We start from the raw sequence: 144,179 nt of genomic DNA, 5'->3' as shown, positions 1-144,179 counted from the left end.
TCAAAATGCAGATTCCTGGACTCACGCAACTTTATTTAGAATCAGAATCTCTGTGGCTGGGGCCGGATCATTTACATCTAAGCAAGCATTCAAATGTATTCTTGTGTACACCATAGTGTGAGAACCACTGGAATGGGGGAGAGACAAGAGTTTCTAGATTTTCTCTGGAAAGAGTCAGTCTTACAACGGAATACAGAGATTTGGCAGCCTTGCAGGGAATATAGGGTTCGCTGGTGGCTCAGATGGTAAAGGATCTGCCTGCAATGGAAGAGACTCAGCAGACATGGGTTTGATTCTTGGGTAGGGAAGATCCCCTGGAGAAGGGAATAGCTATCCACTCCAGTATTCTTGCTTGGGAAATCACATGGACAGAGAAGATGGCAGACTACAGTCCATGGGTTGCAAAAGAGTCGGGCAAGACTGAGCACACACATAGCAGCAGCAGTGAATTTATGGTAGACTGAGTGGCTGCCACATTAGTAAAATTTTGCCGGTGGTCAGGTGGTCAGGGCTGTGCCAGGACATCTCTAAAGTACTGCATCTTGCCTTTCCTTTCACAAAGCAGGACTCACAATGCCTCTCTGGCCTCTGTGGGTTGTAGAAGCAGCAGATTCTAAGGTTGGAAATATTGCTCCAGCCCCAATGCTAAGTGGACCAAAAGGCTACCTACCAGCTCTGAATGTGACTGGGTGTCATCAGGGTCCCTGCAGCAGGTATTGGAGGTACTGGCAGGGGGAGCGGAAGCTATGTGTAATGTGTGTCAAGCCCGAGGGCGAAAATCACAAAGCAGGCCCCCAGCCTTCTGTCGTCAAGCCATCTCAGAGGAGCATGGAATGACATGATTTTTGAAAAGCATCTTCTGGGGTGTTACTGGGCCTTGGGAGACCCAATGACCATTCAGCTGGATCTGTCCCTCATGAGCAGGGCAGACCTACTAAATCATCACATCAGGCTGGCCTGGCAACAGTCCAGCATGAGATGAAACAGGTAGTCCAGCACTGAGCCCAAGCAGCACTACTGGGCAAAGCGGAAGACATGTACTGCAGTCCAGACATGTACTACAGTCAGACATGTACTGTGGTCAGACATGTACTGCGGTCAGACATGTACTGTGGTCAGACATGTACTGCAGTCAGACATGTACTGCAGTCAGACATGTACATCAATTCAGACATGTACTGCGGTCAGACATGTACATCAATCCAGACATGTACTGTGGTCAGACATGTACATCAATCCAGACATGTACTGCGGTCAGACATGTACATCAATCCAGACTTGTACTGCGGTCAGACATGTACATCAATCCAGACATGTACTATGGTCAGACATGTACATCAATCCAGACATGTACTGTGGTCAGACATGTACATCAATCCAGACATGTACTGTGGTCAGACATGTACATCAATCCAGACTTGTACTGCAGTCAGACATGTACATCAATCCAGACATGTACTGTGGTCAGACATGTACTGCGGTCCAGACATGTACTGTGGTCAGACATGTACATCAATCCAGACATGTACTGTGGTCAGACATGTACATCAATCCAGACATGTACTGCAGTCAGACATGTACATCAATCCAGACATGTACTGCGGTCAGACATGTACATCAATCCAGACAAGCACTGCAGTCCAGCTCCCCGTGCACTATATCTGCTGTTCTGTTGCCATGTGGCTTACACCCATAGCCAGACAGGGGATCCCATGGGAGGGAGAAAAAGCTCACGCTTGCTTACAGAGCATGCGCTTGCTAGGTGGGTGCAAACAGCACGTGCATGGCCACCATGCTGCCAGCTCCCTGCGAGTTGGCCTTGCTAGGGTATGGTGAGAGAAAACCCTTCCTGTGGGCAGTGCGCCTAGTCTCCCACTTTATAATGAAAGAGAAGGGGCCCAGAGTTAGAGAATCATGGGAATCCTGGGACATAGTGAATGGCGTGGTAGAAGGAAAAAGACTGGAAGACCATGGATGTATGTGGACAGACACGTGGTGGGGCCTGACGACCACCATGTCACATGTTAATGTGAGAGTGAGTATCCTCTCACTCAGAAGAGGCACTGAACACGGAGCAGACAGAATGCCCCAGACTCATTATTGTCAACTACAACTACAAGTTGCCATGGTTGCTTGCCATCTACCTCTGCAAGGATTAAATTATGAGTTGTTGCAGCTGCTGACCTTCAACACCCTCTGAAAGGAGTTCAGGGTGGAGAGCAGGAACGAGGTGTTCTGGAGAAAACTGGCAGGACGAGTTTTCAGGTAGTTAGATATTCTCAGGATCTGATTTTATGAGCCCAGTTCTTATATCTCCTCATACCTAGAAAAGCACTAAAATCCTTCATGGTGACCACTGTTTCTCATGAGTAGCAGAAAGCTTCATAAGACTAGTAGAAACCTTCTGAAAAAATATGTGCCTGATCGTATGTATTCCTCCTTTACCAAAATCACATATACAATGACCACCCTCCTGCCTCTTTGAAATGGTTTCTCAGAGCTATCTGAGCTATATCTCCAGGGCTGCAGTCCTCATTTTGCCCCAAATTAAAACTTAACTTGCAACTTTCATTTGTGCATTTTTTCAAAAGTTGATATTATTAACCACCCTAGTGTTGATGGGAACAGCACCTGGATGCAAGGGCCATGGTGACTGTGCCTGGGCCAACAGCACAAACTCAGTCCCACCAAGACCTGTCTGGCTGTGGTTGTCATAGGACATCTAAACTATCAGCTCCAAGAAGTCTGAAGGCTTCTGTCTTCTCTACAGCCCAGCCCTGGATCACTTCTGGTCTATTCCAAAGGGGTCTCAGATTCATTCTTAGACTAGCTTCTTGAAAAATCTGAGACATGGTTCACTTTGGAAATCTTACCATCATACTTATAATTCTTTTATTTTATTTTTAAAAATTTATTTATTTTAATTGCAGGCTAATTACAATATTGTGGGAGAGGGAAGAAGGAGGGGGGTTCGGGACAGGGAACACATGTACACCAGTGGCTGGTTCATGGCATACTTGGAATTCTTAAGACTTTTCACTTGCTGAAGTGTCTAAACTGGACAGATCCAATTTTATTATTATTATTATTTTCCTTTTCCATTGTGGTTTATGATAGGATATTGCAAAGAGTTCCCAGTGCTATACAATAGGACCTTGTTTATCCATTCTGTATACAATAGTTTTGAGCTTCCCAGGTGGCATAGTGGTAAAGAATCTGCCTGTCAATGCAGGAGATGCAAGAGATGTGGGTTTGATCCCTGGGTTGAGAAGATCCCCTGGAGAAAGTCATGGCAACCCAATCCAGTATTCTTGCATGGAAAATTCCATGGACAGAAGAGCCTGGTGGACTACAATCCATGGGGTCGAAAAGAATCATACATGACTGATCGACTGAACACATACATACACACAGTAATTTGCATTTGCTACCCCCAAGGTCCCAATCCACCTGTCCCCCACCTGCCCCCTCCCCCTTGCAACCACAGGTCTGTTTTCTATGTCTGTGAGTCTGCTTCTGTAAGATCCAGTTTTATTCCTAGTAGAAAAAAGACTACTTAAAATTATTCAGGTTATCTTTACACAGTTAATAAATTGACATTTATTGAAGATATCAGTTTTAATAGCACTAAAACAGCATCATAAAAATTTCATGTTGGAAGAGGTGGAGGCCTCATGTCAAGGTCATGGATAAGAAGTTGATTTTCTTTAAAACTCCACTTCCCCCATCTTTTAAGTAAAATGTATCTCAATTACCATAGGAAAACTCAAAAGCATCAATATTATCTTCCATTAATTCACAGTATCTAATCATAAAGGGTTAAAATTTCATAGAATGTACTTTAAAAGACCAATTGTGTTTGAGGGGGAAAAAAACCAAAGTAATCCTTCATGGAAGCCATTGGTCACATAAAAGACCAATCCCATAGTTGGGAAAACAAAATACATTTGTAATGTTTGCAATCTGCCAAGATGTGAATATATACAAGTCTAGCTTTTGAGAAATCTATTCTTGACAGTAGAGCAATTTCAACTGGCAAAAGTAATCCCTGAACTAGTTAAGCGATTATCTGGGATTTCAGCATCTAGATAAAGCCTGCTTATTTGGGATAAACCTGCTCTGGGGTTTAAAGATTTGTCAAACTTTGCCCTGCCTTGTCTTTTGAACTTTATCAAAGTGACTAGCAAAAAAAAAACAAAAACAGAAAACTTTATGATATTACTTTAGAGGGACAGCATTTTACAACAAACTCTAGGGGTGTGGTGTCACTAGAGCACAGGACAGAAGTTCTCCGATTTTCAGTGATAGAAAACAATCTAATGTTTGATATATTTAATGTTTAATGTTAATCTAATTTTGATAGAAAACGATCAAAATGTAAAACTGTAAACCTAAGCTGACAACACAAGAGACATCTACATACCTTCACTCCAGGCAACCAGACTGAAGAGCCAAACTCTCTGAATGCCTGATAAATAATCCAATGGCAAATGGAATTTGAAAGAGAACAGGAATTGCCTCGGGCATTTCTCCAAAGACTGTGTCTGTGGGAGACCTCTGCTTTTAGAGATTTTGGAAGCAAAATAATCAATGTTTCTAGTATTGAATTAATAGTTTAACATGGAGCAAAGTCGCATTAGGAACCTATACCTTTGCTTTAGGGAAGACTTAGCTTTGCATGTCCTGGGGTTCTTGACACCCTTCTGAAAATCTTGTACACCTGCCTCCCCAGTTCCACTTCTTAGTTAAGTTCTCTGCTCTCTCACTCCACTGCCTGCTGTCCCCTGAATTCTCCCAGTGTCTTACTGCCTCCAAATTTTTGCTTGGTTGGAAATCCTCCCATCACCCCTGCCTCCTGGTATCCTATTCATTCTTGAAGTTCTAGTTCAAATATCCCTTGAAGAAATCTTCTGATGCCTACAACTGGGACCAGCCTCAGTCCCCTCCCCTCTCCCGCTCTGCATACAGCCTGTTCAGACCTCTACTTTCTTGATGTTGACACAACACAGACCCCAGCCACTGAGGCCTTAAATGGCTGTCCCCACCCCGTCCTTAAGCAGGACTGTAAACTTCAGGAGGATGGTGGTTCCAGAAGTCTCTTGAGAGTCATTGTTTCTAGTGTTCAATCACGTGAAGAGTCTACGACCCAGAGAAGGCATTTAACATACATTTGTCATTGCTTTATCCCTCTGCACTTCCTTTCACAGTGAGATAAAATCAATAAATATTTTTTCATTGGGGTCAAACTGTATTAATTAACAAGCCTTTCCAACCTGTCAAGTGCTTTTGGAAATGAAATAATATTGATGTTGTCTAAGCCCAGCTCGGTTCCTCTAAAGCATAGGCCAGGTTCTGTTATTAATGACTTAAGAAATGCTTTGGAAGATTAGCAGACTGTTTATACAACTTCTGCAGGCACTTGGCCTCTCTTAAATCAGCAAAAGCCACAATGTTGGATTCAATGGAAAGTACACAAATGAATACGGCTTACATTTCCAATGTTGTAACTTTTCCTTGAACAAAAGGATCTTTGGAAATAACATGTAATCCAATGTGTATTCTTATAATATCTCAACACTTAAAAATAAGGACTTGTAGGCAACTGGAAAATATCATGTGCTAAGTGAAATATATTAGAAATAGGTACTATTTATACCTGTGGTTTTCTAATTTTGTAAATTGTAATAAAACTGTCCAGGGATTTGGTACAAGACTTGGCAAAATGTTTTAGTCTAAACACTGCTATATCAACTGACTAGCTGTTCTGTAGAGGAAAAGAGAACTTGGGAAAACTTCAGCTGAATGGCATGAATGTGGGAAGTTCCACCTTCTTGGCTACAGAGAAACCCTATTACCCAAGTTTAGAAACTGTTTACATAAAATAACACTAAATCTTAGAACTTCTCAGATGTGCAAATCCAAGATTAAAAACAACATGAATGACACAAACTGGGGACAAGGCTGTTATCATTCTCTAAAATAGGCCTTTTCATGAGAGTAACATAGGGGGTTTTCTGTTTTCTGAGTTAAAACTTGGTTCATTTTCCTTTAGGGTTGCTTTTTGTTCCCCATTCTCCCAGCTGCATAATATCTTTGGAATGTTCTTAGAAACCAAAGATCCAGACTTCTTCACACTAGTAACAAAAAGATACAGATGCAGAATGGAGATTTTTGAGGCCCAAACCTATATTTTGAATTCTGCAGGGGGTGCCTCACAGACTCCCCTTTCCAAGTCCTTGTTATTTATTTTGTTAATTAATTAATTTATTTGGCTGCCCCAGGTCTTAGCTGCATCACATGGGATCTTTAATCTTAGTTGTGGCATAGATCTTTAGTTGCTGCATGTGAGATCTAGTTGCCCAGCCAGGGATTGAACCCTCAGCCCTCTGCATTGGGAGTGTGGAGTCTTAGCCACTGGACCAGTTCTTTCTTAATCACTTCTGACATTTTCCCAAGAGAAGAACAAGCAGGATGAAAAGGAATGAAAGCCACTCGTGTGAATTTATTTACTGTTCCTTATTTGCAATTAGGGCCATTTGGGGAAAATTCACTCTGTGTTATTGCTGAGAAGGAGAAAATACAGACAGAGTATTGCACTTACTTCTTTCTCTTCTAAACAGTTAACAACATCTGCCTCCCTGGCTTGTCCAGGCTTTCCTACTTCCATATCTATGTCTTGGCCCATTTTTGCAAACCTTCCCCTTTCAACGTTGTTGTTGCTGTTCAGTCACTCAGTCCTGTCCGACACTTTGTGACCCCATGGACTGCAGCACACCAGGCTTCCCTGTCCATCACCAACTCCTGGAGCTTGCTCACACTCATGTCCATGGAGTCGGTGATGCCATCCAACCATCTCGTCCTCTGTCACCTCCTTCTCTTCTTGCCTTCAATCTTTCCCAGCATCAGGGTCTTCTCCAATGAATCTGCTCATTGCATCAGGTGGTCAAAGTATTGAAGCTTCAGCTTCAGCATCAGTCCTTACAATAAATATACAGGCTTGATTTCCCTTAGGATTGACTGGTTGGATCTCCTTGTAGTCCAAGGGACTCTCAAGAGTCTTCTCCAACACCACAGTTCAAAAGTATCAGTTCTTCAGTGCTCAGCCTTCTTTATAGTCCAACTCTCACATCCATACATGACTACTGGAAAAACCATAGCTTTGACTATGCAGACCTTTGTTCACAAATAATGGAGCCATCAAGCAGCTTAACATTGGAGCCATCCTAACTCTTTTGACTTTGATTTTTTTCCTAAGTTTTTAGCTGCTCCCTGTGGCATGGGAGATCCTAGTTCCCTAACCAGGGATAGAACCCATGCCCCCTGCATTGGAAGCAGAGTCCCAACCATCAGACTACCAGGGAAGTCCCTTGATTCTGATCTTTAAATAATTTTTGCATATTAAAAATGCTTGATTAACTTGATAAATGTCTTCCTTATCATAATTACAGAAGAGCAGTGAAGTATGGATTCTGGAGGCAAACTCCGTGGGTTCAAAACCTGATACTACTGTTTCCTGGCTGTGTGGCCTGTGGTTGGTTAGTGAACCTTTCTGAGCTTCTGGGCACCATCTCTAAAATGGAGATAACAACTGAACCTCTTTAAGGGTCATGATGAGAATAAATGAGATAATGCTTGTCATCAGGTTAGCAGTGTCTGCTATAGAGTGAGAGCTCAGAGAATGGTAGCTGCTGTTTATATGTGGGTTACATTGCTGTGCAATCTTCTAATTCTTCAAATTCTAGTGGGAATATCATCCTATTCAGCCCTTCATTATAATCATAACTGGGTCATCCTAAGTTATCTCTGCCGGAGAGGTGCTTCAGGCCTCACCTTACTGAGCGCTGATATTAATTCATTTCTTTTTAATTTATCAAGGGACTTCCATCAGCTACTAATTTAGCAGAGCCCAGTGTCTCCCTGTGTGTCCTTGGCTGAGATACAGAAGATCAAGTACATAGGGAGGAAAAAATTCCAATTGCTTAACCTGCTAGCTGTTCATCTTCTGGGTTTTCACAATGGCTTTTAGTGGCAAGCAGAGAACAGGAAAGAGGTTGTGCTAAGTGGGAACTTGATTTAGTGTGTTCTGGACACAAAACTTTCACTTTCAGCCCCATCAAGCCTGAAATACATGAAATACAACCCATAACTTAGTCAGTGCAGGGTGAGTAGCCAAGAGTTCAAAGGTGATCCAGCACCAGGGAAGATCTGATCTGTTTAGAAGTGGTTCCTGCAGGCCGGCTTCAGAAGGATGTGCCTGGCTGTCGCCTGGGCGCTGGGAGGTTAGTAGTGGCCCCTCTGGAGCAGAGAGAGACAAGTCTTTGCTGACTCCTTTCTTTTAATGTCTGACTTTAGGCAGGCTGAAGTGGTTGTAGCTGAGGCTGCAGGTCCTTTGGCTCCACACACAAAAAGGACAATTGCACTGTGGTTTTCAGGCTGGGGACAAGACACTCAGTGCTCAGACCGGCAGGATCCAGATCCTGTTTGCTGAGAGTGGAAAGAAAAAGGTGACTTTCATCTTGTTTATGGTGGAAATAGTTCCCCTGCCTTACTTTTCTTTATTACAACTTGCTGACTTTTATTATAATTAAAGCTCATTGAGGGCTAAAAATCTATAGACTCTGAAAGGATATTTATTACAGAGAGTATTACAAACCTAGACAGCATATTAAAAAGTAGAGCTATCACTTTGCCAACAAAGGTCTGTGTAGTCAAAGCTATGGTTTTTCCAGTAGTCATGTATGGATGTGAGAGTTGGACCATAAAGAAGGCTGAGTGCCGAAGAATTGGTGCTTTTGAATTGTGGTGCTGGAGAAGACTCTTGAGAGTCCTTTGGACTGCAAGGAGATCAAAAGAGTCAGTCTTAAAGGAAATCAAGCCTGAATATTCATTGGAAGGACTGATTTGAAGCTGAAGCTCCAATACTTTGGCCACCTGATGTGAAGAGTTGACTCATTGGAGAAGACCCTGATGTTGGGAAAGATTGAGGGCAGAAGGAGAAGGGGACAACAGAGAATGAGATTGTTCGATGACATCATTGACTCAATAGACATGAGTTTGAGCAAACTCTGGGAAACAGTGGAGGACAGGGAAGCCTGGCATGTAGCAGTCTATGCAGTCACAAAGAGTTAGACACAACTTAGTAACTGAACAACAACAACAATCTAAGGACAAATTATGCTTTTCTCCACTCTATTCAGGAAATAATTGCATGCAGTATGCTTACATTGAAACAGAATTTTACAGTTGAAATCATAATACTTTTACTAAATAGTTCTTTTACTTTGGTCCCTTAATATTTCTGGGTATCTGCTTCCTCAGATTAAAAAAATGAGAGGCTGGAAATAGATGAGCCATAAAGCCTCTGTCAGATTTTAAAATGTTATGGTTTCCTAGAGGGTTAATTTATAAAGAAATATACACCCCCCTTACCCCAGATAATGTGCTATTTTTCACAAACATTACTGATATAGCATCTATTTTCAGTTTCCAATGAAATGGAGAACAATGTGACCCATTTAAAAGCCAGCTCACGAGAGAATATTACCTACCAGTTATCAATCCTTCTAGCTAATTCTCTTGATAAGGACCGTATGATAGAAATATTTCTTTGCTGCAAAACTAATAGCAGTCTAGACTATATTTGATAATACTGTACATGCACACTGCAGTAGCTCTGAAAAATGGTTTCCTATTTGTTGCCAATTTAGTTTGCTTGAGGTGAGAAAAAGAAGAAAACTCACTTTTATGTTCATCTGTCTTGAGTGACTGAGCAGTTAAAAAGACATATGGCTTCTCCAGATCATTAGAAACTATAGCTGTTAATTTCGGTGTGAATTGCTCTTGTGTTTATGATCCAGAAATCATTGCTATTAAAATGGTAAGAAATTTCTTTTTCAGTTTTAAGAAAATATTCTTCCATTCACACGCATGCTTTCTTAGGATGAATTAAAGGATGTCTACTAAGAAAGACAGGAGAGTAACTGAATAATGGAAAGCAGCATCATTGTAATGAATAACTCAGTTCATGGATGTAGTTTCCTAAATTTCACCTCTCTAACAACAATTGGGCTAATGCTTGTCCATGGGAGATAGCTAAAAGAGGCTGTAAAAATCTGTTTCCTTAGAAAAGGACCAGGCTTGGAGATACTTGGTTAGTGAGGTCAATGATTCCTCATCGTTATATTCAATTTTAGTAACAAAGTTCCTATTTCTGAGTTGGGGCAAACACCAGAGTACATATTTTTAATGATGTGTTAACTTGTAAATGCACAATTAAACAAATATCACAAAGTGATGGTACATCAGCTTAAGTGATGCTTTTTAAGAACAAACCTTGGGACTTCCCTGGTGGTCCAGTGGCTCAGACTTGGCACTTCCAGTGCAGAGGACCCTGATTTGATCCCTGGTCAGGGGACTAGATCCCACATGCCACAACTAGGAGTTTGCATGCTGTAACTAAAGAGATCCTGTATGCTGCAATACGGGTGGAAGATCCTGTGTGCTGCAAATAAGACCCAGCACAGCCAAATAAATAAATAAGTAAATAAATATTTTTTGAAAAAGAACAAAAACCAATCCACCCATACTCATGTACTTCTATTAATTCTTCCCAATATCCTGCCTAGGAAAATGCCATACACACACACACACACACATGACACGCATATGCCTCTTGAGTTGTGGATGATGGGGACAGAGGACACACCCTTCAGTGGCTGCAGTAGCACCGTTGGGTGGGGTTGGGAACCAGTGTCATGGCAGGGAGCACATGTGTGTGCTCCTTCATCTCTGAAGGCAGATGCAGAACAAGGTACCCAGGAGATGGGGAGGACACCTCGGGGTGTGAACCACGGAACATTGTTAGCAGGCTACTCCAGGATGACCCCTCTGTCTCCAGCTCACTTAAAAAAACTTGTATTTGTTTTTGGCTGTGCTTATCCTTCATTGCTTTGCACATGCTTTCTCTAGTTGTGGTGAGTGGGGGCCACTCTTCTTGTGGTACGTGGGCTTCTCATCGCGGAGCACAGGCTCTGGGGCGTGTGGGCTTCAGCAGTTGCAGCTCCCAGGCTTTAGAGCACAGGCACAATAGTTGTGACCCATAGGCTCAGCTGCCCCGCAGGATGTAGGATCCTTCTGGACCAGGGATGGAACTGGTGTCCCCTGCAGTGCAAGGGCCCTGGGCCATAAGAATTCTTATTCCCTGGACCATGGAAGTCCTCCAGCTCACTTTTAACAGCAGTGATACAGACAGAGTGTGGACAGTGACTGGACAAAAGGACAGAAGTGAGGGGGAGGGGGAGAGAGAGAATGAGGGAGGGGAGAAGGGCTCTCAGAAGAGCACGGATGAGGTTTCAGAGGTAAATGCTCAGACTTCCTGGTTTGCCTGTTGTCCTTGTATAATCAGAAATAGTGTCCCTTCACTCTAAAAGTGTCAGCCATGGATGACAAATTGTTACCCTAGATACATGCCCCAAATGCTGGCTTCATCACTGATGACAGTCCTGGGACTTGAAAGGGTCAAGTGGTGCAGCTAGGAAAAGAAAACTGCTAAGAATTTGGAGATAACTCCAAAAAGAAAACATCACTGCATTTTTCTTGTTTATTTCTATGATTTGACTGATAGGCTTCTTGCAGCTTAGCTGTGTGGAGAAGTGTGTTTGTATCAAACATTATAATCTTAAGATTCGATAAGACTTATCATCATCAAACCTCTCCCACTATCTCTGTCTTCCTCTTGCTGCTGAGGCAGCCCTGAGGGCACTCACACCTTGTGTTATTTCCTCCCCCTGAGTGTAGGCTGGGTTTGGGGACTTGCTTCTATCAGATAGAATGGGGCATGGGCGGGCGATGCAAGGCTTCTTCAAGGTGAAGTTATTAAAAAAAAAACTCTGGATTCACCTGGTTGTCTCCCTCTCTCAAACCAGCAGTCATGTCCTGAGTTGCCATCTAGACAGGCTCACGTGGAAAGGAACTGACGTCTCCAGCCACCAGTCACCAGGGACAGAGAGTGTCCATGGCCGCGTGAGTGAGTGTGGAAGCAGACCCTGCCCCAGTCGAGCCTCAAGATGACAGCAGCCCCAGCCCATATCTTGACCATAGCCTTGTGAGGGACAGAGGTTGGCATCCAAGCCAAGCCTAGAGTCTTGACCCACAGAAACCACGAGATGATGTTTTTAACCTCACATTTTGGAATAATTTATTATGCAGCAATTGATAAAACTTAGACGAGCACCATTTTTGTCCCCTTTCAGGGTCCATGGATTAACTTCCTATCAACCACATCTCATTAATGCAAATCCCACAACTGGCTATCATTGAACAATCTTTTTTTTTTAATGATTTTTTTTTTGATGTGGACTTTATTTTAAAATCTTTATTGAATTTTTTACAATATTGCTTCCTTTTACGTTTTGGTGTTTCATTGGCCCCAAGGCATGTGGGATCTTACTCCCTGATCAGAGATCGAACCTGCACCCCCTGTACTGGAAGGCGAAGTCTTAACCACTGGACCACCAGGGAAGTCCCTGTCACTGAACAATATTAATCGAGTGTCTGCTGCTTAGTAGGAGGTCAGGGAGTCAAGAGTTCCTGAGGGAAATGTCCACAGCGAGAGGGTATGTATGCAGGGGAGATGTCATTCTGGTGAATGTGCCCACAGCAGATCTCACCGTACTCCTATCCAATGCCTCTTACCATTTATCTCGTCTATATGAGGACTCCTTTTCAATCCCTCACACCGAGCCACCTTCCCCTTCTTAGGAGCTGCCCTTCAGCTGTGGGACCTGAAGCCAGGCTTTCCACCCAAGACCCTGACCCTTCCCGTCCCTTTCATCTGGGGTGGAGGCCGAGGCCCAGCACATGTGTGATGCTGTGTGACACTGGGCAAACTGCTTCACCTCTCTGCACACCTGTGAACGCAAACAAACATTGGGCAGGGGCTTCTCTGGTGGTCCAGTGGTTAAAGCTTTGCCTTCCAATGCAGGGTGTGCAGGTTCGATACCTAGTCAGGGAACTAAGATGCCACATGCCTCTTGGCCAATAAACCAAAACATAAAACAGAAGCAGTATTGTAACAAATTCAGTAAAGACTTAAAAAATGGTCCACACACACACATAAAAAAAATCTAAAAGGAAAAAACCAACCAAAAACCATTGGGTGATAGTAATACTGGGCACAGATGACCATGTACCTCTTGTGTATAAGGACTAGAAATGGTTAGCTGTTTTAGAATGCACAGCCATCAGAGCTACATGAGAACAGTCCTGCAGGGTGCTCGGGCATAATGACGTTAGCTTGTGCTTACAGGAGCACCTGGCTTCCAGAGAACACTCTGTGTACCTCAGCCACTGTGGTCACAGTATCATCTGGCACAAATACAAAGAAATCATGTTGCAATCAAAACACTTTCTTGAGCTTGGACTACCTCCTCCAATTTCCAGTCTAAATCTTTGGAATTTGCTGTGAATTGTGAAATAACGCACTGACATAGGCTGGATTTTTAGAGAGCAGTTCATGACGCAGGGGCCTCAAAAGAAATAAGTCCTCCCTCTGCGTCTGGAAGATCCCCTGGAGGATGAAATGGCAACCCACTCCAGTGTTCTTGCCTGGGGAATCCCATGGACAGAGGAGCCTGGCAGGCTACAGTCCACGGGGTGGCAAGGAGTCAGACGCGACTGAACACACTCTTAATAAAAAAGCAAAGCAAAACTGCAAGGCCTTTGGAAGTTATCTGCATTCAAAAGAGTTGGGGGGCAAGTCCTGAATTCCTTTAAGAAAAAGGAAATCTCCTATTTAATGGGTGAAAAGACACCACTACAGAGTTCATGAAACTTTTGAGGAACCGTAGTTTGTAAAATAAATGAGGCATTCTGGAAAAGTCAGTCAAAGGAGAAGGTGGTTTAAGTTTCATTAATTTTGATCGACGGGATGAATCTAGATCCAGTGATGATGCAGATATTTGCAATAACCTCATCTCACACATGCTCCTCACAGTGGGAGTCTTCAGTGGACTAAGGACATATATGTATAGAATGCATGATTTATAAGGCCTGTAAATGCATTATCTGTTTTGAAATTAAAATCCAGAGGGGGATTATACACATACATACAACACACACATGAACATACATGCATCATAACTTTCACAAGAAGCTTGGGTGTAGCTGCGCCCTGACTTTCTTCCTGCTTCCCTGGTTGCTGCCTCTCTCCTGACTTCTGACCACCTCTTCGCTCCACTTGGGATGTGCCAGGGCTGGACAGTTTTGATTGGAGCCACAAGTATTCAAGGTGGTGATGATAGAGTAATTCTCCTACATACAAACCTTCAAGTTGTGAATTTTCAAAGATGCTAACATGCATCTAGTTCCAGCAAGGAGGCTGCACCTGTGCCATCAACATCAGGTTTGAGTCAAGCTCAGCTTGCCCGCTGTCTCCTATTGCTGACGATCCTTCAGCTCTGCCATCTCCCACCTCATCTCCCTCCTCCGGTCAGTAACTCTTCTTGTCTGTTCGCTTGATGCCAGGCCCTGTGTGTCAGCTGTTGTGCTGTACTACTGTACTTTACATTGTACTGTAAGATTAAAAATGTTTTCTTTATTTTTTTATGTATTACATAAATGTTTTTATGTATTATTTGTGCGAAAAGTATTATAAGCCTATTACAGTACAGGACTGTATAGCCGATTGTGTTAGTTGAGTACCTGAACTCATTTGTATGCAGGGGACTTGCCGTACGTAAAGTTTGCAGAGAATTTCCCCACAAGCACAGGAGTAGACATGGAAAAAAAGATCTATGAATGAGTATATTATATTAAAAAAAATCTACAGCAGATCATAGACCCTTGAACTCACAAAGTGTGGTCCTTGGACCATCAACATTGGCACCACCGGGGAGCTTGTCAGAAATGCAGAATATCAGACTTCAAACCAGACCAACTAAACCTGAATCTGCTTTTCAACAAGATCCTCAGAGATGTGTATGCCCATTAAAGTTTCAGAAGCATTTCCTGACAAACATATCAGGTTAAACTCAGGTTCTTATGGCGGCCTGGCACAGCAGTAAAAGTGTGGAAACTGAAGCTAGCATGCCTAGGTTCAAATCCCGTCTCCACCACTTACAGCCTGAATCATACAGCCCTTTTAACTTCTCAGATACTCAGTTTTCTCATCTGGAAAATGGGAATAAGCACTACCCTACTGGATTGTTAATTGAATTAACAATTGCAGAATGCTTACAGTGGCATATAGTGATTCAGTGCCATATAAGTATTGTTTAAGTATATTGTTCTAAAGCTATGTAGGGCTTCCCAGGTGGTGCTAGTTGTAAAGAGTCTGTCTGCAATGCAGGAGACTCAAGAGGCTCAGGTTCAACCCTGGGTTGGAAAGATTCCCTGGAGGAGGGCGTGGCAACCCACTCCAGTGTTCTTGCCTGCAAAATCGAATGGACAGAGGAGCCTGGTGAGCTACAGTCCATGGGTCACAAAGAATTGGACACGACTTAGCAACTGAACAATAACAACGTCAGGCACTTGAAAATAGCTGTGGATGAGATATCTAAAAGAGAAAACAGAATAAGCTCAGGATAACTTTGAAATAAATCTAAAAACCAGATGCACAGTCTTATACATACCTTTCTTAAGAGGTAGGGAGTCACAGAAACAAATGCCATAAAAACTGTGACTGTATATAAGTCAGCCCCACCAGGTAGTGAGGACCTGCTCTGTGCCAGCCAGTTGGCAGATGCAGAGCAGATTCACGGGGAAGCCAAAGAAGCTTGGCTCAGTGCCCCTCACTTCCATGGGGTCCCTGGCAAGGCCTCTGAAGGGGCTCTAGTAATTTTATAGTCTTAATTTTATACACTTTTGAGGAGGGTCATTTTATTGAAGTATAATATTACATAAGGGCATTAATAGCAGACAGTTCTGCATTGTCCTTCCTAAAGAGCAGACTGTAAGTTTCAGTCCTACATGCAGCAGCCTCTGCTTGACCTCATTTATAGCAAGGCATCCTTTCCCTCCTCCTGCCTCTCAACCCAAGTGTGGAAGCAGACTTTGCTCACCAAATGCCTCCCTGAGTTCTGACTGAGTTATGAGTGACTTCTAATATCCCATTTACACCTTGATAGGCTTCCCAGGTAGCTCTAGTGGTAAAGAACCTGCCTGCCAATGCAGGAGACATAAGAGGTGTGGGTTTGATCCCTGGGTCAGGAAGATCCACTGGAGGAGGCATGGCAGGCCACTCCAGTATTCTTGCCTGGAGAATCCCATGGACAGAGGAGCCTGGTGGGCTATGGTCTATAGAGTCGCAAGGAGTTAGACAGGACTGAAGTGATCAAGCACGTAGTTGTACTTTGATAAAGACTTAAATGATATGACAGTCATTTCTTCAGGCTGGAATAATGTACTCAAATTCTCAACATTAAAATTGAAGGGCATAGATGTAAAAAAACAAATCTAGCATTTGAGCTATAAAATTAGAGGTACTGGGTAGTGGAAACTCAGCTGGAGTATCATCTGTGAAGAAAAGAATGAAGTGCTTTGATTCAGCAGTGCTAATGAGGTCACTAGAACATCCTGGAGTTAGGAGAGATGGAGTAACCAGGCAAGCAGAAGAGGTCATGGTGCTCGGACAGCATCCAGCGTGTCTTCCTGTGTGCTAGGAGTCCCATTTCTGGAGTGTTATGGCATAATTTTCAGAACGGTAAAACCACAAAAATAAAATGAGCATGTGTCAAATATTTTATTTAACTCATTAATTAAAATTCACTTAAAATAATACTTTTGAGTCATAGAGATTTACATTCTCCAGCTTTAGCCTCGTTGTTGTTGTTTAGTTGCTAAATTGGGTCTGACTCTTTGTTCAGTGAAATTAAGACTTTCAGGGTGGGACTCCAAAGGGTTCTGCCTTTCTCAAACTCTGTTCAAGTTTCCTCTGTTATATCATTATCTTGTTCTTGAGCACCTAGTGTTTTATTTGCATTTGACTTTCAATAGCCGGTTACAGATTTCAATGAGACTAAGTAAACATTAACATAAGACTAAGTCAAAAGTGCAGTTTTATATTGTTACATTCTTATAAAGGGCATTCAGTGATGGGACACAACTTTCCAACGTTTGAGGCCCCAGAAGCATAAATAACCCTACTTCTTTTGGCTGTTGAACCCCTGAATGTATCTAAATCTTTCTTGAAGCTATAGATTTTAAAAATTATATCATAATTTTTCAAAACTTTTAAACTGTATAAAATAGGCCTTTTAATGTTTCCTAAAAATCTTTTAATCTCTCAGAGGAGCTTTCTTAATTTTATTATTCCAGAAATTGGCAAATAACAAACTGCATCTCATGCACTGACCCCAAATCATTTCCCAGCTGGAATGTATCTAGATTTCTCCTTGGGAACCTCAGTTAGGGTTTTGCCCACCGGTGCTTATCCAATGACTTTATCCAACCGTATCCTCTTTCAGCTTATGCTATCAAAACCTGTATTTCTTGCACAAGTTTTTTGGTTTGCCCCCTCAAAAATCATCAGTTGATATCAAAGCAGTTATGAAAAGGGAGAAAAGGGAAAGGGGAGTTGCATTTCAGTCTCTTGGAAAAGGAGACAGGTCTGGGTAGTCTTGGTAGCCAAGAAGACCAAAGTTTCTTCTTAGAAGATACAAAGAAACACAGACCGTTACAGAGAAACAAATAGTTTCTCCTCCTTTGGAAGTTCTGACAGGCAGCAGGGTCATTTTCTCATAGTCATCACAAATGCACAAGGTTTCCACCAACTCGAAACATAAATGGGCTTGGTTGTGCTGGCTGGTTGGAACAGCAGGTTCCCATCAGGCTTCTGTTACAGAGAAAAGCTTATCCAAGCTGGGGCAATTCCCAAGGAGGACAAAACTTCAGTGGTTTTAAAAGATAAAAATGTAAAGACTTTCAAAATGTAATAAAATTTTATGAAGTGTTCTATAAAAAAGAACTGATTCAGTTGTATTGTGGCTCAGAGACTCCATGTAAGAATAGGACTTTGACCTTCAACGTCTGTAGTACATGAAACAATACGATTCAGTTATGTTTGCTTGGAAGTGTTCCGAACCATTCTTAGCAGAGCCAGAATTTTCATTTTAGAGTCAAATTATGGACTTTCCAAAACATTTGTTCTGGTTTATTTTTAAAACGATGAAAATCTGGTCATGTGAGTTAGTTAACAAGCATTTAGTTTGAGTACCTGACTCTTACTAAGTCTGGGAGATTCCAAGATGAATAAAATGTAGACATTGTCTTTTGGGAGCTTATACTTAAGTGCTGGAGAAAGACATGGAAGCAATGATGCTGGTACAAATGCTTCAAGAATAGCACCTTCTTTGGAAATCTGTGGGAGGTGGGGGAAGACTTCCTAGAGAGAAAGAATTTGTTTTCTTCTTTTTTTGGCCATGTCACATGGCATGGGCATGTGGGATCTTTGGTCCTTGACCAAGGATTGAACCTGCACCCCCTACACTGGAATCACAGAGTCTTAACCACCGGACCACGAGCAAGAAATAATTTGAGTGGAGTTTTGTAGATGGTGAGAAGGGGGAACAGGAAGATGAGTCAGACAGGTTCTCCATTTGGTGGGGGAAACGCCACAGGCAGTGTGAAAAACATGGACTGTTGTAGGAGTTATAGAAGAGCAACACTGACCCAGCCTAGCCGAGATAGATTCTGTGTGGGGTGCACACACGGGAGTTTCGAGAGCACAGGACAAGCAAGATACGAGGCTGGCCAAAAAGTCCATTCTGTTTTTTCTGTACTCTTTTATGGAAAAACCTGAGCCGACTTTTTGGCCAACCCATAGACTTTAGAGTGGTGGTGGGGAATAGGGTGGGGAGGAGTGAGCAGCTAGTAGGAACTGCAGTAGTCAGAGGGAGAAAAAGTGAGGTCTAATTAGCTAACCTCATGCGAAGAGTTGACTCATTGGAAAACACCCTGATGCTGGGAGGGATTGGACGCAGGAGGAGAAGGGGACGACAGAGGATGAGATGGCTGGATGGCATCACCGACTTGATGGACATGAGTCTGAGTAAACTCCGGTAGTTGGTGATGGACAGGGAGGCCTGGCATGCTGTGATTCATGGGGTCGCAAAGAGTCAGACACGACTGAGCGACTGAACTGAACTGAACTGAACTGAACTGAATTAGCTAACATCTTGACACTATATAATGTATATTGGTAGGGATCTAATACATCTTGAATGTCAAATGACTTTCTGAAAGACAGACTTTAGCTTCTCAGTGGTCAGTCAGTAGGTATTTACCAGTTGTCCAACCTGTTTCTTGAGTCACAACCTTCTGTTATGGGAATAATGGGAGCTTTATGATCTCTGAAGCTCACAGACTGTGCTTGTATCCTAATTTCACAATGATTGTTTCTGCTATTTTGGGAGAAGTTAAATAAACTCTTTGAGCCTCAGTTTCCTTATCTGTCAAATAGTGGTAATGACATCACAGAGTCATCATGAGGATTAAATGAGTAAATAAGTTCAATAGTATTTAACTCATACTTGTCCACATTGCCCATTTCCCGCCCTGCTTTGGTGTGAAGTGTGGTTTTTCCTTGTCTGCTTATAGGATTAACATTGATTACATTTATTTAAGTAATAGTTAACTATAAAAATGAATGAAATTGAGTCATTTGTAGTGGATGAGCCTAGAGTCTGTCATACAGAGCAAAGTGGATCAGAAAGAGAAAAACAAATACATATTAATGAATATACATAGAGTCTAGAAAAATGAAACTAATGGGCCTTTTGCAGGGCAGAAATAGCAACGTGGACATAGAGCATGGGCGTGTGGGCACCGTGGTGGGGGAAGAAGAGAGTAGCATTGACATGGATAAACTTTGCTGCTGTTTCTGCTATTCAGTTGCTCAATTGTGTCCAACTTTTTGAGATGCCATCGATTGTAGCCCGCCAGGCTCCATGGAGTTTTCTCAGGCAAGAATACTAGAGTGGGTTGCCATTTCCTTCTCCAGGTGATCTTCCTGGACCAGAGATCAAACTCATACCTTCTGCATTGTCAGGTGGATTCTTTACTGCTGAGCCACCAGGGAAGCACCCATATGTATATACACTACCATGTGTAAAATAGATAGCTAGTGGGAGGTTGTTATATAGCACAGGGGGCTCAACTCGGTGCTCTGTGGGGGATAGGAGGGGAATGGAAAGGAGGTTCAGGAGGGAGGGATATATGAATACATATAGCTGATTTACGTTGTACGATATTTGTATTGTATGTATTGGATTGTATGACAGAAACGAACACAACATTACAAAGCAATTATTTTCCAATGAAAAAATAAACAGAGAACATTTAGAATTTTGGGGAATCTCACAAATATGTAAATCATAAAGACATTCCTAAATATGAGTACAACAATAATAGTAGCAAGATAGACAATAATCAAACTAATCATGACAATAATCAACTCAAAGATAACATGATCTGCAAATACTGACACCAAATGTCAGTTTCTTATAATTACAGCCATAATAATTACACTATTTGAGTGCTTATCAGTGGCAGATACAGTCCATTTTGCTATAATGTGATACATGTGTTCCTAAAAAACACTGTGCTCTGCAAAATTGGCAAAAATAACCACAAGGCTTCTGGGGAACATGGGATTGGGGTACAACATTCAAACCCTTCAACAGGGACATACTGAAAAAAAAAGCAAAGGAACTGAATAAAATGGAAGGAGTTTTTTTTTTTGGAAGGAGATTTTTAACACTTGTTTAAGGTTAAAAAATGCATAAATGCTAAAAATAAGTGTGACATTTTAACTTGGAAAAGACCTGATGCTTTTTTTGTGGAAGTGTTTGCAGCATATGACTTACTTCAAAGGGGTTAAAAGAAGGTCACCTTAAGTCTGATGGAGAACTGTCAGGTCAGATGTAGCTGGCCAATGTCTGAGTATGTGCGTGTATGGTCCCTACAAGACTCAGGTCAACTGGGTGCAGTTTTTTCTGCTTCTGTCTCGTGTTTCTCACAGAAAAGAAAGTGGCCTGAGCAAACAGGGAAGTCTTGGTGCGCTCAAATTGTTCCCTATTAATATATCAATTCCATCGGAACAAATCTGCATTTTCATAACAGGCAACCTATTAATAGTAGGACTGACTGTTTTAGTTTAAGTCCATTACGTATTTGAACTTAGGTGATCCTCTCAACACCTGCTTTGGTTTGATACTATTATTGTCTTCTTTTTATTGATGAGGAAACTGAGGCAAAGAGAGCTTAAATGACTTGATCAAGATCAGAGCTTGTTACACAACACAGTCATTATACTATCCCACCTTCCAACATAGTATATTCTACTCAGGATAATCATCTATTTAATAAGATATGTGTCTCCATCAGTTTTCAAGAGTGTGTGCATGTTCATGCTCAGTCGTGTCCAACTCTTTGCAACCCTGTGGACTGTAGCCTGCCAGGTCCCTCTGTCCATAGGATTTCCCAGGCAAGAATACTGGAGTGGGTTGCCATTTCCTTCTCCAGGGGATCTTCCCAACCCAGGGATCAAACCTGAGTTTTGTGATTCTCCTGCTTTGGCAGGCAGATTCTTTACCACTTGCCACTCGGGAAGCCCCTGTTAGATCAACTAAGGAAGCACTTAATTTATGTCCCATTGACAGACAGTTGCAAATGTAAATGGATGAATAACTAATGACATTCTGAATGGGATTTTGGTAAAACAGTGGCTAAAAATTGACTCTAAGGTAACAGGCAGGAAATGGGTATGGAATAAGTGTTGGCTATAGAGCTGGTTATACGTGGTTAACTCCTGCACTTGTTAGCTGTGTGAACAGGGCAAAGCACTTAATTCTCTGAGTTGCAGTTTCCTCATCAATAAAAAATACCTTTTGTCATATCATTATGAATGAATGAGCAAATCACATTACACATATAATATGTAAAAGGTGATTAGCAAATCACCAGCTAATGAGAGATGACCCTGAAGTCCATCAGGAGAAATCAAATCAGTCAGCAGGGCAAGCCTGAAGTTGGAGCAGAGGCTGAGACAAATACAAGAACAGACAGGGGAGAGGTCAGAGGAGCAGCAGAGATGGACTCATGCATGGTCGCAGAATAACGTACACCTAATCAGAGTCTTAAAGTTACATACAGAATGTACAGCACAAAGAGCGAATCCTAATGTAAGCAATGGACTTTAGTTAATAATAACGTATGTTATTATTGGCTCATCAATTGAAACAAATGTACCTCTGAATGCAAGATGCTAATAATAGGGGAAACCAGGCTGACGTGAGGGGGTAGGTGGCAACTGTCTGTACTTTCTGCTTAATTGTTTTGGAACAAAAACTGCTCAGAAAATAATGTCTATTAATTAAAAAAAGTTTTAGTTTTGCAAGGCTCTTTTCCCAAGCTTCCTTCCTTAGCTTGCTTGATCCTTCTATTTTTGATACTCTTGACTCTGGCTGCCAAGACTGGTCTAGCACTTAATTTTCTGAGTTTCAGTTTCTTCATCTATTAAAAAAACATCTTTTGTTATAATACTATGAGTTAATGATCAAAATCACATTACACACACATAATAAGTCTTAGTCATTCCATCACGCCCAACTCATTGTGACCCCATTGTCTGTAGCCCGCCAGGTTCCTCTGTCCATGGAATTCTCCAGGCAAGAGTACAGCAGTGGGTTGCCATTTCCTTCTCTAGGGGATCTTCTCGACCCAGGGCTTGAACCCGGGTCTCCCACATTGCAGGTAGACTCTTTACCAACTGAGCCAGCAGGGAAGCTCCATACATAATATATGATTAGCAAATCATCAGCCTGTGAGAGAGGATCCTGCAGTTTGCCCAGAGACAGGATGCAACAGAGCTGGCATGCAAATTTAAATTGTCTGGCTTCTGACTGTTCTACAGCCATGTTCTCCTGGTTGTAGAGACAGAGTGGCGGCTGGGTTCACCATCTCTCAGGCAGTCAGTTGGGCCGTTCTGACTGTAGGTTCTAGAGAGAGACAGACTTTAGGTCACCCACCTCCTCTGTTCGTGACCACAGACCATTTGAGCCTTTCTTTTCTCATCTGAATGTGGGATGATATTATTGAAACTCTCATGAGAATTAAAGGAAACAATCTATGAGAAATGCTTGGCATAGCATCTGGTACACTGTTACCGCTGTTTCAGTTCTTTATGATGCATAATAAACCACCCTGAAGCTTAGAGGCTTTAAACAATGATTTATGATTTCTCACAATGCTGTGGGTTAGGAATTCCAGCAGGACTCAGACGGGCAACTTTTCTGCTCCACATATTGTCAGCTGGGGCCACTCACCTGGCTGTGCTTGGCTGCGGCTACTAGGGGCTGGAAGGTCCTGCTCACGTGTGCCTCGTGGTGTTGTCACGTGGCTAGCTTGGGCTTCCTCACAGCATAGCTGGCTCAGGATGGTAGAGTTTCTCCCATGATGACTGGTTCCTAAGAGAAAAAGAGGAATTGGCCAGTCCTCTCAGAGGCTAAGCCCTGAACTTGCCCAGGGTCATGCCACCACATCGCTCCTGGACAAAGAAATCACACAGCCAGCCTTGAGTTGGGGGAAGGGTAACCGGAGTCCCCCATCACCTGCCTCAGGACAGGAGTGACCGCAGCCATTGCTGGAGATGACTGCGTGCTCAAATACTTTCCTGTGAATTGCCCTCTCATTTTACATGACAAGCATAGCTGCATCTCCTACTGCCAACAGCATGTTGTAAGGCAGAGTGAGGTGCCCTTGTTGTTGAGGGAACAGAAGTACAAGTGTGGCCAGCAGGCTACTCTAACTTAGCCGCTGCATCATCCCTTCATGTCAAGAGGGCTCAACACATTTTTATTTTATTCTATTTATGTTTAATTCTATTTATATAATTTTGGCTGTGCCTTGTGGCTTGCAGGATCTTAGTTCCCCAATCAGGGATTGAGCCTGGGTAACAGCAGTGAAAGCGCTGAGTCCTAACCACTGAACCACCAGTGAATTCCCCTCCATACATGCTTAGTATTGTTGTCCTGCCAACAGTGTGTACCCACCTATCATCTATTTTGTAATATATTTCATGTCATGAGACTACTGTGAGACTCTTTTAAAAAGTTACTAAAACAGAGACATGCCATTTAAAGGTATCAATTTACCTTTTCACTGACAGCACAGAAAACCTTCTATTAACACCTCAGAAAAAGAAAATAAACCTGATTGAAAAGTAAGCCCAGGCTGGCTTCTATATTCGAGTTTTTGCTGTTTGTTTTTCCTTTGCACTGGAATGCCCTTCTTACCTGGCTTCCTCCTCCCTTCTGTGGGCAAAAAGAACACTTATTTATCTTCTGAAACCCAGCTCGCATGTCATTTCCTTTATGAAGCCCCTGTTGACACACCTGCCACCAAGTAAACGTGGTCACTCCCTTCTTGAGGCTCCACTGCACCCTGAAAGCTTCCACTGTGGCAAGCATAACTTTTATTGCACTAACATATTGATAAAGGTTAATCAGAGGGAGCATGGAGGCTAATTCCTGAGTCCTACTATGAGAGGATACAGAGAGAAATGAGACGAACCTCTTGCCATTGGGGAGCTCATTGTCTATTGGGGCAACAATAACTTCGAACATGATCTTCATTTCAGGGCTAGAGATCCACACAGGGTTGTTATGGACACACTTTAACCACTTGAGTAGGGGATATCAGGTGGCACAGCGGTAAAGAACCTGCCTGCCAATGCAGGAGGCCCAAGAGACACGGGTTTAATCCCTGGGTCAGGAAGACCCCCTGGAGAAGGAAATGGTGACCTGCTCCAGTATTCTTGCCTGGAAAATCCCGTGGACAGAGAAGCTTAGGAGGCGACAGTGCCTGGGATCACTCAGACACAACAGAGCACACACACAACACAACACAGCAGGGGCTATCATTTGGCAGACTCCTAGGAAGGCTCTCTGCAGAGAGCCTTTTACCTGCTATAAAGAGAGATCAGGAGCCATCAATATAATGATCTCAGACATCCCGACTTCAGCCTCTGCCATTTTTGTGTTGGAGGAAGCTTCGAGTCCCAGGTGTAATTGGTGTGATCTCAGAGAAGCAAGGGCAGCAATGGCCCATGTTTACTGTAAGAGATGGGGGTTTTTCAATATATAAGGACTTTCTCATGGTGTGGTGAAGTTGTGAGGATCCCAGGTAGAGCCAGGGCTGCTAAAAGGTTTGCAAGGAAAAGATAAGGGCATTGTTTAAGGCTGTTTGGTTTCCTTACAGGTCAGAGAGGTACTTTTACTATGAAAAAAAAGAAAGGAGAGACAGATGTAAAAAAGCATTTGAGTCAATGAAGATTACCCTTGTCCTTACCTGAATGACTACGGTAATAGTCAGATTTGCTAGGTTATGCTGCTGTAACAAACAGCCCCACAATCTCAGTGGTTTATTTCTCATTGACATTACATGCTGACTTCAGAATGGCTGTAGTTCTGACCTCTATGTTTTTCATTCCAGGATCCAGACTGACTGAAGGAGCAGTGCTTTTCTTGGACTGGGTCATTTTGGGGCAGAGAGACAAACATGGTGGTGGACCCACTCAATAACTCCTAAAGCTTCTATTGGAAAGTGGTATGTGCACTTCACTCATATTTAATTGGTCAAAGCAATGAGGTTCAGTCTCACAGAAGGGACCAGAAAATGACAAGAATATTATTTACACAATTTACCACAGCTACACAGAACCCTAAGATTAAAAGCTGATGGTTCTGAAGACAAGAGACCAAGAATATGTCATACAAATTAGATTGACAAGTGCAACTTGAACCAGGAAAAATATGAGAGTAATCTGTTGAAGAAAGAAATATGAAAAAAATCAAGGATTTCCCAAGGTGGTCCAGTGGTTAAGAATCTGTCTTCCAATGCAAGGGACTTGGGTTCTATCCGTGGTTGGGGCACTAAGATCCCACAATCTGCTGGGCAACTAAGCCTGCTCAGCCCAACTACTGAGCCCACATGTTCTAGAGCCTGTGCTCTGCAACCAGAGAAAGCCCAAGTGCTGCAATGAAGACCGAAACATCTTTCACCCTCCCAAAAAAGAATCAGAACTTGCCTAATAAACAAAGCTTAAAAACTTCAGAAATAAAAAATGTATATAGTGAGGAAAATTTTGCTGTCTTTAACCAACAAACCAAAAATCAGACTAGCAAACAAAACAATCAGCAAAGTGTCTTACTTCAGACAAGAGCCCACTGAAGCCCACCTGTTTTGAGGATCATGGATGGGTTTTGGCAGGTCACACAAGGCATTTAGAGGAGAAAATGGATCTAAAGCAAGCACTTTCATGATTAGCATCATTAGTTGTGCTGGCAACACTACTCTGTCACTCAGCAGACAACCAAAGTTCTACTCACCTTTTTTGGTTTGCCTCCAATGCTGTCTTTTCCCAGAAACTTTCCTTGATCACTGTTTTGTGTATGAATTGCATCTTCCTTAGATGTGATGGTACTTGCACCTCTATTTAATATATTGCCTTTATTATAGTTAATTATTTACTTCTACCTCCTCACCCCCAAGACAACTGTGAATTCCTTGAGTGCAGAAACAGGAATTTGTACATTTTAGGGTCTCCCATAGTGCCTAGTACAGAAAAGTGCACACAAAGGAACATAATTCATTGTTGTTGAAGTTTAGAAATTTATGATCTGGTTCGAAGCATCTTGACAGGCAAATGTTAGCTCCATCTGTGAGGTGTTCCCAGAGCCTACATGCATAAAAGAAGAAAGAAATGATTGTTAATGACAATTCTAGGGCTCAAACTCACCAGTACAGTAAGAAAGCCTTGGTAAGATAGGCTAAGGGGGAGGGAAGGATTGGGAGTAGGGGGCTGTGTAAGTGTGAGGTTCTTTGAAACAATACCAGTATCTCTTTGTTCTTGTGCTACCTAGATTATTTTGTTCCTTTTAGGTGTTTCTATTTTTCTTTTCTTAGTATAAAATAGTAATTAATTACATAGGTCTTAGTTTCAATAAGTTGTTTTAGGATGTGGTTTGATCTCAGTTATGCAAACACTCAAAGAAAGCAATATACAGTTAATTTGAGGACTTAAATATGATATTAGACTGAAATGCATTAAAATTATACAGAGGGCTATGTAGAGTACTTACGTTCATAATATAGAGCATGAATATTTTTAGACTTTCTGATATTAGATTAGGTGTGCTTGTTCTATTTTGAACAAGAATTGGCCTATATCTTTGATCTATGTGTTTAGGTTTTTATGGTGACAGATATCTTATAATAACTAGAAATAGAAATTCCATCTTTAGTGATAATACAGTATGGGGATCTAAGAAGAGAAGGTCTTAAGGTGCAGTTAATTAGCAGAAATCTGAAGCACACAGTCTCAAAGCAATTAAGGCTGTTAATTGAATATGTGGATGCATGGTGGAATGGCTCATATGTTGTTGGGCAGGGTACCCTAGGCTGGCAGAGAGCAATTACATTATACATATGAAGTTGAAAAATTCACAGACAACAAATATGGGTAAAAGTACATTTGTCTAGTAGTTAACTGGATTTATGAATGGTGATACATTGTGGGCTATATGCAAATTTGTCTATGAGAAGCAAAATCCAGCATTAACTATTCAATCTTTCAGCCTATCTGTGGGGAGATATGGCATATGACATATGACATACCTTTTATTCATGGAAAACTGAGCTTTTCCAGGAGATTTTGCTGTCTTCTGATTTGGCAAACATCTCTAACTCACATGCTCCTTTAAATGAAATTGGTGGTCACACAATGGCTGCCACCTAGCATCCATGCAGTTTTGGGGGTAGAAGGGAATGGACATTGTTGTTGAGCTCAAGGCCTCTAGGCGATCTTGTTATCAAGAGCTTCCTGGGTTCTGTGAGTTGCAGCATTTGATGAATGTATGAACCTACTTCTAAAAAGAAACTTGACTGAAATGTTCAAGGCTGTGAAAAAGGTTTCAAAAACATAAAGAGAAATAAAATGTTCCTTTTAGAAGAACTTAAGTGGAAAGTGGTTAATATTTGGGACAGTGCTCATTATTTTTAAAGGCTATATCTATCCCCCATTCCCCTCTGTCCTGTCCCCCCACACCCCCAACCCCTGCCTCCCCGGTGCATGCTCAGTCGTGTCCCAGTCTTCCTGACCTAATGGACTGTAGCCTGCCAGGCTCTTCTGTCCGTGGGATTTCCCAGGCAAGAATACTGGAGTCGGTTGTATTATGCACACAGTCCTAAAAATGCGAGGTTAACCTGCCCTAGGTTATTGACTGGAACAGGAGGTTGAAGTCATTCACGCTGGATTGAGAAGCATATTCAAAAGATGACTTTTTGGAGCAGGAAAGTTCCTGTTTGTTATGTAATGTGTGCGTTTCATTATTTACACGATTTCCCCGGGCGATTGGGAGCTGTGTACACAGCCAGCTGCGTCCGAAGCAGCAACCCAGGCTTGAAATAAAACTAAACAGCCTTCTTTTATTGCCTTTGACTCCTTATGCCTATATTTTTTTTAATGGAAAAATTTCCCTAAATTACTTCTCTAGATTAAAACATTTTTTTCCCTTAAATATTTGTAGGAACTATAGGCTTCCTGGAAAATTTTCCGTACTCCTTTCCACTGGTCTCTAAGGATGAATTAAATTAAAAAGTGAATATTCAATGACAAAGATTCGGATCGGGAAAGTTTTTTGGTTTTGGTAAGGGGTTCTCAAGCCCTCTCTCATCGGGGTGATTCATCTCTCTTCTCCCGACCCACTTCGTTCTTTGTGGTATTTCCTGGAGTCAGATGACAATACACAAGGGTAGGGAGCCCTGGCCAAGGCTCTGCGCACCGGGTGCTCAGGGCAGACCCCGGGGTTCTAGAAGGAAGGCGCGGGAGCGGGGTGTGTGTGTGTTGGGGGGTCCGCTGTGTGTGTCGTTGGTGGGGGCGGCGGGGTCCGCCGTTTCCACGGCTTCGCCCCGGAGCCCCGGCGTTTCCCTGCGGTCCACCGCAGGCCCGGCCCGAGCGCAGGGGGCGGTCCCTCCCGTCCAGCCCCGCCCCGGTCGGGTTTATAACCTGCCTGCTCGCGCTCCTGGAGCCGCAGCTTCTCTTGCGCTCCTGCCGGGCTCGGGCTGCGAGTCCCCGGCCCGCCGCCCGAAAGACTCCCGCCTGGCACGCGCGCGTGCTCGCATCCACGTTGCCCTTCACGGCACGCGCTCACACTCATCCCCGCTCACACTCATCCCCCTCGCACACACGCGCGCTCACACTCACGGCAGCCCTCCCCCTGGAACGCGCGCTCACACTTTCCCACTCACACCCCACTCGCGCCCCGGAGCGCTCGCTCTGCAGGGGAGCGCAGGCACCGCCGGCGAGAGCGCCGAGGGGACCCACGGCCTCCCCATGGCTGACCTGAGCTTCATCGAAGATTCCGTGGCCTTCCCGGAGAAGGAGGAGGATGATGAGGAAGAGGAAGAAGGCGTGGAGTGGGGCTACGAGGAAGGTAACCCGCCGCGCGTCAGGAGGCTGGCGCTCCCCGCGCCTCGGCCGCCCCTCTTTCCCACGTGGGTCCCCGGCCCGTTTAGGGGCAGCAGGCGCTCGGGGCAGAGCGGGCGCTGCCCGCGTGCTTCTCCGGGAGCCCGGCCTTGGTCCCGACAGCGGTTGGCACCTGCCGCCGGTGGGCGAGCCCAAAGGCTGCGTTGGTGACAGTTCCGTCTGGCTAGTAGCGAGAAGAGCAGCTTTAACTGTTACTGAACACCTTGAGAATGCAGCGTTACTGAAACTCTTATTTTCTTTCTTTGAAAAAAAATTCTTTGGTTTACAGAGTTGTGTTAGTTTCAGATGTACAGCAAAGTGATTCAGTTATACAAACGCATATATTCACTCTTTTCCAGATTCTTGTCTCTTATCGCGTCCGTGAAACTATTTCTTGCTTGCCTGAAGGGAGAAAGTATCTATTTGAGCTACTGAGTTTTCTAGAAGGATGCTGACACCGTTCAACTTTTCCTGAACAAGTCCTAAGTTTTTGAGCTGAATCAGTGGGCCTGGCAAGATGGGGATTGACCTTGTATAAAAAGTTTAGTTTCCTAAAATGTATCCCTGAAGATGTAGGACTCCTAATGGAGCTGACAATTGGTGCTGATGTTGACTACATATCTGCAACAAATGCAGAGTTTATAACTTGCATGATGCAAATATGGAAAGAGTATTATCTATATATGCATGATATATAGGTATGTGTATATAGGAGTATGTGTGTGTGTGCTCAGTTGCTAAGTCATGTCTGACTCTGCAACTTTATGGCCTGTAGCCTGCCAGGCTTCTCTGTCCATGGGATTTCCCAGGCAAGAATAGGAGAGTGGGTTTCCATTTCCTTCTCAAGGGGATCCTCCCAACCTAGGAATAGAACCCATGTCTCCTGCTTGGAATGTGGATTCTTGACCACTGAGCCACCCAGGAAGCCCTGTATATATGAATATGCACACTTCAAACTATTGTTTGCATTTCTGATAAGAAATTTTTACTCACTAGCGTCAGATTTTTGGTTTTTGACTCTCACCAAGAACGTTGAGAGTTACAGGAATTTTCCAAGTACTTAACGTAATTGAACTAATGAGCAGAGGAAATTTTTGTGGTATTGTTTCTTTTTCTAATCACTTAAAGATCTGAGTTTCCTAGAGCCATAAATTAGTACCTCTATGTACACAAATAGAACATTTTGTTAGTTTGGGACTCCGAATGTGATATTTGATAGCATTAGATCATTCAACCTCTGAGTGCAAAAATGCATGCACTTTATTAATACTATGTCTTATCTGTAAAGAGACAGTAGTCATAATCTTCTTAATAGTGGCAAGGATCATAAACAATGTTTAAACTAGTTTTCCCATGTTAAATTTTGCTGTAACTTATTTTTTCAATCCGTTCTAAGTTTGCTTCATTTTGTCCTCAGGTGTTGAGTGGGGCTTGGTGTTTCCGGATGCTAATGGGGAGTACCAGTCCCCCATTAACTTGAACTCAAGAGAGGCTCGATATGACCCCTCACTGCTGGATATCCGCCTCTCCCCGAATTATGTGGTCTGCCGGGACTGTGAGGTCGCCAATGACGGGCATACCATTCAGGTTATCCTGAAGTCGAAATCAGGTATTTTAGATGTTTCTGTGTGCTTCTTATTAAACTAGCAGTCATTGCCAAGCTAATTTAGCTTGTATGACCTTAATGGTAGGACTAACCTAGCTCTGTTGTCAGGATACCTTTATATACCATAGCATGCATTTTGGGGGAATTATTTTCTGAAACATTTTGGAAAGGATGAAATTATGAAGGTGTCAGTTGGTTGTCCCATGTTATATGATGTTATTGGAACAACCTTAGTTGGTCAAATTCCAGCTCTGTAAAATTTGAGGAAAAGTATATACAAATGTATGATGCTGGAGCTCCAGTATTTTGGTCATCTGATGTGAACAGACGACTCATTGGTAAAGTCCCTGATGCTGGGAAAGATTGAGGGCAGAAGGAGAAGAGGGTGTCAGAGGATGAGATGGCTGGACGGCATCACTGATGCAATGAACATGAGCTTGGTCAAACTCCGGGAGATGGTCAGAGACAGAGAGGCCTGGTGTGTTGCAGTCCATGGGGTCTCAAAGAATTGGACATGACTGGGCGACTGAGCAACAACATACGCAAGTATACAAATCTTCGTTTTGTCCAAAGTGTTGATTAGCTCAAATCATTTAGATAATTATAATTCTGTCTTACTGCTTTGTAAAACTGAAGATCAGCATTTATTGATATAATTTGGCATCCAAGATAGACTTTTCAAATTAATTTTCTTTACTATATTAATATATAATTATATATAATATAATTAACAGTAATATTAATATAATTAATATGGCAAGAAGAATTTTAATTAATAGCAGTAAAAATCAGTCTCTTTAAATGGCAAACAAAACTCTTATTTATTTTTTTAACTCTCCTCCTCCCTTCTGAACCTATTTGAGTTGGATCTGAAATGTTTTTTAGAAAAACTATTGGATAATTACCAAGGAAATTGCATTTTTGCTTATATATGGGGGAGAGGAGAGCAGAATATTTTAAAATTAGCATTAATTTCTTGCTTTTCATAGTGAATACTAACTACACTTCTTGGCAAGAATGTAAAATCAGGAATATGTTGAAATATTGGGGAGTATTTAATAAACAGAGACCAACTGTACTCAGATTAATTCTGAATCAATAAATTTGATATTTCAAGCCATAAAATCTTTGGGTTTAATGTTAGATAGGACAGGTATTGATTTCCAACTATGAATATTTTATTCATTGTGAATATTCAGTTCAGTTCAGTTCAGTTGCTCAGTCGTGTCCGACTCTTTGCGACCCCAGGAACTGCAGTACGCCAGGCCTCTCTGTCCATCACCAATTCCCGGAGTTTACTCAAACTCATGTCCATCAAGTTGGTGATGCCATCCATCCAGCTCATCCTCTGTCATCCCCTTCTCCTCCTGCCCCCAATCCCTCCCAGCATCAGGGCCTTTTCCAATGAGTCAACTCTTCGCATGAGGTGGCCAAAGTATTGGAGTTTCAGCTTCAACATCAGTACTTCCAATGAACACCCAGGACTGATCTCCTTTAGGATGGACTGGTTGGATCTCCTTGCAGTCCAAGGGACTCTCAAGTGTCTTCTCCAACACCACAGTTCAAAAGCATCAATTCTTTGGCACTCAGCTTTCTTTATAGTCCAACTCTCACATCCATACATGATCACTGGAAAAATCATAGCCTTGACTAGATAGACCTTTGCTGGCAAAGGAATGTCTCTGCTTTTTAATATGCTATCTAGGTTGGTCATAACTTTCCTTCCAAGGAGTCAGCGTCTTTTAATTTCATGGCTGCATTCACCATCTGCAGTGATTTTGGAGCCCAAAAAAAATAAAATCTGACACTGGTTCCACTGTTTCCCCATCTATTTGCCATGAAGTGATGGGACCAGATGCCCTGATCTTAGTTTTCTGAATGTTGAGCTTTAAGCCAACTGTTTCACTCTCCTCTTTCACTTTCATCAAGAAGCTTTTTAGTTCCTCTTCACTTTCTGCCATAAGGGTGGTGTCATCTGCATATCTGAGGTTATTGGTATTTCTCCCAGCAATCTTGATTCCAGCTTGTGCTTCCTCCAGCCCAGCATTTCTCATGATGTACTCTGCATATAAGTTAAATAAGCAGGGTGACAATATACAGCCCTGATGTACTCCTTTTCCTATTTGGAACCAGTCTGTTGTTCCATGTCCAGTTCTATCTGTTGCTTCCTGACCTGCATACAGGTTTCTCAAGAGGCAGGTCAGGTAGTCTGGTATTCCCATCTCTTTCAGAATTTTCCACAGTTTATTGTGATCCACACAGTCAAAAGTTTTGTGAATATTCCTGAGCTTTAATTTAGTCTTCCTGGCTACTCTGAGTCTAGACAAGGTAAGGCTGTTTCCCAAAATAGAATCTAAGGTGTAGTCAAAAGGGCAGTGTCAGATATAAACTCGAACTTAAGTCAGGTGTTTTTTGGGGGAGGGCTATCTATGATGGGGCATCATGTATTAATTTTAAAGTACGTAGTAAAATTATTGAATGCTGACTGTCCTGACATAGGAAACGTGATAAGGTAATGTTAGTATTACACTGTAAATTGTCTTGGTTTATGTCAACATACCATTTCATTTCTGTAAATAAATATTTACATATCTATACAACTAACATGCATTTCACATCAGGCACCATGGTGATTGAATGTTGGTTTGTATACAGATGGGTAAGATGGTTCTTGAAGATTTCTATTAATGACAACACAGTCCTCTATGGTGTCAGAGTAAATGCAACCTGGTGTTCTAAAAGTGTCACAAGAATGTAGAGGAATGAACAAGTCCAAATGCTGTCAATTAAGACAATTTGTGTTCATTCTTGCTCAAAGATCAAATTTATTCCATCACATTGAGTTTGCCATTTTTTTTCTGGTGCCTTCTCAAGCATTCACAATTTTCTGTGGCCCCTCAGTTCAGTTCAGTTCAGTCGCTCAGTTGTGTCCGACTCTTGGCGACCCTATGAATCTCAGCATGCCAGGCCTCCCTGTCCATCACCAATTTCCAGAGTTTACTCAAACTCATGTCCATCAAGTTGGTGATGCCATCCATCCAGCTCATCCTCTGTCATCCCCTTCTCCTCCTGCCCCCAATCCCTCCCAGCATCAGGGTCTTTTCCAATGAGTCAACTCTTTGCATGAGGCGGCCAAAGTATTGGAGTTTCAGCTTCAGCATCAGTCCTTCCAATGAACACCCGGGACTGATCTCCTTTAGGATGGACTGGTTGGATCTCCTTGCAGTCCATGGGACTCTCAAGTGTCTTCTCCAACATCACAGTTCAAAAGCATCAATTCTTTGGCACTCAGCTTTCTTCACAGTCCAACTCTCACATCTATACATGACCACTGGAAAAACCATAGCCTTGACTAGACAGACCTTTGCTGGCAATGTAATGTCTCTGCTTTTTAATATGCTATCTAGGTTGGTCATAACTTTCCTTCCAAGGAGTCAGCGTCTTTTAATTTCATGGCTGCCCCAAAACAGAGCCCATCAAGCATTGTTTCGGCTCTCTGCCCATACGGTCCTCCCCTGACCACTGAAGAAGAGTTGTCTGTGTTTCTGTCTGGGCCTGTTTGGCGCACACACTCTGACCCCTTCCTCCATCCTCTTTAGAGACCCTGCTCCATCAGATGCCTGTCTCCTTTCTACCACTACAGTCATTTCTTCACTGTTTCTCCCTTTTCAGTATTTCTCCATACTTAAAAAAAAAAAAAATAACAAAGAAACCTGTGTCTGGAGCAGTTTATTTATTTACCCAGGTTCCATCCTTGGGTTGGGAAGATCTCCTGGAGGAGGAAATGGCAACCCACTCCAGTATTCTTGCCTGGAGAATCCCATGGACAGAGGAGCCTGGCAGGCTACAGCCTATGGGGTCACAAAGAGTTGGACATGACAGAGCAAATGAGCACATGGAAGTTTTGCCCCCCATCATCCCTGTATACTTATAGTTGTTATTTAAATTAGCTCAGTGTTTTTATTATTATGACTGTGCAACTATTGTTTCCAGCTGAGGCTATGTTCTGTTTCCTTTATTGAATAATGTGTGGGGGGGCCCACCCCTGGTATAAGTGTATTTTTGTTTATTTGGTTTTTTGTTTATCCATCATGGTTTCATTTCCACACTCTCTGACAGCTAACAGGCACATCTTCTCCCAGGACATTCAGAAAGTCCTTTGAAGTCCTTCTGTCCCTCATATCCACCCTTCCTTCTCTCCTCCAGCCCACCTGGATTGCCATTGCCTGCAGCATCCTAGATCTCAGGCCTAGGAAGTCCACTGACTGTCTGTGTGCTCAATCCCATGTTTGCTGGATGATGTGATTCTCTTTTGAGACTGTTCCCTCTTTTCAGAGAGTTTTTGGTTTATTTCCTCCCACAGTTCATCTCCTAGTAACTTGCTGAGAAGAAGGGCTTGTGAGAGTAAATATTTAGATATCTTGTGTGTCTCTGTGCTGGGTGCTTGGTGGGCCCAAAAATCAAAAGATAATTGTCTTTTATTTCTCAGGAACTTTCTTATATTATTTAATTGATAAATTTTCTGTTTTTTCCCCTCTTTTTCCATTAACTCTTTATTTATTTATTTTTGTATTTTAAATTTTGTTTTATTTTATTTTTTATTTTTTTTTCCATTTATTTTTATTAGTTGGAGGCTAATTACTTTACAATATTGTAGTGGTTTTTGTCATACATTGACATGAATCAGCCATGGATTTACATGTATTCCCCCTCCCGATCCCCCCCTCCCACCTCCCTCTCCACCCGATCCCTCTGGGTCTTCCCAGTGTACCAGGCCCAAGCACTTGTCTCATGCATCCAACCTGGACTGGTGATCTGTTTCACCATAGATAATATACATGTTTCAATGCTGGTCTCTCGAAACATCCCACCCTCGCCTTCTCCCACAGAGTCCAAAATTCTGTTCTGTACATCTGTGTCTCTTTTTCTGTTTTGCATATAGGGTTATCATTACCATCTTTCTAAATTCCATATATATGTGTTAGTATGCTGTAATGATCTTTATCTTTCTGGCTTACTTCACTCTGTGTAATGGGCTCCAGTTTCACCCATCTCATTAGAACTGATTCAAATGAATTCTTTTTAATGGCTGAGTAATATTCCATGGTGTATATGTACCACAGCTTCCTTATCCATTCATCTGCTGATGGGCATCTAGGTTGCTTCCATGTCCTGGCTATTATAAACAGTGCTGCGATGAACACTGGGGTGCACGTGTCTCTTTCAGATCTGGTTTCCTCAGTGTGTATGCCCAGAAGTGGGATTGCTGGGTCAGAAGTGGATTGTGGCAGTTCTATTTCCAGTTTTTTAAGAAATCTCCACACTGTTTTCCATAGTGGCTGTACTAGTTTGCATTCCCACCAACAGTGTAAGAGGGTTCCCTTTTCTCCACACCCTCTCCAGCATTTATTGCTTGTAGACTTTTGGATAGCAGCCATCCTGACTGGCGTGTAATGGTACCTCATTGTGGTTTTGATTTGCATTTCTCTGATGATGAGTGATGTTGAGCATCTTTTCATGTGTTTGTTAGCCATCTGTATGTCTTCTTTGGAGAAATGTCTGTTTAGTTCTTTGGCCCATTTTTCGATTGGGTCATTTATTTTTCTGGAGTTGAGCTGCAGGAGTTGCTTGTATATTTTTGAGATTAATCCTTTGTCTGTTGCTTCATTTGCTATTATTTTCTCCCAATCTGAGGGCTGTCTTTTCACCTTGCTTATAGTTTCCTTTGTAGTGCAAAAGCTTTTAAGTTTCATTAGGTCCCATTTGCTTATTTTTACTTTTGTTTCTAATATTCTGGGATGTGGGTCATAGAGGATCCTGCTGTGATTTATGTCGGAGAGTCATTAACTCTTTTTTTAAGGTCTTCTTTCTTCTATTTTGTTAGATTTCCTCAACTTATTTCTTTTTTTAAATTTATTTTTATTAGTTGGAGGCTAATTACTTTACAATATTGTAGTTGTCAGCCATGGATTTACATGTGTTATTTCTTTCTATTAAATTTCTACTCTCTTATATCTGGCTTCTAATTGTCTTATATTTATCTCTAATCTGCTCCTATATTTTTAATTTATAAAATATGGTGCTTATTCTATGAATTAAAAAAAAAAAAACACCTACCAGTGTTTATTTCTTGATTACAGGATCTTTTTTCTGTTCTGTGTGTCTGTTTTATTCTGGGGTTCTTCTTCTGTTTGTTTTGGTCTCTCTCTTTTATGCCGGAGGTTCTTCTCAAATGTCCAGTGACCTTTGGCTCTTTGTTCACGTTTAGTAATGGGTCTGAAAGTCGAGTTAGAGGCTCTGCATGTGGGCAGGGATTGAGGTCTGGTGGCTGTCACAGTAACGTGGTTAAGTAGGAGCAGGCTGTGTTGTTGGAGGAGCCTTTGTAGGTTTATGAATTTCTCTGGGGGAAGCCGTGTGATGGCTCACACTTGGCTGTCTGTATTCTGGTTGTTGACTGCAGGTGAAAAAGCGTGTAACCAGAGGGTACATCCATTATAGTTAATGAACCTACACTGACACCTCATCTACACCCAGAGTCCATAGTTTACATTAGGGTTTGCTCTTGGTGTTTTTGAGCTTGAACAAATGTTTAATGACATGTGTCCACTACTGTAATATCATACAGAATGATTTCACTGCCCTAAAAATTCTGTGTGTTCCTCCTTTTCTTCTGTCTCTCTCCCCAGCTCTTGGCGATCACAAACCCTTATACTGTCTCCATAGTTTTGCATTTTTCATGTCATGTGGTTGGAATCATACATTTTATAGGCTTCTACTTGGCTTCTTTTGCTTGGTAGTAATGCATCGAAGTTTCCTTGGATGCTGTTTTGTTTTTTATTTAATAAAAAATTTGTAGAATAAGCACAATTAAAATTTTTTTGGGGGACTTCCCTGGTGGTCCAGTGGTTGAGTCTTCACTTCCAGTGCAGGGAATCGTGGGTTCGATCCCTGGTTGGGAAGCTAAGAGCCCACATACCTTGTGGCCAAAAAATCAAAACATAAAATGGAAACAGTATTGTAACAAATTCAATAAAGACTTTAAAAATGGTCTATATAAGAAGTCTTAAATTTTTTTTGTTTTGTATTAAAAAAGAGTACAGAATTACTAAAAGGAGTTACAACAACTGTAGTATAATTTAAATACTTCCACTTATTAAGTGAAAGCTTTTAGCATAATCCTTATGGTATAGTTTCCTTAGATAAGTGTGCTTAGTCGCTCATTCGTGTCTGACTCTTGCGACCGCATAGGCTGTAGCCTGCCAGGCTCCTCTGTCCATGGGATTCTCCAGGCAAGAATACTGAAGTGGGTTGCCCTTTCCTTCTCCAGGGTATCTTCCTGACCCAGGAATTGAACCTGGGTCTCCTGCATTGCAGGCAGACTCTTTACTGACTGAGCTATGAGGGAAGCCCTTAATAACCCTATCTGGGGTTTTAAATTTGAGAGATGTCATGAGCACAAGTCTTTCACTCCAGACCTCCTGCTGAAAGTTTCCAAACCAAGGTCATTGATAAGCTCCTCATCCCATGATCAAAGGACCACTTTAAAATCCTTACAGTACTTTAATTCTGCTGCATTTGCAGTGAAATTTTTGGAAACTCTCCTCTTGGTCTCAATGACACCAGTTCTGGATGTTTCTTCTTAATTTTGACTACCTTTCCTCTGCCAGTTCTTCATTCCCCATTATCCTTAATTGATGGAATTTCTCAAAGTTTCTTCCTCGACCCTCTTCTTGAGAAGAAAATAGTCTGATTGTGTAGGTGATACAATAAGGCAGCAGATGAGATTAGGAAGGTGACCGAATCATAGATTCACTGAATGGGTTGGCCCCTTGGAGGCCACCATTCCAGCCCCCGATCTCAGACCCTCTGGCCAGTAGCTGCATGTCTTCAGCTTGAACAGCTCAGGAAAAGATATTCATGCCTCACTGAGAGAGGATCCATTATGCTTTTGAGTGAAACCACATCAAAAAGTCCTGGGATCTCTGTCATCACTTCTATAGTGGAATTCTGGACCTATACAGAACACATGTAATTGTACTTTCTTCTTTTTTTTATTTTTAAAATTTTATTTTAATATTTATTTTCGGCTGTACTGGGTCTTCCTTGCTGCTTGCTGGCTTTCTCTAGTTGTGGCAGATGGGGGCTACTCCCTAGCTGTGGGGCATGGGTTTTTCATTGTGGTGGCTTCTCTTGTTGCACAGCACAGGCTGTAGGGTGCGCAGGCTCAGTAGTTGTGGACATGGGTGTAGTTGCCCTGCAGCATGTGGGATCTTAGACCAGGGATCGAACATGTGTCCCTACATTGGCAGGCGGACTGGACCACCAGGGAGGTCCTGCAATTGTTCTTCCACAGGACATCCTTCAAAATATTCATTACTACCAACATATCATGAAGTTGCTATTTTTCTTTTCCAGACATAATTAGTTCCTTCAGCTGGTCCTCAAATGAGAGCCTTCCCTCCATTAATACATATTTATTGATCATTTACTACCTGAAAGACAAATTAACTTATCTCTTCTTAGAGAAGTTCGTGTAAATGAGGACAACTAGGAGAGCAAAACTTGAATCTCTTTACGATCATATTTATTATTAGCTGACTCTGGGGGACTTGAATTATCTGGACTGTCATCTTCATCTGCTTCACTTTGCTTATAGACCCAGTTTAACTGGCCTCCTTGCCCTGTTGTTTGATGTTAGCACTGCATTTATGAGCTGATGATATTTATTCTTTAATGTGAAATAAAGCTATAGGTTAAAAGCTAAGGACTATTAAACATATTGATTGTTGCTTTGAAGACTTCAAATGTTAAAAGAACTAATTAATACTATTTTTTAGAATGTTTTATGAATACATTTGGGATTCCTTAAAAATTAAACTGAGGTCATAAAGTCTTTAAACCTATTGAGACGTGCTCTTTGATGACCTAGAGTGGTGGAAGGGAGTGGGAGGGAGGCTCCGGAGGGAGGTGATATGTGTGTACTTATAGCTGATTCATGCTGTTGTACGGCAGAATCTAATAGAACATTGTGAAGCAATTATACTTCAATTTAAAATAAATTAAAAAAACTTACTGAGAATGAACTTTAGGGACTGCTGATTCTTTGGGGGATCCATCAGGGGCCACTGGCGTTGGTCTTCCTGAATTTGGGGAAATGACTCCATAAGTCATTTCCACTGGCTGCAGCTTTCTCAACAGTTGGGCTTGCACTTTTCTGATCTACCATCTATGCAGACCTAGGAGTAATATTTTAATCCACTTTTTCTTTGGCTGTGCCTCGCGGCACACAGGATCTTAGTTTCCAGACCAGGGATGGAACTGGTACCCCTCTGCAGTGGAAACATAGAGTCCTAACCACAGGGTCACCAGGGAAGTCCCAGACCTGGGAGTAATATTTTAAAATGCAAAAATATTAGCTCACTGCGTAAAAACTAGTGATGATTCTCCAAGATAAACTCCAGCCCGTCTGCATGGGCTGCCATCTGCCCACCCCCACTCGGCCAATTTCATACCTTGAGGCCTGCCTTTGGCCATTGGACACCTCTGACTTTGTTCTCTTGGCACCCATTCTGGCTGTTTCCCACCTCTGAGTCTTTCTGAACCTCTTCTTTATGCTTCTAAAGTATAGTCTCTCACTTCTGCACTTAGCTTACCCTTTAAGGCTTGCTTAGCTGTCACCTCCTTCATAAAGTCTTCCCTGATTACTTTCTAACTCCTCCCCTCCCCCCCAACCCCCACCCTTGGTTTTGGTTTGGATCCTGCAGGGTTCCGATTGCCTTGTGCATTTTTCTCTGCTCTTTTTTCTTTTTTAACTTCTGTCGTCAGTCGTGTCTGACTGTTTGCTACCCTTTGGATTGGAGCCCACCAGGCTCCTCCGTCTGTAGTATTCTCCAGGCAAGAATACTGGAGTGGATTGCCATTTCCTCCTCCAGGGGATCTTCCCAACCCAGGGATTGAACTCCTATCTACTGCATTGCAGTTGGATTCTTTACCTGCTGAGCCATTGGGGAAGCCCCTTTCCCTTCTGCCCCTATGAAATGACTTTTAGTTCCTTCAGCACTGAGAATGCCTTGCCAGTGCAAGGCTATATCCTTCCTTTCACACACAATGGTCAACACATGGCCAGGCATGGAGTCCGTCTCAAAACATGTGTTGAACTTGAATGAAATGAGGGGGACTCAACCTTTGAACTCTCTGGCAAATCTGTTTTCAGCAAAGGGTTATAGAAGCTTAGATTGATTCAGGGGAGTGTATATGTGTCATGTCTCTATAGATTCTCAGATTTTGCAGAAGCTTCTGAAAGGAGCTTTTTTTATATTTATAAGCGTAATGGCCATGCCTATCAAAGAAAAAGCGTTCAAGACAATGGAGGTGGTAGCAATGACAATAGTGTATCCTGTATCCTTTTCACAGTTTTGTTATTCTCAGGAAATGCAGCACATCATCAGTGTGAGTTCCATGTTTCATGGTAATTTTTTTGGATGTGATGATACCACAACTAATAAACCTGCCATAGAGTGACAAAATATCACTCAGCAAAATTTGATATTCATAAATGCAGGAAAAGTGTTCTTCTCTTGGTATGACTAGTTTTCTTGTAAAGCAAGTAAATGGTCCAAAGGAAGAATAATGCCTTGAGAGGATGCTGCCAAATGGGTGAAAGAGAGCTGCTATTTATTTGTAGTCTGTAAACACAATCACTTGTGGGGGATGACCAGGTAATGCTTTTACCTGGAACCTCATAAAATTCTGAATTCAGGATATTGTCAGTTTTTATGGCTTTGCATGGCCCTGTGATTTTAGTGTGATTTAGCTTTGGATTATTTGTCTGCAGCAAAAGTGAAAGGTACCAGAACCAATTCTTGGCTGATAGCTTCCCCTTTGTCACCTCTCCCAGGGGACCAGGCTTGGTTAAAAACGCTTCCCTTCTTTGTGTTCCTTTTCAACCCAGTAGAATGTAAGAACCCGAGGATCTGGTTTCATTAGAATTTTCTTGAGCATGAGCACCGTGTAATGACCAAAAGTGAAAGTGTTAATTGTTCAGTCTTGGCTGACTCTGCGACCCCGTGGGGTGTAACCCACCAGGCTCCTCTGTCCATGGGATTCTCTAGGCAAGAATACTGGAGTAGGTTGCCATTCTCTTCTCCAGGGGAGCTTCTCCACCCAGGGATAGAACTTGAGTCTCCCACATTACAGGCAGATTCTTTACTGTCTGAGCTACCAGGGAAGCCCTGTAATGACCAAATAAATATCACAGTAAAAGTCTGATCTTCATAAGTATATACATTTGCATTTCATCCCAGCAGGATGTAAGATCCATGAAGCCAGTGAGTTTTGTCTGTTGTGTCAACATCCATGTGTCTTAAACACCATGTGCCTGCCACAGTGTAGGTGATCAAAAAGTATTTGTTCAGGTATTTTTCAGTGAAACCCCTGTGGGCCTGGAACTTCTCAATAAGACATACATCTGTGCAGTTTGAATTGTCAGGGCATTTAAAAATATAATCTCTATTTCCAAGTTTTAATCTGAAGAAATATTGGCCACTAGGCAGGTGGGAGGTGTATGGGTGAAGCTCAGATCTCTCTTTTCTGCCCCTGAACTCACTAACAGGATCAGCTTCACCCACTGCTATAAGAAAGTACTAGTGAACTGCTCTGTAACAGTTTCAGAAACTGTGTGTGTGTGTGTACCTGATGAAAATGTTTTGGGGAAAGATATTTTTAATCCTCTTTGTTTCACAAGTTTCTTTCTGCTTAGCCTTGTGGAGCTAAGCCTCATTCAAGACAACTTTCTGCTCTTTTTTAAGAGTGGAGTGTTGGAACCGTACCCCTCACCACCCCCCACTCCGCCCCCGCCAATGCCCCAAAGCCTTAGGTCGGGTCATAGACACAGAGGGTGAAGGGTGCTTCAATTTCAAATGGTGCGGGCTGATCTCGATCTCAGGGAGACAGCAGTGAGCAGTGGCTTGAAGCGAGATCTTAGTTCCCTGCCCAGTATTTTGTTGCTTCTAGACTAGATGTACTTTCCATCATCCTTCAGAGTGCCCTTGTTTGGGACAGAGTTCTAGGTTATCTCCACAAGTGAGACACAGAGACAGGGCCCCATAGAACTAAAATTTAATATTTTAAATATTGTGAATATTTTATCACAGTTTTATTTCGTTTGCATTTATGTGACACTGGATGATAGAGAGCTTCTTAAAAATTGTGATTTCATTGTTGAAAAACCAGGTTGGCTTAATAATAATTGGTTTCATGGGTAATTATGCCAGCTAACATCTGTTCTCTCAGTTGAAATGGTGCTTGTGTAATGGATTATCTATAAACAATGTTTAATTTAGTGATAAGTCTATAGAAAATTATTGGTCAGTCTGAGACTCAGGTCATATTCTTATCTCCTGATCAATGCTAAGTTTAAGTCTCAGGGGAAACTGCGATAGCTGCTGGGTTTATTTCCTGTCTGCTCCTGTGCCTAAAATATGTAAGAAGTTAGCATATACATGTCATTCCCAAGTATTTTAGAGTTTTTGAATGCCTGCTGTATCAAGATGATAGTATGAATTCATCCCACAGTAGTTATACTCTCCTCATTTTGGCTATGTGAATTTAATCTGTAGAATTTATGAGACCTCTTGGCAAAAAATGTCCCCACATGTTTCTAATGCTGTGCCGATGAATGTGTTTGAGATGTAATTAAGTAGAACTTCTTTTCTTTTTTCAGTTCTATCAGGAGGTCCATTGCCTCAAGGACATGAATTTGAGCTGTATGAAGTTAGATTTCATTGGGGAAGAGAAAACCAGCGTGGTTCTGAGCACACAGTTAATTTCAAAGCTTTTCCCATGGAGGTAAGAAGAACAAATCAGCTTGAACAACACCAAAACTTTGTTGTTCATGTAGAGTATTTGGTGATTTACTGAAAATGATTTAGTTTCCAAGTAGCTGTGTAGTTCTTGAATTTTATCAATTTATATTAAAATAAAAAAGTCCTCAATAAGCTTTTGGCAGCAGAAGAAACTTCCCATTAGCGTTAGTGGGCCTGGAGAATGCGCAGGGGCTGTTGGTTATAAAGGTAATCTATGCTGTTAAGTTTCATCATAGTATTATTATTATTGTAAAAATTCTGCAGATTCAGCAGGTCACTTTTGTGGATGCTATGAATAGATGATAAGCAGAAGGCAACTTTTGGAGAAACCTCAATGGTAATTAAAAGTCTAGTTTAGTTCTGATTTAAAATTGGTAAGTTGCTTTATTCATCTCAAGCAATTAGGGGGAGAGAGAAGAGATTTTTAGAGAGTTATTTTGTCTGAAGAAGTCACTCTTCTACTTACCTTCTTAGTCAACTCCTGCTCTTCTTCAGTATCTAGTTAGCATGTCATTTCCTCATGGTACTCTTTCTGAGTTCCTTCCCAAAGCAGAATTAATTTCTCCCTCCTCTGTGCTCCCAGTTCCCTTGATAGATGGCTGCTGAGGCATTGATCTCATGCATTGTAACCTTTAGTGTTTAAAGAGTCCTTCTCACTAACTGTGGGCTCTTGTTATGGATTGAAGTGTTTGTGATTTGCCACCCCCTGCCCCCTCAATTCAAATGTTGGAAACTCTACCCCTTCATGTGATGATATTAGGGGGTGGAGCCTTTGGAAGGTGATTAGGATTAGAAGAGGTCATGAGGGTGGGGCCCTCATGAATGGAATTAGTGCCCTCATGGACTCCAGAGGGAGCTTGCTTCTCCTTGCTCACTGCTGGTTGATGGACACAGGACCATCTCCAAGCCAGGAAGTGGGCTCTCACCAGGTACCCTGACTGTGGACCTCCCAGCCTCCAGAGCTATGAGAAATAAATTCTGTTGTTTAAGCTACCAGTCTATGGTAATTCGTTATCACAACCCAAGCTAAGACAGTCTCCCTCTCACTCTGTGTTCCTTCCAACATTGAGTCCAGTTCAAGGAACATCGAGACAACCCATGTTGGTGCGATTGACAAGATGCCTCTGTTGTTTATATTTCTTTCTTTCTTTCTTTTTTTTTTTAATATTTCTTTCTGTAAGGACCAAAGTTCTCGCCTGGGAAATAGTCCATTAGTGACAAGTAATGGTATATCTGAGGGGCCATCAAAATGCCAGTCTTCCTCTCTATCATTCCCAGCTGCATGTACTGCAGTATGGAATTGCTCATGACCAGATGCCACATTCATATCTGCCTCATTGCCTGGAAATCACTACTGTTTATATAAGTGATACATGTACCTTAAAGAATGAAATCAAAGAAAATATTTCTCAGTGTTGCTTGAATAATCATTAAAAAAGTTTTCTTTTGAAAGCTCAAAATATCCCTTCCTTTAAAAAAAAAACTCAGGGTCTTAAAAGAAATATTAAATGAAAAAATACTCCATGTTTTGAGGATGGAGGGAAAAACCCAATTGCAGTGTGTTGAATAGTATATGTGGTATGTGATACTAAGGACAATAATTGGAGATACTTCTTTAAGGACTTGATGGGCGACGTTGGGTCTTCAGATGTTACCTTTCTAGGGGCTTTTTTCCTCAATGCCTGTAGACATTCTCTCACTTCTAGTGCCTTGAAACAGTTCCACCCAATCTCTTTGTCACCTCTTGCTGCTGCCCTATCCCCATCCAAAGTGAGAAGGAAGAGTTCACGCCAGAACATACGAGAGAAGAGAGAGGACCAAAGACAATTCCAAATAACTAAATCTGCAGAGTAGCTGAGGGCTGTGGAGGGACAGGAAAACACTGTGCTGTCATCCTGCCCTCTTCTTTGTGTTTGCAAAGCTTCTCCATTTCAACCAGACTTCAAAGATATACTGGTCTAATCAAAAATTTAGGGAGAGATGGGAGTCCTTGGGAAAGCACCAACTTCTGGATGAAGATTCAGTGAGTTTGCTTGTGACACGCAGAACTCACAGCCTTGGGGAGTTTTATTCGCTTAAGTGAGTCAGTGATATGTGCTTTTCTCCCCGAAGTCAAAAAGAACTTCCGGATCGAACGTTCAGATTGGTCCTGCTACTTGATGAAGCTTTAACTGTCCTGGTCCATTAAGCACAGGTAATGGTTTGTGCTGAGTGGAGATTAAATTCTGGTTTTGTTTCTGCAGAAATATTTTTATGTTTAGAATGATGGAATTACTGACTGTAATTTTTCCAAAATAGGTGATGAATAATATTTGGATTCTGTGTTATCCCAGATTATCTGTGATCCAGTCCTAGAGAGAAATACTTCTACTGGTCACCTGATGTTGGTTTTCAGTGCTGGGTCCTGTTGAGTGCATTAGTGCTGGGGGTGAACAGAGTTAGAGGGAGGTAACTGTGAGTCAGGTGTTTTTTGTTTTGTTTTGTTTTAATGGAGGCAGTGAAAGGTAAGTTGGGTTTTCAGGCGGAGAGGGCTGACTCAGTTAAAGAGAGAAGGACTCCATGTAGAACAGTTGAGGAGGGAATGAGATGCCTAAGTGGAGATAGGTGGATAAATTGCCACCATCCCCTGTCCTGAACTGCCATCAGGGGCCGTTTGGAACATAAGGACGTAACCAAAGGAACAGTGGAGAGTGAGGGGACCAGGTACTGTTTGGGGTACATGATTTAAAAAGAAATAATTTTCTAGGACACTTTTTGTTTCTTGTTTGCAGTTTAAGACTGACTTTAATCTCCAGAAGATATTTCGATACATACTTCCTTTTTGTTGATTTTACTTAAATGGATGGTTTATTCCACAAACACTGTAAACAGATATTTACCTTGTCTGTTGCATATAACATGGGGATATCTTTTAACAGAAATTCATCAAGCTTGCCTGTTGACTTTTAAAAATTATGTGTGTGTGTGCTCAATTGTGTCTAACTGTGACCTCTTGGACTGTAGCCCATTGGGCTCCTCTGTCCATGGACTTCTCCTGGCAAGAATACTGGAGTGGGTTGTCATTTCCTACTCCAGGGGATCTTCCCCACCCAGGAACTGAACCCTCATCTCTTGCGTCTCCTACATAGGCAGGATGATTCTTTACTACTGCACCACCTGGGAAACCCTTTTATTTTTTATATTTTATTAAAAAAATTTTTTTTTTCATTTATTTTTATTAGTTGGAGGCTAATTACTTTACAATATTGTAGTGGTTTTTGTCATACATTGACATGAATCAGCCATGGATTTACAAGTATTCCCCATCCCGATCCCCCCTCCCACCTCCCTCTCCACCCGATTCCTCTGGGTCTTCCCAGTGCACCAGGCCCGAGCACTTGTCTCATGCATCCAGCCTGGGCTGGTGATCTGTTTCACCCTAGATGATATACATGTTTTGATGCTGTTCTCTCAAAACATCCCACCCCCGCCTTCTCCCACAGAGTCCAAAATTCTGTTCTGTACATCTGTGTCTTTTTTTCTGTTTTGCATATAGGGTTATCATTACCATCTTTCTGAATTCCATATATATGCATTAGTTTACTGTATTGGTCTTTATCTTTCTGGCTTACTTCACCCTGTATAATGGGCTCCAGTTTCATCCATCTCATTAGAACTGATTCAAATGAATTCTTTTTAATGGCTGAGTAATATTCCATGGTGTATATGTACCATAGCTTCCTTATCCATTTGTCTGCTGATGGGCATCTAGGTTGCTTCCATGTCCTGGCTATTATAAACAGTGCTGCGATGAACATTGGGGTGCACGTGTCTCTTTCAGATCTGGTTTCCTCGGTGTGTATGCCCAGAAGTGGGATTGCTGGGTCATATGGCAGTTCTATTTCCAGTTTTTTAAGGAATCTCCACACTGTTCTCCATAGTGGCTGTACTAGTTTGCATTCCCACCAATAGTGTATGAGGTGGGAAACCCTTTTAAAATTATAAATACAGGCCTAAAAACAATCCTGAATGTATGTTTGATGCTACTAGTAGTCAGACACATCACTTCAAAAATTAACACAATTTGTGACATTAGACAATTTAAACTGCAGCTCTTGTGCTCAGCAAGATGGATCAAGCATGTCCTTCCTGCTTTTCCTACTTGAGATTTGCAGTTTTTAGAAACACGCATGCTTTCATGGCTGCCTGATGCTTCTTGCCATGTTTTCATCTTGTAAACCAAATTCTACTATGAAGACTCCAGATTTCTGCTTAAATGACAGTGCCTTAACAAGAGAAAAGAAAATTGTGCTGCATTTTTCTTCCTGTTACCTAAAACATAATGCGTTTGCAGGTATTAACTATTTTTACAAGTGTCTGGGTGATGTCTACCAGCTTGAATTCTTACCGTGTGGATATTTTGCGTCATGATATTTAATCAAAACAGCAAGTGTGAGTAGAAGGTTGTTGATTTAAGACAAGTATGGGATCCAGTCAAATTAATTCCCGTATGTTTGTCCTTCTGGCGGCTGTAGAAGCTTCGTATTTTCTTTGGATGTTGTTGGATGTCTTAGCTCTTGATGTTCAGCTTTAATACTGTATGAATTTTGTGATTAGCTCTATCCTTTGTGAATCCACCATATCACTAGAATGATTTATTGTATTCATATTAATTTTGTTTCAAGTCCAATTAATGGAGGAACTTCCAGATATTTAAGTTCAAATTCAACTTTCAGGGTATGAGTTGTGTTTTAGTCATTTTGTATGTGGAGACTGTCATGTTCTTTGCTACTTCAAGGTAGTCTAATGTTTCAGTTCAGTTCAGTTCAGTTGCTTAGTCGTGTCTGACTCTTTGCGACCCCATGAATCACAGCACGCTAGGCCTCCCTGTCCATCACCAGCTCCCGAAGTTTACTCAAACTCATGCCCATCGAGTCGGTGATGTCATCCATCCATCTCATCCTCTGTTGTCCCCTTCTCCGGCCCCCAATCCCTTCCAGCATCAGGGTCTTTTCCAATGAGTCAATTCTTCGAATGAGGTGGCCAAAGTACTGGAGTTTCAGCTTCAGCATCAGTCCTTCCAATGAACACCCAGGACTGATCTCCTTTAGGATGGACTGGTTGGATCTCCTTGCAGTCCAAGGGACTCTCAAGAGTCTTCTCCAACACTACAGTCTAATGTTTAACTCCTGGTAAATTGCAATTAATCTTCACAAATGGATCGCTACACTCATACTTTTATGGGAGAGTACATTCCAGGCATTCAGGTTTTGTGCCAGAGCAGCAAAATTAAGAAAAAATCTGGGGGATGGAGAGATCAATAGTATGGCTAAGTTTTTTTTTTCCCTTCAAATAATAATATTAGCTTTCTGCTCTCCCTATCATTTTGCAAAGGGAGAGCAATTTAATTTAATAACTAAATGTAGGAAGAGTATGATCTCGGGATAAACACCAGCCTATACGTTGAATAGACTGAACTTTTATTTATTTATTTATTTAGATTTCACATTAAAATTTCTTTAAAAAATTTATTTATTTGAATTGGAGGATAATTACTTTACAATAGTGTGATGGTTTTTGCTTTATATCAGTATGAATCGGCCATAGGTATACATGTGTCCCCTCTATCCCGACCCCCACCTCATACCTCCCTCCCCACTCCATCCCTCCAGACTGTCACAGAGCACTGGCTTTGGGTGACTTGCATCATACGTCAAACTTGCACTGGCTATCTGTTTTACATAAGGTAATGTATATGTTTCAGTGCTTCAATGCAATTCTCTCAAATCATCCCACCCTCTCCTTCTCCCACTGAGTCCAAAAGTTTGTCCTTTACATCTGTGTCACCTTTGCTGCCCTACATGTAGAATTGTTGGTACATGTTTTACAATGTGTTGATTTCTGCCATACAACAAGGTAAATCAGCTGTAATTATATGTATATTCCCTCCCCCTTAAGCCTCCCTCCCTTCCCCCATCCCACCCCCCTAGGTCATCACAGAGTAGCTGACTGGGCTCCCTGTGTTATACCACAACTTCTCACCAGCAGCTATCTATCTACTGAACTTTAAAAAAACTCCCTGGGTTGTTTCCATTTTCCTCATTTCACTACAGATGAATGGTGGGTTTATCAGAATGGGCACTGATCCTGCCCACACACCAGCAGGAGATCGGAGCTTGGGTTTGACTTTCATCCCCTTTGGGCCTAAAAGTTTACCCTTTGAGAGTGAATTATCCAGACAGAGACATAGCTATTGTAGGGCCGACTCTTATCTTTATTTACACTGTAGTCAAAGAGAAGCTCTTGCTCTGTGTACTCTCAAGGGCTCAGTGAGAAGTGAGCTACATACCAGCTGTCTATGGAAAGTTGAGTGCATAAGGTAAAGTTCTGTTGTGTGAAGCAGAAGTCCTTTTTTAAAGTAGAAAAAGAAAAGCCAACTTTTTGGCCACATGGTGTGGCATGTGGGATCTTAGTTTCCCGACCAGGGATTGAACTGGTGCCCCTTGCATTGGAAGTGAGGAGTCTTTAACCACTGGATCCTCAGAGAAGTCCTGAGCAGAGTCTTCAATTGTGAAGAGTCAGCCCTTGGTTGTAAAATAGGCCAACAAAACACTATGAAGAATGTATCTTATAATAAATTGCCAATCCTGAATATTATACCCCATACACTCAATGCCCCAGGTCTCCAGATATCCCACATTTCTTCTGTTGTTTTCAGGCAATTAGTAGTGTCTATCATTTAAGTGTTCTTTGAGTGAATAACTCCTAATCTTTGGGTTTCTGCCTTTCAGCTCACTTGCATATTCATTTGACAGAAAGATGTTGATTTTTATTCATTTCCTGAGGAAATAGCAAGAAGAGTTTCATTGGTTAATAGATGATCTCTTCAAGTTATTTGATTTCCACAGGCATCCCAGGTTGAGCTTTTAAGTTTGTGAATCTCTTCCAAAATAGAGACTTCCATTGACTTTCCAAGGAAGTATAACAGGATAACTTCAGTGAGTTAGACCATGATGAGGATTAGACATACAAGACATATGGTCAAATATTTTGTTTGTAAGAAGAACTTTAGAGATCACTTAGAAAAGTTATATTCTGAAGTAACTTTCTAAACTCTTATTAACCTCAGAGAAATCTGAGGCTCCCAAAGGTTGAGGGTCACAGAGCACTTTATAGGAAACCATGATGTAGAAGCATGTCCTTTGGTTAATTAAATGCTCCATTTAAGAATTATCCTTTACTACTGATTTTGTCTTTGGTGATTTAGATGGAAGGAGACAACACTAGAGTCTATGTCCCCCTTTCCACTGCCCCTGGCATTTATGTCTGCATGCACCCACATTTAGATGTGGGCATGTTTTTGCTTTTTGGTTTTTTCTTTTTGGCTGTGCTCCAAGGCATGTGGGATCTTAGTTCCCAGACCAGGGATTGAACCTGCATCCCCAGCACTGGAAGGTAGATTTCTAACCACTGGACTGCCAGGGATGTCCAAGGTGAGCTTGTTTCAAACTTGCTCTGTTCTAGTGAAACTGTGACCTTGTGCCTGGGTCTTATGGGCTATGAAGACAAAACTCTGAGGGCCTTTGTGAAAGTACAGGGGTCTCCAAGGAGCAATCTTGCAACCTCCAAAGAATTGGGGTGGATTTAATGGACCATCAACTCCCCTTACCCCTTCTGAGATGCTCCCAAAGATCTGGAGAGGAAGTGGCTGTTGCAGGAAATGGCAGAGGACACGCAGGATCTGTGAACTGACTTGTGTTCCGAGAGGTGCTTTTTTACTTTTTCACCTTCCAAAGCCAAGTCTTACTAGGAAAAGAAGCTCTAGTTTGAGAGCAGTTTATTTGCCATGATAGTTAATACTTGGGATTGTGGTTGCTTTATGGGAAATAAAGGGAATCTTGCCAGTAAGAAGAGTTAAGACTGACACTAAAGGAAGCAATTTCACATTTGAATGTTCAGCTTCTCTGGGTGGTGTTATCATTTTGACCAGAAAAAGTTCTCTCAACTGTAATGATTATGATCATTTGGGTATCCAGGAATTATCCACAGGACTAGCAGACTGAGCCTCTTGGATAGTCAGATGGAAAAATTAGAACCTTGTGCTGTGACCTCCTCAGTGGTCTTAATTAGGGAACTCCCTCTCACATTTGGGTAAAGAAAAATAGAAACAGAATTTTAATGAACACTTGCCTTTTTATTCCATAAAAATTATAGCTCCTGCTCTGATTCAGCATGGTTTTTTTTTCATTTATTAAAATGTATTTAGAGCAGAAATCTCACACTTTACTGAGTAGAAAATAAATTATAGTGCTGAGCAAACAGAAATGTTCTTTTAGCTGTACTACGTGATGTGGCAGTTTGCCGTTTCTTCTTTGAAACAGATTGTATAAGGCTAACTTGACCTTTAAGTAGTTACTTTGAACCTACCTTCAATTTTACATTTATAAGGATTTCTTGTAGCAGATTATTCATTATCATTGTTTGAGAATGTATGGGAGGTTTTTCTTGCCAAGCTAACTGAAAGAAGGATTAATATTATAGCTGGTTTTACCATGTAAAGGCAAATTTGTGCAAAATGAATTAGTTCCTATAAATGAGTATGATATATAATGAATTTATAGGTGGCTATAGACTTGCTGCATGTAGACATTTTAAAAATATGTTTATTATTATTTTTAATACAGAAGTTATCCTTTTTGGAGGGGGCTGTGCTGGGTCTTCCTTGCGGCACACGGGCTCTTCATTGCTGAGTGGAGATTTACGGGCTACTCTCTAGCTGTGGTGCACGGGCTTCTCGCTGTGATGGCTTCTCTGGTTGCGGAGCATGGGCTCTAGGTGTGTGGGCTTCAGCAATTGCAGCACATGGACTCAGTACTTGTGGCTCAAGGGCTTAGTTGCCCCGAGGCATGTGGGATCTTAGATGAGGGATCGAACCCGTGTCCCCTGAATTGGCAGGTGGATTCCTAACCATTGGGCCACAAGAAAGTCCCTAGAAATATTTAAAATTGGATTCTAACAGGTCTAATGGAGAAGGAAATGACAACCCACTCCAGTAGCCTGGTAGGCTACTAAGAGTTGGACATGACTGAGCAACTTCACTTTTACTTTTCACTTTCATGCATTGGAGAAGGAAATGGCAACCTACTCCAGTATTCTTGCCTGGAGAATCCCAGGGACAGAGGAGCCTGGTGGGCTGCTGTCAATGGGGTTGCACAGAGTTGGACATGACTGAAGCGACTTAGCAGCACCAGCAGCAACAGATCTAAATCCTCTAGTAAGACACATATCCTCTTAATTGGCCTTCCAATAAAAAATAGACTCTTGTTTGCTCAAACTCATGTCCATTGAGTTGGTGATGCCATCCAATCGTCTCATTTTCTTTCACCCCCTTCTCCTCCTGCCCTCAATCTTTCCCAGCATCAGAGTCTTTTCCAATGAGTTGGCTCTTTGTATCAAGTGGCCAAAGAATTGGAGCTTCAGCTTCAGCATAAGTTCTTCCAGTGAATATTGAAGAGTTGATTTTCTTTAGGATTGACTGGCTTGATCTCCTTACTGTCCAAGGGACTCTCAAGAGTCTTCTCTGGCACCATGGTTTGAAAGCATCAGTTCTTTGGTGCTCAGCCTTCTTATGTTTATATATCAATCCGAACTTCCCAATTTATCCCTCTCCCCTCTTCCCCATTGGTAATCATAAGTTTATTTTCTACATCTGTGACTCTATTTCTGTTTTGTAAATAAGTTTATTTGCACCATTTTTTAAAATTCCACATGTGAGCAATGTGATATGTATCTTTCTTTGTCTGACTTAACTTCACTCAGTATAATAACCTCTAAGTCTTCCCATGTCGCTGCAAATGGCTTTACTTTGTTCTTTTTTTATGGCTGAGTAATATTCCATTGTATATGTGTACCACACCTTCTTTATCCATTCCTTTGTTGATAGACATTTAGATTGCTTCCATGTCCTGGCTACTGTAAATAGTGCTGCAGTGATCATTGGGGTGCATGTATCCTTTCAAATTATAGTTTTCTCTGAGTATATCTAGAGGAAGACTTTTGAAGGCACTTATTAGAAAGCAGATATGTTAAGACGTAATTGATTGTCAGCCAGATGAAATGTTTATCAACTAGTATGCAGAAGGCACTGTGCTAGGTCCAACCCTGTTACAGGTAGCCGTAGGCTAGAGTAACTAGGATAACCTGGCAACATTAGGATCAGTGAGAGACAGGACAGGAGAGTTTTGATGGTGGGGAAGAGTTGGGAAAGGTCTTTGTTCAAGAAAGCAACGGGGGAACCTGATACCAGTGCTGCTGCCTCCAGTAACAGTGGAACCTCGCAGGAGGGGTCAGGATGGTGTAGCTGGAAAGAGTTTGGGCTGGAAGTCAGAAAACTAGGATCAAAATCCAGGCTCTGCAACCTTGAGCAAGCTAGTAAACTGCATACAGCCTTGATGTTCCTATCCTTAGAAGGGGCTTGAAACTAGATCAGAGGCTGTGCTGTGCTTAGTAGTTCAGTTGTGTCTGACTCTTTGCAACCCCATGGACTGTAGCCTGCCAGGAACCCATGTCCATGGGAATTCTCCAGGCAAGAATACTGGAGTGGGTTGCCATGCCCTCCCTCCAGGGGATCTTTCTGACCCAGGGATTGGACCCAGGTCTCTCACACTGCAGGCGGATTCTTTACTGTCTGAGCCACCAGGGAAGTCTAAGATCAGAGGGTGGCCGAGTAAACCCTTCAGGACGTATTTCCTATCATTAGGAAGAGATGGGGGACGTCGTTGTGGTTGTGATGATAAAAATCTAGTGAAAATACCATGAGGGCGAAACCGAAAGCTTTTCTTCTGTTCCTACAGATAAGAAATGCAGAGACTATGAATGGAGAAAAAAGTTTGAAGTCTTTTTTTTTTTCTTTAAAACCCCTGTGTGTGTGCTAAATGCCATAGACTGTAGCCTGCCAGGCTTCTCTCTCCATGGGATTCTCCAGGCAAAAATACTTAACTGGGTTGCCATGCCCTACTCCAGGGGATCTTCCTGACCCAGGGATCGAACTCACATCTCCTGCATTGGCAGGCAGATTCTTTACCACTAGTGCTGTTGTAGCCATGCGTCCCAGGAAACGAACTCAGTCAGAAGGACAATGCAGATAGTGGAGTGCAGTTTATTACACCGGTGGGCCCAAGGCAGAGTCTCCTCTTAGCCAAGGACCCCAGCCAGTTTTTGTGAAAACCTTATGTACCCTAAGTGTATGTGCACAAACCCACCTCCCCAAATTCCCTGACAGTCAAAGTTAACCTGTGATTCTTATGCCTTAAGCCTAGGTAGTTAACAGTGGACAATTATCAATAGGCCTGTGGTCATACCCCAATAAGCATAATAGAATGTATGATTCTATTCAGTTACACAGATAATTAGGGTATTCTATTAGGTGATGGAGAGCCCTGGGGCTCTTCCTTTCGGGGGCCTGGTTTTCCAGTTGGTGTGACGTTTCCATAGATACTGGGCAGAGAGCTCAAAGTCCACAGTCCGGCCCAAGATGGAGTCCGCTTTCAAGATAGAGCCTGTTCTGTTTCCTCCATCATGGTGACATGAATTGTCAGTCAAGGAGGGCTGCACTCTCCTTCCAATTCACCATGGTACTGGTTGTCGGATTTCTCTATGGGTGTTTAACCTCAGTTCCTTCGTTGGTACATAAGGGTAATGAAGTTTTCCCCACCCTTATGAAACTTAGCGAGAGGCTGTAAAAATTAATGGTGTAATACTGGAAGCACAATTCACTGAATCTGGTGGTGGAAAATATTGTGTCAACTTAAAAAAAATATTCACAACCTAAAAGTTGAGAGTTATGTTTTATTTGGTGGGAATTTTTAGGTCTTCAAACTCAGGAGGCAGCATCTCAAGTGACCCTGAGAGAACTGCCCCAAGGAAATGAAGAGAGGAGCCAGGTTATATAGAAGTTTTGGGACAAAGAACAGGTAGCCTGAATGTTAAAAGATGGTTGTTAATTAAAGGAAAAGCAGATATCCCAAGTTAAGGGATTTAGGGCTTTTCCATGTATGGGAAGATGCAAGAGTCTGAGCTCACTGAAATTATTCCTTTGATTTGCACCTCAGCTATCTGGGGCCAGTGTCCTGTGTTTCACATCCTGAGTTTCCTCAGGGCTCACCATAGGGAGTTGCTGCAGTCTGGTGGCTGCTAGAGGGAGGTATTCTTTCCTTCTTGAGTCCCCTCAGGGCTCACCAGTTCACCATCCCTGGGGTGGCTGCAATCGCTGATGGCTGTGACTTCCTTGTTTACTGATATGGCAGGAAGTATTCCATTTCTCAATTGTTTTTAGTTATAAAATCTGATACTAAAGTGTTTCCTAAAAGCATTGTAAGGGCACAATTAGCTCTGTTGGATGCAAATGTTGTAACTTGGGACGGTACAGTTTTTTTTTTTTTCCCCCTTAGAAACCTTGAAATAAGTAGAAAAAAAGAAATCCAGATTTTAAACATTAAGTATAAAAGGAAAACATTTGTAATTTTTAGACCTGGCAAATGAAAGATGGACTTTTTAAAAAAAAAAATCAATTAATGTTTTCACTGAGAACCCTAAGGCAAGTGTATTTTCTAAATCCAGCTTACCGAATCACTTAGAGCTCTGAATGAGAGAGTTTATTCAGTGGAACCAGTTTATTTGCCTTCAGAGTTAATGTACATCTCATGGATATTCCTTGGTGGGTCTATAAATTGGTGATTTCTCCCAGGAGATCCCATAAAGAGATTGCTTATCCCAAGCCTGAGCTCTGAGCAAATAGGAAGTAGGCATCGTTAGAGTCATCAGATGATGGAGAACAAAACATCACCTTTGTTGTAGATCAAGGACATTGCAGACGTAGCTTAGTATGAGAGAGGGAAGGGTCAGCCTACTCAGTTACAGGCAGTGGGGAGGGGGGCAGTGAGAAGGGAGGGAAAGAAAGTCGGTAAGGAGGTGGGGGTTGTGGGGGAGAGGTTCTAGGTTGGCTTTATTAGCCTGCTTTCTAAGGGTAGGTCAAATTTCACAAGAGGAATAAAGAGGAGGGAGGAGTTAGTTGAAGGGGTGGAAGGCAGGCCAGCTTTGTTTAGGGAAAAATCTCTCTTTATGGGAACAAGGAACAGGAAAGAGGTATTTCCTGTTAATAAGACTAACTCTTCAAAATTCTCCCAAGTAGCCTTTACCGTTCTATGGCACTAGACACGAGCAAGAGACCAGCTGCATCTGGTGGTCAGTGAAGGAAGTCTGGCTTCCTTTTACTGGAGGTTTGTTCACTTAACCATCTGGGACCACATCCCTTCCTGTCTGCGCTCCATTATGCCTAATTTAGTCCCACAGTTTTCTTCTTTCTAGAAGGAGTTGAGGCTTGGAGTGAGCAGGGATTTTGAAACATGTACAGGATTTATTTATTTATTTTTCTTTATAATTTACTTGGGTGGATTTTTGCCCAATTCACCATCTCAGCTTGGACCAGCTTTTAAATCAAAGAGATGAGGATAGTTTACAGATGCTCCACTTTTCAAAATTTGTGACCCATGTCCAGGACTTAAAATCGTTAATCCTGTTCCGAATTTGCATTGTATGGCTCTGGAAATATTTTTCAATAATTTTTAAACACAAATATCACTTATCCACCTTGTTATGGAGAACAAATATTACAGATTTTTATCAGTGGGCATTGTTCCTAATGAACTTACCAGCCCTGACGTGCCTTAACTGTGTTGCTAACCTTGCTGTTTTCTAGCTGATGTAGGACTTGACTGTATTAAAGAGCTTGACTGTGTTTGGTCAGTGACTTGGGTCATAGTGGGGATAAAGGCTGTAGTGATCCTGCTGCCCTCTCCTCAGCTGGGCTCAGTGGGGGTACTTAGTAGCTTGTGAGCAAATGAAAAGAAAGATATTGCTAACTTTTAAGTCTGCTAGGAAAGCAAGATGGTAGTGTTGATGTATACCATTCAGTTAGCAGACATTGGTTAAGTGTCTGTATTTAAAGCCAGGCAGACCTGGGTAAAAAAATCCCTGGGTCGGGAAGATACCCTGGAGACAGGAATGGCAACCCACTCTAGTATTCTTGCCTGGAGAATCCCATGGACAGACGAGCCTGGTGGGCCACAGTCCGTGGGGGTCACAGTTAGACATGACTGAGCAACTAACACTTCCACACTTTTCTGTGAGAAATACAAAAGGTAAGAAGACAGCCTTTGTTGTTTCGTATTTTAATTTTATTGGAGTATAGTTGATTTACAGTGTTGTGTTAGTTTCAGGTGTAAGACAAAGTGATTCAGTTATACACATTCCTTCTTTTTCAGATTCTTTTCTCATAGAGGTTATCACAGAGTATTGAGTAGAGTTCCCTGTGCTATATAGTAGGTCCCTGTTGGTCATCTACCCTGTATATATAGTAATATGTGTGTGCTCATCCCAAGCTCCAGATTTATCTCTCCTGCCCACATTTCCGCTTTAATAACCGTAAGTCTGTTCTCAATATCTGTAAGTCTGTCTCTGCTTTGTAAATAAGTTCATCTTTATCTTTTTAAAAAAATACTAGATGTCATGTCTGAGTGATACATGATATTTGTCTTCATCTGATTTCATTTAGGATGATAATGCCTAAGACTACCCTTGTTGCTACAAATAGCATTGTTTCATTCTTGTGGCTGAGTAATACCCCATTGTATATATATACCACATCTTCTTTATCCATTCATCTGGTTGGACGTTTCGGTTGCTTCCATGTCTTGGCTATTGTAAGTAGTGTCACAGTGAACATTGGGGTGCATGTATGCTTTCGGATTATGGTTTTCTATGGATATATGCTCAGGAGTGGGATTACTGGATCATATGGTAGTTCTATTTTTAGTTTTTCAAGAAACCTCCTTACTGTTTTTTATGGTGGCTTCATCAATTTACATTCCTACCAACAGTGTAGAAGGGTTCCCTTTTCTCCACACTTCTCTCCAGCATTCGTTGTTTGTAGTTTTTTTTGATGATGTCCTTTCTGACTGCTGTGAGGTGATTCCTCATTGTAGTTTTGATTGGCATTTCTCTGATAGTGACGTTAAGCATCTTTTCATGTGCTTTATGGACATCTGTATGTTCTTCTTTGGAGAATTATTTAGATCTTCTGCCCGCTTTTTGATTGAGTTGTTTGTTTTTTTGACATAGAGCTGTTCGAGCTGTTTGTATATTTTGGAGGTTAATCCTTTGTCAGTTGCTTCATTTGCAAATATTTTCTCCCATTCTGTGGGTTTTCTTTTCATTTTGTTTCTGGTTTCCTCTGCTGTGCAGAAGCTTTTAAGTTAATTAGGTCCAGTTTGTTTATTTTTGTTTTTAGGTATTGCTGTGATTTCTGTCAGTGTTCTGCCTTTGTTTTCCTAGATAATATTTGTTTTCAATGATTTTGTTGTCTGGTTGGAAGAGGCAGAATTAAGATAGAAACATGTGAAATGATGAACTTCCCCAGTGGCTCAGTGATAAATCATCCACCTGCAGTAAAGGAGACAAAGAGGACGAGGGTTGAATCCCTGGAGGAGGAAATAGCAGCTTACTCCACTATTCTTGCCAGGAAAATTCCATGGACAGAGGAGCCTGGTGGGCTAGAGTCCACAGGGTCATAATGAGTCAGACACGACTGAGCACAGGGCATGTATGGGCATGCATGTATGGGCATGCATGTAAGTTGATAAATCTAGAAAGGTTATGGGCTTCCCTTGTGGCTCAGCTGGTAAAGAATCCACCTGCAGTGTGGGAGATCTGGGTTCGGTCCCTGGGTTGGGAAGATCCTCTGGAGAAGGGAAGGGCTATCCACTACAGTATTCTGGCCTAGAGAATTCCATGGACTGTATAGTCCATGGGGTCTCAAAGAGTCAGACATGACTGAGTGACTTTCGCTTTCAGAAAGGTTACACAACCACGAAAAACAGTTCACGATGCTCGTAGGAAGCAATTCCTTCATGTTTGCTGCTGAGGCTGGTGCTGATAGAGGATGATACGTAAGAAATAATCTAGGTCTAGAAGAACTTTCTATTTCCAAGAAGACGTGACCTATTAAAAATGCCTGTTATATCGGAAAATAGCTTTAAGGGATAAAATGTAAATGGGGACACACATCATGGAATAATGGATTTTCGCTGCCCTCAGAGAGAACTGTGGGAAGGGGTGGATATTGGAACTGGGCTTTTTATGGCTGGGTAGGAGTTTGCTGGATAAAAATGACATGGATGGGAAAAAAAGAGGTGGATATAAAGATGTAGGAGAGGACATGGGCTGGGGCTTGAGGAGTGTTTAGAACGGCCAGCATGATGCTGTGAAATGGAACTTTAGTAATTGAAATAGTGATGGCACAATTAATAGGAAAGAGAGGGAGTCAGCAAGTGAGGGACCATGCTGGGGAGAAGCTAATAGAATTGGATTAATAAATGACATTATTTTAGCAAGTGCCATTTTATCCTCTTACTACCTGCAGTGCTTTTCATCCCAGCATGCTTTCAAATTAAGTAAAGAACAGTAGTAGTTGGGGTCACAGTTCTTTAAAAAATTGTGAAGACGCCCTTTGCTGTAGGTAGGGTGAAGAGGAAAATGTTTGAAGCTGCACCAAACCTTGTGTAATTTGAGTCTTAATTAGAGCTAATATTTCTCCACACAATGGAAGAGTGAGTTAAACTAAAGAATACTGGATTTCAGTTTTTACTTGTTAATTGGAGTTGATTTGTATTCTCGAGGGACAATATTTTCAGTGTTGGACTTCCCATTCCTTCTCTGTAGTCTGATGGTTTGAATTTGTTGATTTTCACAGGGTCGTGTGCATTTCTGTCCGGGTTTTCTGGGTAGCACCCACCAGAACCTCTCCACTTTGGTGTTTTTGAAAATATTTATTTGACTGTGTTGGATCTTAGTTGGGGCACACAGGATCTTCATTGTGGTGCTCTGACTCTCCGGTTGTGGTACAAGGACTTAGTTGCTCTTCTGTCTGTGGGATCTTAGTTCCCTGACCAGGAATCGAACCTGAGTCCCCTGCATTGGAAGGCAGATTCTTAACCACTGAACTACCAGGGTAGTCCCCCATTTTTCTTGATGCTTAAGCTCCTTGGAATTGCTGCACGTTGCTGTTGTGAGTTGCTGGTCCCAGAGTCTTTCTCTTCCTTGGTCACACCCTTTCCTTGGTATCACTTTTCAACATTGATGTCTATATCCCATCAGTGTGCCTGATGGCTCTCCAGTTCAGTTCAGTCGCTCAGTCGTGTCTGATTCTTTGCGACCCCATGGACAGCCCTCCCTGTCCATCACCAACTCCTGGAGTTTACTCAGACTCATGTCCATTGAGTCGGTGATGCCATCCAACCATCTCATTTTGTGTCGTCCCCTTCTCCTCCCACCTTCAATCTTTCCCAGCATCAGAGTCTTTTCCAGTGAGTCAGCTCTTCGCATGAGGTGGCCAAAGTACTGGAGTTTCAGCTTCAATATCAGTCCTTCCAATGAACACTCAGGGCTGATTTCCTTTAGGATGGACTGGTTGGATCTTCTTGCAGTCCAAGGGAATCTCAAGAGTCTTTTCCAACATCACAGTTCAAAAGCATCAGTTCTTCAGTGCTCAGCCTTCTTTATGGCCCAACTCTCACATCCATACATGACTATTGGAAAAACCATAGCCTTGACTAGATGGACCTTTGTTGGTAAAGTAATGTCTCTGCTTTTTAATATGCTGTCTAGGTTGGTCATAACTTTCCTTGCAAGGAGTAAGAGTCTTTTAATTTCATGGCTGCAGTCACCATCTGCAGTGATTTTGGAGTGCCCCAAAATAGTCTACCACTGTTTGCACTGTTTCCCCATCTATTTCCCATGAAGTGATGGGACCAGATGCCATGATCTTAGTTTTCTGAATGTTGAGCTTTAAGCCAACTTTTTCACTTTCCTCTTTCACTTTCATTAAGAGGCCCTTTAGTTCTTCACTTTTTGTCATAAGGGTGGTGTCATCTGCATATCTGAGGTTACTGATATCTCTCCTGGCAATCTTGATTCCAGCTTGTGCTTCTTCCAGCCCAGAGTTTCTCGTGATGTACTCTGCATAGAAATTAAATAAGCAGGGTGACAATAGACAGCCTTGAGGTACTCCTTTTCCTATTTGGAACCAGTCTGTTGGTCCATGTCCAGTTCTAACTGTTGCTTCCTGACCTGCATACAGGTTCCTCAAGAGGTGGGTCAGGTGGTCTGGCATTTCCATTTCTTTCAGAATTTTCCACAGTTTCTTGTGATCCACACAGTCAAAGGCTTTGGCGTAGTCAGTAAAGCAGAAATAGGTGTTTTTCTGGAACTCTCTTGCTTTTGATGACCCAGTGGATGTTGGCAATTTGATCTCTGGTTCCTCTGCCTTTTCTAAAACCAGCTTGACCATCTGGAGGTTCACGGCTCACAGTTGTTGAAGCCTGGCTTGGAGAATTTTGAGCATTACTTTACTAGCATGTGTTCTCTTAAGTTTCTGTATTTTAAAAATTAAAAGAAGCAGCAGAAGTAAGAAAGATATTGACTTTGAAAGAAACAAATGAAGATGCTTCAGATGATGTGGCTATTTATACTTATATCCATCTCAATTTTAATGAAGACTTCATTTCAAAGTTTGTAGGGGGACCATAGTTGTGCAAACACCATGGAAGTTTTCTTTAGATGATTAGAATTTGTCTTACTTTCGTTACTATCCAGGTGAGCTAAAAACTTCTGCAGAACTAGACTTTTTGCTTCTTGATTCTAGTTAAATTAGAGCCCTGTTGGTAGGAAAAATTATCCTTGATTGTTTGAGTCTAATGTCAGAAACATGTAGGTGGCATCTCTTACTGAATAAATATTGAGCCCTGCAGGGACAAAGATTTGAGAGAATGGAGATGACTCTGCCTTTTTCTCCCTGACCTTATTTTTAGAAGCTTGGGAAGTCTAGTAGGTGCAAAATTGGGATGACCAGCTACTATAATTTTGCGGGGATGCAGATAATATTCAGTGAGCATGTACATAGTATTATTCTTGTCAAATATGAATGGAGATTTTGATTGGGAGGCTTAGAAAGCACTGGGTGTTGTTAAATGATGTGGGGATGCCAGGAGGGAGAGGGAATGGGGGGAAGATGTCAAGATCAGCTCTGCATGTGTGCTAAGTCACTTCAGTCTTGTCCGAATCTGTGACCCCACGGACTGTAGCCTGTCAGGTTCCTCTGCCCATGGGATTCTCCAGGCAAGAATAATGGATTGGTTTGCCACTTCCTTCCTCTTCCTGACCCAGGGATTGGACTCGAGTCTCTTGCATTAGCATGTGAATTCTTTACCACAGAGCCTTTACCACAGGAAGCATCTCAGTGAGTACATAGATTATATAAAAATATTTTGTCATATTTCATTTCTCTGAAATATATATGCTATCTGTAATATAAACTTTTGGGGAACATTTTTGTTTGTATTATTTGAATTTCTATAGGTTTTTAGAATGGCTTGGATGGCCAAGATGCTAAGGGCTTGGAGTAGTGGAAAGTATATACTAGTTTAGACATCAGTGACTACACAGACCAGTCAATCAGGAGTGTTTTGAAGTAGAGACTCTAGCCAGTCCTGGAGAAGCTAGCCCAGGGGTAAAAATCCTCACTTCCTAATTGGTCCCCCACATCTACCCTCTTAGCCTTTAAAGCATTTCAGCTTTGCTGATTATATATTTTGGAATATGTGCAACACGTTATCATCTTGTTTTGGAAATCCTTTTCCCCCATGTCAATATGAGCTGCGTGAAATTGCAGTGCATTGCCGTGTAAGTGTAGGTGAAGTTTCCTATCTGAATTGTGCTTTTTCTGGTTCACACCCATTGAAGTCTTTCCTGTTCTTAGTTGACCTTTTTTGACCCAGGCTGTTTTGGTCCAAGTTCCACCTCAATCAAGGAAATTGATACTTCACCTTATCATGGCATTGAAAAGGAACTTGGACTCTGTGTTTTAGGTCAGTAATGAGTCAAAATCCAGTTTTCTAGAATGTCCTTGAAAATCATTTGATTCATGGTTGGTTCCCTACAGCCCTACTCCTGTGTTGGCATCAGAGTCTTATGCTGAAGACAACCTGGGAAGCACAGTCCCCTTTAATGAGCCCTGAGAAATGTTGTGGTTTAGGGTGAGTTTGCCAAAGAATGGTCCTTTGTGCAACTCTCTTGAGCAATGAGTGAGTTGGATCAATTTGTTAAGATTTTAAAGTAAATAACAAGACATATAAATAAGGAAGCACTTTGTGGGAATAGCATAGGTGTTGATACTTACAGAGCTTTTTTGTCCATGAGATTAGGGTAGCCTTTCTGTGTCCTCATCTAATTGTGGGTTCAGTTCAGTTCAGTTCAGTCGCTCAGTCGTGTCCGACTCTTTGCGACCCCATGAATCGCAGCACGGCCAGGCCTCCCTGTCCATCACCAACTCCCAGAGTTTACTCAAGCTCATGTCCATCAAGTTGGTGATGCCATCCATCCATCTCATCCTCTGTCGTCGCCTTCTCCTCCTGCCCCCAATCCCTCCCAGCATCAGGGCCTTTTCCAATGAGTCAACTCTTCACATGAGGTGGCCAAAGTATTGGAGTTTCAGCTTCAGCATCAGTCCTTCCAATGAACACCGAGGGCTGATCTCCTTTAGGATGGACTGGTTGGATCTCCTTGCAGTCCAAGTTGTGGGTAGGTGGGAATTCCACCATTTCTTGGGGAATGGTTTTGGTAATACTCTGTTACATATGTCTCTACGTATACATTTATTTGTGTAGCTTGTCAAAGTTCACTTTTCTTACCATAATTCAAAGATTCAGGATGCTTATTCTCTTGTGGCTTAGCTGGTAAAGAATCTGCCTGCCATGTGGGAGACCTGGGTTTGATCCCTGGGTTGGGAAGATCCCCTGGAGAAGGGAAACGCTACCCATTCCAGTATTCTGGCCTGGAGAACTCCATGGACTGTACAGTCCATGGGATCTCAAAGAGTCAGACACGACTGAGTGACCTTCACTTTCACTTTTCATATTGTTGCAAAGTTTTATGTCTTTTGCATTATCTCATAGCCATGGAGTTAATGCAAGATTCAGTTTACTGCAGTCCTCAGGGAATTGTGGGGATGGTGTTAACGCTTTTGAAGGCTGTCCATGTGCTAGGCACATGCCATATCTTATTTAATCATTAAAACATCCCTTAGAGGTAGATGTTATGTCTGTTTTTCAGCTGAATAATCAGGTCAAGAGGTATTAAATAAGTTGCTCAAGGTTACACTGGGAATGGCTGAGCCCTGGACCAACTACCATTGTTTTCTGTCTACAGTCTGTGCCTTCTCATATTTCTAATGAAATGGTCCTGATTTTTGCTCTAGATAATCGCCATTCAGAAAGTGAAAACCTCTGAGTATGCTGTGTTCACAGATGAGTACCTTTTCAGATACAGTGAGGAGTAAAATGGATTTTCTTTAACATTTTCAGATAAATGCATTTTATTATAAATTGTAATCTTTTGAATATTGTAATTGGATTTTAAAAAAGGTTCCTGAAAATTAGGTTATCAGGCAATGGACTGGGATATGTAAAGTTGGAGGGTGAAAATTGACAATGGTATTTCACAGAGAAATGAAATAGTTCCGAATTTTAAATCCAATTAAAATCACTTTTTATGCATTCTTACTACTAAAAAGAACTTATTGCTGTAATTTTTATCGTCAACTCACCTGAAGCAGTTAATACATGACAAACCAAATTTGCCACACTTTCCAAGATTATAGAAAGACATATTCTTTTAGTGCATTGTATATGAAAGAGTTTGGACTGTGCCCAAAGAGTTTGGACAGGGAAAAACCTTGGATGAACTTTCCTACTCAGGCAACATGACAGAACTGCAATGTGAAGTCTTCAGTGAATTTGAAAAGCCAGCTTCAGAGGCAAAGAGACAAGCTAGTTAAGAGAACTGGACCATAATTCTAGCAATGGTCATGGATGTCTAAAGAAAGGAGTTGCTCCTGGGAAGAAGCCGGGTGGTTGGGAGACTGTAAGGAGATGGAAAATGTCAGGACATAATTCTTGGTTGTTTGTAAGGCAAGAGATGGACAGAAGAGTTTTCTGACTTGAGTCTGTTAACTGAGTTGGGAGCAGAGGGAGACAGAGGTCTGAGGGGTGGTGGAGGAGCTTCAGTTATGAAATGCTGACTATGAAGTATCTCAGTAGGCAGTTAGGTAGCAGGATCTAGACCTGGGGTGGAGATTTTGGTTAAAGATGTTGACCTTGAAATCATGGCCACCTAGATGACAAGTGAAGCCATGGGTTCACCCAGCAAGAATATGCTCAGTGAGAAGAGGAGAGGTGAAAGGATGGAGCCCTAATACTCTCACCCCTTGGGGTGGTGGCGGGTGGGGGGAGTCAGGACAAGGAAACCAGGAAAGAAAGCCAAGGTGAAACTGGTGTTGAGGAGAAGGAAACCTGCAGAGTGCGATGCACCGAGTGCATAGGAAGGGGCGGTTTGAGATCAGGAGGGTCTCAGATGCTCTGGGGCAGTCAGGTCAGCCCACGCCTGATGTGTGAGGTAGAAGAAGGTCCTGATGGACTAGTGAAAGCAGTGTCACTAAAGTGACAGGATGAGAGATGGATTGCAGTGGATCTTGGAGGAAATGGCCTGGAGGAAGTGGCGATGGGGAGAATAGAGAAGTTTTTGAAAAACTCTGCTGTGAAGAGAAAGTAGTAGGAAGGGAAGTCAGGTCAAGGAAGTGTTTCTTTTTTTTTTTTAAGATGAGAAAAATCTGCACATATTTAAGTGATGATGACAAAGGAGCTAATAGAGAGGGAGGCTTCCGGCCAAAGCCCCAAGGTCCATGGAGGGGGCAGGGAAGCACGGAGCAGAGGCAGATGTTGACTAGGCCATGAGTCCGGAAGAAGGAGACAGGGTGGAGGAGGGGAATGGAGAGAGATGGGGAGGCAGGCAGGGGGCCCTGGCAGGAAGGAGAGACGGTTCCTTTCAGATGGTTTACTTTTCACTTCCAGGCAGGAGACTTTGCTGTTTGAATATTAATGGTGTTCACGAGGGGTTGCAGACCAGTGGCCTTTGGGGCTGGATGTAGGACTGAATCCCCCCTGGTGCCATGGTTTTGAAATTTGGGAATTTAAGCACCTTTGGACAGGACGCCGAGTTTCTGTTTTTTCACAGCTCCCTCCTCCCTGCTCCATTCCATCTTTTCCCCATTTATCAGCCTGCTTCCTGGAAGCCTTTGAATTGCTGACTGACTTTGGTGACCTGCTTTTCTATAAAGCATTATTAATTATCGTTAAACCTTAATAAAGCAAATAGTGAGTTCAGGCAACATGAGAAAATAACCAAATGGAAGGTAGATAAACACATCTTCGTTTTCAAAGACCAGCCCTGCCCACCTTTCCACTGGCACCTCCTGCTTCTCCCCCCCTCAATTGGCTCTCACCAGCACCTACCTGATACTCACCAGCAACTTTCCAAATGAGGTCCCTTGTCCCCATAATGGCTTTACAAGTGAGGTGGTCTGATCCTTCTTTTACAGCTGAGACCCCAGGGCGCAGGTAACTTTTGCAAGAGCTCACAGTGAGAAAGCGTGTTCATTCATATCAAGTGTGCACTTGGCACTTTGTGCCCTTGGCATTGGGCACAGTCTGGCTGGATTCTAGCCGTTTCCTGGGTAGTGCACCCTCCATTCTTCCTCCCTGGTTTTTCTTGTCTCTACAGAGAATATTGTTTGTAGTGCCTCCATGTATCTTGTGAATAATCATGCTGTGAGTTCCACTCTGATCAGTCTTCTCTTTGGAAGAAAGAGCTGGCATATAGGTGGTGGAACCAAACCCCTTGGGCCAGGCTCTGACTCTGTCACTTGTCAGGTGTGCAACCCTGGGCAGGGTATTGCCTCCACTGTGCCTCCATTCCCTTCTCATTAAAGTGTGGTGTTGGCAGCGGTCATAGCATCTGCCATGGTGGAGATAAAAAGCAGAGACATTGCTTTGCCGACAAAGGTCAGTATAGTTAAAGCTATGGTTTTTCCAGTAGTCATGTATGAATGTGAGAGTTGGACCATAAAGAAGGCTGAGCACCAAAGAATTGATGCTTTCGAACTGTGGTGTTGGAGAAGACTCTTGAGAGTCCCTTGGACTGCAAGGAGATCAAACCAGTCCATCCTAAAGGAAATCCACGCTGAATATTCATTGGAAGGACTGATGCTGGAGCTGAAGCTTCATTACTTTGGCCACCTGATGTGAAAAACTGATTCACTGGGAAAGACTCTGATGCTGGGAAAGGGGATGACAGAGGACGAGATGGTTGGATGGAATCACCGACTCAGTGGACATGAGTTTGAGCAAGCTCTGGGAGATGGTGAAAGACAGGGGAAGCCTGGCATGCTGCAGTCCATGGGGTTGCAAGGGGTCAGACACAACTGAGTGACTGAACAACAACAACAATGATGGAGATGCTCTTGGGGGCTGAGCAAGGTGATGTTTGTAAGGAAGGTGCCTGGCAGAGCAGATAGCACCAGTGCTTATTAAATAAACTGTTGTTGTTTAGTTGCTAAATCGTGTCTGACTCTTTGAGACCCCATGGACTGTGGCCTGCCAGACTCTTCTGTCCATGGGATTTCCCAGGCAGGAATACTGGAGTGGGTTGCCATTTCCTTCTTCATGGGATCTTCCTGACTTAGGGATCAAACCCAAGCATCTTGCAGCTCCTGCATTGGCAGGTGGATTCTTTACCACTGAGCCACCTGGGAAGCCCATTAAATAAATACATATCCTCAGAGCATTCTCTGTCACTTACGGGGCACAGGCACCTTTTCTGCTCATCATTTTCTTCTGATGAGCTGTCAATTTCATAGTTTTATTTATTCACATCCTGGCTTCTTTTATAAAACTATTTGAGGTCTTTGTATTTCCAATGTTAAAAACAGAGCACATGAAAACCCTTGATGTTACTGGTGCTCAGTAAATGTTTTAATGAATGCCATGGTTATTTCAGAGCTCTGTTGTCAAATGTGGTTCTCATTTGGGAGCAGAGGGGCTCAGATGACAGATGCTGTCTCTACATGACTTACATTCTATAATGCCAAGACCTTTTGACATGGTCTCTTTACATTTTTTGCTTTATAGAATGACACATGAAATGCAGAGAATTTAAGTCACAGCAGCTTAATTGCAGGCATAACTCGCAAATAAGACAGAGGATGTTTCTTGGAAAACCAAGAAACCAATGTCAATGAATCATGTTAATTGCTTCTGATCTTACATTAAATATAAAATATTTCAAAATGATGTTTTTTTCCTTTGATTCGCATGACTGCTCCAGTGAGCCTTTCCCAACCTTTCACAGTGAATTGCCTAAAGTCAGCTTTCTTTTTTGGGGGGAAAAGACTCATAACCACTCAAAGCTATAGTTTTTCCAGTAGTCATGTACAGATATGAGAGTTGGACTATAAAGTAGGCTGAGCACCGAAGAATTGATACTTTCAAATTGTGATGTTGGAGAAGACTCTTGAGAGTCCCTTGGACTGCAAGGAGATCATACCAGTCAATTCTAAAGGAAATCAACCCTAAATATTCATTGGAAGGACTATCCCTGAAGCTGAAGCTCCACTACTTTGACCACGTTTTTTGAAGAACTGACTCATTGGAAAAGACCCTGATGCTGGGAAGGATTGAAGGCAGGAGGAGAAGGAGGTGATAGAGGATGAAATTGTTGGATGGCATCACGGACTCACTGGACTTGAGTTTGAACCAACTCCTGGAGATGGTGGAGGACAGGGAAGACTGGCGTGCTGCAGCCCATGGGGTTGCGAGGGGTCAGACACAACTTAGCAACTGAAGAGCAACAACAACCACACTACAATGCCCTGCTCCTAACAGGGCAGCCAAATCAGAGTAAACAAAAGGAGATAAGCATTCAAAGAGGAAATCATTCTGCTTTGGAAAAAATCTTTTCATAAATTGCATGGAACTAGTGCTTTTCTTTTTTTAAAATTAAAAAAATTGAGGTATAGTTGATTTATGAGTGCCATTTCAGACTGAGGATTCTGAACCCTAAGAACATATAAATAGCTTTTGGTGTTAATGTATTAATAGATGAAGTTGCTCTGAAATGTTCCAACATAGCCTCCTATTTCTCTTTTAATGATATCAGAAAGTATATAATTAAGTTTAGGCAAACATAACAAGTAGGTGACAGAGATAGAATTTCAGATAAATTATTTTCCATTTCTTGCTTTATGTGCTTTGTCACTACTGTGTCTACACCTTGAATGTCCTTCTCTGAATAATGACACTGTAATATATTGACAATGACATCTTAAGTGCCACCACACCTGAAAATAATATACACTAAATCTCAATTTATCTATAGATGGATGACTGCACTGTATAATTAGGAGTGGCTCTAGAGAGAGGAGGTGCTTTCTTTGCTGTTTTCAGTTATTCAAAGCTCTCATTTTGTTACTCAGACATTTCATTTCGTCTTCTCTCTTTATTAAAATTCCAAAATTTTAAAATACTTTATTTATTTAGCTGTGCCAGGTCTTCGTTGTGGCATGTGGGATCTAGTTCTCTGACGAGGGATTGAACCTGGGCACCCTCCATTGGGAGTGTGGAATCTTAGCCGCTGGACCACCAAGGAAAGTTGATGGGAACCAGTTTGACTAAAGATATAACTTTCAGTTTTTCCCTGAAACTAGACTCATCCTTCTTTGGGGCAGTGGTTTAGGGTAGAAGCTCCATTTTTCCCGTCTCCTTTGTATCTGGTGATTCATATTTGTCTTCATCTCCATCATCCCTATCTCTGATCTCTGTGTCTACCAGATGCCTGTCAGGGAGTGGGAGCAGACTCTGGGTAAGTGGCAGGACAGTGAGGCCAGCATTCCAAGTGAGCGGAACAGAAGGGGAATGGGGAGGGTGTCATGAGGGATCAGAAGTCACGCTTGATTTGAATACTTGGAGGATAGTTATAATAAGATGGGGAAGGATGGAGTTAGAGAAATTTAAGTCCTGTATGGGTAGGCTTCCCTGGTAGCTCAGATCATAAAACATTTGTCTGTGATACAGGAGACCTGGATTCAACCCATGGGTTGGGAAGATCCATTATCCAACATTAATAACACGCCATGATTCACAGAAGAGTGAATCATGAGGAATGGAAAAAGCCGTAAAAACTGAAACGACAATTATGACTCACATGTTCTTCTCCTGGCCCTGTATTCATACAGGTTCATGTCTTCTACCTTCAAACGCTTGATGCACTTTTCCTCTCCAATGACTCCCCGTCTCCTCAAGCTGAGCATTTCCAAAACTGACATCCAGTCCCTGTTGCTGTTTCCGCAATGCTGGCGTGTTATTTATGTTAATAATAAACCTCGTTTATCTTGAAGATAGCTTTCTGTTAGGCTGCCACGAACTCTTCAAACTTATTTTTCTCAGTGACAAATAAATGATGATAAGGCTATGGCCTGTCACAGTTTCATAACTTTGGACAAATTTATCCATCTCTGTGAGTTAAGTACATTAAGATGAACGTTTCGCAGATTCTAATGGCCTAGTGGCATCATCAATGCAGGAAATTGGAATTTGTGAGCCCTTTAGCAGAAGAGCAGAGAGTTCCTCTAAAACAGTTAAATGATGCTTTACAGTTTTTATCCTAGGTCAGATTTTTTAAATAGGAAGGAATGAGGGTCATGATGCTGAGAGAATAACAATGGGTCTTTGTTTGTCTTTTTTTTGGCTGTGCTGGGTTTTCCTTGAGGCATGTGGGCTTTCTCCAGTTGCAGCATGTGGGCCTCTAGTTGTGGAGCATGAGTTTAGTTGCAAATGGGATCTTAGTTCTGCGCCCAGGGATCAGACCTGTGTCCCTGCATTGGAAGGTGAGTTCTTAACCACTTGACCACCAGGGAAGTCCTTCAGTCGACTGATTTAAACCTTATCAAATCTAAAAATATTGAATACCTTCATAGCTACATCTAGACTGGTGCCTGACCAAAAAACTGGGCACCATAGCCATGGTGTCACACAAAGTTAACCATCAGATATCCTTAGAATGGGCTTCCCAGGTGATCCTAGTGGTAAAAGAGCAGCAATGCAGGAGACATAAGAAATGTGGGTTCAGTTCCTGGGTTGGGAAGATCCCCCAGAGGAGGCATGGCAACCCACTCCAGTATTCTTGCCTGGAGAATCCCATGGACAGAGGACCCTGGCTGGCTACAGTCCATGGGGTCACAAAGAGTCAGACACAACTGAAGCGACTTAGCACAAAGGATGCACCCTTAGAATAATTTTCTGTTAGAACTTTTGTCGTAGCTAAATGCCAAAGAATGCTCAAACTACTGCACAATTGCACTCATCTTACACGCTAATAAAGTAATGCTTAAAATTATCCAAGCCAGGCTTCAGCAATAGGTGAACTGTGAGCTTCCAGATGTTCAAGTTGGTTTTAGAAAAGGCAGAGGAACCAGGGATCAAATTGCCAACATCTGATGGATCATCGAAAAAGCAAGAGAGTTCCAGAAAAACATCTATTTCTGCCTTATTGACTATGCCAAAGGCTTTGACTATGTGGATCACAAGAAACTGTGGAAAATTCTGAAAGAGATGGGAATACCAGACCACCTGACCTGCCTATTGAGAAACCTGTATGCAGGTCAGGACGCAACAGTTAGAACTGGACATGGAACAACAGACTGGTTCCAAATAGGAAAAGGAGTACATCAAGGCTGTATATTGTCACCCTGTTTATTTAACTTATATGCAGAGTACATCATGAGAAATGTTGGGCTGGAAGAAGCACAAGCTGGAATCAAGATTGCTGGGAGAAGTATCAATAACCTCAGATATGCAGATGACATCACCCTTATGGCAGAAAGTGAAGAGGAACTAAAAAGCGTCTTGATGAAAGTGAAAGAGCAGAGTGAAAAAGTTGGCTTAAAGCTCAACATTCAGAAAACTAAGATCATGGCATCCGGTCCCATCACTTCATTGCAGATAGATGGGGAAACAGTGGAAACAGTGCCTGACTTAATTTTCCTGGGCTCACAAATCACTGCAGATGGTGATTGCAGCCATGAAATTAAAAGATGCTTACTCCTTGGAAGGAAAGTTATGACCAACCTAGACAGCATATTAAAAAGCAGAGACATTACTTTGCCAGCAAAGGTCTGTCTAGTCAAGGCTATGGTTTTTCCAGTAGTCATGTATGGATGTGAAAGTTGGACTGTACAGAAAGTTGAGTGCCGAAGAATTGATGCTTTTGAACTGTGATGTTGGAGAAGACTCTTGAGAGTCCCTTGGACTGCAAGGAGATCCAACCAGTCCATCCTAAAGGAGATCAATCCTGGATGTTCATTGGAAGGACTGATGTTGAAGCTGAAACTCCAATACTTTGGCCACCTGATGCAAAGAGCTGACTCATTGGAAAAGACCCTGATGCTGGAAAAGATTGAGGGCAGGAGAAGGGGATGACAGAGGATGAGATGGTTGGATGGCATCATTGACTCGATGGACATGGGTTTGGGTGGACTCCGGGAGTTGGTGATAGACAGGGAGGCCTGGCATGCTGAGGTTCAAGGGGTCACAAAGAGTCAGACATGACTGAGCAACTGAACTGAACTGAACCGAACCTAGCTTATCTTCCCACCTCCTATGCCAAATACTTCCATTCATCCCTATTCTGCTAAGACCTTTGAAGGAAAGATGTCAGTGTGGGGGAGTTTGGTTCTAAGCAGCATAAGTAATAATCATATTCACTGCAATAATATATTGCTTTAACATTTCCCAAAGCACAGTTTTGATTAACCTTTAAACTTCTGTGCTATCTGAAGCCCTCTAACTTTCCAGCCCCATTACCCCCAAAGTGCTCTCAGTTCATCACAGGCACTGAAGCACAGTGACTTTGCTCTGTGAAACTGAACCAACACTAATATAAGGCAGAATATAAGATGAATACTTACCAACCCTGAATACTCACTGGAAGGACTGATGCTGAAGCTGAAGCAAAAATGTAGAGTGTGTGATGGATGAGGACTGAGCATTTAAGTCACCAGTAATAGTTATAACTGGATTTTCAGAACGTGCTGGAAATTTTCCTGACACTTGCATTAACTACCTTCTAATTTTGTGGAAAGGGGATCTCTGATGATGTTTTGTTTGGTCTAAATGAGGCAAAGCTGTAAAGAGTCCACCTGCCAATGCAGGAGACGCTAGTTCAAACCCTGGGTTGGGAAGATACTCCGGAGAAGGAAATGGTAACCTACTCCAGTATTCTTGCCTGGAAAGTCCCATGGACAGAGGAGCCTGGCGGGCTACAGCCCACGGAGTCACAAAGAATCAGACACGGCTGAGCAACTAAACAAGAGAAGGGAGTTTCTCATAGGTACCAGACCAGAGCTTTGTTAATAAAGCTTGGGTTCCTTGTGGACTGTGAGGGAAGACTTTCTTTTCCTCCTTGACTGCTATCACTTCTCCAGTAATTATTTAAGATCCAGACGGTAGGATGAAAACCAGGTGGTAGAGATTGTCTTGCTGTTTTCATTATCTGTTATTTTACTAGTCACATGAAGGTTATAGCAGTCTTCTGTCATCCTTTTTAGCTTGGGTTGGTGGAAGTGCCGGCATTTTCCTTAATTTTTCTTCTCTTTCTTTCTCTTCCTTCTTTCTTTCTTCCCTTTTTTCTGTACTCTGCAGCTTGCAGTATCTTAGTTCCCTGACCAGGGATTGAGCCCAGCCCTTGGCTGTTGAAAGTGTGGAGTTCTAACCACTGAACGGATAGGAAATTCCCTCTTTCTTTCTATAATAGATTGTATTTTTTTAAGATCAGTTTTAGATTTCCAGGAAAATTATGAAAATAGCCCAATTATGAAAATTGGGCTTCCCAGGTGGCGCTAGCGTGCCAGTGTAGGAGACAAAAGAGATGGAGGTTCGATCCTTGGGTCGGGAAGATCCCCTGGAGAAACAAATGGCAACCCACTCTAGCATTCTTGCTTGGGAAATCCTATGGACAGAGGAGTTTTGTAGGCTACAGTCCATGGGGTTGCAAAGAGTTGGGCACACAACTGAATGACTGAGCCTGAGTATGGAAAATTCACATCTAACCTGGCCCCAGTTTCCCGTGTTTTTAGCATCTTAGTATGGTACATTGGCTGTAATTAGTTGTCCAGTCTTGATATGCTAAGTCCTTATTTTATTGTTCATTTGTTTTCACCTACAGTCCCTTTTCTGTTCCAAGACCTCATCTGTAACACCACATTACATTTAGTTCTCCTGTTTCCCTGGATTCCTCTTGGCTGTGACATTTTCTCAGGCTTTCTTTGTCTTTGATAACCTTGACAGTTTTGAGACGTACTGGTCAGATATTTTGTAGAGTATCCCTCTGTTAAGATTTGTCTGGTGTTTTCTTCATGGTTACAGTGGGGTTATGGGTTACTGGGAGGAAGAGCATAGAGGTAAAATGTTGTGTTCATCATATCATGTCCAGGCTGCCTGTATCAGCATGTCTGATGACTGCTCATGTTGGCCTGGTCACCTGACCGAGGTCGCATTGACCATGTTTCTCCACTGTCTGATCACCTGGCCCAGGTGCCATTGCCCACGTTTCTCCACTGTCTGGTATCCTGCACCATACTCTTTGAAACGAAATCACCATGAGCAGCACACAATCAAGGAGTGGGGACTCTGCATTTTTTAAACAAAAACACATATGAAGTAGTTTTGGAAAAGCAGGTGTGAGTGATGGGATGTTACTGAATTAGGAGGAGTGGCAAAGAAACAAAAATGAAAACAAAAAGACTGAAAGCAGCCAACCTCAAAACATGCATTTCTGGTTTGTTTCAGAAAAAAATACTCCTTACTATTGCTATGAGAAGTAAGAAAATCGTTTATTTGAACTTTGTAATTTGCGAAATCAAGATAGATTTCAACCTTGGCCTTTTTTTCTTGTTGATTTTAATTACGGCAAACAGTTCTTATCTATTCCACTGTACACTTATCTGTACCTCTGGGACGCCAAAGCTACAGTTGCAGCCAGAAATGGAAAGATTAAATTGGTCTGTCTTTTATTATTAATTGAAGAGTTATAGAACATTGCTTTCTTAAAGGCAGTGCCTTGACATTACTGGGCAGTCCAAGTTCAATGCAAAGAAATAGAGGAAAACAATAGAATGAGAAAGACTAGAGATCTCTTCAAGAAAATGAGAGATACCAAGGGAGCATTTCATGCAAAGATGGGTACAATAAAGGATAGAAACAGTATGGACCTAACAGAAGCAGAAGATATTAAGAAGAGGTGGCAAGAATACACAGAAGAACTATACAAAAAAGATCTTAATGACCCAGACAACCACAACTGTGTGATCACTCAGCTAGAGCCAGACATCCTGGAGTGCAAAGTCAAGTGGGCCTTGGGAGGCATCACTATGAACAAAACTAGTGGAGGTGATGGAATTCCAGCTGAGCTATTTCAAGTCCTAAAAGATGATGCTGTTAAAGTGCTTCACTCAATATGCCAGCAAATTTGAAAAACTCAGCAGTGGCCACAGGACTGGAAAAGGTATTTTCATTCCAATCCCAAAGAAAGGCAGTGCTAAAGAATGTTCAAACTACCACACAGTTGCATTCATTTCACATGCTAGCAAAGTAATGCTCAAAATTCTTCAAGCTAGGCTTCAATAGTATGTAAGCCGAGAACTTCCATATGTTCAAGCTGAATTTAGAAAAGGCAGAAGAACCAGAGATCAAATTGCCAACATCCATTGTATCATAGAAAAAGCAAGAGAATTCCAGAAAAAACATCTACTTCATTGACTACGCTAAAGCCTTTTACTATGTGGATCACAACAAACTGTGGGAAATTCTTAAAGTTATGGGAATACCAGACCATCTCACCTACCTCCTGAGAAACCCATATGCAGATCAAGAAGCAATAGTTAGAACTGGACATGGGTCAACAGGCTGGTTCCAAATAGGAAAAGGAGTATGTCAAGACTGTATATTGTCACCCTACTTGTTAACTTCTATGCAGAGTATCATGTGAAATGCCAGGCTGGATGAAGCACACACTGGAATCAAGATTGCTGGGAGAAATATCAATAACCTCAGATATGCAGATGACATCACCCTTATGGCAGAAAGTGAAGAAGAACTAAAGAGCCTCCTGATGAAGGTGAAAGAGAAGAGTGAAAAAGCTGGCTTAAAATTCAGCATTCAAAAAACTAAGATCATGGCATCTGGTCCTATCACTTCATGGCAAATAGATAGGGAAACAGTGGAAACAGTGACAGACTTTATTTTCTTGGGCTCCAAAATCCCTGCAGATGGTGATTGCTGCCATGAAATTAAAAGACACTTTCTCCTTGGAAGAAAAGTTATGACCAACATAGACAGCATATTAAAAAGCAGAGACATTACTTTGCCAACAGAGGTCTGTCTAGTGAAAGCTATGGTTTTTCCAGTGGTCATGTATGGATGTGAGAGTTGGACAGTAAAGAAGGCTGAGTGCTGAAGAGCTGATGCTTTTGAACTGTGGTGATGGAAAAGACTCTTGAGAGTCCCTTGGACTGCAAGGAGATCCAACCAGTCCATCCTAAAGGAGATCAGTCCTGAGTGTTCATTGAAAGGACTGATGGTAAAGCTGAAGCTGCTATGCTTTGGCCACCTGTTGTGAAGAGCTGACTCATTAGGAAAAACCCTGATGCTGGGGAAGATTGAAGGTGGGAGGAGAAGGGGACAACAGAGGATGAGTTGGTTGGATGGCATCACAGACTCGATGGACATGAGTTTGAGCAAGCTCTGGGAGGTGGTGAAGGACAGGGAAGCCTGGCATGCTGCAGTCCATGGGGTTGTAGAGAGTCAGACATGACTGAGCGACTGAACAACAATAGCCAAGTTAATGAGAGCCCTGCATAGCTTGACTTGTCCTGGGTTGTTGTTTTCGTTGTTGTTCAGTCACCAAATCGTGTCTGACTCTTTCCGACCCCATGGACTGCAGCACATCTTTCTCCTGGGTCCTCCATTATCTCCCAGAGTTTGCTCAGATTCATGTCCATTGAGTCCATGATGCTCTCTAACCATCTCATCCTCCTCCGCTGCCTTCTCCTGTTGCCTTCAATCTTTGCCAACATCAGGGTCTTTTCCAATGAGTGGACTCTTCACATCAAGTGGACAAAATATTGGAGCTTCAGCATCAGTCCTTCCAATCAATATTCAGGGTTGATTTCCTTTTAGATTGACTGGTTTGCACCTCCCAGAATATTGGAAATAAAAGCAAAAATAAACAAATGGGACCTAATGAAACTTAAAAGCTTTTGCACAACAAAGGAACCTACAAGCAAGGTGAAAAGACAGCCTTCAGAATGGGAGAAAATAATAGCAAATGAAGAAACAGACAAAGGATTAATCTCAAAAATATACAAGCAACTCCTACAGCTCAACTCCAGAAAAATAAATGACCCAATCAAAAAATGGGCCAAAGATCTAAACAGACATTTCTCCAAAGAAGACATACAGATGGCTAACAAACACATGAAAAGATGCTCAACATCACTCATTATCAGAGAAATGCAAATCAAAACCTCAATGAGGTACCATTACACGCCAGTCAGGATGGCTGCTATCCAAAAGTCTACAAGCAATAAATGCTGGAGAGGGTGTGGAGAAAAGGGAATCCTCTTACACTGTTGGTGGGAATGCAAACTAGTACAGCCGCTATGGAGAACAGTGTGGAGATTCCTTAAAAAACTGGAAATAGAACTGCCATATGACCCAGCAATCCCACTGCAGGGCATACACACCAAGAAACCAGATCTGAAAGAGACACATGTGCCCCAGTGTTCATTGCAGCACTGTTTATAATAGCCAGGATATGGAAGCAACCTAGATGCCCATCAGCAGATGAATGGATAAGAAAGCTATGGCATGTATACATCATGGAATATTACTCAGCCATTAAAAAGAATTCATTTGAATCAGTTCTAATGAGATGGATAAAACTGGAGCCCATTATACAGGGTGAAGTAAGCCAGAAAGATAAACACCAATACAGTATACTAATGCATATATATGGAATTTAGAAAGATGGTAACGACAACCCAATATGCAAGACAGAAAAAGAGACACAGATGTACAGAATAGATTTTTGGACTCTATGGGAGAAGGTGAGGGTGGGATGATCTGAGAGAACAGCATCAAAACATGTATATTATCAAGTGTGAAACAGATCGCCAGTCCAGGTTGGATGCATGAGACAAGTGCTCGGGGCTGGTGCACTGATGACCCAGAGGGATGGGATGGGGAGTGAGGTGGGAGGGGCAATTGGGATGGGGAACACATGTAAATCCATGGCTGATTCATGTTAATGTATGGCAAAAACCACTACAATATTGTAAAGTAATTAGCCTCCAACTAATAAAAATAAATGGAAAAAAAAAAAAAAGATTGACTGGTTTGATCTTGCAGTCCAAGAAACTCCCGAAAGTCTTGTTCTGGGTTACCATTTCTATAATATTATAGACAGAGAGCTTCATTACTTCCCTCTAGTGGTCAGCTTTATAATTTTGAATTCTAGTTGGGAAAACTCAGCAAGAGAAGCTTCAAACTTACAGCGATCTTCCTTGATAACTTTCCTTCATATTTTAATATGGATGCTAAAAGGACAAGGTGTTTGAATTTTAGTGTGTCTTTTTGGATTAATTCTTAAATGAAGCAGTGTTTTCAGGAGGTAAGTAATTATAACTTGATTAAAATGTAAAGCGATGATTAGTATTCTCGGCAGAAAGTTTACTTAACTACTGTTATACTGAGAAACTCAGCGGCCATTTGATTTTAGCCAGGGAATTGAATTTGGCTTCTTGCGAGTGTTTTATCAACCCTGTAGAAGCAAGTGCGTATTCTAGATAAACTTGAAAACCACCGAGCTCTCTAGGGCTAAGAGTGAGAGAGTCCTCTAGAGTATTATTTGTCATTCCTTCACAGATAAAATTTTATCTGCAGTGCGGAAAATGGCCTTTTTTAAAAAAGAGCTCCACATTGGCATTCATTACTTTACCATGCTTTAAAAAAGATGCAGTGCTTTTCATAGGATGCTATCTCTACATATACTTAGAAAGTTGAACTAATTTACAGAATGTGAGACTGTCATTCTTGATGGAGATGGTGGGTGACACAGTACTGGAGTTATATAGGTACTCATCCTTTCAATGAGTTCTCATGTTTGTGACCAGACCTGGAGTTTCATTTCAGTGAGAGCCAGAGGGGATGTCCTCTAAGGAAGGCAATGAAATCAATTTGAAATCTGCAAGACCCCTCAGATGTGCTCCTGATCAGGACAGAAGCAGAACTTGAGAGGCACTGAGCCCTGCTTCTGTTGAGAAATAAGAAGGAAGGAATTCACACAGAGAACCTAGATTTACCAGTCATCTCTTTGTGCCTATCTGTGATACTCTTGTTGCATACCATACCACGTGGATAGGGTCAATGCGAACTTGATGTATCTTTGTTCTCCTGAACAGAAGTACCTTTAGTAACGAAGTTGCCTGTCTGTCGTTGCTTGTCCAGCTCCACCTGATCCACTGGAACTCCACCTTGTTTGGCAGCATTGATGAGGCTGTGGGGAAGCCCCATGGAATCGCTATCATCGCTTTGTTTGTCCAGGTAAACGGTCTCCAGCTAAGATTATTGCATGGTTCAGAGATGCTTCTTTCTAATTCATTTTGCAGAAGGTTTTTTGTTGTCTCTCAGTTTTACTACTTAGAAGGGACACTAAGCGCTTATACAGAGAACATTGATAGTTTAAAAATAGAAAACTTGGGGCTTCCCTGGTAGCTCAGTGGTAAAGCATCTGCTTCCCAATGCAGGAGACACAGGTCAATCCCTGGTCCTGGAAGATCACATATACCTTGGTCCAACTAAGCCCATGTGCCACAAATATTGAGCATGTGCTCTAGGGCCTGGGCACAGCAACTGTTGAGCCCATGCGCTGCAACTGCTGAAGCCCAAGGGCCTTATAGCCTGTGCTCTATAAGAGAAGCCACGACACTGAGAGGCCTGGGGACCACAACTTGAGGGTAGCCCCTACTCAGAGCAACTAGAGAAAGCTTGTGTGTAGCAACAGAGACCCAGCACAGTCAAAAATAAAGAAATGAAATTAAAAAAAAATGTGGTCTCTGTGGATCAAGTTCAGCCATATTCACTGGTAGAAAATGGTTCACTGTGTTAACAGAAATTTTCTTCAGAATGACATTCAGAGTCATTAGAGAAATGAATTAGAAAATGTCTCCTAAAGGCAGAACTCATTTTATTAATGAAAAAGAATTTCAGGAAATGTTTTTGGACCCTGCCTCACTGCAAAATCCAAGAAAAGTCAATAGTGTAATCATGCAGTAGATTCCTTTAGCTATTTGTTACGAGTAATTTTCCTTCTAAGATGATTGGAAGTGCCTTGTAGAAAAACACTGATGAAGTAAGACTGGCAAAGACGTTGGTGTTTATAAAGTTTAGATTTGAGCTCTGTGGTGGGCAAAGAATATTATATGCATTGAGTGAAATATACCCCTGGAGGAGGAAATGACAACCCACTCCAGTATTCTTGCCTGGAGAATCCCATGGACAGAGGAGCCTAGTGGGCTATAGTCCATGGGGTTGCAAAGAGTTGGACACAACTGAGCATCTAACACGCTCACAGTAAAATGTACAAATTGGACCATATGCTTTCAAAGGTAAGATTTTAATTTCGTTTGTCAGGTGACTCTTTTAAACTTTGTTGTATCATCTTCTTGATGCAATAAAAGATTTAGAGCTGAAAGAGACCCTGGAGGGGGTTCCCAGGTGGCTCAGGGGTAAAGAATCCTCCTGCCAATGCAGGGCATGAAGGAAGATCCAGATTATCTATGTGACGATGCCTTTCTCAGGAAAGAGCAATATCACAGAAACTGAGCACAGATGTTCATGGAGGAAAGAAGGGCTGATCCTGAGTGTCAGCCGAGGCAGAGAGGAAAGGACGACATCCAGGGCCTTGCACTTAGGACCAGAGGCTGGGAAAGCGGAGAGGAGCGTGTCCAGGCCGTGAGGATGGACTTCCCTTTCAAGAAACTTGACTCAAAGACAGAAGGGGTGATAACTAGCGGTGATGTGCACAGCGAGGTTCAATTTGTTTCATTTTGAGATCCGAGATGGGCCTGTTTTTATTCTGAGCAAAAAGAGCAAGTGCAGGACTTCCCTGGTGCTCCAGTGACTAAGACTCTGCCCTCCCAGTGCAGGGGGCCTGAGTTTGATCCCAGGTTGGGCAACTAGATACTGCAGGCTGCAGTTGAGAGTTTGCTTCCCGAAAACAAAAAAAAAAGATCCCTCATGTCACAGCAAAGATCGAAGATCTTTCCCATCCCAACTAAGACCCAGTGTAGCCAAATAAATAATTATATATATATATTAAAAGCTAGTGCAGATATAGTTTGAAAATACTGCAGGAAAGGAGATGATTGATGTAGAAGAGCCCCAGAGGAAGTAGGGGGTGTCGGTTGAGAGTTTATGTGGATGCACTAATCCCGGACAGGAGGGACCCCACCCTTTCTCCAAAACAGAGGGCTAGCAGGAAAGGGTGGGCACCAACAGCAAGCACTTTTAGGTGAAGAAAGACAGGAAATTAGGGGAGTTCATGCCTGATGACCTGTATTATCTCCCAGACATGCACAGCAAAATTATTTATAGAGCAGAGGAAATGTGGGTGTGGGATTGAGTTTTGAAATAGCTCAGGAGGTGAATGACAACAGACTTGACCATCAGGGTAGGAGACCCTCTTGAGATTGGACATCACAGACAGTCTAGGACAGCAGACAGTGGGCTAGTCTCTCCATCCACCGCGAGGAGCAGAGAATTCTAGCAAATTAATTGTTGCATTGATGGGTTGCAGAGCAGATGATTTAGGAGGGCAGAGGGACTAGAAGATGGAGAGATGTCTTTCAGGGTAGGCAGGAAAGGAAAGAGACGGAGTCAAGAGGGACCCCAGGACTTGACTCCTTGTGATCAGTGAATAGGAAGAGAAAGAAGAGAGGAGAGGATGGGTGGGTGGGCAGTTACGGTCAGAGGGGATGGTCTGTGGAGTTGTGGGTGTCAGAGTGAAAGCAAATCCAAGGTACATTCTCAGGATTGGTTGACAGAGGTGGGATGGAGCTGAGGGACATGGACGAGGGGTCAAGAAAGAGGCCAGGGAGGGCATAGGTCACACCCAGGGATGCTGAAGTCCTCTGGGGCGACCGCAGGAGGGAACGACCATTGGTTGTGACCAGTGGATCAGTGAGTGATAGTTGAGCAGGATAGCATGGGAGGAAGGCGGTCCACTCGGAGGGGGCTGGCCTTGGGCTTGTGGAACAGAAGACCCATCAGAAGGTAACAGCCAGGCACTGGCCAGAGCTCTTAATCTCATCTTTGAGGGAGGCTGCACAGTGTCCACTCAAAAGGCTTGGAATGAAGACCTTGAGCAGATCCAGGAGGTGGCAGGGAGCTTGTCAAGGATGTGGCATTGTCCCATTCCAGAGGGTGTGGTGGGAAGTGAGGGGATTAGCTGTAGAAGTTGAAAAATTCAGGGCTTTGCAGGGCTGAGGTTCTCGGAGAGGAAACTGACCAGAGGGCTGGCATTCTGGGCGGTGGTGAAAGATGGCGAAGGGCAGAGGTCAGAAGTTACCTGGTGGCGGGTGGACTCTTGGCCCCAGGTTGCGTTGTCATGCAAACTGTTGTAGGATTTTAGGGACTGGGCTGTGCAGAGCATCATCCGTGTTTTCTTTTTGGTGGCTGTAACCTCTTCAGACAGGACTTTGACAAAGAAAGGAAGGAACGAGATGGAGCGATAGCTGGAGTTGGTTGCAAAATATAGTTATGTCCACGAAGTATAGAGCCTTTGTAGATAGAAAGAGGCAATAGTAGTTATTAAGTGCTGTATTTGATGCTGTGTAGCATTCTGAGTAAGAGTGATCTGGGTGATAGTCACTGAGTTTCGATGCACCGTGCCCTATTCTAAGGTTTTTGTTTGACTGAGTCTTATTTTCAACTCTATCACTTTTAATCCTCCCTGCTGTATAGAGGAGAAAGCTGAAGGACAGAGAGGTTAGGTAAACTTGCTCAAGACTGAACAGTGAGTCAAGGTCAGAACCCAGCATCCAACGCAAGTGACCTTGTTCCAGGGCCACTAAACTGTGTGGCCTCACAGTGTTCAGATGTGGGCTGTTCAAAGAATTATGCTCTGATCAGAGATGCATGAAGTGACGACAGAGCCCACCTGTGGGTGTAAGCGTCCAAATACTGTATTCTGCTTAAACCAGTACAACAGAAAGTGGGAGTGTTAGTTGCTCAGTCATGTCTGACTCCTTGTGACCCCATGGACTGTAGCCTGCCAGGCTCCTCTGTCCATGGAATTTTCCAGGCAAGAATGCTGGAGTGGGTAGGCATTTCCTTCTCTAGGTGATCTTCCTGATCTGGGATTGAACCCGGGTCTCCCACAGCACAGGCAGATTCTTTACTGTCTGAGCCACCAATGCAACAAGGAGTCTGTTTTTCTCTGAAGGTGGGGTGCAGGCGTCTGCCTACAGGTCCACACTTTGACACCAAGGAGTACATTTTGCCTAAGATACACACACACACACACACACTAACTTAAGAGAATCCATTTTCTATTTCTAGAGCCTATCTCAGGAATTACAAACACTTGGAAAATATAATCTTGATTGTTTGGAACTGATTGGTCTGTCTTAGGTTGTATAAGTTTCCTGTCACACCTCTTTCCTTTGATCCCCTTTGACCTAGTGTTTTTCCAAGTTGGTTCACAATGGAGAGAAACAGGGCATGTGAGCATGGTGACAGCTGTTGTAGGTCCTTGTGGATCACTCTCCAAAAATGTATGTGCAAGAGAAAAAGCAAACCATAACAAGGAGTGTTTATCTGAGGTTATAAATGGTCTCTGTTGTGACTGCCTTCCATTAGCATGGACAGAAACTGTTAAAACTTGACTGAAAAGTAGAAATGGGATTATGCTTATAATTTTTAAAGTTAGAATCAAGAATACTTCACATCATATTCTTTTTAAAGTCTCAAATTCCTTGGGACATTTTAGGCACTGAAAATATGTAATGATATATAATGCTTTAAAATAGAAAGTTACAAACAGCACATTCTTATTTATTTAAGAATAAATAGGTGATTATAGAGTTATGTCCAATGATAATCAATAAGTGTCTTGATTTCAGTGACTTTAGCATATGAAATCACATACTTATTTTTTGAAGTTAATAAAAGTTTTTCAACATGAATACAGTCTTTATAGTAATGATCTAGAAATGCAAAAAGTAAAAATAGAAGGCTTTGGGTGTGTGTGAAAAATTCTAATTCAGAAATATCCTCGAAACTTTTATATTACAGTGTCATGTGATTATATATATATATAAACATAAATATATTTATAAGTATATAAATATAAATATGTAGCACAGTGGGTAAAATCTATACCTAGCAAGGTGAATTTAAAATAGATTCTTGGAAATGCCCAGGAACATATCTAATACTTTCTTGTACTTTAATTGCCTTTAGTTGACCTATTTATTAAGAAGTAAGTCTTGTAGTCCCAAGAAGGACTTTCAGGTGAACTTGAACTTCACTTCAGTTGGTTATTTTACTTATAATGCTTAGTAGCTATGATTTATACTTTATACATTGCAGATCGGAAAAGAGCACGTGGGTCTGAAGGCTGTGACTGAAATCCTCCAGGATATTCAGTACAAGGTAAGTCATTCTCTAAAAGAAAATAAAAATACTGGTTATGTAAGAGCCTGTCATGTCTATTCTCAGGCTTGGGGATTCCCTAAAAGGACTCAGACAAGCTGTTAGTCTCCTAGTTGTGGTTTATTCCCCTGGAAGGATACAGGTCAAAAGTCAGCACAGTGAAAAGGTGGATGGGTCGCAGTCCTGGAGAAACCAGGCACAAACTCTCAGACGTCTCCTCCCAGTGGAGTTGCCTGGGAGCACACCTGATTTTCCCAGCAGTGATGTCACAGCACTTGTGAAGTGTTACCAGCCTGGAAAGTTTACCCGAGCCTTGGTGTCCAGGGATTTTATTGGGGGTCAATTATACCTGGGCAGTGCCTCGGGGACTGACCTCAGCTGTGCTGACTCCAAGCCTCCCACCCCCATCCTGAGCAAAACCAGGCTTCTACCATAAATTACTTTGTTGGGATAAACTTATCTGGTCCAACTGGTACAGCCTGTCCAAGGCCTCAGGCTCACAGAGCCACTCTTATCAGGCGGCTTATTCCAAGGACTCAGAGATGATCTCCCAGGAGGCAGCCAAGGGCCAGGCTTGAAGACAGGACGTTTTGGGGGGGATTGTGTAGGATTGGAGCAACCCAGGCCTCCTGAGTACCTCTTTCTGCCCTCTGGATATAGGAAGGTGGTATAAATGAAAGAAATAAAAATTGTGGCAACCACACTTCAGAGTATTTGTGTGAGAAGAAAAGCAACAGAAGCTCACATAAATCATAAGATGATGCCTCCCAGAGAAGGTGACTTAGGTTGATTTGCCCCAGTGGCTCAGCAGGTAGAGTCCGCCTGCAGGACAGGAGACACAGGAGACCCAGGTTCGATCCTGGGTCAGGAAAATCTGAAGGAAATGGTGACCCACTCCAGTATTCTGGAGTCCATGGGGTCGCAGAGAGTCGACACGACTAGGCAACTGAGCCCATACATCCTGCGCCGCCGAGAGGTTAGACACTGAGAGCCGAGTGTCAGCAGGAAAGTTGTTTCTAAAGAATCCCTGGGTCAAGGCCCACATTTCTACGCCAGGAGCAGGAAGGGCAGTGACGTGGGGCAGACAGACACTGGACAGACACTTTTAAGTTCCACACCAGGGATTATGGGGAAATTCCTGAGCTGTGGCCACCGCGAAATAGCTACAGACTCAGAGCAGGAACGTCTTGTTGGAACCAAGCCCTGTCACTCCAGTGAGAAGACAGATTGGCACACCCACAAACCTATGGGGTCTGGCATTCAGAAAAGACTTCAGGGCTTTCCCTGGTGGGTTCAGTGATTTAAGGATCCACGCTTCCACTGCAAGGGGCATGGGTTTGATCCCTGGTCAGGGAAGTAAGATCCCACATGTGCAGTGTGGCCAATAAGAAAAAACTTCAACCTCGATTTTTAGTGCTTATAAATGTTCTTATTCTAAAATTTTGTGTTAACATGGGGTTCATTATTTTCTTTTTTTCAGGGGAAGTCCAAAACAATACCCTGCTTTAATCCTAACACTTTATTACCAGGTAAGCATTTATTTGGTTGCATCGGGTGAATTTTAACTGTGGCTGTGACTGCATTGTTTTTCTCAGAATAAACACAACTGTATCTTACGAGTTAATAAGCTTTCTTTATAATTAATATTCTTTGTAGTTGTTACCAGTTTCAGATAGTTCTAAACTTGGGAGTAAATTTTTTGAGATAATAAACATTTTACCGCTGAGCTTCCCTGGTGGCTCAGATAGTAAAGAATCCACCTGCAGTGCAGGGGGTGAGGGTTTGATCCTTGAGTGGGAAGATCCCCTGGAGGAGGGCATGGCAACCCACTCCAGTGTTCTTGCCTGGAGAGTTCCATGGACAGAGGAGCCTGGTGGGCTACAGTCCATGAGGTCACAAAGAGTTGGACACAATTTAGCACACACAAACATACACACACACATCTGGTATAGTATATCAAGTGTTTATATATCTAGTTTATATAACCATATTTAAATATGTGTAGGAATTCATTGATACAAAATCACTATAAATAATAGAGGATACATCATGTTCTCTATCAGAGAAGGCAATGGCAACTCACTCCAGTACTCTTGCCTGGAAAATCCCTTAGACAGAGGAGCCTGGTAGGCTGCAGTTCATGGGGTCGTGAAGAGTTGGACATGACTGAGCAACTTCACTTTCACTTTTCACTTTCAAGCATTGGAGAAGGAAATGGCAACCCCCTCCAGTGTTCTTGCCTGGAGAATCCCAGGGATGGGGGAGCCTTAGTGGGCTGCCGTCTATGGGGTCGCACAGAGTTGGACACGACTGAAGTGACTTAGCAGCAGCAGCAGCATGTTCTCTACTGATTGTTTTCTTCATATGATTAATTTAAAAATATATATGTGAGACTCCAGTTTAAAAATGACATCTGTCTGAGACATGTTGTCTGGACAGTTTGTAATTTTGAAAATGGTTGTTGGACTCTTCCAAATTATTTTTCTTTAACTCGTCTTTCCGTGACTGGTCCTTGCTGTGGCACAGACCCCTTGCTGCGTGATTACTGGGTCTACGAAGGCTCTCTCACCATCCCGCCCTGCAGTGAAGGTGTGACCTGGATATTATTCCGATACCCTCTGACGATATCCCAGCTACAGGTGAGAGGAGGGCTTTAACCTTCCAGGACGAAGTTTTGCATTAAAGGGTAAATTTTCTGTCTGTAAAAGGGAAATGTCTGTTTCATGTTCTTGCTCCTTTCGGCTCAGTTAGATCGGTCACATCTCTTCAGATAAAGTTAAATGTCTTGAGCCAGTGAAAGCAGTTGAAAGGTCAAGGATGAACAAAACCCAGCTCCCATTTACCATCTGTACTTTAAAAGTCAGTTTTTATAGAGTAAATAGAAGTCAGTGAAATACCCGAACTGTTCATTAGTCTACTTACTGCTTCATGTGGGATTTCTCAGGTATTGGAGAGGAGAAAGCTCTTGGAGGTGAGGTGAGAACACTGGTTATTTCTGTAAGTCACACTTGGGCTTTGTAACAGCTCTTTCTTGGCTTATACAGGAAAATTCTGTATGGAGCGGGTGGGGGACCTAGAAAGAATGCCCTGTGAAGTTCTGGATTGTTCTCTAGCCCACCTTGGGTGCAGCATAGGTGCTCTAGATGCTAATGCAGTGTGTGAGGCACCAAGGTGGATTGTCACTGGGATGTTACTGGTGGGGCAGGATGCAAGGTCACTACAATGTGTTTAAACATTGATTTTGGTGTTATCAGTATCATAATATTTGATACTAACTGTAGCATTTGTTAACGCTAAGAAGACAACGTTATTAATGATCAATCTCAAAAGACTTAGGCAATATGCTAAATAAATAAGCCGAGTTTCCTTTAGAAATTCTTTATAAACTTTTATACCTCTTATATTTTATAACAAGTTCAAGTTTACTCACTATTCAGAAAAGCTTTCTTTTGTTTGTCTGTAAATCTTTAAAACACCTCTTTCAGCTTTGAACAGTTTCTTCTTATTTTTCTTTTTCTGAGGATTAATTTTAAAAGATACCCATTCAGCATCTTCATTGTTTCATTATTTTAGAAACTTTGATCACACCACCTTTGGGCCATCCTGTTTTTAATATGACAAATCCCAATTCCTTTATCTATTCAGTCATTTCTTTTTTTTCTTATGAGAAACTATTCCTGAGTGCCAACCAGACATGGAGGATTCAGAGATTAAAACACAGTGTTTATTCTTAAAAAGTTCACTGTGGAGTTGAGGAGGCAGATGCTCTTACAGGCAACTATGTTGTATCATAAGTAAGGAGCTCTGAAAACATATAGGACCAAAACCTAGTTCAGACTGGAAGGTTCAGGGAATAACTCCTGAAAAATATTAGGAGTTAGTTTATTAAAGGAGAGGGAAGAAATTAGAAATTTGAGTTGAATGTTAAGAATAGAGGTTTGGACTAATGAGATATAGATGGAATTTAACAGCAGATGGTAGCTGCTGTAACAAATATACCCCAAAACTTCTGTGACTGGGGACTTCCCTGGTGGTCCAGTGGTCGGGACTTTGCCTTCCAATGCAGGGGGTGTGGGTTCTCTCCCTGACTGGAGAGCTAAGACCGCACATGTTTCAGGGCCCAAAAAACCAAAGCATAAAACAGAAGCAATATTGTAATAAATTCAATAAAGATTTTAAAAATGATGCACATCAAAAAAATCTTAAAAAATTTTCAGTGACTTATCACAGTAAGAATTTATTTTTTTTTTACACTTATAAAATCCAACAGATGTATTTTTGCTTCACAGTCAAGGCTTTTCTCTGTGTAGCCACTCAGGGAAAGGGGTTGCAGGACACTCTGCCATCTTTAATACCTCTCTTCTCTTAGGTGTGGGCATATAGTGAGCAGGAGGGGAAAGCGTGGGGAGGGCCTGAAGGGAGACTGCTTTCTAAAGACTAGACTGAGAAATGGAGAACACCATTTATGCTTCCATTCTATTGGCAGGAACGCAGCACATGGCCACACCTGGTTGTAGAGGAAGCTGAGAAGTGAATTCTAGCTTCGTGTCCAGGAAAAAGAAATGGATTTGATGGTCTGTTCAGCTCAAGTTGAGAAACAGACAAGACAGCCCAGCGGAGTGCAAAACCTCAGTGCAGGCGGAGGAGACAGGGAGTCAGGGGCTTGCCCACGGGCCTTGGGGACAGCCAGGAGGGAGTGATGTCCTGGGATCTGGGACAGGAGAGAGGATTTCCAAGTTGTGGAGAAGGGACGTGAACAGTGACAAATGCTACAGAGACTCTAAATAAGATGCGTGCAGCTCATCCAGGTAGAAAATACAGTAAGTCCCCTACATATGAAGCTTTAAGTTGTGAACTTTCAAGATGCGAATGTGCCCCTGTATGCCAGCAGTGGTGCTATGCTACAGTACTTTTCAAGGTACTGTACTGTAAAGTTAAAACTTTTTTTCTTTTTTGTGTTTGTTTATATATCATTTCTGTGAAAAGTATTATAAACCTATTAGAGCAGTACTATATAGCCAGTTGTATTAGCTGGGTACCTGGGCTAACTTTGTAGAACTTACAAACAAACTGGACTTACCAACATGCTCTTGGAACAGAACTCTTTCCTCTGTAGGAAACTTACGTAACCACGCCTTATAAACACATGTCCGGGGAGCCACTGCTCGCTTCTCACTCTTCACTCTTTTTTTAAAAGTTAATTTCCTTTATATGTTTTATTATTCTTGTCTGTGATGGGTCTTTGTTGCTATACATGGGCTTTCTCTAGTTGCGGTGCAAGGGCTTCTCATTGCAATGGCATCTTTTGTTGCAGAGCACAGGCTATAGGGTGCAGAGTTTCAGAAGTTACTGCATGTGGAGAAGAAGCCAGTAGTTCTGGTTCTTGGACTCTTAGAGTTGAGGCACCGTAGTTGTGGCTCATGGACTTAGTTGCCTCTCAGCATGTGGGATCTTCCCGGACCAGGGATAAAGCCTGTGTCCCCTGCATTGGCAGGCAGATTCTCATCCGCAGCCAGGGAAGTCTTCAACCTTGACTCTTGTTTCGTGCCCCGGTGTGTTCACTGGTGGATCTTGGTGCTTCTCTGTTGCTGAGCTTTGGCTTATGATCTCCAGTATCCTTCCTCCACCATCCCTTCCCTTATGCTGCTCTGGCTGCTCTAGGTCCACACCCCAGCCCATCCAGCCAGTTTGCCATGGAGAAAGCCATCATCTCTTTTCAGAGTTGCCATCATGCAAGAAAAGATTCATGAACAGGGACTGTCATTGCCAGTTAACTGAATCATTAACTGAAGTGAGATGTTTCTGTGGAGCATTGAACTGAAAGGGACCCAGGATAAGAGTTTCAACTGCTTTAGTCACAGGGGAGGGGTCAGACTGGCAGAGGAAGCAGAAGCAGCTCAGGGTCTGCAGTCACATTTGTTTAGCAGTTTAGGGGCAGTTTTCTAAAAAGTCAAACCTTTAATGAAAAATGATGTTTTCCTCTATAACCACAATAAATGTCTATTTGTTGAAAGTCACTTTGAATGAACCTGACTGAGCCACAGAAAATTCTCAGTTCCACTTAGAATTCCACATAGGATTCTCTCGCTAGTACAGTATTGGGGATGTTAACCAATGGTCTATAACGTGATGATTTACTTCCATGTCATCCAGTAAATTATGCAACAACCCAGAGACAACTCGTCATGCCTTTTGGTCTTTCAGGCTTCAAAGGGAGCCTTGCTTTGTACCACCCCCCTGAGTGAGGCCAGTGATAAAGTCTAACCCTAACTCACTAAGTCGTGCTCCTCAATTACTGGGAAATAAAATGTGTCTTCCTCAAAGGGAGTCAAAGCCAAAGGAATGTGTATTTGAAGGAATAATTTCAACTGCTCTTGTAAATGGATAGCTTTCCAGTTAGCTTTTCAAGAAAAGAAGAGGTAGGTGCTGTTAGTGAAGAGTTGCATTGCAACATCTGTTCAGAGAGCAGGAGTGTGGAAGTGGACACACACACACTCACATGGACATTAAGTTGCAATTTAGAGTGATTTAGGGGGAAAAAATTGTAATCTTAGGAGAAAATGAATCAGTCTGTCCTTGATTTGAATGTTTCACTGTTGCTGCTCATATAGTTCCAGAGAAAGCAGAGTCCAAAATAGAGAAGGTCCAGAGAGGGCAGTAAAAATGAGAGGAACTAAAGGGCAAAGGTGTGATTCTAGAATCAAGACCAAGAATTGAGGAGCCTCACCTTGTTGCACTTGAAGAGGAGCCCAGAAACATAGAGACAGAGGCAGAGAGAGAGAGGACTGATACAGAAAATAACAAAAGGAATAGCAAATGGCAGGTGGATGGCTATGGCTACTAAGTTGATTATATTGAGAAACAAAACTTTGTATTGAAGATATAGTGTGTCCTCTTACAGGGGTAACATGTGTAACTAAGTAGCTGGGTGTTATGGGCTTCCCTGGTGGCTCAGCCTTAAAGAATCTACCTGCCAATGCAGGAGATGCAGGTTCCATCCTTTGCTTGCTAGTCCAGGAGAAGGAGTCGGTGCGTATAGTGTAGTACTGACAGTTGAGCCCATCGTGAACCATTTACATCTTCCTGAGCACTAGAATCCTGGTGTCTGGGACTGGGAGCCCCTGATTGGTTGGTTAACTTTTCGTGTTGTTCTGGTTAGCAGACTATGCTATGGGAAGAAACCCACACAATTGAATGGATTTGGATAAGTGTAATTTAAAACATTTTAAAAAGTGATCTGTTAACTATTGTCACTGGCCTGCCAATGCAGGAGACGTGGGTTCGATCCCTGGGTTGGGAAGATCTTCTGGAGAAAAATGACAACCCACTCCAGTATTCTTACCTGGAGAATCCCATGGACAGAGGAGCCTGGTGGGCTACAGTCCATGGGTTGCAAAGAGTCGGGCATGACTTAGCGAGTCAACAACAACGGCAATTCATGTATTATTATGAATTTCCTGATGATAAAGGAAAATAAGATGAGACTTTTATGTGTTAGTTTTCTCTTTTAACATGGTGACACATAAGATGTAAATCAAAACAAGTCTATTACAAAATATGCGTAGGACCCCAGGAACTATTAAAAGTAATGTGTGCCAAACTTCAGATCTTAGAAATTAGCCTATTAACTACTCTCATGAAGAAAGCAGTTTTAAAGCTGAACTTTGAGTGAATCATCAAGGTCAGACGTCAGCGAAGGTTGGAATGAACGTCTTAGACCAACTGACGTGCCACCCAGTTCAGAGAACTGTGGCTGCTCAGCTTTCTACCTTCACGGGTGAGGACGTGTCTCCCAAGTGTTAAATCTCTCTCCTCTCCTTCTCTCTCTTTTAAATTGGCTGAACACAAATACCATGTTTAAGTAGAGGAGCATTAAAAATCGATGAACTCGTACGTACTGATTGATAATGATGGCCCCTGGATGGCCCTGACATTTGAATTTAGTTGAAGACTTTTATCTCGGAATATTATTCTCCTCCTGTCTCACTCCGTCTCATTTTGGTGTGCAATAACAGAGTGCGCACTTGAAGCCATTTGAAGTGACTAAAGGGTTCTGAGGGGTGGTTACTTCAGAAAAATTGGCATTTCAGAGAGATGTGTTTTTTCCCCTGTCTTTGTTGATGTTTGAAGTCTTCAAAGCATCACTCTGATCAGAGAAAAACATTTCTTGTGAAGCAGTTCTCTCCGAGAAGGCAGTGATTGGAGGCTGGCCGGCTATTGACTCAGATCTTCTCTTCTAGAAGAAGTTGTTTTCACAGAAGTTGTTTCAGACTGAGGCCTGGGGCTTGAAAGATTTAGCTTCAGTTCAGAATACGTAAATATAAAGTTAACTCAGCTTTGCAACAAGCTTCAGAGTCAATAAGAAATGGAGTATTTCTTGAAATACCTTGAGACAGTCAAGTTTTGAGTCCACAATGCTCATTGGTGACCCTGTCCTGGGTTTACAGGTTCTGATTGAAGCTCTTACATATGATCACACACATATGGGAGGAAAGAGAACCTTCAGTTTCTTAGTCAATTTGTTTATTATTTCTAGTCTCCTTTTTTGCATACAAAATTGTAGCTAAATAATCATCTCCAAATGCTGAAGGTTGGACTTCAGAAGTCATGTGGTTATTTATGAACATTCTCTTTGTGCTTGGAACTGTGCCGAGTGTTTTCGTGAATGATCTTATTTACCACATATCAACCCTGGGATACTGTTATTGTCATCATCTCTGTTATTCACAGGTGGAAACTGAGCTTAGAAAGGAAGAGCAGTTGGGTCGTTTGGGTCTTGGTAGCAGAGACCGGACAAGAACCAGCCTTTGGATGCAGTCTGTGTCCTTGACCTTCATCTTTGTTTTGAAAAATCATAGGCTTCTCTGACTAAGAAAGTTCCCTTTCACTCCATTCTTAGGGAAAACTAAGAAAAATGCACCTCACAAATAAGTATAAGGGATTCTCATGAAGACTTGGCTCTAGACATTTTTCAGGTGCAACAAGCAATATTCCCTGCTGCCATATTCCCTCCTATAAACCCCTGAGAAGGTCTAGTGAGAAACCATTATATAGATTTAACAGCTCATGGCTTATATGACTGGCACTTCTATATAAAAACAGCACGTAGACGTTATTTTAAAAAACAGGACAATTCTAATAGGATCAGGGTTAACCCATTTAGGGAAATCAAACAGTATTTGAAGACATAAGAAGATAGAACTTTAGAAGTCAAATTTCTTTCCTTTTTATAATTCTGTTTATTTATTCATGGCTGTGCAGGTTTTTCTCTAGTTGCAGCAAGCAGGGGCTGCTCTTCGTTGCGGTGCAAGGGCTTCTCGTTGTGATGGCTTCTCTTGCTGCGTAGCACAGGTTCTCAGGGGCACTGGCTTCAGTAGTTGCAATTTCTGAGCTCTAGCACACAGGCTCAGTAGTTGTGGCACGTGGGATTAGTTGCTCTGTGGCATGTGGGATCTTCCCGGGCCAGGGGTAGAACCCGTGTCTCCTGCATTGGCAGGCAGATTCTTTACTGCTGAGCCACCAGGGAAGCCCAAGAAGTCAAATTTCTAACTTGGGTTCTGATCTAGCAAGCCATTTAATTTTTCTCAACTCTGATTTCCAATTCAGATGTGAGTGGATTGAATTAGAATCTTATGAGATTCGACTCTTCTGGAGTCAGGGAACCTCTTCTTAGGAGAATGCACTGGTGAAATTTTACAGGAGTGCCATGGGTCCTCTAAAGTATGGGGGTTTCTGGATTTTTATTAGAATCCTGAATTAGTTAACATCTTGTGGGTTTTTCCTCTCCTGATGGGGCTAAGTCTGTGTCGGTGCTGTGTGAACCTTTGTAGGTAGAAGCCTCTGATTCACAGGTGGTGATGCTTTGGTTGATTGATACTGTTCAGGTCCCATTTGCTCAATGTCCTGGGATATATGCCGGCTATAGGGTCTGCTGATGACCAGAATTTCTGAAGAGGTGGCTGTGGGACTGGGAAGAGGGCACGTGGCCTTGGAATTGTCAGACCCAGATTATCTGGAATCTTCCTTAACCTGCCTGGCCTCAGTTTCTCCTTTTGTGTAAGGAATGAAGAATGTCCCATGTGATTTTATGTGGCATTTAAAGGAAATAACAGATGATTTGACAAAGGTAAATCAACTGCTAGATGGCAGTGAGCTGGGCGAAAGCTCATCATGTGTTTGCTACTTGCTCAAACACTTCCAGTGAGTGGTGTCTGGCAGACTATGAGTTCTCAGGAGGTACAACTTGGCCAGTCAGGGAGACTGCGGTCCAACTGATGGAATGGTCCCTCGGGACTGTGGCAACCAATAGTGTGTAACTGGAGACCACGGGATCTGGGGAGGCTGCCTGAGAGGGGAGATGAACTTGAAAACCACTGTTGCCACAGGAGGAAGATGGGCTTAAACTTTTGAAAAATCAGAGGCATTATTTGCTCTTTGGAGGGCTCAACAAGCAGCAAAGGGAGTTTTTTGATGAAAAGCCTCCATCTAATATATTTAACTTATAATCAGTGTTAGCATACAGTAACACCATGATTCATTATAGAGATATACTTGGGAAGCATTTCAGAACATTTCTTCATTTGTTCACTTTTTCTTATTATGTTACAACAGACATAGAAGTTTTTTTCTTTTAGGTATTACAGATTATCTCCTTTTTATTTTTATCTTTTTTATTTTTGGCCACAACAAGCAGCATGTTGGGATCTTAGTTCCCCTACCATAGATAGAACCAGTGACCCCTGCATTGGAAGCATTGAATTTTAACCACTGGACCGCTAGAGATGTCCCCATAAGAGATATTTGAGAGAGGTGTATATCATTTTTGCATGAACAGATCCAGCAGGTTTTGACAGTTGTTTGGGTTTATCTGGAGGCCTTCATATCTCTGCTTCTGTTGTCTTCTTTCCTCTTGTAGAGGTTGTGTCTAATGTCTTAGCTCTGGAAGAACGAACTCAGTTTTTTTCTTTTTTGAAGTTTAATTTTCTCTTTTTAAATGCTTGTAATTTATGCATATTTTAAGTAATTGATGAGATTCCCATCTTGCTCATGGCCGGTCGACAATTAATCTGTTTTGTTCTGCTTTTATTTTCAGATTGAAGAATTTCGAAGGCTGAGGACACATGTGAAGGGGGCAGAGCTCATGGAGGGCTGTGATGGGATTTTGGGAGACAATTTTAGACCCACTCAGCCGCTCAGTGACAGAGTCATTAGAGCTGCATTTCAGTAGCCAAAGAAAACAGGAGCTGATGTGTCTTCATCTGGGTACGTGGAGATTAAGTGAGGAAAACAGGCACACAGTTGATCCTGCACTTGAAAGCAGCTCTCGTGATGAACCTGTTAATTTCACAATGTGAATGCACTTCATTGAAATTTAGGACACATTCTCAAGCCCCATTCATTACAAGTCAGGTGGTTTGTAAAAATGTCATGCCCTATTAGGGAAAAATCTACATTCCTTATGTTTTCCCAGCAGTGCAGCCTTTCATTCTATTGATAAGTTTTGCTTTAATATCAGCTTTCATAAGGGAAGGCGCCCGAGGCAGGGTAACGGTGACATGCAAGTACTTCTTCTTTGGTACTCTGCTGTGTTGTCGTAGCTTGAAACTGCAGCTGTTATCTCCTGATGAATGGGGAGCATGAAGAAAGGGACTGGGAGTTGTTGATCCTCAAAGCTGGCCACTCGTCCGGTGCAGATTTGGTCATCTTGCTTATTGGGGTAGGTAGTGAGGGTAGATCGGGCCAGAGTGATAATACTTACCCTATGGAAGTGATTTTATTTGATAGATCAAGAAGCACTTGGTGATTATATAAATGCAGCATGTTTCTTCACTGATGGAAACATAATCTATACATTTTAATGTATTGGATTTAATGTATGTGTTACTTACCCTTAAGGAGCTAACAAAATAAACATCACAAACAAGGAAAATATAAAACATATATAAATGCCTGTGTACCGGGTTACTTCTTCACCTTGTAGATTGCCCAAGGTCACATACCTAGGTCACTGTGTTGCTATGAAACCACTGCTTCCCGTGAGAGGAAAGTGTCTGTTGGAACAGTTTCCTAGGAGTCAGGACAGAGCTCTGACTGTTTAGTGGTCATTTGGGAGTATGTCCTCTCAACCTGTGTCAGTGGTCCAGTGGATGGGCAAGTCACAGAGGAACTGAAATCTCTGGCCTCCAGGAGCTCAGTCTGGGACTTCCTTGGTGGTCCAGTGGTTAAGACTTACCTTTCTGCAAGAGTGTGTGGATTCGATGCTGGTCAGGGAGCTAAAATCCCACATTCCTCATGGCCAAAATAACAAAGTGTAAAACAGAGGCAATGTTGTAACAAATTCAATAAAGACTTCAAAAATTGTCCACATCAAAAAATATTTTTCAAAAACAAAGCTTAAGCCTGAGATAGTGAGCAGGACAATGTAAAAACAGTTCAAAAGTACAGTTACAAATTGTAATAAATTCCGTGGATGAGAAGAACAAAAAAGTGGAGTGGAGGAGGTTTTGGCTAGAGGGAATATCTTTGCAAAGACCCTCGAGGGTCCCCTCCCTGTGGAGATGGTAAGACTTTGATGCGCTGAGATACCTGAAAGAAGCCCTCTGAGTCTGGGGTGTGGAAATGAAAGGGAGAGTCAGGCGGGGCCCTGTCTTCAAGGGCCTTGTCAGCCGAGTTAGATGTCTTTACTTCATTGTCAATGTGTTGACATCTAAGGGTTCCCAGGGGAGTGGCCTGACCGCTTTATATTCTCAGGAGATCACAATGGCTGGAGAATGAATGGACTGGATTACTGTGGGCCAGGCTGGGAGAGTAGAAAGGTATTTTAGAAGTCCATTGGGTAACCAAGGTGCAAAGCATGGAGGCTTGGGTACCAGACTAGGAACAGTGAGGATGGAGGGAGGTTTACATTTGTGAAAGAGTCCTTGAAAGTGATATCTAGGGGTAAGTGGGATGTGAGGGAGAGGAGATGGAATTATCAGTGATAACAGCCTCATTTTGGGGCTTTAGAAACTGTGTAGGCAGAGTGACAACAGGGAAGCTGGAGGAGGTTCTGTCTGAGACAAAGCGATAGAGAGAACTGAGAGTGGCTTGTCAGTCACTACAGTGGATGGACCTGTCATGAAGGAAGCTGGAATTTCAAGAGTGGAGATCAGAAAAGAGGTCTGAACAGAATGTGGGAGTCGTGGGCATAGATTATGTGTGTGTCTGCATGTGTGTGTACATATAATGTTCTAATGCTACATGGGGACAACCTCATGTGTTCATAAAACCTTATGTGTTGCTTTATGACAAGTTAACCAAAGCACCGGGAAGTTAGGTCATTTGCCCAAAGTTGCTGAGCAGTGGAAGTGGAAGTTGGACTCACTCAGGCAGCCTGACTGACCGCCCTCTGTCATAAGCATTGAGTGTCAGAGGTCAGGGAGCATCTCCACACTCAGGCCCTCAGGGTAGCAGGAGGATGAGGGGTGTAGGCTGCAGGGGGCAGAAGTGGAGTTTGAAGGGAGGAGGTGGAGATACCTCGTGATGACAGCAGCTTCCCACTAGCTATCTGTTTTACTCATGGTAGCGTATATATGGGGCTTCCCTGGTCACTCAGCTGTAAAGAAGCTGCCTGTAATGCAGGAGACCTGGGTTCGATCCCTGGGTTGGGAAGATCCTCTGGAGCAGGGCACTCCTCCAGTATTCTCATACACACAGTATTCAGTATGGAGTGGAGTATACCCACTCCAGTATTCTTGCCTGGAGAATGCCATGGACAGAGAAGCCTTGTGGACTACAGTCCACGCGGTCACACAGAGTCGGACACAACTGAAGTGACCTCAGCAGCAGCAGCAGTGGTGTGCATACTACAGTGCTACCCTCTCAGTTCATCCCACCCCTCCTTCCCCTTGCTGTGTGCGCACATTCATTCCCTAAGTCTGCATCTCTATTCCTGACCTGCAAATAGATTCATCTGCACCATTTTTCTAGATTCCACATATATGCATTAATATATTTGCTTTTCTCCTTCTGACCTCACTCTGTATGACCATCTCTTGGTCTGTCTGTATCTCTACAGATGACCCAGTTTAGTTCCAAATGAAGGCTTTTTTTTTTTTAAAAAGAAATACTGGAACTTTCTATATGGGGGTGGGGAATGAGCCAGTAGGTGGGCAGGGCTGAAGATGCTGTTTCTCGAGGGGCTAATCCTAGCAGTGAAGTCTGAAAAGTTGCCAGGGGATGGAATTCTAAGTACAAGTGGAGGCTGACTTTTATTATGGGAATGGACACTTTCCATGCGGTCAGAGGAAGGAAGGAGGTGGTGGTTTATAGACAGCCTTTTGTGACTTGCTTTACTGTTTAAGGGGGCTTGGGGCAGAGCTGAGAGTTGGGGAGGGGAGCTGGAGGAAGTTTGGAGCAGAGGGTGAGGGGAGGGCTTGCAGGCAGGACTCATCGGAGGGCAGGCAGAGTGGCACAGTGAGGCTGGTGGACATGAGTTTATGAATTTATCCAGTGTAGGTTTGGTATACTCTTCTGTGAATATCGGTAACTATAAATGATGCTTTTTATGAAATGAGATTATTGGCTTGAGTTTTTGATCCGTATCTTGCCCTCCATGCAAATTGCCTCTCTAAATATCTAAATAATCGTCCCTATGTTATCTCTGTCTTGACACACACACATACACACTTAAATGCTTATGAGGAGATTGCATATATTTCAGATACATATGTTTTGTATTCATTGTATGATAGGAAGACAATGTGTAATTCTCAAAGTCTTCAGTTAATTATGGTATTGATATTTTAAGAGAGAGGATGGATTGCTATCCTTGTCTTGGTGGCTGAGATTCCTGAAAGGGGGTTATTTTCCCCCAGATTCCTAAGAATGGTGCAGAAATTCTCTCAAAGATGAGTTCACTTCTGACTGTATCCTTTCATGAATACATTTTTGATCCTTTTATCTTGAAATGTGTAATACAAATCTAGTCATACTTCTACATAAAAATTATATTGGGAAATCAGACTTATGGATGTGTGCTTTTTATTTGATATTTAATAATGCCCTAAGGCAGGTAATTCAAATTTTTATTAAAGTGAAATGATTTGACAGTCAGACTTTGAATTTAATGCATGAATGTTTCATGTAAGCTCTTAGAACTGAGAAGGAAAAAAACTTTTTTTCTGATAGGTTTCTAAAAAATGTTCAAAATAATTCAGATTTATTTTAGCTGTGCTTTACTAAAATAACTTTAGTTTTGGAATTTAAAATGACATTCATTTTTACATGACATGTCTAGACATCTGGAGGGTTTTGATAACCGAGACTTATTATTCCTATGAATTACCTGGGACTTTTTATATTACCATTTAAGAAGTATGAACTATGGTTTTGTACTTGTTTAAAGAGTTCACATATAACTCATCCAGATACAAGGCTAGTTCAGATTTCTGGGAGCCAATTTACCCATCAAACTGTATGGATGTTGGAGAACCAAACTTTAGTAACAACAAACCAAAAATAAGACCAAGCTTTCTGGCCAGTTTCTTTGCTGCTCTTGGCATAATAATGTAATTATTCTGGGACTTCAAAGACCCAGAAAGGGTCTCTGCCCAAATATGAGGGTAAGTTTGACACAGGGATCTTTCAGAAATACTTAACTTTTTTCTTCTTCCGTTTTTTTCGTTTCCTAATCTATTGGGAGCACACTTCTCATTTCCCCTTTTAAGGGAGGGAAAGGAGATTATCTAGAATTTTGACATTGGTTTTTACAGAAAACAATTATGATTAGCTATAGTTACTGCAAACATGTGTACACTTTAACAATATTTGAGTCACAGGGGATTCAGGCAAATATATGAACAGTCAGAATAGCTTTCTAAAAATTGGCTCATATTTAATGAAACAAACAGGAAAGTAATTATTTCATTGAAAGGTTAGTGTTATAGTATTTAATGCTACCTGTGACATTTATTACATCTAAGAACACAATGTTATAAATTGCAAAAGTACACATGGGGAGGAGGTCAGTACAGTCTGAATATGACTTTGGACTCTATCATAATATTGATACTAACCTTTGAATGAAATAATTACTTGCCTGTTTGTTTCATTAAATATTAGCCAATTATTAGAAAGCTATTCTGTTTAAAAATTTGTCTGTTCCCCCTGTGACTCAGTTTAATTGTTAAGCAGCATACTTGTTTACAGTAGCTACAGTTAGTTATAGTTATTTTCTGTAAAAACCAATGCTGCAGAACTCTAAATAAGGGGAAACTATAAGTGTGTGACTGAACTGAACTGAACTGAATACATGTGCTCCAAATAGATTAGAAAAAAAAAAAAAAACAGAAAAAAACAGAAGAGAAAAGATAAATAAGTATCTCTGAATGATTCTTGTGTCAAACTTGTGTCAAACTCGTATTTGGGCAAAGACCCTTTCTGGGTCTTTGAAGTCACATTCAGACTGTACTGAATTCTTCCCCATGTATACCTTTGCAGTTAATAACATTGTCTTCTTAAGTTTAATAAATGCTATAGCTAGCATCAATTTCGTATCAGTTTTCTTTTATAACCTGACAAAGTTGGAGGTTAGAAAAGGCCAGGCCATTATGGAAAAGGAGGGGCTGTGTGGGGAAGGGATAATGTCAACTCTGAATGACCAAGTAGGCAAAAGCTATTATCCTTCCAGGATAAATGGAAAGCTCAGAGCCATATTTTTAGTCAATAGAACTTGGACTTGACTCACTCTAATAATTTAGTATGATATACAGCATTAAGGTGAAAAATGAGAGCTCGATGGATATAGCTGTTTTCTATTTACTGTATCATATAGAATTGTCCAAAAATGAATGAATTTCCTAAAGGACTTCAAAATGATTTCAAGAAAAGGCCAAAATACCAAGGATGCTCAACCCATCTATTATGTGTTGATTGTATGATATAAAAGTTATTAACCCAAGAATGAAAAATATCAAAGCTCTATAGACATTTCTTCAAGATGACCAAAGAAGGAAAATAATCCTTACTTCCATATCTGTCTCTTTTTTTGTGTGTATTGAAATGTTAATGATTTATTGAGGGTGAAATTGCTGAATGATTTATCCCTCCCCCCTTCACTTGAATTTAAACAAAATTATATTTGGGAGGAAGAAAAGAAAACATTTTGCAGTCATGAGTCAGCTTTTATGTTGAACATTAATATGTTATGATACCTTTAGTAGATTTCAACATTTTAAACTTCATGTGTTTTCCATAAGAAACACTGAGACCAGGTTTATCTCACCTAAACATGTTGTATTGTGTCTCTTTCCTCATGGATGCTCATTATTAGTATTCCCTCAAATTGATTTTTAAGTTTTATTTTTCCAGTTTGGGGTTTATTAAGAACAGATTATTCACAAAGAAGCATTCATTTCATTTTCCACCTCATTTACTGTCAGTACTTTCTAGCTCTTCTTTTCCATGATGAAGTTCATAGATACTTTGTTGTTGTTCAGTCGCTCAGTCGTGTCTGACTCTAGAACCCCATGGACTGCAGCACACCAGGCTTCCCTGTCCTTCACCATCTCCCGGAGCTTGCTCAAATTCATGTCCGTTGAATTGGTGATGCCATCCAACCATCTTGTCCTCTGTCATCCCCTCTGTCGTCGAAACTTAGGAAAGCATGTTTGTCATAGACCCAGGGAACTATGAAAACCCAGCACATAAAGGGACCTTTCTGGAGGGCACTTGCTGTTGGACTCCTCATGGTTCAGCCTAGGGGGCCTCCTCTGTTTGTAGGTGAATCACCTACACCCACAGCCTCTGTTACCACCAAATGTAGACAACCCTCAATTATATGCATGCACCAGGCCTCCCTGTTAACCTCTGGAATTGGATGCCCAACTCTTTGCATAACTTTTCTTCTGCATGTGCCAAAGACCTATATACTGAGTCTCAGACTCAGTATATAAAAGATTGAATTTATGATCTTCCTTTTTAAAAAAAAATTTTCTTTTGTTGCTGTTCAAATCCACTTGGTTACTCTTGTGTGTTTTTCAAAAAATTTTTATTTTTATTTATTTGACTGCGCCAGGGATTAGTTGCAGCACATGGGATCTCTTTTAAGTTGCAGCATGTGGGATCTAGTTCTCTGACCAGGGATGTATCCCAGGCCCTCTGCATTGGGAGCACAGAGTCTTAGTCACTGGGCCACCAGAAAATCCCATGATCATCCTTTGCAGACTAGCCTTTCTTCCAGTTTCCTTATGGTCCATCCATATTGCTGCAAATGACATTATTTCATTCTTTTTATGGCTGAGTAATATTCCATTGTGTATATGTAATACGTCTTCTTTTTCCATGCCTCTGTTGATGGACATTTAGAATGCTTCCACATCCTGGCTATTGTAAATAGTGTGGCAGTGAAAACTGGGGTGCATGCATCGTTTTGAAATATATATGTATGTATCTTTTTGAACTATGGCTCAATGTATGCCCAAGAGTGGGATTGCTGGGTCATATGGTAACTCTATTTTTAGTCTTTTAAGGAACCTTCGTATATTCTCCATAGTGGCTGTACCAATTTACATTCCCACCAACAGTGCAGGAGGGTACCTTTTTCTTCACACTTCTCCCTTATTTACTCCTTGTAGTCTTTTTATGATGGCCATTCTGATCATTGTGATCCTTCAGTTTTAATTAAACAAACATGCCAGTTAAAACTAGTTCTGGTAGCATACAATGCTAAAATAGTCTAGACAATGCCCAATATCTTATACAGAATCTGAAATATTTGTTGGATAATATGGAGGTTTCTCCTATTAAGAAATTTAACACTATGTAATATCATTCTCAGACTTCCCTGGTAGCTCAGCTGGTAAAGAAACCGTCTGCATTGCAGGAGACCCTGGTTCAATCCCTGGGTCGGGAAGATCCCCTGGAGAAGGATAGGCTACCCACTCCAGTATTCATGGGCTTCCCTGGTGGCTCAGATGGTTAAGAATCTGCCTGCAATGCGGGAGACCTGGGTTTGATCCCTGGATTGGGAAGATCTCCTGGAGGAGGACATGGCAACTGACTCTAGTATTCTTGCCTGGAGAATCCCCATGGACAGAGGAGCCTGACAGGCTACAGTTCATGAGGTCCAAAGAATCGGACACAACTGAGTGATTAAGCACAGCAATACCATTCTCAGAATAAACTAATTGTTAAAACAGTAAAACCATGTTGGTTTTGGATGAGTCTATTTTCTATCATGTTTGTATAGTCTAAGCTGTGATTTTTCCAGTAGTCATGTACAGATGTGAGAATTGGACCATAAAGCAAGCTGAGTGCTGAAGAATTGATGCTTTTGAACTCTGGCTCTGGAGAAGACTCTTGAGAGTCCCTTGGATTGCAAAGAGATCAAACCAGTCAATCCTAAAAGAAATCAACCCTGAATATTTTTTGGAAGAACTGATGCTGAAGCTGAAGCTCCAATACTTTGGTCACCTAATGCAAAGAGCCAGCTCTTTGGAAAAGACTCTGATGCTGGGAAAGATTGAAAGCAGGAGGAGAAGGGTATGACAGAGGATGAGATGGTTGGATGGCATCACAGACTCAAAGGACATGAGTTTGAGCAAACTCTGGGAGATGGTGGCAGACGGAGAAGCCTGGCATGCTGCAGTCTATGGGGTTGCAAACAGTTAGACATGACTTATCGACTGAAAAACAACAAATTTTCTATCACATTGCTTCTTTAAATGCCTGCGCAGTTTCTGAATTCTTATACTTTTATAGTGGTTAGAAAGTCATGAGTCTTGAGGGCTTGTCTGCAGAATACATTTTCAAAAGCTTCTTAAAAGCATGGAGTTGGATTGGATCTCAGAAAGTTATTTAATCTAGTCTTCTGCCTAAAGAGGCCTTCAACTAAATTATTACAGATGGTTGATTTCCATATCTAGGAACAAGCAAACAATGATCTCATTGTATGAGATACCTACTTCAGAGGTTTTTTATTTTAACTCCTGCATAATGCAAAAGGAAAAATAAAAACAAAAAACCTCAAGAAATAGTGTCCTGCTAAAGTATGAACTGAATTGAAGCACCATTTTGATAGTAATATTTTTTATGGTTTGCCATAAATGAATATTTTTGATGAATGTATTCCAAGATTTATGTTTTTCTTGTGTTAGCAGCATGTGAGAGTTCCAGTAACCTTTATGGTACAGAGAAACTCATGTAATTTTTCACAAACATGAATGAATGTTCATTCTAATTTTAGTCGGGGTACAACCAATGGTTCTCTAATGGTATCTTTTATTTCAAGAATGATTATATTTGGTGGGTCCCAGCAATAAAATCACTGTAATGAGGAATAAAAGATTGTAAATAAGAATAACAGTGTTATTAATCATCTAAATTAGTCATTTATGGCACATTTCTGGACCTGAAATATTTCCACGGGAAATAATGCTAAAATCCACATTTACTTATAATTAGACATAATACAAACCTTCTCCTGAAAACAGTTGCTCAAATCCCAATTCAACTTAATTTCATTGCCTTTGATTTCTGGACTGAAAGCATTAAACTTGAACCTAGTGAAAAATGTGTAATATGTGCATTCAATTAAGAAGTAATTAGATACTCAATCACCCATACAACACACTTGGGATTAGGGAAGAAGGAAGAAAAATGTGACTTACTGTTGTGTATAAAACAGTTTTGTTAATGAGTTTAGTGCTAATTGAGATTGAGAAAGTGTCAAAATAGCATAAGGTAGATTTGCTTGGGAAGAACTTTAAAAGCTATGTTTAGTGGTTTATGATACTTTGGTGCAGAAGAGTTGGATATGACTTAACAGTTAAACAATAACATGTACGCGATATACAAAGCAACCTGATGTGTTCTTGAGTTTTAGTTAAAGTTTACACATTCAATCTATTTTATAAAAAATTTTTATTTACTTTATTATTTTATTTTGACTGTGCTGGGTCAGAGTTTACAGGCAGTTTTTTTTGTTGCAATTTACAGGCTTCTCATTGTGGCAGCGTCTCTTGTTGCAGAGCACGGCCTCTAGGTGTGTGGGCATCAGTAGTTGTGGCTCCGTCTCTGGAGCACAGGCTTAGTAGTTGTGGCACACAGGCTGAGTTGCTCTGCTGCACGTGGGATATTCCTGGACCAAGGGTGGAACCCATGTCCCCTGCACTGGCAGGCAGATTCTTTACCACTGAGCCGCCAGAGAAACCCCACACCTTCATTCTAAGTGACACATTCTAGTGAGTGATGACAGGAAAGAACGAACGCTGTTTCGTGTTTCAGACCCTAGGCTGTATTTTATCTCATTTAATCCTCACATTGATCTCGTGAGGCATGTTCTCTTATTTCCATGAGAGGGGTCGAGTAACTTGCTCAGGTCACAGACAGTACACGGCACACCCAAGGTTCGCACCCAGGTAGGTTTCACTGCAAACCCTGAGCTCTTTTCACTGCACATTTCAAATAACAAAGGGCAGATCATTATGAAGTCCTTGCATATCTTTGCCTCCTTAGCTCTCTTTCTTAAAAATTTATTTATTTATTTATTGGCTGCACCACAAAGCATGTGGGATCTTAGCTTCTCGACCAGGGATTGAACCTGTGCTCTGTGCATTAGAAGGTAGAGTCTTAACCACTGGACCACCAGGGAAGTCCTTCCTTATCTCTTTAGATAGGTTCTTAGGATTGAGATTTCTAGGGAAAAAGGACATCCAAGTTTTCATTTTTGGTATCACATTGTTAATATCATCCCCAGTTGGTGCTCAGTCACTCAGTTGTGTCCAACTCTTTGTGACCCCATGGACTGTAGGCAGCCAGAATTTCCCAGGCCAGAATACTGGAGTGGGTTGCCCTTCTCTTCTCCAGGGGATCTTCCCAACCCAAAGACTGAACCCATGTCTCTTGTGTCTCCTGAATTGGCAAGTGGATTCTTTACCAATAGTGCCACCTGGGAAGCCCCAATATCCCCTAAGTGTTAGTCTAATTTATGCTTGCATCATGGGTTCAAGGTGTTTTTGCCCTTTTAAAAATCAGTCACTCTATGCTTTTCACCTCTTTCTCATCTTCTTTTTAACTCCTCACTGTCTTGAAATGTGTTCATCTCCATTTACCTATTGAAATTTCTGTGGCAAGAGTCACTCTTTGATTTTCTTTCTGTTCTTTGTCCCTGTGCCTCTAAATAGAATACATGTTCACAGCAGAAAATTCAAATAATACATAATAGAATGAAACAACAAGCATCTCTCAAACCCTCCTCTCAGTGACGAGCACTGGGGTGAATGTGGAGGCCCCCTGTGGCACAGTGGTGGAAGGATGGTTCCACCACCAGTTAGCTGTGTGACCTTGACAAAGTTACTAATATCTCTGAGTTTCATTCTTTCTTTTTAAAAAATTCTTTAATATTTTTTTATTGTAGTATAAAGACTCTGCTTTTGGAGATTTTTTTTACTGAATTATCTTACTTAAAGAGGGACACGGCAGCGGGTTATCAATTAGCTGAACCAAACTCCCTGGAACAAAGGTCAGCCAAGCAACTCTGCAACTTCTAAGAGGGACACATGTGCACATGTGCTTTTTTATTTTTGAGAGCTTTTCAGGAAGTTCTTCAATGGTAATTTGATTTGCGCTCATTCCCTAGGGTGTCTTCATAGAAGATAATTTAAGGTTCAGAAATAGTCACATGAAAGATAGCATCTGTTATAATTATATTGAAATAGCTGATGATTTAGAAGACTTCTTAAGATTATGGCCTTACTTCAAGGTCTCATTATGAACAATGATCATTGGGTAATAGAAAATTTCCTTTTATAGTTAAACTTTCTCATTATTTATATATAGACAAATGAGTATTTGGAGGAAGTCCTAAGGAGGGAGAAAGTCGGCCTGATTACCTTTGTATTTCCAAATGTCATTTCTTTAGATTATTATACCAGGTAAATTAAAAAAATTTTTTTACAATGTTGTATTGGTTTCTGCCATACAACAACATGAATCAGCCATAATTGTATATATATCCCCCTCCCAGGTGAGCCTCCCTTTCCGCCCCCGTCCCAGCTCTCTAGGTGATCACAGAGCACAGAGCTGGGCTCCCTGTGTTTTATAACACCGTCTCACCAGCTACCCACTTTACACACGATAGTGTATATATATATTGATGCTCTTTTCTCCATTTGTCCCACTCTCTCCCTTCCCCACTGTGTCCACAAGTCCATTCTGTACATCTGTGTCACCTTTGCTTCCCTGCAAGTAAATTTATGTTCTGATTACCAAATGATAGAATAATTAGAGAAAGTTTAGAAAATATACAAATGCATAAAAAGGAACTTATGTATCAAATCATGCTAATCCATTAAATAGAAAGGCATTTAGTTTTGTTTCTGCCATGAAGTGTGTTGAAATAACAGGAAAGATTGTTTTTTTAAGTGTGAAAACCTACAAGAATAGAGAAAAGAAGAGATGGCTGAAAGAGTATTTTGGAAGCAGGTGGTTGTGCGGGAATGGATTTATCACACACGAGGAACAAGGCTGTTTATATGACGGGATCTCTCAACGTCCCTGGACTTGGTGGCAACGGATGTGTCTAGAAGTTGAAGGAGGCTCAAATCATCTGGACTTGTTAATAGCTGTTGGAGAAGCAGTTACATCTCCAGGTGCCCTCCTAATCTATGGTGGATCCCTGGAAGTCCTTATGCTGTGATGAAGGGAGAGTTCCTCTCTTAGGGCACATAGGCTCGATTGAGGGTCGGGAAAGCTTTCTGAAGACAGGGTGATTAAATAACATCCTTACTGTGCACCTCCTCCCCCACTCATCTGTCAATACCCTGGCAGGAAGACCTCTACTCAAATGGCTGATGTGCTTGACCAAAGTAATCCAAGGAAACAGATGTGGAATCCAGGAAACAGGAGATCCGACAAAAGAGAAAGGCAAAGGAGATCCCCAGAGTGATGGTGAAGCAAGGTGGCCAGTGTGGAGGGTGTGAGTCCAGATATGAGCAGGCGAGAAGGTTCTAGAAGAGCTTCCTCCAGGAATACAAAGTTGATAGACTGCGTGATATGTCTTAACTTCTTAAGAGGAGAGTCAGACAATTGTAGGCAATTTGGGATTGAGTACCTAGGTGGGGAAAGCTTGAGATAATGGTTCATTCCAGAGAAAACAAAAAGTTGTGCAAGAAAGGAAAATGAATGATATATTAATACAGGTAGTTCAGCTCTGAATAATATTTCTGTGTTTGCTAAGTTACTTCAGTGGTGTCCGACTCTTTGCGACCTTATGGACTATAGCCTGCCAGGCTCCTCTGTAAACTGGAGTGGGTTTGAATTCCCTCTTCCAGAGGATTTTCCCAACCCAGGGATGAAACTTGTGTCTTTTATGTCTCCTGCTTTTGCAGCTGGGTTCTTTACCATAATGCCACCTGGGAAGCTGAATAATATTTATGTAATCACAATAAAAGAAATTGAATGTTGTTCCAACCAAAATTGCTATATACTGTATTGGGAGGTTGAAGGGAAGGGTTTACAGTATGTGATGTGATGTGTGTGTGTGTGTGTGTGTGTGTGTGTGTAGAGGGGTGGTGGCTGACAGAAGGAAAAGAGGATCTATCTATCTATCTATCTTTTGCCTAATTGATGTTTTGGACCATGGTAGCTCAATTTTTTTGCTTCCCTCCTGACTCAGATGGTAAAGAATCTGCCTGCAATGCAGGAAACCTGGGTTCAATCTCTGAGTCAGGAAGATCCCTTGGAGGAGGGTACAGCAACCCACCCCATTATTCTTGCCTGGAGAATCCCCATAGACAGAGGAGCCTGGTGGGCTACAGTCCATGGAATTGCAAGGAGTCGGATACAACTGAATGATTAAGCACAGCACACACAGCTTAATTTTTAGAATAATTGGATATATTCTTAAAATGAAATTGAATTACTTTCATAAACTTGGAATCTCCACCTCTAGAACACCCTTTCCCAACTGTATTCTGCAGAGCAGTATTCCCTTGAGATGTTTGTTAAATCAAGAGGTGACTGTTGCCGTCACCTGGGGAATCCTGAATATGATATTTTCCTTTTGGAGATTAACAATGCACATTAGCATATTAGAGACAGATGATTTCGTATAAAAGAATCATGTTTTACTCAATTTGATCAGAGTTTTCACTTTTTTTTTGACTATAGATCCATTTTTTCCACCTAACTTCCAGAGTTATGTGGAACATGTTTGAGCAAGTGGCAGGGGGGCCTCCAGTTTATTTCCCTTTGGCAAAAAATTCATGCATGCTGACCTTTAGGCTTCCTTTAAAAAGCTCTAATGCTGAGGCTTGACAATGTGGATCATCAGTTTTATGTCAGTCACTTTGATTTGTAATTTGTTGGGTTATAGTTGTCAAATACATATATAAACAGCATCCTGTTTTACCTTCAAAATCATGTCTTCGAGGCATAATCTTAAAATATTTGATCATGGCTCACTATCTTATTTGAAATTTAGTTTGGAAATATATACCCTAGCATTACCAATGTTTTCTAATAAATTGTTCCATATAGAGATGGGAATACCAGACCACCTGACCTGCCTATTGAGAAACCTTTATGCAGGTCAGGAAGCAACAGTTAGAACTGGAACTGGAACAACAGACTGGTTCCAAATAGGAAAAGGAGTACCTCAAGGCTGTATATTGTCACCCTGCTTATTTAACTTACATGCAGAGTACATCATGAGAAACGCTGAGCTGAAGGAAGCACAAGCTGGGATCAAGATTGCTGGGAGAAATATCAATAACCTCAGATATGCAGATGACACCACCCTTAAGGCAGAAAGTGAAGAAGAACTAAAGAGCCTCTTGATGAAAGTGAAAGAGGAGAGTGAAAAAGTTGACTTAAAGCTCAACATTCAGAAAACCAAGATCATGGCATCCGGTCCCATCACTTCATTGCAGATAGATGGGGAAACAGTGGAAACAGTGCCTGACTTAATTTTTCTGAGCTCCCAAATCACTGCAGATGGTGATTGCAGCCATGAAATTAAAAGACGCTTACTCCTTGCAAGGAAAGTTATGACCAACCTAGACAGCATATTAAAAAGCAGAGACATTACTTTGCCAGCAAAGGTCTGTCTAGTCAAGGCTATGGTTTTTCCAGTGGCCATGTGTGGATGTGAGTATTGGACTATACAGAAAGCTGAGTGCCAAAGAATTGATGCTTTTTGAACTGTGGTATTGAAGAAGACTCTTGAGAGTCCCTTGGACAGCAAGGAGATCCAACCAGTCCATCCTAAAAGAGATCAATCCTGGGTGTTCATTGGAAGGACTGATGTTGAAGCTGAAACTCCAGTACTTTGGCTGCCTGTTGGGAAGAGCTGACTTATTTGAAAAGACCCTGATGCTGGGAAAGATTGAGGGCAGGAGGAGAAGGGGACAACAGAGAATGAGACAGTTGGATGGCATCACTGACTTAATGGACATGGGTTTGGATGGGCTCTGGGAGTTGGTGATGGACAGGGAAGCCTGGTGTGCCATGGTTCATGGGGCCGCAGAGAGTCGAACACGACTGAGCAACTGAACTGATGTGAATATATAAATACATGTGTAGTCATGTGTATGTGCATATGTACAAGGAAATCTATATGTGTATCATGTATGAACAATTTTAAAGTATTCTATTGTATCATAGTTTATTAAAGAAGGAAATTGCTTGGTTTTTTTCTAGGTTTTTTTTTTTTTCTCCAGTGAATATTCTTACACATAAAATTTTTGTATAATTAGGTGATTGATCTCTATCATAAGTTCCAAGAAGTGTAATTCTGGGTAAAAAGTATATGCATTATTTTAATAGATATTTGTTGCCCAAAAAATTGGACTAGTTTATGTTTAGCAACTGTATGAACCAGTTGTCAGTTTCCCCAGCCCATCTGTTGTAACACGAGTAGACGTATTGAATGAAAATCTTAGCTGATATTGTTTTCTAAATGAGAAGACTCTTAGTTATCTCAAAATGTCTGATTGTTTCCTGTGTTATTCTGTATTTATTATTTCTTCATTTATTTAATAGAATTTGGGGACTAGGAAGAAGTGGTCTTTGTGCTTAGTTACCACTTGCAACTATTACACAGGAAATTAATGACAACTAAAAGCTTTATTTATTATTTTGCATGACATACAAATTTTTTCTTTAGAAAACAGTTCAAGCATTCATTTATTTGGGTTAAAAATATATGTTTCTATGAAATTTTGCATTAATAGATTCTGTCAAAGAAATAAAGTTATGGTAGACTTGGTGGAAAAATTGCAGAGATGACAAACTTGAGCATGAAGATATTTTTGAAATTTCCATGTTTTCTTATGAAACTTCTCATTGTTGCTGTCTCCTGTTGGACTGTAGAAAAGACTTTTCAGTTTGCTGTGGAAGAATATCAGTAACATAATTGACTCCTTCTTTTTTGCCTTGAAGGAGGAAGACAATGGTCCTATGGTGCCCTTGGATAAGAAATGAAAACTTTGAGCTGCAGCTTCGGTTTATCCTCAAAGCCTGCATTGTTTTCTTCGTCTAATCCAACTGTGATGGACATCTGCGACAGTTGCCTGTACAATGCTCTAATGAAATGTTAGAAATGGCTGTACATTCAAATGGAACCCCATGTTCTGTATCCACATCACTGCTGCTAGTATTCACATTTTTGCACTTACTGTTTATTGCTTATGTGTAGAGGAAATGAAACTAGTTTTCAGAGTTATTGTTAATATGAATGCATATATATCATGTATTAACATTGAGACAGGAAAAATACATTTCCAGCATTTGCAGTCCTTCATTTCCTGTCTCCAACAGGAAATTCACTCATTCGGAGAATAATGTAATTCTTGATAATAAAATGAGAGTTCTGATCAAGAGCAGCATACAGCTTCAAAACGGAATGTGAAGGATTAGTAAAAATCTTATCCTGTGTTACTTTTCAACCCTCATACCATGATTAACATCAGGGTGATTTGTTATACAACATAATTTGGGAGTTAATGCAAGGACATAATACTTACTTTATATATTACTTTCTTAGTTAGAGGATTTAATTGAATATATGAATCTAATCATACTTATTTGACATATGAGAAGCTGTGGTTTCTAGGAATTTGAGAAAGGTGTAAGAAATAAATAGGATAAAAAGCAGATACTTTATTTTTATTTTATAGCTTTATTTTCCATAATAGAAACATAAATGTAATAGTATGGCATAATAATTAAGTGGTATACATTTTGTAAGTCTTTAAAATATTTTATTCTATAGGTTTCACGTCGGTATATTGAGATATTTCTTTTGAAGATGATCAATATCCTTATTTTAATTAATATTAAGTGCTACTGGCAAATTTAAGCATATGCTTAGATGCAATTAGATGTGGCAGAAAGAGATAATTTATGTAAAGCAGTAGAGTGCCTGGCACAAAGCTAGTACTTAGTATATGTTATTAGTCGTTGTTATAATTATTCTTGTAAAACTTCAGTAACATAGACCCAATTTTGAGGGATTTCGTGATACAAAATATCAAAGTTAGATGGAATTAGGATGGAATTAGGAAGTATGTGTTGAGAGATTTTAGATGTGTTGGGTGGAGTTTGTAATAATGAAAAGCATTAAATGTAAATAAAAAAAAATCACACCAAATGTCCCTGAAAATGGAAGCCAAGATGGTTCATGGTGGAGACTTGGGCAGTTGGAGTCATATCTCTGGAGCTGTGGGTGGGGACAGTGGTTTGCTTCTTGTGGATTGACTCTCCTGCTTTGCAAGCGGGGCTCTGGGTCAGGGTGAAGCCTCTGGTTTTTGTGGCTTGCCTTGCCCAGCATGAAACTTTCACCCTATGAATAAGCTGAGGTTAAGGTGAGCAAGGTGCTAAGTATTCTCCGTCTGCCTCTGGGTGGAAAAACTCTGCTCTGTGAGTGGGGGTTGGGTGGAGGAAGGGGGCTTAGGGGCTCTTGAAAGTTAGCCTCTGTAAACCTTTTAAGGATCCCTTGATTGAGGTTTGAGGGAAGAAGGAACCCCATCTTCCTGGCCATATCCACCTAAAATGGGTATTTAATCGTGCTAAACTGGATTGAGTGTGTTTATGGTTCAGATTCCAAATAATCTTACTGAGATTCAGGAGAGTTTTCTTGAATACATTTTTCTCCATTTGTTGCATGTCCTTAGGAAAATTTCTGGACACTTTGCATTTCTTCTTCTTTTTTTTAATTAAAGTTTTTCTTCTGGACCATTTTTGAAGTTTCTACTGAATTTGTTACAATATTGCTTCTTCTTTTTAAATGTTTTCCGTTTTTTACCCATGAGGCATGTGGGATCTTAGCTTCCTGACCAGGGATTGAACCCTCACCTCCTGCATTGGAAGGCAAAATCTTAATCACTGGACCACCAGGGAAGTTCTCCCCTCACTTTAAAAAAAAATTCCATCTGTGTGGTTATTTCACTGGGAAGCAGGTCTGTGAAGCTTCTCATGTGGCCACTCTGGCTGTAATGCTCTGTCATCTAAGATGGTACATTGCTCAAAAGGTTAGGCTGTCAAATTCCTTTTGGGATTTTCACTTGAGTAAGCAAAATTGTGTGTCAAATACCATCATTGTGATTGAAGGTAGACTCATGCTTTTGGATAACTTAAAGTTTTTTGAAAGTTAAGTTGACATAACAATAATAGTCATTAACCTACTGTGTTTATTACTCTGAAATTTTCTCCATTTTATTTTTCTATTTAATTAAGAGCAATTAATTAGTATATGCTGATTAATGACTTTCAAGTCTGACCTCTACAAGACTGTGCCTCAAAATAGCATGTGCATGAAGAGGCACCCCAGAAACCTCATTTTCCTTAGAATCCATGCACTTCTGTTAGAGTATATTAATATAGCAGATATCGATATGATAAAAAGCAAGCTCTCTTTTATTTCATACAGATTATTATTTCCATCATAGTATAGAGTTTTATGTAAAAGGTGAGGCATTCTACATCAATAATGTAACACAATCCCTAAAGAGAGGCTCACAGAAACATTTGTTCTTCTTTTGCTGCGTTTCCTTCCTTTGTTAGGAGGTGTTTTCTTCTGCTAGTTTAAAAAAATTTTTTTTTGGCTGTGCTGGGTCTTCATTGCGGTGCTCAGGGTCTTCTCTAGTTGGGGCACATGGTTCTAGTCGCCCCTGTGGCGTTATTCCCCATCAGGGTTAGATGTGGGATCTTGGTTCCCTGACCAGGAATGGAAGTGCATCCCCTGCCTTGGAAGGTGGGTTCTTCACCACTGCACCACCAGGAAGTCGCTCCTATGCCACTTCTGTGTGACACTCTTAACTGACACTCAGGTCATGTGGTGCTGACACGTGACCCTTCACATGGGTTTTTCTTTTTTTTTTTTTAAGAATGATAACAACATAGAAGCAAAAGTTTTATTGGAAACTTTATGTTGTGTTTGACTTAGATTACATTTTAATAAAGCATACCAGAAATTTTCTACTTCTGGTTATATAGGAATACCCATTTGAGGATGATGCTATTGAGTTTTAAGAAAGTTTTCAATTTCTAAAACTTCAGTGAATCTGCATGAATGACTGACTTGTAAGTCATTCCTACCATCCAATGGAACACTGTAGTTTTTGTGAGTCAATAAAACTTAAGGAATTTCTTAGCACTGCTCCAAAGACCTAGATACGCTTGTGTTATTCCCTTTTGGGCTGGATTCATTTCCAGAATGACTCTACTGCAAAATTCCTTTGATAAACTTTAATTGCTTTCAAATTACACTGGAATTCAGTCAACTTCAATAGGAATTTTCTTCTGAAATTATATTAGAATCTGGCTCAAAGGGATTAAAAAAAAAACCATAATAAAGTATACATTGCATGAAAAACATGTTATCTTTTATAATGTGAAGATGCTTCTTTGTGGCATAAAGGAAATCTACAGTGTTATTATAGTAAAAGACTGGGATGAAAATTAACGCCTGGAAATTTCAGTCATATTAAATAAATTTCCTAATAGAAGCTGTTCTCAGCAAATCTTGTTTGAATAAAATAATCTTAACAACAACAAAAATCTTTATAATTAACATGGTTCCCCTTACTCTTCTACTCATACTTAGAAGTGATTTTTATACAACATAGTTCCAAAAATTCAAGAAATATGTTTGGGGCCCTATTAGACAATTCACATGCGTGTCTAGTGAAGTCTCTTATGAGGATTTTCCTCTTAGACTCAGTAGTTATGATGGTAAACCTCAATTTTCATACATAACCAGAAACATGAAGCAGTTTGGAATATACAGGGACCAGGTAAGAAAAACCTATATTTCCACAGATCTTGGTTTTCTATATCCACAGAAAAGAAAAGTGAATGAAGTTATTAGGTGGTACCCTCTTGTGCCAGATAGGTACAGGAGAGCAGTTAACTCCAAGGAGCATGCATCTCCCAGAGCCCAGGGCCATGCTTACTGTTAGTCCTTGCATGAAAATGTTTACTGGAAAACATTTCATGGATGTTGTGCTGCTGCTGCAGCTAAGTTGCTTCAGTCGTGTCCGACTCTGTGTGACCCATAGACAGCAGCCCACCAGGCTCCACTGTCCCTGGGATTCTCCAGGCAAGAGTACTAGAGTGGGTTCCCATTTCCTTCTCCAATGCATGAAAGTGAAAAGTGAAAGTGAAGTCACTCAGTCATGTCCAACTCTTCATGACCCCATGGACTGCAGCCCACCAGGCTCCTCCATTCATGGGATTTTTCATGCAAGAGTATTGGAGTGGGTTGCCATTGCCTTCTCCGATAGACATTGTACACCTATTATTTCTCAATGCAGTTCCCACCTTTGGGTTCCAGACTTGCATTTCTCTGTTCTCAAAACCCCTTCCCACCCACTCCCCCCAGAAGACTAAAGGGTCCATTGTTGCTAACGTCTACATCCTTAGCAAGAGAACATGTATTTTCAATACCATTCTTGGAGACCTTTTCTTATTTCTGAATTACCAACAATTGGTCAATGTATTGTTTTTGCCATCTCATGACTTTGTATTAGATATATTTTAGTCATCATAATCACTAGGTTGGGAGTTAGCTTAAAGGAGACAGATAACATTTAGGTCCAAAGAAGCTTTATATTTTCCTTTCTAAATCATATATTAAAAACTGGCCACATAGGTTGATGTAATTGATTTTTGGGGTTTCTTAATTCTGTCCTCTGATTTAATGAAGGGCAACTTTCTTTCCTATTTTTAACCAGAGAGAAAAATGTGTCAAGTATTCATACGGTCAAACCTATGCATCTGATGAAGAATTATTTTAATTTTGAATTCCTCTAGGATATTTCCAGTTTTCCTCAACAGTATAAGTTTCCACAACCACCTTGGGAGGCAGAAGATGAGTAGAAGGAAGCTTGGTATAGCTTCTCCAGCTGATATGTGGGAAGAGAACCGCAATAGTCCCTGGAGGCCAATGGCACCTCCCAGGAGGATGTGGTGTCTAATAAGAGAATGTACTTGGGGTGGGTGCAGACATGAGAAAAGCCAAGTAGAGGAGAGAGAATTGCAATGAAGCCAAACTCTCTGTGGAATGTGCAGATACAGGTTGATAACAGCTTAGAAAATATTTCAGTTATAAAACAGAGACCTTGTTCTTCCTCAAAGCATAAACATAGTAATCTGATGCATATATTTGACTTGTTCTGCAGAAACTAGGATTCTAACTTACCCCCTTGGAAGGTGGTGACTACACCCTGACCACAACCCCATGGATTCCAGACTTGTTGGATCTGAAAACCAAGGATTAAGATTCCTGAAGCATTGCCCTGTTTCTTTACTACCATCCAATGAAAAGAAAGTCCATGAGCTACAACCTTCAACCCCCAAACCCCTTAAAAACCCTTCCTTGAAAGCAATCAGGTAGTTCAGGTCTTTTGCGCATGAGCTGCCCATTCTCCTTGCTTGGAGCCCTGCAATTAATTCTGTATTTTCCTACACCATGGGGGCTTTCCTGGTGGCTCAGTGGTAAAGAATCCACCTGCCAATGTAGGAGACATGGGTTCAATCCCTGGGTCGGGAAGATCTCACACGCCATGGAGCAACTAAGCCTGTATGCCACAACTATTGAGCCTATGCTCTGGAGCCCAGGAGCCGCAACTACTGAGACTGCATGACCTAGTGCCCGTGCTCTGCAACAAGAGAAGCCTCCACAATGAGAAGCTGGTGTACTGTAACTGAAGAAATTTCCCCGCATCAGTGAAGACTGCATAGCCAAAAATAAATAAATAAAATTACAAAAAAATAAGACATCTTTGAGGGCCAGATGGATGAGTCAAAGTATGCTCCTCAATTTTCCCATCTACACTGATAAATCCTACTTTGTCATAATGACAGAACATTGAAGACAAATGAATGCAGTGCGTGGACCCTTTACTTCATCCTGGTGTACACAGAGACCTCTTAAACCTGCAGACATAGATTTTCAGTTGTCCTCCTGCTACCAACCAAGGATGACAGTAGCTGAACTTTCCAAAGTTTCTGCCTGAAAATATTCTAGCAAGAGAATTTGAAGCAAATAAAATAGATGGTCATTTGATTCATGGGAGTCATAAGCTGCAGTTTCCCTGGTGGCTCAAATGGTCAAGAATCTGCCTACAATGTGGGAGATCTGGGTTCAATCTCTGGGTCAGGAAGATCCCCTGGAGAAAGGAATGGCTACCCACTCCAGTATTCTTGCCCGGGAAATTCCATGGACTGAGGAGCCTGGTGGGCTACACCTCCATAGGGTCGCAAAGAGTAAGACACGACTGAGCAACTAACACTTTCACTGTCACATAAGCTGTGGAATTTGATCTGGTTCTAGTACATTAAAATTGTGATAGTTTTGTCTTAACTGGATTTTAGATGAATTGCTAAAAAAGTCAGCAATTGCTGAATTAGTGAATTGCAAAGGTAAGAAGTGGGCAAGACTTTTGTCAGCATACTGACTACTGAATTAAGTGATAAGGAGGCTTGAGGACTCCTGAGACTAAAATTCTTGATTCCTTACACATTGGACAAGTCCCTTCGTGACAGGATGTCAGTTTGTGGGAGATGATTCTCACATAAGTATGATGTAACAGTAGTCTTGTTAATTCTCCCCCTCCATATTCCTAATTAATCACACCCTATTGGACCACTGCTTTATTTTGCTCCTTTTTATATTTATATTACAAAACCCCAATGTATAGTATCTCCAATGACAAATTTTCTTAATATACACATTCCATTTATTTTCATGACCACTTAGGACCACTGAAATTTATGTAGCAACATATTATTATCTGCCTTTCAACTTCTATCCATCAGAAATATTTTACAAATGTCCCCATCCTTTACTATAAAACTATCCCTGAAGCAAAGTGCTTTCATACTTGCATCTAACTGATGCATTGTCTTTTTTTGGAGATGCAGAGATTTCTGGAGAAGAGTCCTCTGACAGGGGTCTCTAAATGATAGAGATGGAGGATTATTACTCACTGAGATGCCACCTGGGATGATGGTCTGGCTCACTCAGAAGCAGAAAATAGAATAAAATGAGGTTTATGTGTTGGGGTCAGAAAAGCCCATTATGATGATTTCGTTTGATGCTTGTCATCTAGTATGTTGCTGTTGTTTAGTTGCTAGGTCATGTCCGAATCTTCTGTGATCCCATGGACTGTAGCACGCTAGGCCCCTCTGTCTAAGGGATATTTCAGGCAAGAATTGGAGTGGTTTGCTATTTCCTCCTCCATGGTACCTTTCCCACCCAGGGATCAAACCTGAGTCTCCTGCATTGGCAGGCAGATTCTTTAACACTGAGCCACTAAGGAAGCCCCCACCTAGTCTTTGATACAATGCCTGTCCTGATGCAGATTTTTTTTGTTTTGTTTTGGAGAGTGGGTATCTGTATCCAGAAATGCATGGACTTTTGGGTAGTAGGAAGTGTACATAGAGGATGGTGTGGATGGCACAGGAAAGTGGGCAAAATCGAGAGCAGTAATTAAGCTCCTCTCCCTTATTTGCATCTCTTCTTCCTCTTCTTCCCTGGTGGCTCAGATGGTAAAGTGTCTGTCTACAATGTGGGAGACCCGGGTTCGAACCCTGGGTGGGGAAGATCTCCTGGAGAAGGAAATGGCAACCCACTTCAGTATTCTTGCCTGGAAAATCCCATGGATGGAGGAGCCTGGTGGGCTATAGTCCATGGGGTCGCAAAAAGTTGGACATGACTGAGCAACTTTACTTTCTTTTACTTCCGCTTTTGCTGCAAACTAAACATGGTTGCTAACGTCTAATATTTTCCCCTTAACAGTGAGGGGGACAGGGTACAAATCTGTTATTCATTTATTCAACAAACACTTTTACTGATTTCTTACTGTGTGTCAGTTACTGTGCTTGTGCAAAGAAAATTCAAAACTTGCCCAGAACACATCAAGTTAGAATTCCAAAAGCCATAGGAGTGGCACAAATTATATGTTCAAAAGAGAAAAAAAGACTATCCTGAGGTGGACGGCATGTTTATGGAGAAGGTGTCATAGGACTTAAAAGGTGGTGTGGCAGGTGAGAAGAAGGGGTCCAGATGTGCAAAACAGTAGGAGAAAAGGTGTGAAGAAAGTGAAGCCAGTGACCTGATACAGAGTTGGTGCATGAAGCTGAATTAAAATATGTACAAGAGAGTGGAGAGATGTTATGATAAAAGGAAGGATGAAGGAGTCAGCCTGAGGACTTTGAGAGCTAGATGATGATGTTACACCTTTATTTATAGGAGATTGGCTCAGCTAATAATCTGCTTTCAATGAGGGAGACCTGGGTTCGAAGAAGATCCCCTGGAGAAGGGAAAGGTTATCGGCTCCAGTATTCTTGGACTTCCCTTGTGGCCCAGCTGGTAAAGAATCCACCTGCAATGTGGGAGACCTAGGTTCAATCCCTGGGTTGGAAAGATCCCCTGGAGAAGGGAAAGGCTACCCACCCCAGTATCCTGGCCTGGAGAATTCCATGGACTGTACTGTCCATGGGGTTGCAAAGAGTTGGGCATGACTGAGCAACTTTCACTTTCACTTTCTTTCAAGCTATCCATTATGCATGTTAATTATGGAGCCCTTGAGTAGCAGGCACTGGAATAGACCCCAGAAAGACTGGAGATAAATGATGCACCCACATCCTTAAACTAGAGGCAGCAGCAAGACTCAGAAGAGGTTTGACCATGAGGTTGATGTCTTCTGGAGGTTACCCCATGTGTAATTCATGATGGGCTGGAATGGTGTAAAACTGGGGGTTGACAAGCCTGTCACCCAGAGGTATGAGCATGGAGTGAGAGATCAGGGCCAAGAAGAGAAACAGAGAAGCAGACGAGACAGGACAGTGCCTGCTCTACCCGCTGGCTTGAGAGCCAGTGCCTGAAGCTGCTTCCTGTATCACAGCTTTGCCTCTTCATCTGACAAATAGACGTGTGCCGGTGTGAGTGAGCTGCTGCCCTCAGCTTACTGTATGGGGAGAGTCATTTGCAAGTTTTTTACATGACTCCTCAGGCTCCAAGAGATATAGAATAGTTCTCTGTCTTGTGAAATGTCTTGCTTGTAAATTGTCCCTAAAAGAACTGTATTGTGCTCCTGTCTGATCCTCCCAGGTAGTGTTGAAGCGCCTCAAAGTTAAGGACTGTGTTCCCAGACTCTCTGACAGGTTCCCACTGTATGTCTTCCCCCCATACCCTTGTTGCCTGACAGATTTCCCAGTAAGACAAAAGATTCTGAACTTGCACCAGACACAAGCCAGCCTCAGTAACAACTAACTTCAGATTTACTTATCTTTTTGGAAATGCAAAATAAACCTCTGCGTGTGTGTGTGTCTTCCTCCAGCTTTTCTCAGCTCTCATTGCTAAATCCGTGATTTCATGGTAAAAAAAAAAACCTGGAAAACAGCCAGTAAATTCTTGGTGTTTAATATTATCCTAAAGGCAAGCATCTTTCTCTTTCTAACTTGCTGACAACACAATTGTTAGGGGTCATACACTCAGGATGGGTGTATCTTCTTGGTAAAAAATAACAGACATGTGATTGTCCTAGCAGCTTTTGACCCTGTTTCTATTTTCTACACTTTCTCTAAGAGGATGTCTGGGTCAGCTCTGACACACCCAGACCCTTCAACTCTTTCTCAATATCCTGGACTCCTGCCAGCCTCCTTTCTCCAGACCAAGCAGCATAAGACCAATCTCCAAGGACTCTGGAGCTGGGTGTCTACAAGGCCAGGTGAGTTGGTGTGCCCTGGGTGGGCTCTGCCCACGCATTGAGAGTTGAGGGTACCAGTTGGACTGGGTGTGTCCCCAGGCTGAGCAGAGTTCTAGCTGAGGAGATTCAGGGCAGCCTCAGGAGAACTGGTAAACCCCCCTGGGCCACTGGCCTGGCCCATTCCTCACTCTGGCAGTTTCGTCATCTTCTAACTTCTCTTTTGTTTGTTTTCAAACAGCCCTCCTTTTGAATATTTGTACCGCTTTACAAGCTGATTTATTCTATCTGCTTTATGCCACACGAGTGCTTTTTCATTTAGTGTAAGCTGGTGTACTTTCTCATTTTGATGGGGATTTGTCTTCAGAATTAATTTCAGTTATTTCTTCTTCTCTTCATATCTTTAGCAACCTACAAACATTTTTTGGAAAGATCAGTTTATATGATTTATTGGATCTTTAAAAAACCATTGCTATCTCTTCCTATTCCATAATTATTTTACTTAAAAGGCAATTTTTCTTATTCAGATGTGAACATAAAAAGAATTATGTACTTCTGTTTACATGGTACATACGGAATATAAAAAAAAAATCAGGTTGTTGTGTCCACATATATTTCAATGGGTTTTCTTCAGCCTTTGCAACTACAAAAGCAATACTATTATTTTTTTTTAATACTATTATTTTTGTTTTACCTTAAACCTACCAGAGAAAAGAAGAGTGTTACATAGGGTTTCAATTAGCTCAGTCTTTCTTTCTCCAGTGGTAACAAGTGTGTTGCCCGGAAGCCTTCTCTAGTAGTGCTAGAGTGATGAAGCGTGCCTGGTACATGGCATTGCTTGCAATGACATCTTTTTCTGCACAAGTGTCCTGGAATCACTGTGGATCGAGAGCCTGTCTTAAAAAGACAGCCTACTGTGATTCATAATTCTGGTCCTGCAACAGTAGGCAGAGCCGCCTGAGACAAAAGGCCTCTTCCAGCTTTGCAGGAATCATCACTCAAGCATTTAAAACATGGAATCTCTTCTTCCAGCACAAAGTACTCCTGTTCGTGTTAATGAAAGTCACGCATTTTCCCTCAAAGCCAGAAAGGATGCTTCAATCTTTCCCCGGGAATCCTAGATGATAAAGAAAGAGTGTCTGTAACTTCTTTCTTTTTATTGTGGAGCCAAATGGAATAATGAAGCTTAGAGAGAAGCTGGCAACACTTAAAATCAAGCTCTCCGTTTGTTGACAACAGAAAAATAACTTAGTGTCGGAGCCGAAATGCAAATGTCTCCCTCCGTGCTTGATAATTTTCAGGTTTCTCTTTCCTTTTTCACTTTGAAAGGAAAAGAAAAATCGTTTTGATTTTTAAAAGATAAAACAGATTTTGAAAAACATTTAACAGACACTAGCAGCTCATTCTCCCATTAATTCAAACCAAGCGTTCTTATTGATAGAATCTGAGAAAAAGAGGAGATAAAACACAATAGATGAAAGACACAGATGGAAATAGTAGCATCATAATAGTCCTGTTCTCGGGCTCTTAAGGGAGCAGATTCTATCATTCTTCTTAAGCTAAACTACCCCTGATGTTGGAGGGTTGAGTGCACTGAAAATGCTTCATTTTCAAAGAATTAGCAAGATCATTAGCAAATCCTTACAACCAAGAGTAGTACAAAGAACTGACAATAGAGCAGTGTCATGTAGCATTGTTCTTCTAAGAACTATCATTTCATGTTTCAATGTTCTTTGTCAATCCACATGGTGAACTCTGTTCGCTTAGAGAATTTAGGGGTAGTTCAGTAGGGCTTCCCAGGCGGCTCTATGGTAAAGCACCCACCTGCCGATGCAGGAGACATAAGAGACGTGGGTATGTTGTTCAAAAAATAAGAGGCTGTGTGTGCAGGAAAGGGCATGGGTTTGGAGCTTAGAACACAGACTCGAGTTTAGTCAGTCAGTAAATACTTACGTGCTACTCGCTCCAGTGCTCAGCCTCGAACCGTTATGGAATATTGAATATTCAACTTGTTTTTCTGAGTATATTTCTGTGGAAATATATTACCTTTTGTCTTCTAACCAATTTTCTTTCAGGAACTACAACTCTCCCACCTAGCAAAGTTGCCAAGATCTTCTTGTTGTTTAGTCACTAAGTCGCGTCCAGCTCTTTGCAACCCCATGGACTGTAGCCCGCCAGCCTGTCCATGGGGTTTCCCAGGCAAGAATACTGGAGTGGGTTGCTATTGCCTTCTCCAGGGGATCTTCCCAACCCAGGGATCAAACCTGAGTCTCCTGTGTTGCCAACGGGTTCTTTACCGCTGAGCCAGCAGGGAAGTCCAAGGTCTTACCTCCTCCATAAAGTGACTCAGAGAGGGCAGTCTAAACACTCAACCCCCGTGGTCACTGTGATTAATTTGGGATGGGCCCATGGCCTGAGGGCTTCCCAAATGGCTTAGTGGTAAAGAACTTGCTTGCCAATGCAAAAGACACGAGAGATGCTGGCTCGATCCCTGGTTTCGGAAAGATTCCCCGGGAGGAGGGCATGGTAAACACTCCAGTATTCTTACCTGGGACATCCCATGGACAGAAGAGCCTGGCAGCCTATACAGTCCATGGGATCACAAAGAGTCAGACATGACTGAAGTGACTGAGCATGCATGGCCTGAACTGAGCCAGTCTGAGAATTTTGCTGGAGCTTCCTGGACAGAGGAGTGAGAGAGCTGCTCTTCACGATAGCAAGTTATGAGGATGGTGTTAACTTAGTTTTCACGTGCGTGCGTACTCAGTCGCTCTAGCTGTATCCGACTCTTTGTGACCTCATGGACTGTAGTCTGCCAGGCTCCTCAGTCCACGGGATTTCCCAGGCAAAAATACTGGAGTGGATTTCCATTTCCTTCTCCAGAGGATCTTCCCAACCTGCATTGCAGGAGGATTCTTTACCAACTGAGCCACCAGGGAAACCACATAGAGAGTAAATTTTAACCCACAGAGGAGGAGGTCTATGGAGCTGTAAAGAGTCCACACAAGAGAGCTCTGATAATGTGCTTTGAGTCGCTGTATTTAAGCTTACTGGATCCAGTTCTGGATGTTTTAGTTCCATGGAATTAAAGGAGTTCAGAATGAGCCTCTCCAAAATGTGCCACGCTGGTATGTGGATTATTCTAAACTGAAGATGACCAAGGTCCAAAAGGCTCAGAAAGAGCTTTTTACGTCCCCCTTAACTGACTAAAGGATTTAAATAGAGGGCCTGGTCTAAGAACTGTCTGCTTTTGGTGGAGCAGCTAGAATGCTCATACATTAATGATGGAAATGGAAAATGGTACCACCACTGTGGGAAGTCTGGCAGTTTCTCCACGACAAAGGATAGCACATGTCTATATGAATATTTGTACACACATATTCATATCATGTATGTGACAGCCCCAGACAGGAAATGGTCCAAATGTACATCAACAAGTAAACGTAAAAATGAATTGTGGTATATCCACATAAGGCTTCCCTTGGTGGCTCAGTGGTAATCTTTAACCCTCCTGCCAATGCAGGAGACACAGGTTTGATCCCTGGGTCAGGAAGATCCCCTGGAGAAGGAAATGGCAACCCGCTCCAGTGTTCTTGCCTGGAGAATTCCATGCACAGAGGAGCCTGGTGGGCTATGGTCCATGGGATTGAAAAGAGATGAACGTGACTGAGTGACTAAATAACAAAAACAATATCCCCATAATGGAGTATTATTCAGGAATAAATGGAATACACTCATGATATACACAAAGTCACAAATTTAAAAATAATTATGTGAAATGAAACAAGCTGAGTGAAAAGGATAGATAAGCAAACAAGAAAACAGAACCGTCAGCAGAGAGAACTGTCAGCAGAAGTCCACTCCAGCCTCCTTAGCTCAGGATGGGAGGTAAGCCTCAATTGCCTAACTGCTTTTGACCCTTTCATGTCTTTGTGAGCCTGTCATACATTGGAAATTACATCTGCTTTTCTCCTGTTAATCTGTCTCATATCAGTTTAATTATTAGATCAGCCAAAAGAACTTATAAGTGTAGAGGAAAATTTTTCAAGCTCCCCCCCCACCCTTTTTTTTTTTTTTATGTTTCATTTTGTTTAGACTAGTTTGAGTCTTGACAAGGACATTTTGGTTTTTTGCTGGTAAAACTGGAATAATAGTAGTATTTTCCTTAAAGATTTCTTGTGATCTTCTCTCCATCTTCTCTTTATCACCAAGCCAAACTACTAAAATCGTCACTAAATTCTCAGGCTTTGAGTACCTTTTTACTTTTTTCTTTTGAACAATAAATCTGTAAGTTTGAAGTTTAGAGAAAGTTAAAATAATGGTAATAAAATTAAGAATATGTATTTTCTCACCATCAAGAATTAACTATAAAGAAAACCTGTCATATTAGCTCAGCCTGTTTGTCAAAAATGTGAAACATGGCATGAAGCAGAAATCTTTAACCACCAAAGATGCCATCAGTATCCATCTTTGTGTCTATATGAGAACCTTTCCAAATACAGCATTTAAACATTTTTGTACTGTAGGAAAGATTATGATACAGCATTAAAACCTTAGAATTCTTTTGGGGGTAGAATCCTGTTGATGCTAACATTCTCTTCACATTTTCAGCACTGACAGCAGTGTCTTGTTGGCCAAGTGTTCAAAATTTCTTCCTCCATCCTTCCCCTCAATTACCCCACCCTTCCACATGGCCCCTGCCCCTCCTCACAGACACAGTTATAAGCCAGCCTCCCATCCTTTTAATGTTTTACCTGGTGCAGTTTGTTCAGAGAATGTATATACATATTGCTTTCCTGTGACACTTGCCTCAGAAATAGCAAAAATAAATCTGATGGAAAAAAGTCATAAAGAAAGATCTATTCTTTATAATGCCAGCTATCAGGCTGATATGAATGACTCACAGTCAGGAAGTGACAAGTAATGTATTGTCATTTTTGAAACAGAAATGACTAATCTTTAACCCTTGACCAACCAGCTCATTGCAGGAAGATTTTCTTGGTATTCCCTAAGGGAGGGGCAGTAGACAGCCTACCCAATGCAGGAAATATCCATTCCCTTATATGTCAAATCTTATCACTGAATATTTTATAATAAGAGACAGGAATTTAAGCAAATATTTGAAGGAGCAAAAGGAGATAACAGTCAAGTGACAGGGTGAGGAGGAAGAGGAAGAAAACCTTAGATGCCAACAGTTTTTGTCCTGGAATTTGATTGGATTAAAAACTCTCAGAGACAAATAGACAAAATATTGTATCTTTACATTTGTGTGCATGCATGCTAAGTCATCTCAGTCGTGTCCAAGTCTTTGTGATCCCATGGACTATAGCCCGCCAGGCTCCTCTGTAGAAGGGATTCTCCAGGCAAGAATGCTTTCTTAGTAATTAATTATGCTAATGCAGCCTATGATTAAACTTGTAAGCTGTTTGAAAGTATTAGTTGCTTAGCCATGTTCGACTCTTAGCGATCCCATGGACTGTACCCTACCAGCCTCCTTGTCTATGAGATTTTCCAGGCAAGAATACTGGAGTGCGTAGCCATTGCCTTCTCCAGGGGAACTTCCCAACCCAGGGATCGAACCCAGGTCTCCCACATTGCAGGCAGATTTTTACCATCTGAGCCACTAGGGAAGTTCTTTAGATAGGTTTAAATGTAGGCTGCATTAGTGCTATTTCCTAAGAAAGCATAAAATAGTAGCTACTGCAGGACTTCCACTTTAGCCCAGGAAGAATTAAATGCTTTGGAAGCTGCTCTTCTTTCATAAAACTTAGAAAACTGGACTGTGAGCCCAAGAGAAGGACAACAATGGACTGAGCCCTATAAGTGCCCTGGTTAACTACATGGAGCAGTTTCCAGGCTGTGGTACAGGGCGGGAGGACATACATGGAGCTGGAGGCTTACTGACTTAGGGAGACAGAGATGGCAGTTTGGGGAGGCTGATGTGGTCACACTTCATGAGCAGAGGACCAGGGAAAGTAGAGAGTGCTGGAGATCTGCAGAGGGTTCCTTCTGAGTCTTTGGCTAAATACTCATTTGCACATGTAGGAGGTGGATCTACAGAAGCCAAGAAAAGAGCCACCAGGAAGCAGTAGACCAAAGGATTCCAGGAGCTCACACAGGACTGGGGAGAGTGAGTTCATGGTCTTCACAATCTGCATGAAGAAAACTGGTATGACATGGGGTATTGGCAAAATTCTCCCAGGGGTCACACCATCATCTTGGGGCTAAATTACTCCTAGAGTCATCTTCTCTGGGCTCACCTGATAAAGATTAGCAACAAGACTTGAAGGGGTCAAAATGGTATACAAGTGAAAGTGCCAGAGAAGCAAATACTCATTAAAAGAAAACAAACAAACAAAAAAATCCAACTCTGAATGACATAACCCTCATAGTGATCAGTAAATGATAAAGAAGTTACTTTGTTTGCAGATAAGCAGGAAACTGTGCCCAATACGCAGATGAAAATCATCACCAAAAATGACAGAGATAAAGAAATTAGGAGACAAGGATCTTAAGACAATGTTTATAAATCTTAAATATGCTCAAGGATATAAAAGAAAACATGGAAAATATCAGGAAAGAAATGATAAACATGATAAAGATCAAAGGAAACTTTGAGAGGTGAAAAATACAATACATACACACACAAAAATAGACTGAATGAGATTAACATCAAATCAGACACAGCAGTTATGAAATTAAAAGACACCTGCTCCTTGGAAGAAAAGCTATGACAAACCTAGACAGCATATTAAAAAGCAGAGACATCACTTTGCAGATAAGGTCTATATAGTGAAAGCTATGATTTTTCCAGTAGTCATGGATGGATATGAATGTTAGACCATAAAGAAGGCTGAGCGCTGAAGAACTGATACTTTCAAATTGTGGTGCTGGAGAAGATTCTTGAGAGTCCCCTGGACAGCAAGGAGATCAAACCAGTCAATCCTAAAGGAAATCAGCCCTGAATATTTACTGGAAGAACTAATGCTGAAGCTGAAGCTCCAATACTTTGGTCACCTAATGCAAAGAGCCAACTCTTTGGAAAAGACCGTGATGCTGGCAAAGAATGGAGGCAGGAGAATGAAACGACAGAGGATGAGATGGTTGGACGGCATCACTGACTCAATAGGCATGAGTTTTAGCAAACTCCAGGAGACGATGAGGGACAGGGGAGCCTGGTGTGCTGCAGTCCGTGGAGTCCCAAAAGGTCAGCCATGACTTGGCCACAGAACATCAGCAACAATATCACCTACATTTAAACATTATTTTATTTTATTTTTTTATATTTTTCCAGTTTATTTATTGTAAGGGGAAATCTGTGAAAGTGGCCAAAGGGTATAAACTTCCAGTTATAATAACATTCTGAGGATCAAATGTATAGCTAGTGACTGCAGTTAACAATATTTTACTGTGTATTCAAAAGTCACTAAGAGAGCAAATCTTAAAAGTTCTCAAAAAATCTTTATAACTATGTGAGGTGATATATGTGTTAACTCATCTTACTGTGGTAATCATTTATTTTTTATTTTTTTTATTTTTTTTTTATTAGTTGGAGGCTAATTACTTCACAACATTTCAGTGGGTTTTGTCATACATTGATATGAATCAGCCATAGATTGACACGTATTCCCCATCCCGATCCCCCCTCCCACCTCCCTCTCCACCTGATCCCTCTGGGTCTTCCCAGTGCACCAGGCCCGAGCACTTGTCTCATGCATCCAACCTGGACTGGTGATCTGTTTCACCATAGATAATATACATGCTGTTCTTTCGAAACATCCCACCCTCACCTTCTCCCACAGAGTTCAAAAGTCTGTTCTGTACTTCTGTGTCTCTTTTTCTGTTTTGCATATAGGGTTATCGTTACCATCTTTCTAAATTCCATATATATGTGTTAGTATGCTGTAATGATCTTTATCTTTCTGGCTTACTTCACTCTGTATAATGTGCTCCAGTTTCATCCATCTCATTAGAACTGATTCAAATGAATTCTTTTTTTTTTTTTTAATTTTTTTTTTTAATTATTATTTTTTTTTTCCAGTGGGTTTTGTCATACATTGATATGAATCAGCCATGGATTTACATGTATTCCCAATCCCGATCCCCCCTCCCACCTCCCTCTCCACCCGATTCCTCTGGGTCTTCCCAGTGCACCAGGCCCGAGCACTTGTCTCATGCATCCCACCTGGGCTGGTGATCTGTTTCACCATAGATAGTATACATGCTGTTCTTTTGAAATATCCCACCCTCACATTCTCCCACAAAGTTCAAAAAGTCTGTTCTGTACTTCTGTGTCTCTTTTTCTGTTTTGCATATAGGGTTATCGTTATCACCTTTCTAAATTCCACATATATGTGTTAGTATGCTGTAATGTTCTTTATCTTTCTGGCTTACTTCACTCTGTATAAGGGGCTCCAGCTTCATCCATCTCATTAGGACTGGTTCAAATGAATTCTTTTTAATGGCTGAGTAATATTCCATGGTGTATATGTACCACAGCTTCCTTATCCATTCATCTGCTGATGGGCATCTAGGTTGCTTCCATGTCCTGGCTATTATAAACAGTTCTGCGATGAACATTGGGGTGCACGTTGTCTCTTTCAGATCTGGTTTCCTCAGTGTGTATGCCCAGGAGTGGGATTGCTGGGTCATATGGCAGTTCTATTTCCAGTTTTTTAAGAAATCTCCACACTGTTTTCCATAGCGGTTGTACTAGTTTGCATTCCCACCAACAGTGTAAGAGGGTTCCCTTTTCTCCACATCCTCTCCAGCATTTATTGCTTGTAGACTTTTGGATAGCAGCCATTCTGACTGGTGTGTAATGGTACCTCATTGTGGTTTTGATTTGCATTTCTCTGATAATGAGTGATGTTGAGCATCTTTTCATGTGTTTGTTAGCCATCTGTATGTCTTCTTTGGAGAAATGTCTGTTTAGTTCTTTGGCCCATTTTTTGATTGGGTCATTTATTTTTCTGGAATTGAGCTGCAGGAGTTGCTTGTATATTTTTGAGATTAATCCTTTGTCTGTTTCTTCATTTGCTATTCTTTTCTCCCATTCTGAGGGCTGTCTTTTCACCTTACTTATAGCTTCCTTTGTAGTGCAAAAGCTTTTAAGTTTCATTAGGTCCCATTTGTTTATTTTTGCTTTTATTTCCAATATTCTGGGAGGTGGGTCATAGAGGATCTTGCTGTGATTTATGTCGGAGAGTGTTTTGCCTATGTTCTCCTCTAGGAGTTTTATAGTTTCTGGTCTTACATTTAGATCTTTAATCCATTTTGAGTTTATTTTTGTGTATGGTGTTAGAAAGTGTTCTAGTTTCATTCTTTTACAAGTGGTTGACCAGCTTTCCCAGCACCACTTGTTAAAGAGGTTGTCTTTTTTCCATTGTATATCCTTGCCTCCTTTGTTGAAGATAAGGTGTCCATAGGTTCGTGGATTTGTCTCTGGGCTTTCTATTCTGTTCCACTGATCTATATTTCTGTCTTTGTGCCAGTACCATACTGTCTTGATGACTGTGGCTTTGTAGTAGAGCCTGAAGTCAGGCAGGTTGATTCCTCCAGTTCCATTCTGCTTTCTCAAGATTACTTTGGCTATTCAAGGTTTTTTGTATTTCCATACAAATTGTGAAATTATTTGTTATAGTTCTGTGAAAAATACCGTTGGTAGCTTGATAGGGATTGCATTGAATCTATAGACTGCTTTGGGTAGAATAGCCATTTTGACAATATTGATTCTTCCAATCCATGAACACGGTATGTTTCTCCATCTGTTTGTGTCCTCTTTGATTTCTCTCATCAGTGTTTTATAGTTTTCTATGTATAGGTCTTTTGTTTCTTTAGGTAGATATACTCCCAAGTATTTTATTCTTTTTGTTGTAATGGTGAATGGTATTGTTTCCATAATTTCTCTTTCTGTTTTTTCATTGTTAGTATATAGGAATGCAAGGGATTTCTGTGTGTTAATTTTATATCCTGCAACTTTACTATATTCATTGATTAGCTCTAGTAATTTTCTGGTAGAGTCTTTAGGGTTTTCTATGTAGAGGATCATGTCATCTGCAAACAGTGAGAGTTTCACTTCTTCTTTTCCTATCTGGATTCCTTTTACTTCTTTTTCTGCTCTGATTGCTGTGGCCAAAACCTCCAACACTATGTTGAATAGTAGTGGTGAGAGTGGGCACCCTTGTCTTGTTCCTGATTTCAGGGGAAATGCTTTCAATTTTTCACCATTGAGGGTGATGCTTGCTGTGGGTTTGTCATATATAGCTTTTATTATGTTGAGGTATGTTCCTTCTATTCCTGCTTTCTGGAGAGTTTTAATCATAAATGGATGTTGAATTTTGTCAAAGGCTTTCTCTGCATCTATTGAGATAATCATATGGTTTTTATCTTTCAATTTGTTAATGTGGTGTATTACATTGTTTGATTTGCGGATATTAAAGAATCCTTGCATTCCTGGGATAAAGCCCACTTGGTCGTGGTGTATGATTTTTTTAATATGTTGTTGGATTCTGTTTGCTAGAATTTTGTTAAGGATTTTTGCATCTATGTTCATCAGTGATATTGGCCTGTAGTTTTCTTTTTTTGTGGCATCTTTGTCTGGTTTTGGAATTAGGGTGATGGTGGCCTCATAGAATGAGTTTGGAAGTTTACCTTCCTCTGTAATTTTCTGGAAGAGTTTGAGTAAGATAGGTGTTAGCTCTTCTCTAAATTTTTGGTAGAATTCAGCTGTGAAGCCATCTGGTCCTGGGCTTTTGTTTGCTGGAAGATTTTTGATTACAGTTTCGATTTCCTTGCTTGTGATGGGTCTGTTAAGATCTTCTATTTCTTCCTGGTTCAGTTTTGGAAAGTTATACTTTTCTAAGAATTTGTCCATTTCATCCAAGTTGTCCATTTTATTGGCATAGAGCTGCTGGTAGTAGTCTCTTATGATCCTTTGTATTTCAGTGTTGTCTGTTGTAATCTCTCCATTTTCATTTCTAATTTTGTTAATTTGGTTCTTCTCTCTTTGTTTCTTAATGAGTCTTGCTAATGGTTTGTCAATTTTGTTTATTTTTTCAAAAAACCAGCTTTTAGCTTTGTTGATTTTTGCTATGGTCTCTTTAGTTTCTTTTGCATTTATTTCTGCCCTAATTTTTAAGATTTCTTTCCTTCTGCTAACTCTGGGGTTCTTCATTTCTTCCTTCTCTAATTGCTTTAGGTGTAGAGTTAGGTTATTTATTTGGCTTTTTTCTTGTTTCTTGATGTAAGCCTGTAATGCTATGAACCTTCCCCTTAGCACTGCTTTTACAGTGTCCCACAGGTTTTGGGTTGTTGTGTTTTCATTTTCATTCAGTTCTATACATATTTTGATTTCTTTTTTTATTTCTTCTATGATTTGTTGGTTATTCAGAAGCGTGTTATTTAGCCTCCATATGATTGAATTTTTAACAATTTTTTTCCTGTAATTGAGATCTAATCTTACTGCACTGTGGTCAGAAAAGATGACTGGAATGATTTCAAGTGTTTTGAATTTTCCAAGACCAGATTTATGGCCCAGGATGTGATCTATTCTGGAGGAGGTTCCGTGTGCACTTGAGAAAAAGGTGAAGTTGATTGTTTTGGGGTGAAATGTCCTATAGATATCAATTAGGTCTAGCTGGTCCATTGTGTCATTTAAGGTTTGTGTTTCCTTGTTAATTTTCTGTTTAGTTGATCTATCCATAGTTGTGAGTGGGGTATTAAAGTCTCCCATTATTATTGTGTTACTATTAATTTCCTCTTTCATACTCGTTAGCATTTGCCGTACATATTGCGGTGCTCCTATGTTGGGTGCATATATATTTATAATTGTTATATCTTCTTCTTGGATTGATCCTTTGATCATTATGTAGTGTCCTTCTTTGTCTCTTTTCACATCCTTTATTTGAAAGTCTATTTTATCTGATATGAGTATTGCGACTCCTGCTTTCTTTTGGTCTCCGTTTGCGTGAAATACTTTTTTCCAGCCCTTCACTTTTAGTCTGTACGTGTCTCTTGTTTTGAGGTGGGTCTCTTGTAGACAGCATATATAGGGGTCTTATTTTTGTATCCATTCAGCCAATCTTTGTCTTTTGGTTGGGGCATTCAACCCATTTACATTTAAGGTAATTATTGATAGGTGTGGTCCCGTTGCCATTTACTTTGTTGTTTTAGGTTCACGTTTATACAACCTTTCTGCATTTCCTGTCTAGAGAAGATCCTTTAGCATTTGTTGAAGAGCTGTTTTGGTGGTGATGAATTCTCTCAGCTTTTGCTTGTCTGTAAAGCTTTTGAATTCTCCTTCATATCTGAATGAGATCCTTGCTGGGTACAGTAATCTAGGTTGTAGGTTATTCTCTTTCATTACTTTCAGTATGTCCTGTCATTCCCTTCTGGCCTGGAGGGTTTCTATTGATAGATCAGCTGTTAGCCTTATGGGAATCCCTTTGTGTGTTATTTGTTGTTTCTCCCTTGCTGCTTTTAGTATTTGTTCTTTGTGTTTGATCTTTGTTAATTTGATTAATATGTGTCTTGGGGTGTTTCGCCTTGGGTTTATCCTGTTTGGGACTCTCTGGGTTTCTTGGACTTGGGTGGCTATTTCCTTCCCCATTTTAGGGAAGTTTTCAGCTATTATCTCCTCGAGTATTTTCTCATGGCCTTTCTTTTTGTCTTCTTCTGGGACTCCTATAATTCGAATGTTGGGGTGTTTCACATTGTCCCAGAGGTCCCTGAGGTTGTCCTCATTTCTTTTGATCCTTTTTTCTTTTTTCCTCTCTGCTTCATTTATTTCCACCATTTTATCTTCTACCTCACTTATCCTATCTTCTGTCTCCGTTATTCTATTCTTGGTTCCCTCCAGAGTGTTTTTGATCTCATTCATTGCATTATTCATTTTTAATTGACTCTCTTTTATTTCTTCTAGGTCTTTATTAAACATTTCTTGCATCTTTTCAATCTTTGTCTCCAGGCTATTTATCTGTAACTCCATTTTGTTTTCAAGATTTTGGATCATTTTTATTATCATTATTCTAAATTCTTTTTCAGGTAGATTCCCTATCTCCTCCTCTTTTGTTTGACTTGGTGGGAATTTTTCATGTTCCTTTACCTGTTGGGTATTTCTTTGCCTTTTCATCTTGTTTAGATTGCTGTGTCTGGAGTGGGCTTTCTGTATTCTGGAGGTCTGTGGTTCCTTTTTATTGTGGAGGTTTTACCCAGTGGGTAGGGTTAGACGATTGGCTTGTCAAGGTTTCCTGGTTAGGGAAGCTTGCATCGGTGTTCTGGTGCGTGGAACTTGATTTCTTCTCTTTGGAGAGCAATGGAGCGCCCAGTAATGAGTTTTGAGATGGGTCTATGTGTTAGGTGTGACCTTGGGCAGCCTGTATGTTGACGTTCAGGGCTATGTTACTGTGTTGCTGGAGAATTTGCGTGGTATGTCTTGCTCTAAAACTTATTGGCTCTTGGGTGGTGGTTGGTTTCAGTGTAGGTATGGAGGCTTTTGGACGGTCACTTATTACTTAAAGTTCCATGTAGTCAGGAGTTTTCTGGTGTTCTCAGGTTTTGGGCTTAAGTCTCCTGCCTCTGGATTTCAGTTTTATTCTTCCAGTAGTCTCAGGACTTCTCCAACTATACAGCACTGATAATAAAACTTCTAGGTTAATGGCGAAAAGATTCTCCCCGGTTAGGGACACCCAGAGAGGTTCGCAGAGTTACATGAAGAAGAGGAGTGGGAGGAGGGAGATAGAGATGAGCAGGAGGAGAAAAAGGGGGACTCAAGAGGAGAGAGACAGATCTACATAGTTGTCTGTTCCCAGAGTGTTCTCTGTAGCCCAGACACCCACAAAGATTCACAGAATTGGATTGTGAAGAGAAGGGGAAAGGAGGAAAGAGAGGTGTTCTGACGTAGAAAACAGAGAGTCAAGATTGGGAGAGAATAATCAACACACTCCTGAATAAAAATGGGAACTGAATATTGAATTCTTAAATGTTCACAATTTATATCATATACTGAAAAACAAAAATTAAAAATCTAGAAGAGGTTAGACTCTTAAAAATACTATATTAAAAACAAAAACCAAAACACACACAAAAAATTTTAGAAATATATATGAAGTTCGGTTTAAAAATAGGGCTTCTCTTTTTTTTTTTTGGTAAGGTTAGTGTATTGAAAATGCAAATTAAGGAGTCGTAGAGGAGTACTAGAGGACTTTAAAGGAAATAAGAGAAAAAGAAAAATAGAAAATAGATGAGAAAAAGAAAAAAAAAGAGAAAAAAAATTTTTTTCACTAATTAAAAAAAATCATAAAAATCTATGAGAATGAAAGTTAAGGAGTAATGGGGGAGTAATAGGGAATTTTAAAGGAAAATAAAAGAGAAAAAATAAAAAATAAAAAAAAAATTTTTTTTCTTACTTAAAAAAAAAAAAAGTAAAAATATATCTAGGAATTTCTCTGGAGCTGCTGCGGTCAGTGTGGGTTCGGCTTAGTTTCAGATAGCTCCTCGTTCCAGCTTACACTTCTCGAGATCTACAGGCCTCTTCCGGTGTAGTTGGTGTTTTCTACAGGGATTTTAATCTGTTGCACCGGTCCCTTCTGAAGCGGTTCCCTTTGTTTATTTGGCTTCTGTTTGCCAGTCTCTTCAGAGCCTCATTTCCGCCCTGACACAGGCGGGCGGAGGTGGACTCTTATTCAGGTAGCTAGTTCCGTGGCGCTGCGGGGAGGGGCTGGTGCTGCCGGGAGGGGCTGACGCTGCTTTCCCGTCTGCGCTGCTCAGGCTCCTGGCTGCTCTATATGGAGCGCACCCTGCGCTGCGCGCGGTTCCAGTCCTTGGGTGTTCCACAAAAGCGCGGAACAAAAAGCTGCGCCTGCTTTTTGTGCCTTCCCCGTCAGACCGGTCCAGGCAGCCAGGGGCTTGACGGGTGCACTCTCCCCGGGTGTGGCGCGCCCACTCCCTTCCGCGGTCCCAGTCTCAGTTTCCGCTGGCGCCAGTCAGGTGCGTGCGCCTTCCGCCCTCCGTGTCCCCAGCCCAGTCCCCGCCCACGCCGGTGGGGTGCCTGCGCCTTGTGTCTCGCCGTGACCCTCCCGGTGGATGTTGACTATCCAGAATCTCAGGAGGTCTTTAATTAGAAACTGGAGGCCCGTTTGCAGTGCGGCAGGGGATGCAGTCCTTGGGGCCGAGCCTGCCCCCTTTCCCTTCCCCCTGCCTCCTGCCTCCGGCGGGGCTGGGCGGGTCCGCAGCCTGCGAGCTCTTCTCTGGACTGTCTCGGTCCCTTTGTTCTGCGAACGGCTGGCAGCGTGTTCCGGCTGGTTAATTTTCTCTCTTTTGCTCTCCCACAGTTCAAGTTGGCAACTCACAAAAGCTCCCTCCGATTGTCCTCAGGGCACTCAGGCCCGGACCCTACCCCAAGCAATTCCGCCCGCTCCTTTCTGTTCCGCCCCCACTTGCTGGTGGCGGATGCGGGTGTCTGGGATACTTTTCTGCTGGGAGTTGCTTTTAGGCTGGTAATCTGTGGGTTTTATTTATTGTTTCCCTCCCAGTCAGGTTGCCCTCCGAGATTCAAACACTTGCCCCAAGCCCGCCAGTGCGAGGGTTTCCCTGTGACTGGAAACGTCCTCTATTAAGACTCCCTTCCCGGGATGGATCTCTGTCCTTAGCTCTTTTGTCTCACTTTTTATCTTTTGTATTTTGTCCTACCTCCTTTCGAAGACAATGGGCTGCTTTTCTGGGTGCCTGATGACCTCAGCTAGCGATCAGAAGTTGTTTTGTGAAGTTTGCTCTGCGTTCAGTTATTCTTTTGATGAATTTGTAGGAGAGAAAGTGGTCTCTCCATCCTACTCCTCTGCCATCTTGGCTCCTCTCTAAACATTATTTTAAATCTTTTTGTTACTCCATGTTTCACTCAGCTAATTTCTTCTAACCTATCTTCTGTTTCACTAACTCTTCAGCTGGATGTCTTGTGAAAACTCTCCCACTGAGTTCTTAATTTCAGTTACTATATTTTTTAGCTTTAAACTTTGCACTTTATTTTTCTCCAAACCATCCAAGTAATTGTGTAACAGTTTCCATTATGCTGCTGATAATTTTAACCTTGGCTTATAATAAATTACTTATTTGTAGTCTGATAATTCTACTATCTAGAGTTCCTAAAGGAAATTAGTCCCGAATATTCAGGGAGGACTGATACTGAAGCTCCAATACATTGGCCGCCTAATGCAAAGAACTGACTCATTGGAAACAACTCTGATGTTGGGAATGATTGAAGGCAGGAGGAGAAGTGGATGACAGAGGATGAGATGGTTTAATGGCATCATTGACTCAATGGACAAGGATTTGAGCATGCCGTGGGAGTTGGTGATAGACAGTGAAGCCTGGTGTGCTGCAGTCCATGAGATTGCAAAGAGTTGGATATGACTGAGCTACTGAACTGAGAGTTCCTATGCATCCATTTCAGTTTTCTGTTATTTCTGCTGATTTTCTTATTTATACGGTCTTGTGTTTTCAGCTGTTTAGTTATCTCTTACCTTGCTGAACATCTGAAATTATAGGAATAATCTGAGGCCCCAGATGATATAAATTTATCTTGAGTATCTTTAGAGTACTTATTAAATTATAAAAATTTTTGATTTATCTACAAAATTTGTGAGTTTCAAATTGATGTGATTCCATTGTATTGTTGAAAAGTTTATGTGTATCTCTACCTTTAATCTATCTATTGATATCATTAAAAGCTTTAACCTGGGGAAGTTAACTTGATCTAATAGCTAACTCTAGACCAAACATTTGTATCCCTGATTTTTGCATATTTCATTAGAACTGACTTTATTGATGTTCTAGTTTCCCTTTTAAGCTTCTTGTTGTATACTGTGAACAATAAAAAAATTATTCCAGATATGATATTCTGAGTCACATGACCTTCACAGTTTTAACTGATTAGTAAATGTATTTATATTGTCTGAATTTAAAATTAATGTTCTTTTTAAAAAGTGAATTTCTATATGTGATTTCTTTCTGTTCCTACTGTCTTAAAATATGAGATGCAAATAATGGGACAGTCACATTACATTTGCACAAGAACAGCCACACTATATTACACTGTAATTTGTCCAGATTATATTGTTGGCCTCTTACAGATCTATGAGATTTTGATCACAGTGATACAGTCCCCTGGAGATTATAGCCAATAGCTACCTGCTTGATATTATAGAATACTGTAGATAAAAGAAATAAGTTTTAAAAGTTACTTTGATACAATTTGAGTTTATTAAGTATTAAGCATGGAATTCATTCTTTTCTAGGAACTGCCAATAATTGTGCCTCCTTGAATTCAATATTCATTTCAACAAGAAGATAAAACCAAATTGCAGCAAGTCATAAAAATTCCCTTTTCATTTTCATTTCTTGCCAGACTATTATCTTACTTTATTTTAACTCTTTCTTCAACTTTATTACTTCTAACTGTAAGTATCTCACAGTTATCCCTCTGATTATAACATTGTTCCTTTGGGGAAAATGAGGCTTTACATTATACTATTTTCCCAAATGTTTCTAGGATTAGAAATATATTACTCAAATAAGCAGCACACATACAGGTTTACTTAAAATTTCTTTCCTTTGCAACACAGGAATAAAATATTGGTCTATTTATAATCGGACCACCAGATATATTTTCCTTTTTCCACAGGGAATGCAATCATACCCAGACTTTTTAGATAAAAGAGCAGATAATGAGAGAATTAACATTATTTGAATCTATTACCTTTCTTTCTGCCCAAACCTCTTTTCTTCATTATATTACTGTCTCCTCATGGAGACTATATTGAAACAAAACAAAATGAAACAAAAATGAGATAAAATGCAGAAATGGATTTTTCCTTCATTTTCATATAAGGAAACTCTGCATTTTGCTCTACTCTGAAAAGAAAGTAATTTAATTTTTCTTTGCTTTTTATTTTCTTATTTGTTGAGTGGAGTGGTAATTTCTCACTTCAATTTTTTTAAAAGATTTTTTTGGTTGAGGTGGGGAGGAAGCAGAGATAACCATATCATTTTCATTATCTTTCTCAAAGATTCAAATACTTTTTCACTTTCAACTTAAGATCATTTAATCATTCACATCAACTTAAGATCATTTTAATGCTTCTGTTATTTCAAAACAATGATCTCTGGACTGAGGGGCTAAGGGGTATAAAAAGGAGGGGAGAAGAAAAGAACACGGTAGCTATCTGAAGCATCATAGACTAAGATTATATTTCATGAGATTTCTTAAGCTCCTTCACTATGTAAAGTTCACTGAATGTTCAAGATGGAGACGGACCTGCCTCCCTGGGTGAGGAGACCAGATGCCAGTTTGAGCATCTGAACCTCAGCACCATGCAGCACCCAACTTCTGGGTTTTGGGATCTGGTCCTCATGTTGGATTTAACAGTTAGCAAACTTGAAACCCTTTGAGTACTTTGACCAAACTACTGTAGTACTAAATTAGATATCAAACATGCTTATCCAAAGGTGAAGATTATATTATGGTGTCTGTATCAATTAGCTGAAAATACGAGACAGTATTTTTTAAGAACCAAATTCCTTCTCTGCATGGAAGGAATACAATTAGTGTTTTTTTCTTCTTCCCTAATTAACCTTGCTGCATCCTATCTATTGTCTATAGAAGTCAGTGTGTCTTCATCTTATTGGTACCGAATACATCTTGAAACTTTCATCTCCATCTGAGTTCTTTCATAAATACAACATTGATTTCACATTTGGTGCTGCTAAAACTTTTGTTGTTTGGGACTTCCCTAGTGGTCCAGTGATTAAGATTTTGACTTCTAACACAGAGGATGTGAGTTTGATTCCTGCTATTGCTGGCATTGAAATTTTAAATGACATCAAGAGCACATGGTGGCATTCCAAGGATTTTTATATGCCATTCAGGACATTTCTGATTCTGGATAGTCTCTGAATAATACAGATAGAGTATTTTTATTTCTTATTTAAAAATAGTTCTAACTATACAAGTCAAAAAAAGGAGCATGGCTAGAGTCAGTAATACATTAGAGCCACCTTATACGGGCTTGGAAGATACAGCTGTTAAAAAGTAGGTTTTGAAGCCATAAAATTATTCATGGTGGATGGATTTATTCCTCAGAAACCAGTAGACACTACAGTGGGAGGTGTGTGTGCTAAGTTGCTTCAGTCACGTCCAGCTCTTTGTGACCCATGGACTCCTGCCAGGCTCCTCTATCCATGGGGTTCTCCAGGCAAGAACAGTGGAGTGGGTTGCCATTTCTTCCTCCAGGGGATCTTCCTGACCCAGGGATCGAACCCACGTCTCATACATCTCCTGCATTGGCAGGCGGATTCTTTACCACTAGCGCCACCTGGGAAGCCCCAGTGGGAGAGCTGGTTGTCAAATCTGTAGCAGACAGCACTGGCTGGAGTCCTTTTGTTAAGCATCCTTAACACATGTTGTGTCTCTCCAACTCTCAAGATGTACCCACTACCATCAATTTAGGAAGCATCTTCCACGTTATTTTCTGTGTGTTCACATAATTTAGGGTTCCTGGATGAAACAGATAATCTTGTTAACATTTTTCCTATTTATTTTTTAAAGTGCGGCAATTTACTCTTTGGTAGCTTGCTTTTCCCCCCCCTCAACAAAATCTTGGGTTTCTCTCCTTTTCTATACAATCTCATGTATCATATACATAGTATATATTTACTATCAAATCATGTAACTTATTTAGCAACTGCTCTGTTTGTGAATGGGCTTCCCTTGTGGCTCAGCTGCTAAAGAATCTGCCTACAATGTGGGAGACCTGGGTTTGATCCCTGGCTTGGGAAGATCCCCTGGAGAAGGAAAAGGCTACCCACTCCAGTATTCTGGCCTGGAGAATTCCATGGACTGTATATTCCATGGGGTTTCAAAGAGTTGGACACAACCGAGCGACTTTCACTTCACTTTGCTATTTATGAATATGGACATAGTTGTCAAGTTTTTACCTTGATAAACATTGCAGCAACAAATGTCCTTATATCTATTTTCTGGCCACCGTATGTCTAGGATAAATAATGACACTTGGAATTTCAGAACTTAATGATCTAAGCATTTATAATTTTCATATAAACTGTCAAATTCTTTCCAAAGTTGCTGTAATAATTCACAGCTCTGGCAGGGGTGCATGGCCACCCAGTTTCTCTAATCTTGACCCAGACTTAATCAGTGTACATTTCCTAATTTAATTTGTTTTTCCTTGATTTCTGTGTACCTTTAGCATAATTTCATATTTATTATTTGTTATTTGTTTTCAGGAAAAAAACTGTTCTGGTGCTTTCCTTATTTTACTATATTTTTGGCTTTTTTCCCTGATCAATTTGTAGACCATAATCTAGATATTAATCATATGTCATTTATTATGGTTTGAGTATTTTCTTACATGGTCCTTTCATAGTATTGCTTTTCAACTTTATCTTTTTATTTTAAATTAATTTTCAGTTCACAAAAAGTTGCAAAGATTGTACAGTGTGGTCCCATATACCCCTCACCCAGTTTCCCCTATTGTTAACCCTTCAAGTACTATAGCACATTTGTCACAACGAGAGAATCAATAATGGTATATTATTATGAACTAAATCCATACTTAATTCATGCTTCCCTGGTGGCTCAGTGGTAAAGAATCCACCTGCCCACACAGGAGATGTGGGTTTGATCCCTGGGTCGGGAGGATCCTCTGGAGAGGAGATGGCAACCCACTCCAGTAGTCTTGCCTGGAGAATCCCATGGACAGAGGAGCCTGGTGGACTACAGTTCATGGGGTTGCACAGAGTCAGATACGACTAAGCGACTAAACAACAGCAACGACATCAACACACTGAATTCACATTTTATTTTTATTAGTTTTCACCAGTACTCTTTTCCTGCCGCACTTTTCCATTCAGGACACCAGGTGACATTAGTTGTCAAGTCTCCTTGGCCTCCTCTGGATGTGACATGTTCTCAGGCTTCTCCCGTCTTCTTTTTTAAATAACCTTGACAGTTTTGAGGGATACTGGTCATGTATTTTGTAGAACCTCCCTCACCTTTACAAAATAGAATTTTGTTTGGTATGTTTCCCTAGTTTGACTGGGATGATGTTTTGGGGAAGGACACCACAGAGGGGAGACAACATGTCACCACAGCATAAAGGGTCCATGCTCTTCCCAAATTATCCCTGATGATGTCAGCCTTCATCTCCTGGAGATGGGAATGTTAGATGTAGGAAGTAA

General features: G+C 41.4%; 1 protein-coding gene across 1 annotated transcript; it reads left to right on the top strand.

Annotated features, from left to right (window-relative positions):
- The first annotated feature begins 29,025 nt into the window (after window positions 1–29,025).
- On the top strand, window positions 29,026–116,723 carry CA8 (carbonic anhydrase 8). The gene is made up of 9 exons (XM_043880123.1): window positions 29,026–29,489; window positions 30,939–31,130; window positions 43,849–43,973; window positions 80,530–80,625; window positions 85,675–85,737; window positions 87,218–87,266; window positions 88,264–88,376; window positions 96,830–96,999; window positions 113,158–116,723. The coding sequence occupies exons 1-8, from the start codon at window positions 29,390–29,392 to the stop codon at window positions 96,962–96,964; spliced, it is 873 nt and encodes a 290-aa protein (XP_043736058.1). The 5' UTR covers window positions 29,026–29,389; the 3' UTR covers window positions 96,965–96,999; window positions 113,158–116,723.
- Window positions 116,724–144,179: the final 27,456 nt, after the last annotated feature.

Source organism: Cervus elaphus, chromosome 21, assembly GCF_910594005.1.
Source record: "Cervus elaphus chromosome 21, mCerEla1.1, whole genome shotgun sequence".
Taxonomy (NCBI): Eukaryota; Metazoa; Chordata; class Mammalia; order Artiodactyla; family Cervidae; genus Cervus; species Cervus elaphus.
The sequence above is the reverse complement of the archived record's forward strand: the minus strand, read 5'-3'. Positions and strand labels throughout refer to the sequence as shown.

Bases quoted from the DNA above. Each gene is read 5' to 3' on its own strand.
- CA8 (XM_043880123.1), top strand. From the start codon at position 29,390: ATGGCTGACCTGAGCTTCATCGAAGATTCCGTGGCCTTCCCGGAGAAG. The intron at 29,490-30,938 runs GTAACCCGCCGC...TTTTGTCCTCAG, and splicing joins GGAGTGGGGCTACGAGGAAG to GTGTTGAGTGGGGCTTGGTG. The intron at 87,267-88,263 runs GTAAGCATTTAT...GCTGTGGCACAG, and splicing joins TCCTAACACTTTATTACCAG to ACCCCTTGCTGCGTGATTAC.